Here is a 139,578-nt window from a genome sequence, read left to right on the forward strand (position 1 = left end):
GTGTTATGCACTGTGCTATAAACAACAGGGACACAGCAGTGACCCGGCAGATAAGGCTGGGCTCCACTGGAGCAAACCCTGGGGTAGACAAGACAAGCAGCAAACAGATAAATGTGCGTCACATTCACGAGTCAAGTGCCACGATGGAAATAAGATGGCACGAAACCACAGAAAGCAGCAGGGTGGGTGGGTGGGTGGGGGGGGGGCAATATTGTCGATGTGGTCAGGGCAGGCTTCTTGGAGGAGGTGACATTTGAGCCGAGACCTGGAAAGCAAGACATGGTCAGCCATGCCACAACCAGAGGAGGAATGTTCCAGGCAGAGGACACCATAAGTACCTGAGTCGGGAGCATGCCTGGTTGGGCGGGGATCAGAAACATGGCCTATGCAGTAGAAGGGCGGTGGGTGAGGGAGAAGGGAGACTGTGCGGAGCCATAGGATTTTGGAGCTGGCTCCCCAGAGCCATTGCATGCAGCCGTTCCCAGCTCAGTGTGCAGGCCGTGAGCTTGAAATGGACCATAGTGGGAGGGTTTACACCATGGAAATCAGCAAATGCTGCAAATCAGGGCTTTTCCCCCCCGGGGGACCCACTGTTAAAGGTTCACCAGCACAGGATCTTGTCCCTGTGTATTGAATCTGATAACCACCCCGGGTGGCCAGGAGGCTTCTCCCCTTTGTGCATAAAGACTGAGGCCCAGGGGCGCCTGAGTGGCTCAGTCGGTTGAGCGTCCGACTTCGGCTCAGGTCATGATCTCCTGGTCTGTGAGTTCGAGCCCCGCGTCAGGCTGTGCCGACAGCTCGGAGCCTGGAGCCCGCCTCGGATTCTGTGTCTCCCTCCCTCTCTGCCCCTCCCCATTCACATTCTCTCTCTCTCTCTCTCTCTCTCAAAAATAAATAAACATTAACAAAAAAAGATTGACATTAATTTAGCTCCTGCTGTTTGCAGACACGCCCCAGACCCCTTCATACACCTTTTCTCGTTTAATCCTTGCAAAGAGGTCTAGCAAGGTTAAATGGCGTGACCAAGGTCACCCAGCTCTTACATGGTGGAAACATGTCTACCTGACCCCTCGCCTGGGTTCTTCCCGCTTTGCCAGGCCTCTGTCCCTCATGCCCACCCATCTCTGCAGCCCCTGTATACACCGCCCCATGACTATAGCACTCTACAAAGCATCTTCCCAGGAGGGCTCAGGGGGCAGATGACAGCAAGCATGGCACGTTTCAGCTGAGCACTTACTATGTGCTGTGTACCTGCCACGGGCCTGATGTCACCAGCCCTGTTTGCCAAAAGAGGCTCACGGCGGTTCGTCAGGACCCTGGGTTTCCCGTGGATGCTGTGACTCTTAGGGGGCGGGGTAGCAGTGGCTCCCAGACTGTGGGCTTCTGCCAGCGGGCTGCCTCCTCGTTTCTGCTTATTCTGATATATCATCCTTCCAGGTCCTGGGGCTCAAGACATTCAAGGGGACGTGAGACAGGCCTAAAGGGAATTCTGGGCACGAGACCCTGGCAGGGGCCCCTGAGAGAGGACAGAAATTCCTCAAGGCTTCTTCCCACCCCACCTGCTCTGTGTGAATGACAGAGGTGATTTTGGAGCGGACTGCATGTCACCAGCCTGGAAGGAAGGACCCGGAGGGGGCAGGGACCCATTGGAGCCGGGACCTTGGGGAGCTTGAAGGTCCCCGCCAGAGGGAGGGGACAGGTAGGCCAGTGTCCACGGCCCAGTGGGAGGGGTGGCTTCCCTAGCCCCACCTGAGATGCGGCCACAGGGCTGCTGGCTTCCTGGGGCGCACGGACACCGGGAATTCTTGGGGAGCCTCTCTGACAGGCACTTTGCACATCCCCATCCCCCTGCCCCCCACCGCCCAGTTTGATGTCAGCTGCCTGGAGGCTTTGTGGTGACCTCGCTTTTCTCTTCTCTTCTATGGGTCTGACAAAGGCCAGCTGGCAGGGCTTACGAGGGCAGAGATGACAAGTACACGTGTCATTGGCCCTCCTCCGGATCCACAGTGACACCTGCTGAACTCATGTGCCGTGCCAGGCGCTTTTTAAACACTTTACCTGCCCCGACTTATCGAATACCCGTGACGGCCCTACGAGTGGAGCTCACGACTAGCATCGTTCCATTTTACCGGTGAAGAAATGAGGCCCAGGGCAGTGCGGTGACTTGTGGAAGCTCGCCCAGCTGGTGAGAGGCAGGTCTGGGAGTCCAGCTCCTGGACCGGTGAGCTCCCGTCTTCTTCTTACGGCTTCTGTTTGTCCCCTGGGCAAGAGCCCAGCTCCTTTGCGTCACCCGCTGGCATGAGCACAGGCCTTGGCACGAGAGCATCTTGGTAAAGGGGTGAGGGATGGAAATGAGTCGCTGGGCACAGTGTTGACAGTGATTAGGGCGGGGGGGGGGGGTGGTGTGTGGCGGGTAGCACGGGAGACGGGGAGTTGGGGCTGCGGAGGCCGGGCAGGGTAGGGAGCAGGGAGCTGGCCCGCTCTGTGTTTCTGCTACCCTGCTCACCAGGGCCAGGCTGCTCAGCTGGGAGGAAGCCAGCTCACTGAGGCACAGCACACGGGCTGCTCCCCCAACCATGTGGGCGTAAAGCGCATCCCTCCACCCCTACACGGCACACCGCACACCGGGACAGCAAAAGGAGCTAATCAAGCTCTGGGGTGCGGGAGGCAGCGCGAACCCCCGGGGACCACGACAAACATGCCGCCAGGCACCTGGGCGTCTGCACCTCCCCGCCGCTGAATCCACAGTGCAATCTCTCCAAAGTCTCTGTTTGCAGTGCAAACACCTGGCTTCCTGTGTGAGGCTGCCTGGTCCTGCCTGCCCTCCCTCAGTGCCAGGCAAGAGTGGTGGGGGGTCCACTTGGCTTCCTCGGGCCTCCTGGGCCCCTGGGTGGCTGGTTGTTTTGAACGCGAGCTTCAAAGGGGCTGTCCGTGTGACACCGATGACCACTGTCAAAGAGACAGGCTCAGCCAGGACTCAGCTGGGACCATGTGACCAGCTTCATGTTCAGACAGGTGAGCCCAGAGGCCTCAAGGGATGGGTGTGATGCAGGCACACCAAGTGAGGGCCCAGCACAGGCAAAGGGACCGGGGCACCGGGGGGGGGGGGGGACATACTGGATCACATTCACAGGAAATACTGGGACTGTGCAGGTCCCACAGCACTGCCAGACTGAGTCCCCTGCTGCTCTAGCCCGTCAGCTACCTGAAGGCAGATCCTTTATCTTTACGACACTTCTATAATATCTATTTGGTTTTGGGAGAGAGAGAGAGAGAGAGAGAGAGAGAGAGAGAGAGAGAACAAGTGGGGGAGGGGCAGAGAGAGAGGGAGACACAGAATCCGAAGCAGGCTCCAGGCTCCGAGCGGTCAGCACAGAGCCCGACGCGGGGCTCGAACCCACAAACCGTGAGATCGTGACCTGAGCTGGAGTCAGACACTTAACCAACCGAGCCACCCAGGCACCCTCTTTATGTCCCTTCTGATTCCTGTTGGTCAACACCCAGCATGAACAGGGCCCCTCCCTCTCCGTGCCAGATAACCGTTCAAAGGTCAACCCACTTAACCCTTATACCAGCCCTGGGAGACAAGCATATAAACCCTATTTAACAAATGACGAAACTAAGGCTCTGACAGGTGGTCCAGGCTTGGCCAAGGGCATTCGGGTAACAAATGGCAGAGCCAGGAGCTGGTCTCCTGGCTGGTCTCAGGATGAGCCTGGTCTCATCAAGCTCCAAAGCTTGTGTTGGCTCCGGGAGGTCATGGCGCCTCTGGAGTTGGCCCCCATCTGAGAGCTCCTCTGGCCTCATGCCTCCTTCCTGAAGTCACTGGTGTGCATGGCAGCTTTTCCCTGGAGTCCAGACACTGGTGGCTGACCAGAGTGGAGGCGCTGGCTCACTCCTGGCTTCCCGGCGAGAGCTGGGAGACCTGTAGGATGGGGTTCTTTCCAGCCTCATCTGGTGAGTCTAGAGAGGGCACTGTGGCCAAGCAGAGGCCCTGTTCAGGCTCCCGGATGGTAGGGCTGAGGACTGGGGAGAGGAGGTCTAACCAGAGCTCTCCACCTCCCACTCCCATTTCATGGCCATGAACTTGACTCATAGCATCTCTTGGAGCATGGACGGGGTCAGGAGGAGCGCATGCTGGGTTGGGCACCAGGGTCTCTGGTCCTGGTCCCAGTTCTGCCTCTGACTGTGTGCCCTCAGATGGGCTGCTTCCATTTGTTTTCCCATCTGTAAAATGGGGACAACCTTGGCTTTGCTAGGAGGCCCTGGGAATGGAATGCTGCTATTTCCCAGCATGTTTCAGACACTGGCTCCTTCTAGCCAAAGAAATCTCTGCCCCTGATGGACGTCGTGGTCATTGTTCTCAACACAATGGAGAATTGCACCCAAATGTGAAGAATCGGGGGCACAGAGAAGGGTGGTCTGTTTGGGGGGAGCGTCTCTCTTCTCACTTCCACCATCCAGCCCCCTCGGGGACCCTCTCCTCAAGGTCTGCTGTGACCTTCTGGTTGTGAAGTCCAAGTTCTTCCACTGAGGCCCTCCAGGACTGGGTCTCGTCCCTCCCGTTCTCTTTCAGCTTCCTTGCCCACTCCTCCCATTCCTTCCCGCGAGCCTCTTTAGAATGCTGGGCTCTTCACACTCTGTCCTGACTTCCCTTCTTTTCTAAGCATCCCCCAGCTGATCTGGACCACTCTCCTGACCGTTCAGGCGACCTCTGCCCATGCCAGTCACCCCCCAATCCCTGATGGCAGCCCAGGCCCCCTCCTCCGTGGCCACCACCCTCTCGTCTTCTCTCCCTCAGGCTCAGGGTGTTTCAGACCGACCTCTCCAACCTCCCCCCGAGCTGGCTTCCCTCCCTCGCTCCATTCGCCCTCTCACCCAGAAAGCCCCCCATGCACTCTGGAACCCTGGCCACAGCGTCCTCTCCTCTTCCACCTGCCCCCACTGGCTTGGGTCACAGTATACTCTCCTATTCCTGTCGGCATCCACGCCCCCTCCTCCTGGATCACGTCCTGGCCCCTCATTACCAGCGTCAATGCTTAAAACAGGGACCTCCTCTTGTCTGTCCTGCCCCATGACCGGAAGTCCACCCCCTGCCGTCAGGGTCCCCTCCACTGCGGCCTTGCTCCACTTCCTCATCTGAAGCATATCTGGCTCCCTCCCATCTCAAGGCTTTTGGGTTGGTCCAAGAATGCTGGGACACACTACCGAGGGGCGTCTGGACCCGGGGAGGCCCGCCAACCTCCCACCGGTGAAATGAGAAGACACCTGCCCACGGCTGCCCCGCCCACAGATTCTCCTCTCTCTGATTGGCCAGGCTCACTCCGCGCTATGGGACCCCGCCCTCCCCACCACAGCTGATTGGTCCAGACTGGACGCCGGACCCAAGAGCGGCCCAATGGGATTCTTGTCCATGAGCATGAAGGTGGAACCCGCAGACCCGGGGCCTGGAGTGGGCGGGCGGCTGGGCGCTGGCGGTGTGGGGGCCGGGGCCTCAGGGTTGCGTGGGTCTTGCCCTTCCACGTGCTTGTGTCTCGACCTTTTGTCAACTCACGGTCCCCCGCAGGTATCAGCCCTTTTCCTTACCCTCCTCAGACGTGGTTCCCGTTGCGGAAGCTCTTCTCCCTCGCTGCGGGGCCCTTGCCTCCAGCAGGCATCCCGTGTCCTGCAGGCCTGGTCTGTGCTTCTCCACGGCACCCCGAGGGGGCAGACGGAGGCCCCAGACAGGACGGGCCGCTGCCTTTGCCTCTCTGCAGGGGCCCTTCACCACTCACAGCTGTCTCACGGAAGGGAGGGCAGCAGCAGGACAGGCGAGGGCAGGCCGCGTCTGTCACCCCCCTTTCACCTGTCACCGGCCTGACCACGAAGAATCCATTTGGCAGAGGAGGAAGTGAAGTGTCAGAGAACCAGCAGGGATTTGAAGGAGCTGATCCTGGAGCCAGAGCCGGGCTCTCGTCCAAAGCTCACTGCCAAAGATGTGGGACAGAGTTTCCTAAGGTCGCGGGCCTCTCTGTGGGGTCAGGTGTCCCTGCCCAGCTCTCAGCTGCGCCTGGGGGCTCAGAGTCAGGATGGGGACAGAGGTCCAGCCTGTAGGAGCCAAGCCCAGCTGTCCTGAAAGGCCGGCCAGGTGCCCGCACACCTGGATGGTGGAGCCCTTAGTCATCAGATGCCCCTTGGGCTGACCACCCGCCAGGCGTCTGGGGTGGGTGCTACGAACGCTGAGGGGGCGCTTGTACCCGGATGAAAGGCAGGACCCTCTGAGGAAGTGCCCACCCTTGCTGAGCTCCGAGGCGCCCACGGCGGCGGGTCGAATGGAGAGCATCCAGCAGAGGGAACTGCCTTCCACAGATTGTCGCTCAGTGGGTTGACTTGACAAATTCAGACAATTTCAAAAGAGGCAGACCGATCGATCCCCAGCCTCAGTTTCCTGGTTTGTAAATGGGGAGGGCTGGATCCCCCCCCCGCGCTGACCCTCTCCCCCCTCCTGCCGCCACGGGCCTGGGGCCAGGTGCCCGCCCTGCCGGCCTGACGTCTGTGCCTGAGAACGCGTGGCGGGTGGCCGGAGGCGGGTCTGTGCCAAAGAAGCTGCTGGCGTTCCCGCCGGCTGCCTCGGGGTGATGAAAGGAGCTGACGGCTTGGCAGTGGCTCCCGGGGAGGAGGCAGCAGCCAGGCTGGCGGCTAGGTGGTGGGGATGGTGGGAGGGGGCTCCCAGGGAGGAGAACAAAGAGCCGAGGGTGCCGGACCCCAGGGGCAAAGGAGGGGAGAGGGCGGGGTGGGCAGGATTCCGGGTCCCATTCGGAGGGGAGGCGTGACATGGGGGGCTGGGTGGGTGTGAGGTGCCAGGGTCTGCCTCGTGGCTGTGTGAGCCCAGACAGGCCTGTTAGCCTCTGTGAGACTCAGTTTCCCCACTGCACAATTGGACCAAAAATACCGGCATCACAACTCACCGCCCTACCCTCATGCTTACAAAAGAGTGTGGCACATAGTAGGCGCACAAGTCAGTGTTTTTGGAGCCAGTGAGTAAAATAGACTCGATGGAGGATGGGGTTACTGATCTGTTTCTGCACGATGCCGGGTGCAGGCTAGTTCTGAACAAGCGACAGTTTTGTTATTGCTACTGTGATTATTCGCCACGGGCAGAGGATTGAGCCAGAGTGGAGTCCCAGAGCCAACCAGAAGGAAGTTGGTCAGGGTGTCTGGAGAGTAGGGTGGAGGGTGGGGCACAGGGCGAGACTGGAGATGTCCCCAGGACCAGGACATACAGAGCTGAAGGCCATGGCTGGGAAGCTGGACTCTGTCCCGATCGCAGGGGGAGAGGCCTACATGGCTGGGGATGAGCTGGACCATCGTGGGCACCAGGAGGCTATTGGCAGCCATGCTCTGGCCTGAGGAGAGGGCAGGTGGGGCAGGGAAGGGGAGAGGGCACGTGTGGAGGCCCTTTTTTGGGAAACTTGGCTAAGAAGCGGGAAGAGGTGTGTCGTAGCTGGAGGGTGACGTGGGAGGGACAGAAGTCTTATTTCCTGAGTTGGGAGACATGAGCAGGTGTAAAGGCAGGTGGAGAGGAACCGATCTCCTGGGAATGCTCAAAGATGTGGCAAAGGACATATTGGCGTATTGGCTATACGGGTCCCAGAGGCTGTAGGGGTCCCAGAGGCTGGAGGGGAAGTCTGAGAGGGGGTTTCAGGAAGGGCTGCAGCTTTGGGTTTGTGGGGGGGGGGGTGGTTCAAGGCTCAATGGTGCAAAAAAAAAAAATGGCCATCTTCAAGGTTGGGGTGGTTAGAGGCCCCGGCGAGCTATGGGAAGGGGCAGGTCTGTGGGGAGAGAGGGTGTTGTGCACGGCTGGGGAGCTCTGCACAACCACCGTGAGTCCCTGGTCAGCTCCAGGCAGGGAAGAGACGGCCTCTGTTACACATGGCGGGGCACGATGAAGCCCCACAGGCAGCTAGGAGATCAGCCGGTCCAGCAGGTCCTCTGGCGGAGGCAAGTCGATGTTTCTAGGGCCAGTTCTTCACAGAGGCTGCCTTCAGCCCTGTGCAAGGAGTCTGAGGCTGCATCCCAGGGGACACAGGAGCACTGTAATCGATTAGCGATGTCTGCTCTGGGCACACAATGGAACGCGTAGGGCTCGAGCTGTTCCGGTGCTGCCCCTCTGGCCCAGGCCGCCGCAGAGAGCCAGAGGCCCGGGATGGAATGGGGCCGGAACTGGGTGTCACTGCAGCCCTCCCAGGGGTTCGAGGTGCGACCTTGGGCAAGTCCATTCCCTCAGCCCCAGCTTGTCATCTGTAACCTGGAAATAACAGTGCCATCTTTCCAGGTGGTTTGAGGACTAAAAGCATAATGCGTCTGGGTGTGCTACAGCGGCAGGGCGTGCGTGTGTGTGTGTGTGTGTGTGTGTGAGAGAGAGAGAGAGAGAACGGGAGTCAGGAAGGAGGCTCAATGAGTGATGTTCCATCAGGGGTGGCCTGGGGATGGTCCAGGCACACCCATCTTTCCCTTTCTCTCGGCTGCCTGCAGGGCATTGTCACCTGGAAGCACGTGGAGGTTGAGGTCAGGAAGGTCCGGGCAGTTGCAATGCCTTTTTTGGCAAGTCTCTCAAAGGCTCCCACCTCACTTTCCTCATCTGTAGAATGGGTGACTATCCTGATGAATTAGAGCAATAAGGTTTATCAGCAGCCCCTATGGCCTCAGGCATCGTCAGTCCCAGATGGGGAGATCACAAGTCTGTCTTCAGCCCCCGCCCGCCTCCCTTGACCCTCCTCTTCAGGGGCTGTTTATCCTTCCCTCTAAGCTGGAGACAGAGTATTCCCTCTCCTAGGTTTCTTTTGTAATCCGGACCTCAGTTTCCTATTTGTAGAGCTGGGGAGTTAAGATGAGGTTGGAACAGAAGGGCAATGAGAGCTCTCCCTACCCACCTTTGATGATTCTGACTCAACTCTTCTGTTAGAGAAGGGCTGGAAACATTCAGACTAGGGTGTGGATGACTGCTACAGTGCTGATTTGGAATGTCACACCTGGAGGCGAGAGAGAACCTGGAGAAGAGGACCAAGATGGGCAGGGGGTACGTGGCCAGGTTAGTTGAGGGACAGTTACTGAGGGATGGTGCTGTGAGTCTGGGGAGGAGCAGATTCGGGGAGTTGTGCTGGTGGGCCCAGGGCTCCTCACGGATTCCATGCAGCCCTGGGAGCTGGGTGGGGAGCAAGGCGGGGAAGGAGCTACGAGCTCAACATAAGGAAGAACTTCTGATAGGAAATGACCTCTGGGGAAGCAGGGCATGGTGGCCATCTGGGACATGCCAAGTAGAGGCATGATTCCCTGTGGGAGTGTGGGGGGGCTTCCTTTCCGAAGGAGGGGGCTGGGGGCCATCTGCTTGAGGAGGCTGGCTCGGCCTCCCCCAGCTCTGCTGTTCCCCCACCTACTGTCATGCCGCCCTGGGATTTTTGTCTTTCACCAAGGATAACAGCTCCCCAGTGCGGAGATTTCAGGCATCAACAGAAGTGGGGGTGCTTCCTGGGGTTCCTCTCATACCTCTGGCGCATTTAGTGTTTGCCGAGAGCCTGCTGGGTAGCAGGAAGGGAGCTGGGGCCTGGCAGTGAGTAGCCTGGGGACACCAGTATCAAGGAGGGGCTCGGGCAGGGGCCTCCTGGGTCTCCCGGGGACCGTCACCGATTTGTACTTCCTGAGAGTCACAGCCAGCACTCAGCAGCCCACTATCCTTATCCCATGTGATCAGCGCAACCTAACAAGGCGGGTGACTTTACCCTCGTCTTCCAAGTGAGGCGACAGGTCAAGCACCCTGCCCAGGCCCCCAGCCCAGGCCCAGGCCTGCCGGCTGCCCCCTTGGCTCTTGATCCCACCCGAGGTTCACAGGCTCAGGGCCTCGCTGCTTAGCGGCCACGGGCGGAGGGAGGCAGACTAGCACTGCTCTATTCCGGTGGGGGAGCCCAGGAGGGGTAGGTTGCCTGAGCAGGTGTATCCTGGGTGGGAGGGGCAGGATGCAGACATAGGGGCAGTGGGGAGACACTGAGGGTCTCCACGCAGGGCAGGGGCACCACGACCGCAGTGTGGGGAGCAGGAACCCCATGGAAGGACGTGAGGATGTGAGGGGCTGGATTTGGGGGGACAGGTGGACCGGGCTTGGGGTGCGGCGCAATGCAGGAGTGACGGACATGAGGTGGGGCACAGGGATGGCCAGCTTTCAGCTCTCATTGCCTTTGAAGGAGTTGCCCTCTCTGAATGGGTGCCTAGTGCCTTTGCCTCCCCAGGGCGCTCGTTCCAGGGTCTGGCCCACCCTGGGGGCCCTGCTGTCTGCTGGGTCCCGGTCAGGTGTCTGTGTGGGGACCCAGGCCTGTGTCCCAGGCATCTTATCTGAGCCTCCCACAGGCCTCCCAGTTGGAGCAGCAAGGGTCTGGGTTTGGGCTTCTATAGGCTGAGAGCCAAGACCCCCCCCCCCCATTCATTCCTTTCCTGGGTCCCAGGAGCAAGCCCAAATTTCCTCCCTTCTTCTCCGTATTTGGCTCTGGCCCCAACATTGACCCGGCCCTGGGGCCAGATAGTCTGACTCAAACCAGTACTCTTGCTACTAGCCGTGGCACCTGGGCCCTCTGTGAGGTCCTCGTGTGGATGGGGTCACCTGTGTCCCGGTGCCCACAAATCCAAGCTGGGTTTGGACAGAATTATTGGTGTAGGGCAGCTCTTAGGTGGCTGTCACAGACAGAGAAAGACACAGAGGATCCAGCAGATGCCGGAGCCACCCTGGGAGAATTCTAATGAGTTCCAGCAGCGCGAGCCAAGGACAGACAGCCCGATTTTCAGGTCCGGTCGACAGTTGACTTGATCCTCACCGGGACCGGGTCAGGCGGTACTCTTATTATTCAGATAGGACGCAGAGCTCAGGGATGTTGAGGAAATCACGAGTTCAGCTGGAGGGGACAGTAGCAGCCTGTGGAGCCCACTGGGTCCCGGTCCCTGCCCACCGCTTCACACTGAGCTGGCGGGGCCACGAAGACTGAAGGAGACATGTGTCAAGTGGCTGGGACGAGCTACTGTGACTGTATCTGCAAGTCACGGAGGCTTGGCCTTCCTACCTCTTCACCATCCCTCTGTCCCAAGGGATCTGACCAGGCTTGCCAGGCCTGCCCTTCCCTGGGGCTCTGCTCTGGACTCCGGAGGTGCTGGGACAGGTGCCACCCCTTCCCGGGTCCCTCCCTCCTCTAGCCCAGGCTCCCCTTTGACTCTTGCCTCCATGTCTTGGCTTATTCCATCCCTACCCCAGAATGTCCTCTTGTATTTGCCCTTGTCACGCGGCACTCCCCAAGCACCTCCTCTTTCTGCCCCTGGGAGGGGTGGGAAGTCCCTTGTGCTCCCTCAGCCTGTGTTCCCCTCTGCTCATCAGCGTGTGGCCCTTGTTGGTTTCCAGCCCCCACATTTGCTCAAGGGCAGGGCCGGGTCCAGTCTCTCCGCAGCTCTGGCTTTGCCTGGCCCCGAGGAGGCGGCTGTTATATCCGTGGAAATGTATTGAATATGGACCCCCTCCTGGTCTGCCCCACGTTGTACCCATTCTCTGGAAGAGGAAAACAGCTGTGAGTTGCGTGTGGTATCCCGGGGCTCACAGGGAGTGCAGGCAGTGCAGGGGCGGAGCTGGGGGGCAGGTGCAACTTCCCCTGTTTTTGCTTCTTTGATATCCAAGAGGCGGGAAGAAGTGATAGCCTGGGAGGGATCAGAGTAGACTTCGGGGCAAGGCTGGGCCTGGCCAGGACCCTGGACAGCTCAGCAGAGCCCAGGAGGCCCTGGCGTGCCGGGATGGTAACTGAGATGTGTGGGGGCCTTTACAGAGGTTGGAAGGGGCCTGCCTGGCACCTGAGGGGGGACAGAATGGTCGGAGGGGAGAGCAGGTGTCCTGAAGTCTGAAGATTGGCCTTGCAGCCCCAAGTGTAACAGATACTTGCTGGACGGGTCTTGAAACCTCTTGGGCCTCAGTTTCTTCATCTGTAAAATGGGCCTCATAGTCTTCCTTCACAGGGCAGGTTGCCCCCAGCTGAGGTCCCAGCCAGGCTGTTGTGAGAAATAAACCAGTTACCAGGCAACTGGAAAAGTTCCCTAAAAATGAAAAGGGGCTCACAGGCAGCGTGAGGGCTCACAGCCCAGGCCACCCACAGGGGGAAGCTTAGGAGGGGTGACCGGAGGGTTGGCGGGGGTGCCTGGCGGTGACACCCAGAGCTTCCCCCACCCTTCCTGCTCCAAGAGAGCGGTGAGCTGCAGCCTGCAGAGGGTGGCTGGCCCTGCCTGGGTGTGGCCTCTGTCCAGCTCCTGGGGACTCCAAACCTAGAGCAGCATCACCTGGGGCAGAGGCCATCATTCCTGAGGCATATCTTGGGCCAGTTTTCTAGTGACAAATGCCTCCCCCTCCCAGCTGGCCTCCCTGGAGCCGTCCCCTGTGGCATAATCAGCTAGCTAGCGTCCTGAAGTTCGCTTTTACAAGGCTCCTCCCATACCTGGCTGTCTGGGTGATGGCCCGAGTCATATGGGGGAGTGTCCTGGAATGAATGGGATGGGGGGGACTCATTTGGACAGAAGTCGGCTGGACCCTCAGTCAAGGGCAAGAAGAGGGGGCTCTTGGGGTCTTTCCGCATCTCCTTGCTTCATCTTTGGTCAAGGGTGGGAGTGAGAGACTACATTGTTTCCCCCCTCAAGTTGAGAAAGTTGAGGCTCAGGGAGACACGAGAATGTGCCAAGGTCTCAAGCCGGTTGGCAGAACTGGGTTAGAATCCATATCCCTAGACTTGGGATCTGGAACCCTGACAGCATTAGCAAACACCACTAGTGAGCGCCAGTTGTATACCAGGCTCTCCACGGGCACTGCCCCTCCCTCCCCGGGGTTGAGATTATTGGGGCAGCTTCACAACAGGAAAGGTCAGGAGGCTGGGTTTCTGAGTCACAGGCTGTGAGTGGCAGAGGCAGGATTCGAACCAACGGTCAGGGCCTGGCTCAGGAGTTGGGTCAGTCACTGGAGTCTGACCAGAGGTGGGCAGGGCCTCGGGTCCCTGACAGGGCATGGCTTTTCCACCCTGGGCCTGGAGGAAGGTCCTGGATGAGGCCGTGTCAGACAGCTGCTTTGAAATTGACCTCCCTCTGGGCTGTGTCAGGATTCGGACAGACCTGGGCTGGCAGGTGGAGACCTTGGAGGTCATAATGGGGCATAGGTGGGGGTGCAGAGCCAGGCTTTGTCCTCCCAACCCCAGAGAGCTTCTCCCCACCCCTCCAGCACATACTGATGTCTCCTCTCTGAACTGCCCCGGCCTCCCCTGCCAGGGTGACTGCTGGGGGCCTGACACAGCTCTGGCTGTTGTGGGAGCCCAGTGACCATTCGCCAAAAGATTCACCGTAGCTTGCACGTTGGCTGTGTGCCAGGCACCACGGAGGACCTAAGCAGGTCCTGAAACCCTAAGCTCCTTTGCCACTGGGGCATGAGAGGTCGTCTGTGGCATTGGCCTTGCCCATGATTCCAGCCCCTCCCACCCCCTGCCCTACATGCACCCGTCACGGTGCCCACACCCCTCCCTAAACGCCCCCCACTCTCCTTTCTTCACCATATTCCGACGGTTGTAGACAAGTTGGAGACCACAAAGCGTCCCATCAATAAAAGCAAAAAAAAAAAAAAAAAATCACCTATAATCTTATCCCCAGGGTCATCTTGCTGTGCCGTGCTCCCTATGTTCTCCCCCCACTGCCTTTCTTTTTTCACGACACAGACTCAGGTGCCTACTTTGTGTAGCCTACTTTGCTGGCCCGTGGGATGTGTGCAGAGAACGGACATCATTTTCCTGCCATGTCACGTGCTGGCAAGTGGTTGCTTGACATTCTCTGGACATACCATAATTTTTTAAACCGATTCCCTCTTGGTGGGCTTTTAGCTTGCTTCTGATGTGGGGCTATTACAAACAACTGCAGCCGCTGCCTCGGGATGCCTTCCCAGAAGGTGAATTCTTGGCCAGCGGATACCATAGCACGCTCTTTCGAGACTCTTGTGCGTTTGTACAGGCTGGTCCCTCCGCTGGGCGGTCTCTCTGTCATTTATCGCCATCCCGAAATCTTACTCCTCTGATGGGCGCCCATAGCCTTCTTCCCAAGTGTCCCTGGGCTGCCGCATCCGCTGCCCTTTTCCCTGTCCTCGGCTGTCCTTTTTGTCCCTGGTGTCATGAGCGTCTGTCGGCCTCCTGCCTCTCTGAAGCCAGACAGCCTGGCATCTTCTCCTTCTGTCCCCGACACATAGGAGGCTCGTGGGAAAGGCCTCCCAGATGAACAAGCCATCCCCTGGCTGGCTTAGCAGTGTGGGATTGTGTGGTGTTTCTATTAGTCTCCATGAACAAGTGCCACTGTGTTTATTAAATTTTTCCAAAAGCAGAATGTCTGCTGTGTTTGCTAGTTGGTTGCTCTTTTAGGAGTGGGTCTAGCCTGCCCGTCCTGTACTCCTCAATCCATCTTTCGGAGCCCGCTCTCCGGACACCCACTGAGCTACAGGCCCTGAGGGCGGCCGTGCTGGGGACCGAGGCGAAGCAAGAGGCCACCCGGACCAAGGCAGGTGTGGGTCAAGCTCCGAGCTCGGTGCCTGCGACTGGGTGGTGCAGGTAATGGCGGGCCCTTTAGGTGGGGCGCTCACGTTTGGCTCCAAAAGAAGTGCCGAGCGTCAGGCATACGGCAAGTGCTCAATAAATGCACGTCACAGGCAGGTTAAGAGATGGTGTCTGGGAGCTGACGGGCGGGCTGGGGGGGATTGGAGGTGGTGAGGAAGCCAGCTTTAGAGAATGAGCGTCACAGGAACTTCTCTGCTCTGCCCCCCAGGGACCAAGACTGACAGTTCTCCGCTATCCCGGACCATATGTCCTCCAGGGTCTCCTGAGGCCACTACCAAGCTGTGGCTCTGCCTTTGGCAGGCAGCAGGTGGAGTCTGTTGGGCTGTTGAGCCCAAGCCCTGTCTCTCAGGCAAGCACGACCGTTTCCTCATCGTCTCCCTGGGAGATGCTGTGCTGGAGAAGCCTGCGGCCCTAGGGCGAGAAAGATGCTCCCTGCCAGTTTGTGATGCCCCCTCATGCTCCACAGGGCTGGGCAGCGCGGCTGGAGGAGCTGGGAGGCTCCGTGTGCCAAGAGGAGTTGAAGTCAGCGGGTCTCACCCTTCCCATGCCCACTCACTCACTCAGGAGACACTGGCCTTGCCCTGGGCGCTGGTCACAAGGCACCATAGGGCATTTGGCCTCCTGTGGCTTGCTGAGCGTGGCACTCAAGGCCCCGCATGGCCTGCCTCAGGGCCTGCTCCCGTCCTTAGGGAGTCCTCGCCTTCTCCCGATCTTCCTTCACATCTCCTCCTGGGTATCTGCAGTTCCTGCCATCGGGAACCCCCATCGAGCCATCTCCCCTGCCCACCTTCTGTACTTTCTGCCAGGCCCAGTCCTCGTCTCGTGCCCTCTTCCGGGAAGCCAGCTCCCTCTCCCAGGGTGGGTATCTCTCCCTCCCCAGCCCACACTCAGTCCGGGCTGGTCTCTGGGCATGTCTGCCCCGTGGCTTTTCACTGGCCATGGCTGGATGGCAGGGCCGCATCGAGGTGCCCCCTGCATCCTCGGCCCCCCCCCCCCCCCGGCACAGCCTGGCACACACAGGTTTCCAGGATGACACAGGTGGCCAATGGATGTTGTGGCCACCTGAGCAGTGGAGGTGACCGTGGATCTGGGCCACTGAACAAACCTCCTCCTGGGCAGCAGGCCTGTGTGTTTATCTGGGGTTTCTTCCCCGAATTCCCAGGTGACTGCTCTCCCACTCCTCTCTTCCTGGCTGGGGAAGAGCCCGCCTTGGGGCTCTGACCTTCACTAGGCAGGCAGACTTGAGCTGGGCCTCTGCAAAGGTCAACGTGGCCCCAGGGGACAGAGCGGGTAATCATGGTGGCGGCACCTGCCTGGTGGCTCGAGGGCACTGGGGAACCCACTTCCCAGAACGGACCCTGGGAGGTGACCATGAGGCAGCTTCCTGCTCCCCAGGAAAAGCGTAGGGGCTGCTGGCACTGTACTCACCACCTGGAGGGTTTTACCCTCTGTCGGACCATCCTTCCCCCTTGCCTGGCTGGGATTGTATTTCTAGCCTGGCCTCTTCACTCTGCCCCAGAATCGCCCCAGCCCAGGGTGGGAGAATTCAGGTCTACAGACAAGGAAGAGGAGGCCCGGTGCCCACCTGTGGCCCCCTCGGCCAGTCTCTGCCCCCCTCGTTGGCCTCAGGGCCCCAGCCAGGCCTCCATCGTCTCCCTGAGCAGCCCCTCTCACTCCTCTGTCCGGGCTGCCGGAGCGATCTCTGCAAAGATAAACCTGACCAAGGCATGCCCCTGCTCAGAACCTTCTATGGCTCCCCACTGTCCCTGATAAAGTCCACCCCCTTAGGCAGGCATCCAAGGCTCTTCCTGCTCTGGCTCCTGTCTGTCCCCCTCCCCCACCTCATCTTCCCTTCTCCCCCCCACTTCCTCTTTCTCTAGACCCATCCAAGCTGCCATTCCAAACATGCCAAGGCCTTTGCATGCACTGTTCCCTCTGCCTGGAAGGCCTTTTCCCTACCTTCTCTCCTGGGCATACACTTTCTCAGCTGGGGTGTGTCCACCTCCAAGAAGCCACACCAGGTAGCCGGCCCCGCTTCTGCTCCGGCACTTGTGCGGGGAATTTTTCTGTGTTCCTGTCTGCCTCCCTACCAGCCTGGGCTGTCCCCAAGGGCAGGCCAGGCCTGAGGCGCCCACACTGTGTCCTCAGACTGAGTCTGAAGCCGTGGAGAATGCAGGAGTGGGAGCCACCTTGCCATGTGAGTGTGGTGGGGGAGGGACCCACGAACATTATCGAGGTGCCCTCCGCGGGCTTCTGAGGGGCCACACCCCCTTCTCACCTTGCTCCCAGTCTGGGAGGCCCAGGCCCGGCCCATGCCCTGGCTGCAGGCCTTGTGGACGCGGCCTTTCACCCGGGGCAGGGGGCTGGAGGTCGTCAGGGGCCCCTCAAGCTCCCCAGGGTGGGACCACGGCCTCTGGGGGTGCTGCTCTCCTCGACCAGGCAGGACTTTCTTCAGACCAGGGGCCTGGTTCTCTGTGGCCCTGACCTGCTTACCTGCCCCGCTCCGGGTCAGGCCTCCGCCGGCCACCCTCTGTACCCTGGGATTAGGGACCTGGGACCCCCGGGAGGAAGTGATGGGGGCGCAGGAGGCGCACCCGGGGCCTCTGCAGCCTCGGAGCTGGGGTCCGCGTCTCCCCGGAAGACTGGGGGGGGAGGCGGCGGGAAGGGGTCCGGAGCGGGGTGCCCTCGCGGCCCCGGGAGGGGGTCCGGGCCGGAGGCGGGGGCCGCAGCGCCCCGGAAGGAGCCGCGCACGCCCCGGCACGCGGTCCCCGCCGCGGCGGCCGCGGATCCGGAGGTGAGAGCGCCCCCGCCCCGCTCCCCGCCCACCCCGCGCGCGGCCCCGGCCCCGGGGGAGGAGGGGTGCGGGCCGGAGAGGGGCGCGGGGCGCGGCGGGGCGGCCGCCCGCTCTTTTCCGCAGCGCGGGCCCGCTCCGCCTCCCCGCGTCCGGCCGGCTCCCCGCTCCCTTCCCCGCGGCGGCGGGATGCGGGCTCCGGGCCCGGGCGGGGGCCGAGGGCCGAGGCCTGGGCGGCGCGGCAGGGGCCCCGGCGGGCGGCCGCGCGGGGCCGGGGACCCGGGGCGCGAGCGCGGCCCTCCCGGCGCCGGGGCGGGGGAGGCGGGCGGGCGGGAGCGAGCGAGGGAGGGAGGGCGGCGGCGGGAGGGGGAGCCGGGGAGGCTCGGAGCCGCGCGGCGGGCGAGGGAGGGGGCGGCGGGGAGCCCCCCGCCCCCCGAAGGAGGAGTCTGGCTCCCACTTGCTGCCTCGGACGCGCGGCGAGGCGGCCGCCGCCGGAGGAGCCCCCGCCCCTGCGCGCCTCCCTCCCCGGAGCCGGGCCCCTGCCTCCCTCCGTGCGCGCTGCTGCTCGCGGCCGCCGCGGCCGCCGAAGAGGAGCCCGGGGCCAGGTAGGGCCGGGGGCGGCCGGGGCGCGGGCCGGGGCGCGGCGGGCGCGGGAGGGGGCGCGGCCGGGACCCTCCCCGGGCGCCGGATGACGCCCGCGGCGCGGCGCAGGGGCGCCCGCAAAGTTACTTTGGCCGCCTTTGCCGGGTGCCGGCGCCCGGGCCGGGGACCCCCGCCGCCCGGCCCGCCGAGCGGGTGACGCCGAGAGGGGCCTCGGCCGGGGCGCTGGACTCTGACTGGGGCCGAGGGGTCAGCGAAACTTTTCCCCGGCTCGCCGGTCTTGGCTGGCTGCTGGCGGAGTTGCTGGGGGAGGAAGCGGACTGGCGGGGCACTGGTGACGGTGATGGTATTAACAATAGCAGCCCCTGGTCGCTGAGAGCCTACTGTGCGCAGCGAAGCCCCTGCTGGTGCCTGGGGGGCGAGGGAGGGGGCGGCTGGTGCTGGTCTAGTGGCCACTTTTGCAAGGCATTGCTGGAAACTTCATCCGTCCGTCCATCCATCCATCCTTCCTTCCATCCATCCACTGACTCATTCCACGCGTATTTATTACTATCCGCTGTGTGCCCTGCCCAGAGGATTCAGTGGCTAACCAGGCAGGTCCCAGCCCTCACAGGTAATATTTCCATGCTAAGGAGCAGTTCTGGCTCTTGTGTGTTTATTCTGGAACTTGTTACAGGAGAGCGAATTCACACACAGCCTCTCCTGATCCAGGTGGAGACAGAGGAGGGTCAGTCTGAGAGCTGATGTGTCCAGGAGCGGGTGGCAGACCGTGGCTTGGGGTCTAAGACCCACCGCCCTCCATTCCCTCCCGTCCCTGTCTCCACTCAGGCCAGATGGTGGGATCGGGAGGCCCCACACTGGACCCGGCCCCCAAGTCTGTCCAGCTGACCTCTCTGAGATGCATTTCCCCCAGCACTGGGTCAGACCTCTCCGGTTCCCCTCCAAGAGCTTGGTTGCCTTCCCTTCCCATTCCCAAGGCCCCAGAGGAGAGCTTGTTAAGTAGCAGACAATTATGAAATTAAACTGGGGAATGAAAGTGGGTGGGCTGGTGGATGCTTGAGCCGGCTGGACAGGACTTGAATGGTGGTGGGAGACTTGTTAGCACCGACCAGCCACATGGGGGTGGAGGTGGGGGGTGACTCAGGCAGGCACTACCAGCCTCAATACCCTGGCCGGTCTTTGCAAAAAAAAAAAAAAAAAATTACACCAACTTCATGAATAATTTGTCACATTGGCTAAAATGCTCTGGGGAATGTTGGTGAGGCCACCAGCTGACTGCCACATCCAAGTTGGAAGCCAGGCCTTGGTCCGTGGGAACCAAGGCGCTAGGAGACCATTCTGGGGGGTGGGGGTGGGGGGAGTGTTTGGCTGGGCTGAAGCAGGCTTCTGGCCGTGGGGAGCACCCCGGGGCTTGAGAGCCAGCCGGTGGTGATGGGGAGGCGTTCTGGAGCTGGGCTCTGTGTACAGGGGCCTGTGGTGCGGGAGCCGTGCATAATCAACTGTGCCTCACGAGGCTCGGCTCCCTGCAAATTGGCTTTCCAAGTGGCAGGCCCCACAACACTTGTAAAATCTTTTTGCTCAGGATGGGTTTCTGCAAAATGGTTACATCTATTTGAGTACTCAGTCGGTCGAGGTACAGTAATTGGCCGATGGCTAGTCAAAAAGCGATAATCCATTCACAGAGGTTGCATCCTGTGTTTGGGAGCGGTTCAACATGGGGCTGCCTTTCTATTTATTTCTCCACCCTAGAAATTTCCAAAGACCTGGATCGGGGTAGATCCCTTTCAGGTTGATGTAGGCAGGCTCAGGGTCATCTGCATGTGGGATGCCGTATGTCTGATGTGCCTGCTGTGTGTCCTTAGCATCCCTTACATACACCCTAGCTGATGCCCCGTGGGCCATGTTTATGGACAGAACATGTCTAAGTTTAGCGAAAAGACCCAGACTTTGGGGTCTTTCTGCCAGTGTCTGAACTGTGTCAGGAATGCATAGACCAACGTCTAGAATAAGCTTTCAAAAAAACCTGCTTTGGGAAAATTTCCCCGTCCACCCCTGAGACTGTGAAGTCTTCATCCGATGGAAGTAATTTAAGTTCATTAGTTTTCCTTGAACTTGCTACATTCCCTGGCAGGGATAGCCCCTCGCGTGCTCATGTAACGCAGGACACAGGAGAGAGAATTTGCTCTCGTCTGAGGAATGGAGGCTGGTAGCAGGATTTCACTAAAGGGTAGCACTCAAGGAGAAAAATCAGCATTCCGGGTCCGGACTAGGGGAAGAAGGAAAGCCGTCCCCCACATGCCATTATGTTTCAGTCTATCAAAATGATTTTGTTTTTCTAGTTTCAGGCCTGTGAACTGATCCTGAATAGCGGGGCAGAGGAAAATAATCGGCCAGGCAAAGACTTTTAACAAGTAAATATTACGCACAGAAAAACATGCAATTAAGTGGAGGTTAGTTAATGCCTTTCAAGTTGAGGCCGAGCTGCAGTTAAGGGCGGAATTTCTGCGTTATCCCTGAATTGTCTGTCAAAATCTTTAATGTGACAATGTGACACGTCTCTCCCGTCGCCCCTCCCTCGCCGCGAACAGAAAAAGGGTCTTTTCAAGCTTCCCCCCACCCCATTCTTCTTTTCCCTGAGATCTCTCAGTTCGGCAATTGGTACCTTTGTCTGCCTGCCCCTCTGGAGCCTGGGACCCTGGGGGAAGGGCCTCCCCAGGTGCAGGGGCCGGAGAATGGGTTCTCAGGCTCACTCTGTGCCCACGGATCACGGTTAATGGCATCTCAGATGAGACAGGCTGCTTGTGGGGTCTTCCTTGTGGCCAAAAGCCTTGCCCTCTGGGATCAGACATGCCAAACGCTTGGGGGGCAGGTGACGGAGGGGTGAAGGGCCTGTTTCACACAGTAAGGGCCGTGTAGATGATGCTGGGTCACTCTGAAAGCAGTTCCCTGTCGCTGCGGTTCCTGGGGTGTGGATATCCCCATGGCGTGAGACCCCAGCTAGCATCCTCTCCAGACTGCCACTGAAATTGTTTGCCTTGAGTCTGGAGAAGTGAAGAAAATGTAAAAAGCAAAAGCAACCCCAAGGGAAAGGAAAAAAAAAAAAAGGAGAGATCCCTTTTTTGGGGGTGGTGTTGGAGGGAAGGTATAAATAGTTCCTCGGTTAATTTGATTCACTGTGGTTCTCTCCCTGGTGATCTGGCCGTTCTGCCGCCAACTTTATTTTGACTTTTTTTTGGTCCCAATGAGACGAGATTTAGTTTATATTTTATTTCCATTTAAAATATCTATGGCAGAGGAGGACAGCCCAATCTCATGGAAAAAAAAATCATAACAAATTGAGATTATATGTTTTATTTAAAATTTTTTTTAATGTTTATTTATTTTTGAGAGAGAGAGAGAGAGAGAGAGAGAGAATGAGCGGGGGAGGGTCAGAGAGAGAGGGAGACACAGAACCCGAAGCAGCTCCAGGCTCCGAGCTGTCAGCACAGAGCCCGACGCGGGGCTCGAACCCACGGACGGTGAGATCATGACCTGAGCCGAAGTCGGATGCCCAACCGACTGAGCCACCCAGGCGCCCCTGTATGTTTTTTTTTTTTTTTTTTTTAAATTTTTTTTTTCAACGTTTATTTATTTTTGGGACAGAGAGAGACAGAGCATGAACGGGGGAGGGGCAGAGAAAGAGGGAGACACAGAATCGGAAACAGGCTCCAGGCTCTGAGCCATCAGCCCAGAGCCGGACGCGGGGCTCGAACTCAGGAACCGCGAGATCGTGACCTGGCTGAAGTCGGACGCTTAACCGACTGCGCCACCCAGGCGCCCCACCCCCTGTATGTTTTAATGTTGACCTCAGATACAAGCTTGAGATAGTCTTTGGTCTTTTCATGCCTTTCTGTCCATTACTCTTCGGGGGTTTTCTTGGACGTGAACTTGGCCAGCTTGATGTCACAACCTGGTCGCAAATGGAAGCAGCTGCAGTGAGAAAAAGAACTCTCCCCTCTGGCTGATGGTGATACTCCTTGAGCTCAGAGCCAAGGATGGAGGGAGGCCCCTCCCTCCACCTCCCCCCCCCCCCCCCCGTCCAAATCCACACCTGAGAGTTTGCTTCTTTTGAATGCCTTCATATTTCCACCCGCGCCTTCCCTTCCGAGGAGGATTTGAGACTCGGCATTGATGCACACCAAAAGGCTTTTGGCATGGCCCATGCTAATTCCATCACTTTAAGGAGCAAATGATGCCTACTTGCAATTTCTGACACACCCGTTGCTTCCCCTTCATTTCATTCCTTTGCATTTTCCGACAGTGCTGCAGCCTGGAAGGCTGCAAAATATATATTGCCCCGGCTACCTGAGAAGCGTGAGCCCTTCCCCGTGCCTCGTCTTTCCCCCTTCACGACGAAGTGCTCTTTGCATTGCGGCGTTCGTGGAAAAGGCAAATGTTCCCTCCCCCACCCTAGGCTCCCTGCACAAAGGGGGTGTGGGGGAAGAGAATTGAGTTTTGCTGTTTTTTTTTTTTTTTTTTTTTTGTCGTTCAGACACATTAGTTAATTGATCATACTTTGGAGGCTTAATCCTTAGTTGCCAATTCCCGCATGATCGCAAAAAAAAAAAAAAAAAAACCACACTGAAACTGATCGTAAAAATGGCAAAACCTCGATCTCAGACTTAAGTGTAGCATTACCATAGTGCCGATTTGATTATGCTTCAGTGACATCTGCTTAATAGATTTCCACGAGAACTGTAAATTCACATTCACTTTCTTTGCAAATTGTATTTCAATGGTGAGCAACCAGGACCCTCTCGCTTCCCCCCTCCCCAACCGCGAGTGTCCCAAACCCCCACGACTGTTGAGTGGGACTTCACGAGCTACAAAATGCTGGTTTTTACACATTTACCTCTCGTTTCCTTTTGTGTGTGGGTATGTCTGTGTGCACGTTTGAAACGGATCTGAGCAGCTTTTCCCGTGTCAACTCCGCAGATACGTGAGTCTCCAAATGCTTTATTTTGAAAACTAGGACATAGCACTTTGCAGAAGAAAAATCATTCCATTCACTATTATTTATGTGATTGCTGATCTGCTAGATGGAGAGAGAAAGCACCAAGAATTATAATAATTTATGGAGCGGAGCGCTGGTTTACAAACATATTTCCCAGCCCGAGCTTTGTGGGTTTCTTTGCGTCTTGGGCCTCGTTTGGTGCTGTGGGGATGGAGAATATTCAGAATTTGAAGACCGGCCCGATGAACGGACTGCGTTCGTGTCTGAAAGGAATAAGTGAGCAGCTATTTGTGGCAGACAGGACATGATCCAGTAAGCAGCACTCTTGATCATTCTGAAATAAAAGTACATAATTGGAAAATGAAACGGCAGCCACCGCTTGGGGGTGGGCGGCGAGGAATTAGAAAGTGTAATTTAAAATCATGTAGTCATAATTCAAAATGGGCCCAGCTAAAAGGTTTTTAAGTGGTAAATGCTTTAAAGGCACTCGTGGTTGATCCTTTTTCAAGGAATATGTGTAATTTTCACGATATTCGTGCATTCCTTCGTCGGCTCGGCCCGTCACTCATTCATCATTTGGCGTGGCCGCGGGGACCAGCCGTGGGCTGGCGCTCTCCGTCCTGGACCCGCGGCTGACAGAGGGGGAGGGTCAGATGTGAGGGCTGTCATTTTCGGGACGTGCTGCTTTAGGTCTGATCCCTGCCCTCTCCCACCTCCCCCCCCCCCCCACCCCCAACTCCCTCCGCTGGGCTATATGGTCTTTTCCCTTTAAGCTTCTGCTTCTTTTCATTTTTTTTTTTTTTACCCTTTATGACATTTTCAACTATTGACTGATCAATTGCATATTTTCAGGCACGAGCCAAACAAGGAAAAACAAAACCACTTAGAAGTGATTTTTGAGCTTGTGTGGAAGGGTGGCTTGTGAAAGAATTCTTCCCACCCCTCCCCCCAACCTTGGTATTTTCCTGTTCAATATTATTTCGCCTGCATTTTGCTTAGGGAGGACTACTTAGGTGTTCGCGCGGTTTCTCTGTGACATTTCGCCACATCGCAGTGAGTTCTCAACAAAAGCCTCAGCGAGCACTGACTTCCGCTGAGCTGGCTTTCTCCCAGCATGGCTGTGGGTGATCGGTGGGGACAGTCGCCTGTGCACCGGGCTGACCTGTGGAGATGCCCCCCACTTGTCGTTGAAGAAGACGAGGTGTGGGGTAAGGATGCCCTGAGAACCCCGGAGGAGGCTTTCTAGGTGGGGACAGTGACGGGTGGGGACAGGTGTTTCTCTGGGCTTTCTTCTGTTCCTGTGTGGTCACTGTCACCTGATTTCCGACCCAGGACCACACAGTGTTGTCCTGGCCTCACCCTTGTGGCTGCAAACACGCCGATGTTTGAGAAACACGGGTGCCTTTTGGGGATGGTTACCTTAACAGGGTGGCTTTGATGATGGAGACCTTTACCCTTTGTGACGTTTCCAATATCGAAATAGAGACCCTTCTGACAGCCAGAGAAGGTGCTGGCAGTAATGACTGGCATGAACCAGGACTGTCCTGGGCCCACCCTGGCTTTAAGGAGGCGGTATCGGGTGGACGTGGATGCCTCAAGCCTCGTGGCAAAGGAAATCTCTCTTCGATCTTCACATCGCCCCTGGCATCGCAGATGCCCGTAGATTTCCCTCCCGTATCTGGTGGACATACCTGGGCTGCTGGAATGACCCAAGTGTCTCCCTTGCAGAAAGCCACCTGCTGTAAAGATGCTCAGGGTCGGCCAAGGCGCTTCTCAGTCCGTCCATTCCGGCCTTCGGCGTGTGCTGGCAGGTGTCACGGTTTGGTGGGAGAGACCCCATTCCCTCTGCCTCATCCTCACAGGGTTCCAAGCTGCTCTTTTGATCCGCCTGGCTGCCCCCTGGGCCCCAAGCCCTTTGAGAGCTGGTTGCACATCTGAGTCCTTTGGGTCTCAGCCCGAGGTCCGCCCTGGAGCGGGGACAGCGGGTGTCCCGCAGTGTTTTGGGGGAGGCGGGTGGTGAGGAGTTCCCCCGGGAAACGTCGTCGAGGGCGGGTTGTCCGCGACGTGTCCGATCACAACATCCTAGGAAGTGAAATAACCAGGGACTCAGCCAGCAGCGGGACGAGAGGGAAGGGGCCAGGAGTCCGGCTTCCCCGGCAAGGCAGGAGGGTCCCTTGATTATCCGAACATCTCTGCTGGATTCTCAGAGGTTCTCCACAGAGCTCCTGGGTTGCAACAGAGCTTTCTAACCAGAGTGGAAGACACACTTAGTGAGCGCCTACTGTGTGCTGGGCCCTCAGCCAGGTGCTCTCACAGGTACTGTGTCCTGTAATCCTCCCAGTGGTTCTGGGGAAGGAGGATTTAGCATCCCCGTGGTTGTAGGGGAGACACCTGAGCTTTGGGAGGCGAACGCTGCTTTTGAATCCGGGTTGTGAGTTGTGAGGGCCTGTGTGGCGTCCCTCTCCCACTCCTGGGATCACCTATCATTTTATCCTTTGGCTTCTCATTCAGCTCGGACGGGGGCTTTGCTGAGAGATGTCCTGGGGAGTTGTAGGTGGCAGGTGGCAGTGCCTGGCCCAGCCTGGGGAGGTCGAGGACACGTCTGGGAAGCAGGTGTGTGTGCACAGAGGCAGGGTAGCATGCAGAACCTTTCAGCAGAGGGAACAGCATGTGTGAAGGCTCAGAGGCGGGACTGCCGGTGTGCTGGGGGAAACCCAGAGTGGTGAGCTTGGCCTGAGTGGTGAGAGGGAGGCCGGGGACCCAGCCTGGGCTTCTGAGCTCATGTAAGGACCTGGGGCTTTAGCCCAGAGCAGCAGGATGGCCCCTGAGGACATTTGGTGCGCCGGAGGGAATGGCTTAGTCAAAAGTGCGTTTTAGGACATTCATTCTGGCTTGGCACTGGCCTTGACCGTTCAGCAGGAGAAGGCCAGACAAGGCTGTGGGGGCAGTCAGAGAGCACAGGGCCTGGAGCTGGCCTCTTTCCTACATGTGACCTTGCAATACAGCTGGTGCCTAATAGCTCCTTGCTACTTCGTGCCTCGGCTGACGTCCAGGTTGACGTCGAGAACCCGGGCTTCACTTGATTCGTGGCATCTGAGGACCAACAAGTACATGTCTTTGAGAGGGAAACAGAAAGACAGACCACTCTGTGAAAGAAGGACTGGAAAAGGGAGCCCTGGGAAATGGAGGCAGTTTTTCTTTCTTTTTTTACATTTTCTTTTTGCTTTTTAATTTTTTAAATTATTTTTGAGAGACGCAGACAGAGCATGAATGGGGGGAGGGGCAGAGAGAGAGAGAGGGAGACACAGAATCCGAAGCGGGCTCCCGGCTCCGAGCTGTCGGCACAGAGCCCGACGCGGGGCTCGAACCCATGAACCGCGAGATCATGACCTGAGCCCAAGTCGGACGCTTACAAGAAGTTTTCGACCCAGAAATTTCAAGAATTTTCAACCCTCCTAACTGGGCTGATTGGACCTTTATGGAGAAGCAGGCACAAGGCTCCCTTCTCCTCTGTTACCCGGCGAGGGGACTAGTGAGGCAGTGGAAGCACAGAGAGGTTAAGTGACTTGCCCGGGGTCCCCCAGCGAAGCAGCACTGGCGACCGAATTTGAACCCGCTGCCCCTGACTTCAAAGCTCAGGCTCTTCTCCACTGCAGAAGCACACCGGTGGTGGAGAACAAAGACAATAAGAGACAGACCATTTCTTGATGCTTCCCCTGCCTCAGGACCTTTGTACTTGCTCCTCCTGCATTGCGTAGGGCTCGCCTTTCCCCGGGTCTGGGTGTGGCTGGCTCCCTCTCAGCCCTCGCTTTTGAGGTGACGTCACCTCCTCAGACAGGCCTTTCTTGATCACCCAAGTTTAAGTAACGGTCCCCTTTTCCCCATTACTCATTATTACATCACTCCGTTCTTCTTCCAGGCACACGATTATCTTGTGTGTATCTTGCGTGTTTACTGTATTGCCCCCTGCCCTTTCCTTGAGGGCAGTGACCTGTTTGCTTTCTCCTTGCTCTTTCTGGCACCTGGGACAATGACTGTGGTAAATGTTTATTGAATAAGTAAATGCATTAATGAATTCACCCCACCCTCCTCCTCCTGGGTGCGTTTTCTTCCCACTCCCTGGCACGGAGGAGGCACCTGCTGCCTGGCCAGGATGTGTATGTGTGGCTCAAGGTCACTCTGCTGGCTGGAGAGAGTCAGGACACAAGCCCAAGCCCGCTCCACGCAGCAGGACCCAGGGGGGTCCCAGCGGCCCCGGTCGTCGCACTGCCCACATGCTGTGCTGTTTTGTGGACCAGGTGTAAACGCTTCCCAGCTAAAAGCCGTTTGTTTGGGCAACGCCGCTCCCCTCCGTGGATCGGCTGTGTTCTCCGCACGCTGGCTGACGCGCTGCTGTGGCTCCATAAATATTAAACGGGTATTAAAAGGAGGCTCCGCGTTCCCAGTTTCCCTGATTCCTTCAAGCAGGGCCCGTTGCGAACCCCCTTTATGTGAAACGCAGCGTTTCACTGCAGAGCGCCTCCCGGGATGCCTTGCCGCCCGCTTTTCCGGCCGAGTCCCCTGGTGCGGAGCCACCCTCCCCCTGCCGCCGGCCTGAAGGCGGGCCATGGAGGTGCGGGGCCTCTTGGGGCAGGGACGGGCGGAAGTGCCCGAGACCTCGCCTTTCAGAGGGTGGTGCCCAGCCTGGCCAGCCTCCTTGCAGGGCTGTGCGGTGGGTCGGGGGGGAGGGGCCGTGAGTCTTCACCCTTTAGCCGAGGCCTCTTGGCACTCAGTCCCTGCCGGGCCTGGCAAGACAAGAACTGTTCCTCCATCCGTCTGTTCATCCCCCCAACGTTCCCTCCATCCGTCCATGCGTCCATCCATCCTTCCACCCATCCTTCCGGCCAGCCAGCCAGCCACACATCCCTGGGGTGGCAATAATAATGATGGCATAACAATAGCTGACATTCACTGGGCGCTTATTATGTGCCGGGTCCTGTGTCACCCCAATTCATCTTCGCGACTGCATGAGGTAGGTACTGTTTTTCTCTCCGTGTCATGGATGAGCAAATTGAGCTTCCTGGAAGTTAAGCCACTGGCTCAGGACTACAGAGCTGGTGAGGGCTGGCGCTGACGTATGGAGGGGGCTGCGGAGTGAGTGAGACCCAGGCCCTGCCTCCAGGAGGCCCTTCGTGGGGGCCCTTCGTGGTGCCCTGGAACGAGGGCCCCTGATCTCTGAGAAGATGCCGGCTTGGTCGAGGGGTAACGGGCAAGTCAGGTTTTGCCAGCCAGAGAGGAAGGCAAAGAGGCCCGGGGGGAAGGAGCCAGAGCCCTGGGGTCAGGCTGCTAACAGCTAGCCCTCAGTGGTGCCCACTGTCTGTGCTGAGCTGGGCAAGAGAGTTCCCCTCGCGGAGACAGGCCTCTCTCCTCTGTAGGATGGGAGGCGTGGGGATGGCCATCTCGTAGGTCAGCAGCGAGGCTGTGAAGCGTCGGATGGGGCAGCTCTGAACACGAGCACGGCACCTTGTAGCCGAGGGCCTCCGGGCACTGGAGCCCACTGGGCACGGGGCGGCGTGGCTGGAGCGTGGGCAGGGCCAGGCCGTGCAGGGCCTGCAGACATGGGTCCTCATCGGAGGAGCCGTGCAAAGACGTGACAGGCAGGGGTGTGATCTTAGGTAGGCTTGGCTTTGAGAAAATTCAGGTTCTCCGGGGCTCCTGGGGCTCCCCCTTGACAGCCTTGTGCCACAGACGCCCCGGTACCTGGGCGGCACCTGCTCACGGCAGGCCCACCATGGGCAGGTGTCACATTGAAGGGAATAGTGATTACATAGTAACCCGGAGTATTGGCTGGGCACTTCATACCTGCCAGGCACTGTGCTTCGGACCCCCATTTGTTTAACCTGCCCAGCTGCCCTGGGAGGTGGTGTTACTGTTGTCATACCGGTTTTCCAGAAGAGGAAGCTGAGGCTCAGAGAGGTTAAGACATCAGCCCGAGGTCACACAGTGAGTCAGTGCAATGCTGGGGCTCAAACCCCTGTCCAGATCTGGACCCTTGGAGGCCTGGGCCACGGCATCTGCTGCCCCCAAGCCTCTCCCAGGGTCGCAGGTGGACCAGGGCCAGCTCCCACAGAGATTTTGTGAGTCCCACAGCCAGGAACCCCCACCTGCCCACCTCAGAGACCTGCCCGGAGGTATCTGCTGGGAGAACCGAATCACAGAGAAACAGTCAGCAGGACAAGGACAGGAGCAAATGTTGTCCTGAGGGAAAAGCAGATTTTTTTCCTTGCCTCCCCAGGTGGAGAAGAGGGAGGGACATGTGTTGTGAATCAGGATGCGTTTCTTTTTGGGGGGGGGGAGGAGGAGGAGGATATTGCTGTTTATTACACCTTGTATGGGCATGATTGTTGAGATTTTTAAAAAATTAATAATCCATTTCTCCTTCGCACGTAATTAAAATGTTCTCCAGTCTCTAATTTTTGTCATTTTCCTAATCTAATTTGTTTTCTGACGGTGGCGACTCCCCTTTGCTTTGCACGGGGATTTTTCTCCATTTAACGTGACTGGGATATGACTGACCAAGAACGGTTTAAGTGACGTCATTTTCCCCTTGGTTCGGTGCCGTGGACACGGAATCCTCGGAGGGTCTTAATGAGCCCGCGTGGAAACAAGACACGACAGAATATCTTCAAGGCCTTATCTGTTTACACGGTTTAAAAGGATAATCACGGCAAAGAACGAGAACGCTAGCCGGTCTCAGGAAAGGAGGCGCTGGCCGTTATGTGAAGTGTGTGAGCGGGTCTGGGTAGGATGGACTCAGCCGCCTCCACCCCCCAACCCCGTTCCCAGGATTCCACGTCGGAATCAGTCAGAAGGACGTTAAAACCCAGTAGCTGCAGGTGCAAACCGCGCTTTCCAGAGGATGGCCTTTGCAAAGCTGCGGTTCTGTATGGATTCGAGGTTTGACGGGAACACCAGAATTCCCGAGATCCTTGCAAGGCATTCGGGAAGACTTTTGTTTTTAAAGTAGATCCTCCCCTGCCCTCCCTCCCCCCACCCCGGGCCACCTCCTGAGCTGAGTTGGTGTATGGCAATCTGTCTGGGAAAATCCCTTCTCCAAGCCCCGCTCAGAGATATCTTCAGGCGACGTTGATGTTGAGGAAGGAATTTTCGCCCCGTGCTCTGCACCTGCTCGGGCTTGCAGGGGGGCGGGGGTGTGGGTGCGGTGTGTTTCGGGGGCTCTGTGGGGAGGGGGTGGGGTTGGAGGGGAATCCTCCCGATTCCCCCGCTCCGGAAAGTAAAACTTACCTTCCCTGGTTACAGAACACCAGCCATCGTGTGGCCCCATCTCACGGTCACCCTGTGGGTTCTGGAGGATTTTGTCGAAGAGAAAAAAAAAAAAAAGTCTTAAGTATTTAAACATGTCGGACCACGCATGCATCCGTTCCCAGCGTTGTGGGTTTTGTTTTTTGGGGTTTTTTTTTTTTTTTTTTTTTTTGGTCTCTTCCCTCCCTTTCCCTTTTCTTTTTACCAAAGTATATTCATCAAACTGCTGAGTTGGAAAGATCTGTAATGAGTTTTTGAGCTGTATGACTGTGTTTTTTTTTTTCTCTCCCCCCCCCCCCCTTCCTCTTTCTAAATCTTCATCTGACATTAAATAAAGCAAATCCCAAACAGATTCACTGCCGCACGGTTCTGCTCTGTCTCCTCAGTCTGTTCCCAGGTCTGGCTCGGGGCCGGGCGGCGGCGGTGGCTGCGGGAGATGCCCGGGCGGCCAGCGGAGGCCCATGTGGCGCGCTAGGTGGGACCCCGGTGTCCTGAAGGCCGAGGCCCTGGCCCTGCTGCCCTGCGGCCTGGGCATGGCGTTCTCCCAGTCCCACGTGATGGCCGCTCGGAGGCACCAGCACAGCCGGCTCATCATCGAGGTGGACGAGTACAGCTCCAACCCGACCCAGGCCTTCACCTTCTACAACATCAACCAGGGCCGCTTCCAGCCCCCGCACGTTCAGATGTAAGTGGCGGCTCTTGGCGGGCCCGGCTGCCCGGGGCCGGGGAGGGGGGGGGGCGGGAAGGGGCTTGCTCCAGGCTCCAGGCAGGTCCGGACCCTGGTTTTAGGCTGCCTGTCTTCCCTCACCTCTGCCCCTCCCTCCCTCCCTTTTGTCCGGACCCCTTTGCCTCTACTGAGATAACAGAGATGCTTTCTCCAGTCCCGCTCCCTGCCCCTTGAGGCTGATGGAAAAGACCAGCGATGCCCCAGCAGTAAGGCCAAGGCGAGGGCACGGACTCGAGAACCCCCGCGACCGGTGGGGGGAACCTCTCCCCTCCCTGGATTGTTTTCTGAGGTCTGGAGAGGAGAGGAGGCCCAGGGAGGAAATGGATAAACTCCTTGCTCTGCCCCAGGCGGCTAGCTCCTTGCGTTCCTAGGAGACCCTCCTCCTCGTTCATCCCCCACTTCCTCCAGGGCTGCGAGCACCATCTCTAGGGAGCCCCGGTTCCGTGGGGGCCTGGCGGCTGTTCCTTTGGGGAGACTGGAGAATCTGGCACGTGGACCGCTTTGGAGAAGGAGCCCGGGGGGGGGTTTCCAATCCCAGGCCAGGAGGTGGGGGCGGGCGGGTTGTGGTTCCCTCGAGAGCCGTCCTCTGCTGTGAAGGGTGGGTGCGGGGAGCTTCTTCACGGGAGGAAGGGCTGAGGGAGGCAGGCGGGCACCGGGCCTGGGGTGGGCTCCAGCCCATCTTCCCTCCGTGCTTGCTTGGAAAAATGCTCATTTCTGTAGGGACTGAGGCCTGGTGTTGTTGTCTGTAGCTGCCTACTTTATCTGTTTGGGAGACGGCCTCCTGTTTCCATTTTGGGGCCAGATCGGCAGGTTGGGGCAGGAAGGTCTCAGCATTCTTAGTATCCGGGACCTGGAGGCCCGGCAGGGCTGCTGCAGGGAGGGGGGCCTTCCCCAGGCCGGGTTTTCTCTTTCGTCGATGGGGTTAGTCTTCCCCGGGCCGGATGGGACCCGGCCTGAGGTCCCTGGATGCTGGGCTGGACTCCTGCCCCAGCGGGAACGCACAAGAAGAACATGTGGGCAGAGCGGGTGGGGTTCACGTGGCCAGTGCCCCCTGTGCGCCCCCACTTAGAAGGGTCCCCAGGATGGGGTGCCTCAGTGGCTCCATCGGTTGAGTGTCCGCCTCTCGGTTTTGGTTCGGGTCACGATCTCACGGCTGTCGTGGGTTCGAGCCCCGCGTCGGGCTCTGTGCTGACAGCACAGAGCCTGCTTGGGATTCTCTGCCTCCCTCTCCGTCTGTCTCTTCTCTGCTCTCTCTCTCTCTCTCAAAATAAGTAAACATTAAAAAAAAAGGAGGAAGGGTCCCCGGGTGCCAGAGCTAATTCCACGTGGCACTGTGCTGTCACCTACAGTGCCCCTGCCCGGACCCAGCAGACACCCAGGCAGGCCTCTGCTCCAGGACAGAGCCAGGGAAACAGGAGGTCGGAGGAGAGGAGGGCCAAGGGGTGGAGAAAGGACCCTCTGGAGAAGATGACTTCTAGGTTGAGGTCCGAGGAGGATGAGTGAGGGCAGCAAGCTGGGAGAGGGTCGGGAAAAGGGGACACGTGAGGAATGCAGAAAACGCCCGGCTGGGGGCTGGGGGAAGCCTTCCCATGCGGACCCCTGCAGGCCAGGCTGCATCCTGAGGAAGGGCAGTGAGCGACCACGTGAGAGAGGGGCCATCTCCCCCTTTAACCCCCGAGCAGCCGCGGGGTCAGCATGTTTGTGAACAGGTGCATAGCATGCCCGTTAGAAATGCGCGCCCCGAGCCCGCCTGCCTGGCTCTGAGCCCCTGGCTCTGCCACTGCCTTGTGAGGGGGCTCTGGGTGCCTCGGTCTCCCCATCTGGAAAACGCCGAGGATTCAGTAGGTAGATCCACCCAGAGCGGGGCCAGGGAGCAAATGTTCCGTGCCGTTAGTCCACACTGGGCTGGGCCAGGTGCTTGATACAGCATCGATCAAAGACGCATCCCTGCTATGCCGAGCTGACCTTCCCACGGGGTGGCAGGCAGTTAGCGCACGTGTCACGGCAGGGTGTCAGAGCGTAAGACACTGGTGCAGTGGGGAAAATGCTTCCTGGCTTTCCTGTGGTCACCCAGCTAGAGCAGGCAGAGCGGATTCACCCTGGCCTGCTCTGAGCTCCCACCACCTGACATGGGGCTCCCGGCTTCCACTGGCCGCGGGGCTCAGGGGGTTCGGGCACTGCCTCGAGGAGGGCGTGTGCTGAGCCCCGGTCCTGGGCTCCCGTCAAGTGCTCCCTCACTGCCTGCTCAGACCAGCCCGGCTCTGAAACAGAGCTTTGCATAAAGCTGGGTGAAGCCAGGGCCATGCAGGGACCCCGGGGGGACTGCTTCGTCCCGCCCCCTCCTTTCAGACCGCAGCCCCCAAGCCCGAGGGAAGCATGCAGGCTGCTGGAGGCGGCTGTTTGGATTTCCATGACGAGTTTCCATCGAGGGGGAGACAGGGAGGATGGATGCCGCTTCCCCACACGTGATTTATCACCACCCTGGGCTTTGTCTCTGGGGTGAGGGAGCGAGGGGGCCTTATTTAATAAATCCACAATTTATATTTAATAACAACAGTGACAACCCAAACATGGCCTCCGATTGAGCTGTGTGATTTATGCGATTGCCCCCAGAGACCCTGGTGGTGGCGAGGCTGCCTTTGCCTCAGTAATGGATGTCTGGATCTGGGCCTCCCGGTTTGGGGCCCTGAGGCCCAGGACCCCTCACTCTGAGGGCCTAGGAACCCTGCGGTGGCCTCGGGAGAGCCCCTCCAGGCACCAGCCCTTCTGACCTGGGTGGGTGGGCGGGCACCGGGCCCGGTGGCCGGTGAGAAGACTTGACCGCCAGGCCAGGGTCATCCTGGGGGGTCTGCCCTAGAGGTGCCCTGGGGGTTGGTGCCAGGCATAGCAACTCTTTTCTCTGGCCTTTAAAAAGAGTCCTGTTGGTGGGGACTTGAGTCATCCTGTGTAAAGACCCTCCAAGCATGTCTTGAAGAAGACAGCAGAGTCAGGGGAGCGGGGCTGTGTGTCAGGCCTGGGGAGGCCCCCTCTCGGCCACACTTCCCGGTCCCGGCGCTGACCTCCCTCTCCTGTGAGCTTGGGCTTCAGAAGGGATCCTGTGGCCCCAGTCTGTCCATGCACTGAGAGGCCCCAGGAGACAGTGAGGGTCAGCCGTGAGCCAGGGGAGCGTGAAGGGGCAAGGCAGGAGGAGAGGACTAAGCCTGGAACATTCCGTGCCTCCTTCTGCCTGGGGTCTCTGCACATGGTGTCCTTTGTGCCTCCTCCATGCTTTGCCCTGCTAACACGGACTCATTCTTCAGATCTCACCCAGATGGCACTTCCTTGGGAAGGCCCTCTGACCGCTCCCCAGACCAGATCTCCCCTTCCCTTGACCCTACCCCCTACCGTCCGGCTCTAGGGTCTGTCCCTGCCACCAGCATGGGGCTGGTCCCTCGAACCTGGCAGGGCAGAGAGATGGAAAGAAGAAAGAAAAGGGAATGAGGATAAGGCAGGGAGTATGGCCCCGGAAGAGTGGGGGAGACCGGGGGGCTTCCCGGGGGCAGTGGCATAGCCCCTGGGGTTGGGGGACCAGCAAAAGCAAAGGCTGAGAGGTGGGAGGGGAAAAGGGAGGGCAGCGCAGAACGAGGGCCTTGTGAAAAGAGCACTGGGCAGTGGACCCCAAGCTAACCAGTCACTGCCCTCCTCCGGGCCTCAGTTTCCCCACGGTAGAATGAGGGGATTGGCAGACTCTCCCGTTGGGAACCGCAGCGGCTGCTGCCCAGTCACGTGTCCGGACGGGGTCAGAGCCTCACTGAAGGGAGGAGTCCTCTGGCCCCAGCCCCCTGGCCTTCAGAGCTTCCCATTTCCCCAGAAGTAGAGATGACGGGGGAGATGGCCTCCGCTTCTGACGTCGGGGAGCTGGTGGCTGACGGGAGAGGGAGGCCGAGGAGGGGGCTGGGGCCCAGGGAACGGCTGCAGGGGGCACTCACATCCAGGCTTCCAGCTGCGAGGGTCCTTGAGCTCTCCCGCCTTGTCCAAGAGTGAGTGGGTGGCTCCCACCTTCCAGAGCTGGCCTGGGGGCTGGGAGGGTCCAGGGCACGGCGAGGAGGTGGCCGAATTGGGGTGCCGGCCGAGGCCCGGGTGCCAGAGGCCGTGCTCTCTATTCTGCACCCTTCCTGCTGCCGTGATTCTTGTGGGAACACCCCTTGTTAGGCTGGGGACAGGTGGCAACAGGTTTCAGGTCTCGGAGAGAGAGCCGCGGCCGTCCCCTGTTCTCTGAGGCCCGCAGAATGTCGCTGGAAAATAACCATTTTGCTTTGTTAGCCTCAACAGGTTAGATGCCCAGATCCCTGTTGTGGAGACCCAGGTGCCAATCTACTCTGTAACTTACTAGCCAGGGCCTTGGATATGGGACTAACTTTTCCAGCCTCAGTGACTCCACAGTCTTGCTGTGACTCAGGTGTCAGCCAGGGTGTTGCATTACGAGTGTCAGAAACTCAGTGTCAATTGCCTGAAGGATAAAAGAGTTTACCGGCTTACTTAGTTAGTAAGAAAGCCCGTGTTTGGAACCAGCTTCAGGTACAGCTGGGTCTAGGCATCAACTTATGCTGTTAAATTCTCCCACCTTCTTGTCTGCTCTCTCTTTCTCTTTCTCCATATCTTGACTCTCCTTGTTCTTTTCCTCACTCCCAAACACTTCCAGGCTGGGTTTCTGGGGACTCCACGAGGTGACCTCAGGGGGTATCCTGTCCACAGGTATATCCCTTGTGCCTGGCAGGTGCCCGGCCTTTAGGAGGCCCTTAGGAAGCATTTGCACGTAGATGGACTGAATGAAATGAGCTGGGCCTGGAAACAGTCCAGTCCGGTGGGGGTTTTGGAACCAAAGACTGGCTTCAAATTGCAGCTTCACTGGCCTGCATAGCTGAGATCCTGGGCAAGCCTTTCCTGATCCTCAGTTTTCTCATCTGTAATATGGGCATACCCATAGTATCCTGCCCAGACGGTCACGGTGCGAAGACAGTGGGTGCATGTAACGCGCTTAGGACAGGATGAGCTCCCGTCCGTGGGGAGCACCCAGCATCGGTGTCATTACTGTTGTTGTTATTTCAAGTTGAGCATTTGTTACAATCTAAATAGCCGGAGGACAGTGCAGAGAAGCAGGAGTCTTTATTTTTTCCTCAGGGGATTATTAGGTTTGCATCCTCACTGAGCTCAGTAGCCTCGGGGTGGAGGGAACTAAGAATCGTTAATTAAAGAGCCCAGGCTCCAACAGCCCGACTGGAGCCCTCGGAACTGGTCCTGCTTTTGGCTGGCTGATGGTGGGCGGGGCTGAGGCCTGCTCAGGCTCCATGCTGAGGGTTCACAGGAGGAGAGGTTGTTGGGACCAGAGGTGGCTCTGGAGGTGGCCTCTCGCTCCCTGTCTCTCTCCCCCTTCATCATCCCTCTCTGTCTCTTTGACTTGGCCTCTGTCACCTTTGACATGCTTATGACCTCGGTATGTGTAGGGGTGAAGGAGGGAAGGAAAGAAGGAAGGAAAGAAGAAAAGAAAAAAGGAAGGAGGGAAGGGAGGAAGGAAGGAAAGAAAGAAGAAAGGAAAAAAGGAAGGAGGGAAGGGAGGAAGGAAGGAAGGAAAGAAGGAAGGAAGGAAGGAAGGGAGGAAGGAAGGAAAGAAGGAAGGAAAGAAGGAAGGAAGAAGGAAGGAAGAAAAGAGGGAAGGAAAGAAGGAAGGAGGGAAAAAAGGAAGGAGGGAGGGGAGGAAGGAAGGGAGGAGGGAGGGAGGGTGGAAGGAAGGAATTTGATTGGCTCACTCGTGTTCCTGTGCCAGGACAAGAGCCCAGTAGCAACCGTCTGCCCCTTGTCCAGTCGGCTGCACTGGGGGCAGGCAGGATGTACAGGTGATCCACAGTCCTGCTGCCTGCCAGACCGTCTGTCAAAGGGTTGGGGGCAGGGGAGGAGGGCAGGGACTCTGAGGACACAGGGATGGGAGGGAGTCTTTAGCTCCCAGACCAGCTCAGGTCCCGCCTCCTCCTGGAAGCTTCTAGGGAGCCCCTTGCTGGGTTAGGGCCTCCTCTGGCCCCCAGCTTCTCCGTTGCCCGGTCAAAGCCGGTGGCCTTATTGTCACTGCCTAGCCAAGTCTGCCTCCACCATCAGTCTGTGGTCTCCTGGCCTGGGTTTAGGCCCGGTTCATCCCTGGGGCCCCGGCACTGAGCTCGGGGCCGGCCCACAGTGAGTGGGCAGAATGTGCTTGGCTGAATGAATGAGTGACTGACTGAATGGATGGAGGCAGAAGGAAGGCGGGGCAGGGGGTGGGGGGTGCCGGTGCCTTCTTGTTGGTCATCATCAGACTCTGGGGGTTTTCCTCTTCTCCCCGGTCATGCCCCACTCTGACCTGCCGGGAGTCTAAGTCGCCTTGACCGGCCCCAGAAAGGCCCGAGCGTGCTCCCTCCCGGGACGAGGGGAGGCTGGCTTGGTGCCTCCCACTGTGGTGGATAGAGCGCGCTAACGCTCCCCGCACATTAGCATGCTGAACCCACGTCTCTCGTAAGGTGTTAATTAAATTTCTTCGAAGTATATTGTCTGAAAAAAAAAAAAAGGATAATTAGAAAGATGTCTTTAAAAGTATTTATGTAACTGATACGGTACCGCTTTTGGTTTGCCGCATAATTAGATTTAAACACAACTCCTCGAGCGGCATACTCATTTGGAGAGAGCCGCTCGTTGAAATGTCATTGCGTTGTTTTTAAGAGTTCTGAGCCTGGCGGAATCACTCAGCTGGGGAGGCTGAGCGTGGTTTGGGGAGCACCGGACTGGGAGCCACGGTCTCCCTTTGTTCCCTGGGACACGCGGGGCCACTTAACTCAGCACTGTCGTCCTCGAAACCAGAGGGCTGTGATGGGCTTCGCGGAGCAAGAACTTACCTTTCTGCAGCTCTTTTTAATTTCCCGATGGTTTTTGCTTCGTGAGATGGCTCCACGTTACAGGCGAGCGGAGCCAGGCCACGTGTTTTGCTGAAGGTCGCACGTCAGTGAGAGATGGCGGAGCTGGGACCTGAAGCCCGGTCTGATTCGGGGACCCTTTGCCCGCACAACCCTGGAAAGCCCTTGTTTTAAAAATGATGAGACCATCTCACGGTTTTGAAAACTTGCTGCCTATCTTTCGTGCTTTGATTTCCCGCGCTCCTGTGAGATCCCCCCACCCCTGCTTTTGCACACATCTTTCCCTGGATGCTGCGTGCCCCCCGCACGGTGCCTGGGGCTGGTTCTTTCACTCGGACCAGAGGCCGTAGAACTTACATTCTCGATGGGGCTGATGGTATCTCCGGAGGGGGGTGAAACTCGTTTTTAGGGGGTGAAGAAAGCTTATTCTTCTTAGAAAGCCCAGATATGCATACATACACGAACAGTTATCTGGGGGGTTAAAAACCTCACGGGAGGGGAGCGAGTAGGGGAAAAACTCATCTAAACAGGGTCGATGATGGAAAGGGCTGCGGTAGCCAAACAGCAGGTAAGCCGTCGTAATCGCACCGTGCCCACAGGTGCTCTCCACTGGATAGTTACCTCCTTTAGCCCCTGAGGGCCCCATGTTACTGAGGGGAAACTGAGGCTCAGGGGGACACACGTTTTGCTCAGCCAGCAAGCGGGAGAGTCGGGACTCGGAGCCCCGAGGGCCCACTGGGAAGTCCGGGCGCGCCGTCTGTGTCCGTGGCTGGCGGGGCCGTGAGCTGTGCTCAGGCCTCGTGCTGGTCACGCACCGCCTGCAGTGTCTTCTCTCCCCGCAGGGTGGACCCCGTGCCTCACGATGCCCCCAAGCCGCCCGGCTACACCCGCTTTGTCTGTGTGTCTGACACCCACTCGAGGACGGACCCCATCCAGATGCCTTACGGCGACGTGCTCATCCACGCCGGGGACTTCACGGAGCTGGGGCTCCCGAGCGAGGTGAAGAAGTTCAACGAGTGGCTCGGTAGGTGCCGGGCCGGAGGTGGCCTTCCTGCGCTGCCGGGGCCCCCCCTCTCCGGCCTCGCTTTGCCTGACCACCTCCCCTGGGCAGCCTTCCCTGACTGCCCGCTGTCGCTGTCGGCCACGCCTCGATGTCTCCCACCCCAGCTTTTGCCTCCCGCTGTGACTTAGTTTGTGCGATTCTTTTGGCCTGGGAGACGCCCTCCAGAAGGGATTTTGTCGAGGTTTGTTTATGTCCATTTGCATGTCTAGCCCCCGGTGCCTGAGACAGGTAGGTGCTCAATAAATAATTGGTGAATGAATGAAGGCATGAGTGGGCGAATGAATGAAGGCATGAGTGGGCGAATGAATGAAGCAGTCTCTACGGGCAGTGATACCAGGGCAGGCACCCAGCTGGTCTTTACCGGCTCAGCCACCACCACCGGCGTGAAGGCTTCCCCAGTGAGGGGACCTCCAGGCAGGGGACCCATGCGGACTCCTCCCCGGGGGCAGCTGTTGGGAGAAGGAGTAGAGCTCGATGGGCGATGGTGGACAATGATTTATAAGCGTGCCCCCCGGGGTTTGTCTTCAGCTTTTTGCTTTCTTCCCAAACAAACAAACAAACAAACAAAAAACATAAATGTGGAGTGCCTCCTGGGAAAAACAACCTGCCCGGAATCCAGAGAAACCGCACAGCAAGCCGTCTCTGCCGTGGCCTGGGGGACAGATGGACGGCCCCTGGGCGGCCCAGCGTGCCAGTGCGCTGGCTTGGAGGTGTGGGTGCAGAGCAGTCCCACCTCCGTGCCCAGCGCTGCTCGGCCGCCAGACGGTCCCCACCCCCCCCAGAAGCCCCCCCCCCCCCCCCCCCCACCGCGCACTTGGCTGGCAGCTCCGTGAGCAGAGGGCCAGGAGCGAGGTGGGGGGAGCCGCAGGAGCGAGAGGCCCAGCTTTGCCAGTCGAGACAAATATTTACAAGCAAGGCCTTCCCTCCGCTTGGCAGGCTTGGAGCTTTAAATATTGATTTTTCAAACGGGAGATTCTGGTCAAGCGCCCCGTTTGGGCTGGAATGTGTGGAGGCCGAGGTGGGAGAGGGCTCCCGCAGGGCGGGTCTGTCTCGTGGCTCCTTGCCTTGTCGCGTAATGCCTCCTGGCCCCGGGCTGCCCCCCCTAGGATGGGGTCCCCACCGGCTTCCTGTCCCCCCCCCCCCCCACTCCCAGCTGCGGGTCTCCAAAGATGTGAGGCTGAGCCGAGCCTGTGTCCCAGGCAGGTGCCAGGCTCCCGCTGTGGGCCAGACTCCTCTCCGTCACTGCCTACTTGACTTTTGGGAACCAGGTGAATTTGAGGACCGGTGCTGTTTTCGTCCCAATTAGAAGGAGAGTTAGCCCGAGGGTCTCAAGGGTGGGGACTGATTCCCACGAGGTCCCGTCACTGCAGAGGGGATGAGTAAAGCAAAGGGCCGCCCGTGCAGCCGGGATGGTGCCACCTGCTCCGGGAGCACAGGTCAGGGCCGACGATGGCCTTCTGCTGGCAGGGGAGGCTTCCTGGGGAAGCTGACTCCGGGCCAGGCCCCGACTTAGCAGTTGTGAGTCGGTGCAGGGAAGGGGCAGCTGAGGTCAGGCGTGCTGGTGGGCACTGGAGAGGGGTGGCCGGGTGCTGTGGCCGGGGTGAGGGGGTTTGGGGCGTTGAGGGTGAGGGCCCCAGAAGGAGGGCTGGGCTGGCCGCGACTCTGAACGTGAGGGGAATTGGGGGCCCCAGGGGGCCAGCATGGCGAGCCGGCCATTTTAGAAAGATGGTTCTAGCTGCCTTTTCACAGAAGTCAGAACAACGTGCTGTGGGAATTTGGGGGGTGGGGTGGGCGTGGCGGGTCTTCATGTGACCCGGAGCTGGATCTATTTATCTGCCTGGGTTGTTGCAGGTAGAAGGATGAGCTTACACAGGGGGTCCCCCAGGTGTCTCCCCTTTGCTGCCTCGAAGTGTTTGCCGATGTCAGTGCCCGTCATTCAAGTGGGATAGGGTGGGGTCGGGGTGGGGGGCTCCAGACTCCAGACTCCAGAATGAGAAACCCCTCCCCCTACTTGACTGAGAGGCAGGGAATTTGCGTGTGAGTGAGCGTGTATATAGGAGCAGGCTCCTTTAGGGAGCCTGCCTGTCGCCCAAAGTGAGAAGTGAGACTCCGCCTCTGTGGGCTGGCAGTTCGGGGCCCCGGGAGGTGGCGACCGTGGCTGAGAGCCGGGCTGGGGGCTCATTAGGCCCAAGTGCATGGTCGGGAGAGGTGCGCTCTCACAGACGCCTAGCGGTTGGTGAGTGTTGATGCGTGCGGGGCACTGTTCTCTGCGCTTGGTGTGTCTTATCAAATCCTTTCATCCTCCTGGCGACAGAATGAGGCAGGAGCCGTTGTCACCCCCATTTTACAGAGGAGAAAGCCGAGACCCACCGCCGTGACATGACTTGCCCAAGGCCACGCGGATGGCCCGTGGCAGAGCTACTTGGATTCGAACCCAGGCAGTTGGGTTCTGGAGCTGAGCTCCTCCTCAGCCGTTATCTCCTTTCTTGTTCTTCTTACGGTGAAACCTCTCTGATTCAACGTAAACGTGTGCGCTTTGCCATCTTGGGTCTGCTTCCTGCCCGGGTAATTACAGCAGCCACGCGACCTGTCTGGGCTTCAGCGGCCTCCTTTTAGAGGCAGGCGGTCAGGCTCCCCTTGCCCTGCCTACCTCTTTGGAAGCAGGTTGTTTTGAGGCTCCATTAGGATAGAGGAATGATCGGCTTCTGTGAAGTATTGTGTATGTGGCATTGTCGCCCCCCCCCCACCCCGAGCTGGCGTTTGCCAGATCAGGTCTCCCCTTGGGGTAGAGGTAGGTGTCATGGGCGGGTCCCCCAGGAGAGGGGAACATCTGATCTGAGCCATGGGGGTGAGTAGCAAGAGAAAGTGGTAGAACAATGTGTGGGCAAAAGTGTGTGCAGTTTCTGAGAAGTGTTGATGTATGATCTTAGCTATGTCTGCAGTTACACACACACACACACACACACGGAGAAAAGACTGGAAGGAAGTACTCATTCATCCATTTGGTCTGTCTCACTGGGAACCTCCCACGTGCCATGTGTGTCCCAGGCACCGGGGTGACAGCGCGGTGGGAGGGACAGGGCATGCTTGCCTTCTGGTGATGGGGACACGGTGCATCTGAGGAGCGGGGGGCGGGGGGCTCCTGTTCGCAGGCCTGTGGGCCAAGGATGGGACTTGGGGGTTGGTTCCAAGTGCAAAGGGGATTTGGGGGAGGTTTGTGTAGGGGAGTGACCTTTAAAAAGGTATTCAAAGGCCTGAATTACGGAGTTAGAGTGAAACCAAAGTCTCTGGAATGTTCCAGAATTGATGTCTGGGTGCTGGGTCATGGCGTATTTTCTTCTTTATGGTTTTTCTCTCTCCTTTACCTGGATTTTCTGTACAGAGCATGTGTATCATATAAAGGCAACAGTAAAAATCTTATCGTTTTTAAAGAAATCTTGGCCTCTCTGGTATCTGGTGCAAAACATGTCCCAAGATGGGGGTGGGGGCAGCCCTGGCCTTAGGTCAGGCCCGGTGTCATCCATCTACTCAGAATGCCACCTGGAGCCCTTCCCTAGGACAGCAGGGCTTCCCCCTCACTCCCCGTCCCTGGAAGGGCCAGGCTCTTCTCCTTGGATAAGAAAGTTATGGATTTGAAATCTACAGTAGCCTGCTTCTTCCCCGTTCATTGATCTCACAGAAAGCATTTAAAATCATATTCTAGGGGTCACCTCCAGGCAGTCAAGAGGGGATTTAAGAAATTAATAAAGACCTTCTTTGCAAGTCAAGATTGGACACCTAACTGCGGTGTGTGTGGCTATATTCAAGCTGACTCTAATTTGCTGGCAGGTGCACTGCTCTGGGCTTGGCTGTGAGTGGTGACCGTGTTTTGCCCATTTGCGGGGTTCTGTCTGGGTCTGTCTGTTGGAGGGGGCAGGTTTGGGGGCGACAGGGTTCTCCTGAGAACGTTAATACCTTTCCCGTTGCCCATTAATATCCCAAATATATTCATGAAATAGAAATGCCAGCTTGGTTTGTAAATGTTCTGGGAACAGCTAAAAAATCACTAAGGACAGGCTTCTCAGCTAGAAAGGGTGAAAGGAACAGCAAAACTTGCTGAAAATGGAAAGGAATGTGCTGGAAGCTCCTTGTTTTTCCATAGCTAATGACCTCAGTGTCACCCGAACCAGCTGACTGTGCTCCTCCGTCCCCACTCTTGGCCTTGGCTCCTGCTCTCCCCGCAGTGGGGAATGTTCTTCCTCCTGTCGTGCAGAGTCCTGCCCGCCCTCCAGTCGCTGTGCGTGAAGCCTGCCCCGCCCAGTAGGGCAGCGTTGGCCTCTCTTCCCTCTGCACCCAGAGCTCCCCGTTCAGATCCTGGTGGTGGCAGGACATTGTCTGTGGCTTCATGCCCCTGTTTCCCACCTAGACCATCAGCGCCTGGAGGGCAGGGCTGAGCCTCATTCATCCCCAGCACCAGGCAGCACTTGGCCCGGGGTGGGGGTGGGGGGCGGCCAGAGGCTGTGGGCTCGGGGTGGACGAGTGGGCGACACACTGATGTGCTGTGAGCCGGTCACTGTGTCCCCAGCAGGGCCGTGCACAGCTGACTGTCGTTGGGTGGGAGCAGCTGTAAGTGGGGGCTCTGGGGAGGGCAGGGCGGTCTGCAGGAGGGTGTGAGCTGTGGCTGTTGCAACTTGGAACTTGGGGTGGGTCTGAGAAGACCGAGGGGTGGAGGCTGAGTTGGGGTCTGCACGATGAGGCCAGGAGCTGAGGCCAGCAGGGATCTGAACCCAACCAAGGAGGGCCTGGTATTTCAGGTGGCTGTTTGGGGTCCCCCTTGGAGGCCAGGGGTGCCGAGAGCAGGAGGAGACGCTGAGCCCCAGCAGCACCCACCTCCCAAGATGCTGGCTGCCGAGGCTGCCGCTGACCTGGGGTCTCGACGCCACACGCATCCCGCCCTAGGCGTGAGCACCAGGCTGCCGGCTTCCATTGGCGGCCGTGCCTTGAAGGACTGATTCACGTGGTGTCACCAGGCTTGCTCTCTGTGACCAGCAGGTGCCAGGCTGGCCTCCTCAGCCCTGGCCTCTGCAGCCTTCACTCCCACCCCCTAGCTTTGGTGGCCTCAGACCCCTGCATGGGCCCCGGAGGCCACAGGCCAGTTGTTCCCTCCCCTCCCCTCCCCTCCCCTTCCTCCCCTCCCCTCCCCTCCTGGCTTCTCCACCCTCCCCCCTGCCCCCACCGCCCCAGGCTGGACACCGCCCATCTAACTTGGGTTCTCCCGCAGCAGTCTCCACACCACCGTCCTCTCCGCACCGCCCCATGCCCGTCTCCTTTTGTTCCTTGTTTTGCCCCTGCCCGCTGAAGCCTTGGCTCTTTCCAGATGACAGTCACTCAGGCCCCCAGCTCCTGCTGCTGCCCAGACACCCGCCCCATCTTTCCACAGTTAGCTTTCCCTTTGAGATCCAGCTGGTGTATTGTTCACTCTTCTCAGAAGACACTTCCTCCTGGCTGTCCACCAGAATTTCAGACTCGTTCTGTCCCAAACCTGCGTGCATCCCTCCAGCGTGCCCTCTCCCTTCCCTCTGAGGCCGGTATCAGCTGTCACTGGTATTCTGGCCTTGCTGCTGTCTGCCTGCCCCCTTCACCTGCTTATATTACCTGCTGAGCCACCGCGGGCCCCCAGGCGGGCCGGCCAGCCAGGCTCGCCTTCCCCCTGTCGGATCCTGTGAACCCCTAGAGGGTGAAGATAGTGCCCCCCGGTCAGCGAGGGTCCTCAGAGCCCCACCCCCGCTGGCCCTGAGGGCTGCTGGGCGGGTGTTGGTTGAATAAATCGTGGAGACGTCTGACAAGCATAAGATGCGCCAGTTAATTAAGTGGCGCTACCCTTAGCAGAATCAGGCAGGGGAGGAAGATGGGGGCCTGGTAATGGAGTATTTGGAAGTTATAATTAACTTTTTACTGGGGCCCTAGCATGAAACGAGATATAAGACAATATAAAAGGGGTCCAAGGATTTAGTTAAATAGAGCTGGGTCTCCTGCAAGTAAACCCTTAATTAAAGTCTGTGAGGGAGGAAGGGAGAGGAAGGGAAATGGGGAAATCACTCCACGGCGGTGTTTTTGGTTCTCGCCTCATCTGCCACAGTGTTGAAGGCCCGAGGGCCGCAGGGGTTCGGCCGCAGAAGTGGGCCGCCCGCAGCCTTGTGCCTCTTTGCGATGCAGCCCAGGAGCCCGCGGGATGGCTGCAGGTGGAGGTGAGGGGCCCCGGAACGCGCAGGGCTCTGGCTCTCCCCACGCAGGAGCTGGAGGGTGCCCCCAGGCACAGGCATTGTTAGGGCCTGCGGGAAAAGATGGGCTCCCATGAGGCTGGAGGGTCCCCACCCCCAACCCTGCCAACACCGCTCAACCACTTGCCTTCCCGCGGCAGCCACGTCCCAGGTTCTGACTGTTCCCTGATCTCCGGTCTGCCCTTCCTGGCGGGGTAGCCGCCCTTCACGTGGAAGGCTGAGCTGTCCCCATCCGCCGCCCTCAGCTCTGTCCCTGGCAGCGTGTGTGAGCACGAGACCCTGCTTTTGTCTTATCCCTTTAACTTTTTGACCTCCGTCCTTCCCGCCTCTCCCCACCAAACATTTCTCATCTGTGTGGGTGTCACCTGCTTGCCACGCCTGGGCCGTGACCGTGGCGCGTCTCATGTTTTGCGTGCAAGGCTGCAGAGACAGCCCCTGCAGAGATAGTACACGGAGCCCCCGCACCGTCCCCGGTCCCAGGGCACCCCGCTGCGGAGCAGGACCCTTCCTGGGTCCCCCCGGCATCGGCAGCATGCTCTCCAGGCAGCAGAGCTCTCCCACTGTCCAGCACTGTGCGGACAGGGCACAGGCGAGGAGCTCTGCCGGTGTGGCCAGGATCCCCAGGGGTGGAAGCAGCTCGGCTCCTCGGGGACGGGCCTCACCCTGATCCGTGGACAGGACCCGCAGCCTCTTCAACCAGAGCAGGGGATAGAGAACAGCAGTCGGGGCTCCTGGGGCCCGCCTCTGGCTCTGCCCCGCACCAATCGGGTGACCTCGCTTTCCCCCCGCTGAGTGTCCGACCTCCATAAAATGTGACATGTGGACCATGTGTTAAAGAGGGCCGCCCCGGTGCTCTTGCTTGGCTGTGCGGGCACTGTCCGGGGAGCAGTGCCCCAGGCCCACGTTCCTCCTGGCCTCTGGGCCCCGGTGGGTTGGGCGAGGGTCTGCTTCTCCTGCTGGGCTGTGACCATGGGAGCACGGGGGAGGGGTCCACACTCACCCCGCTCAATACAGGTGTCAGGAGCCCACTACATTCGCTGGCTTGGTGTTGGGGGTTCAGGGATGTCCACCGCGGGTGTGGTTCCTGCCCGAGGGGCCTGAGGCAGGGACGGGTTATAAAGATTAAACAGAGTAAATAGACAAGATCATTTTGGTGATTAGATCAGTAAATCAGGTCAGCAAACAGGGCGAGGTGAGAGTGACTGGGGCAGGGGTTTATCTGACATAAGGTGGTCCAGGAAGCCCCCTCCGAGAGGGTCCTGCGCTGAGAAGAACCCAGTTCTGAATTGCCTGGAGGGTAGCCAGAGGCCCTCAGGGCTGAGCACAGTGGCCCTGGAGGCCAGGGAGGAGGCCCGGTCCTGCTGACCAGAAGCTGGGGCGAGGACGTGGGTTTTATTCTAAGTGTTAAAGTGGCCACTGGGGCAGAGGCAGGGGAAGGACATGGTCTGACTCAGTGTTTTGAAAGACTCCTTTGGCTGCTGGGTGAGCTGGGCTGCAGCTACTGGGGCACCAGGAGAGATTTTACAGGTGTCCTTGAGAGGCGAGGGGAGCCGGGACTGGACCTGGGGGTGGCCGAGGGCACAGTGCAAAGTGCAGGGTTCGACCGCATGTTGGAGATGACATCAACAGGGTTTGCTGATGGGAGGTGGGGGTGGAGGGTGAGGCGGGTCACTGACCTGGTGTCCACGGAGCCCGGCAGGCCTGGCTTAGGAGGGCGCTCAACCCGTATCTGTTAAGCAAAGGAAGAAAAAGAAAGAGAAATTTTATCATGTGGTCACATCAATCAAAATGTGCAGGGGCGCCTGAGTGGCTCAGTTGGTTGAGCTGTTGTCTGAAGTCAGTTGTCTGACTTCAGCTCAGGTCATGATCTCGCGGTTTGTGAGTTCAAGCCCCGCGTCGGGCTCTGTGCTGATGGCTCGGAGCCTGGAGCCTCCTTCAGATTCTGTGTCTCCCTCTCTCTCTGCCCCTCCCCCGCTCTGTCTCTCTCTTTCTCTTTCTCTCAAAAATAAATACACATTAAGAAGAAAGAGTCCTTTTTTTTTTTTTTTTTTTTTAAAGATCTTACAGGGATTATCACTGAATGCAAATAGTAGATCTAACGTGGATTCTGGTTCCTTTCCTCATTAGTTGGATATAATGGCCCGATTCAGACATTTCCAGAAATCTGTTATTCTTGCAAAGACTCAAGACTGAATATTTAATGCAAAATTTTTCTTTGACTTCGGTCCCCATTTCTGGCAGCTCTCTGTTCAGGAGCCTGGATGGTGCCCGAGGAATTTGGTTGTAGATAGCACAGTGGCCAAAGTGAGGGATGACCAGGTGCTTTCCCAGGGGCAAGATTGATGCCCAGATTTTAAAAAATGGGTGAACAGTGCAGCACAAATTTGGTGTTCATTTAAAAAATTAATTTTTTATACTCATCAAAAAAAAAAAAAAAACATTCTTCACAAAGCCAAAGCGTGTTTTAGGGGCTAAAAGAGAGAAAATTAACTTCTAATGAAGGTGAAAGAATCTAGAATTTCTAGCTGTGGTCAAATGATCTTGGCTAGGCATAATTGCAGTGTTTTCGTATTAATATATAACCAACGCCCTTGAGAAGTGTGGTTAAGTGGGAATTATCTATTTGCAACAGAATGGCTTTGGAAATGAATGAGACCCACTGGGGTATATGTGTGTGTGTGTGTGTGTGTGTGTGTATTCTTTTTTAAAATGATTATTTGTTTATTTTGAGAGAGAGAGAGAGAGAGGAAAAGGCAGAGAGAGGGAAGAGAGAATCCCAAGCAGTCTCTGTACCGTTACTGCAGAACCCGATTTGGGGCTCGAACTCATGAACAAGAGGTTCATGACCTGAACTGAAGTCAGATGCTTAACCGACTGAGCCACCCAGGCGCCCCGCATGTGTATATTTCAAACATGTTTTGCAAGACCATCATCCTAAAAATCTCTGCCTTAAGTTAAAAACAACAACAAAAAATTTATGCTTAAACAAGGTATAGAAGCACATCTCTGAAAGGCCTGGGGTCTCTGAGATTTCTTCCTTCGTTTCATTTTGTTATTCTGGGAGATTTTATGCTTGCTTATTTATATCCCAGTTTGTGCCAAAAGATTTGAGATGATTTATAGAAGCAGTAAGGATAGTAAAATGGTAACACATCACTGATAAATTAAAAGCCACGATTTAAAAAAAGAAAGAAATTAGAGTAGTTCAAAAGGAGAGCCTAGAATATCAACACTCAGGGCTAGATGGACCCTGTGAACTGGAAGTAGGAGCCTGAGCTTCCTGAGGGCCAAAGTGAAAAGGGTGATGCATTTGGTAAATGGCTTTGATAATTGGAAGGAGGAAATCTTCAAGCCACTCTGACTGATCCACACTCTGTCATGTCGGGCATCCGTCTCACTCACCTGTGAGTGTCTTGAAGGCCAGACTTGTGTCCCTGTCATTTCTATGTAGGAGGATCTTGGTAAAGATTTTTGTATTTGGATAATACCAATGAATATTTGTTTGGTGTTTCCTGTATATTAAACCGGTCCGTTTCTGCCATTCATTGTGTGCCCCAGCCCCTGCTTGGGATTGATTGAAGTTTGTTTTTTTCCCCTCTACTGGTTTGGAAATTCTACATTCTTTTTCAATTTGTTTAGTGGCTGCTCATAAATTTTTAATATGCATATCTGACTTAACTCAATCTAAAATTAATCGATGTCTGCATTCTTCCCTGAAGGTCCCTGGAACGCACCCACCCCATCCCCTCTTGCTGCCGTCTTATGTATCTTTGTTGTCTGGTGTCTCACTTCTAATTTGTTTATAAGCCTGCCCTGAAGTATTCGCCATCATGATTATTAATAATAATCTTTTCCAGTTTCCAGTTGATTGTTTACTCAACGTATGTTTGCTGAGCACTTGTTATGTGCTGGGCATGATCCTGGGCACTGGGGATGCTGCAGTGAACAAACAGAAGACAGGCCATGGGTAAAGAGAGCTGTAGCGTGTTGGAGAGTCAGAATAAGGGGTCAGGGCAGGACCCGATGAAGTGACATTTGAGCAAAGTGCCGAACGGGGGGAGCCAGTTAGGGAGAGCATTCTGGGCAGGGGCAGCAGCTTCGAGTCAGCAGTGCTGGTGGCACCTTTGAGGGCCACTGGGCAGGCATGGCTGGATTGCCACGGAGGGCCCGAGGGAGTGAGTGAGTGGGAGAAGCGGAGGCTGGATAGGGGACGCGAACCAAGTAGGAAGTTCAGGAGGCTTCACGTAGGAAGTGGGAGTTGAGGGAGACCTTGGCATCTGAGCGACGTTTGGTCAGGTGAAGGGTGGGTTCAGGCCTTCCAGCTCGAAGGGGCAGGCTAACCAAGGGTCTGAGGCTGGAGCTCTGACTTGCCATTGGTTTGCAGTCATTCACTCCCTCAAGAAACACGTATTGGGCGCTTGTGTTGTCCTAGACTCTGTGCTAGACGCTGAGGGTACAGTGGGTGGCAAAACAAACAAGATTTCTACTGAAGAGACATGTAAATGAGAAAACACCATGACATGATGCCTGACATGGTAACTAACCTGTGATCAAGTTAGACCCATGGAGGTTTAATTCACAGCTCACCTGCCTGCCAGGTATGGGACCATGGGCAACCGACTTACCTGGGTCTCAGGTCCCCATCTGTACAATGGATCCTCCCAGACTGGAGGAAGTGTGGAGGAAGGATGATGTGTTAATAACCACATGGGCTCAGAGGCTTTGCTGGGTTTCCCTCCATGACCCTTTGCTTCACCCCGCGGGGCATCTTCACTCCTTAGTGCCCGTTGGAGGCTGCAGAACCGTTGGAGGGAATTGTTGGTTAGTAGAGAAATACCGGCGCGGTCATTCAAAAGCTGAGGAGGCAAGATTTTCTTGCTGGTATGCTTCTTTTCTTTTTTTCTACCAGCTTGGCGCGATGTGTTTGGATGTGAAATAAGCCTGTGGGTTTTTTAAAATGTCATTTTCATGCTGGACTTCATTCCAAAACAGGAATAGTCCACCGCTCGAACATCCTGGCTAGCACAGAAATGAAATATTCTGTCCCCGTGTGCACACAAACCTCTGAAATGTCTGGAAGATCCCACCATTTCTCTGTCCGCACCTTCCCCCGCATGCCTCCTGCACCTGGGCTCAGCATAGACTTTGTCGGAAGCTCTGTGTCTGGTTTCGTCTGGAGACTGTGGTCACCACTTAGAGAGGGCGTGGAAACTGCCCTGCCCCCACTGCTGTCGTTATCACAGAGCTGCCCCTTCTCATGGGGCATCTCCCTGCCCGGTCTCTCACAGAATCCTGACAGCCAGCCCTTCTCAGACTTCAGGTGCGTGAGAAGCTCCTGGAGGGCGAGTCTGGGTAAAATGTGGGTCCCAACTTGGCAGATGTGGATGGGCTGGAGATTCCACATTTCTTACAAGCTCCCAGGCGGTGAGTAGTCAGGCCCTAGACCAGTGTGGTCCAGTATGGTAAGCCACTTGGCCTCATGTGGGTATTGAGCACTAGAAATGTGGCTAGTGTGACCGAGAAGCTGACTGTTGTGTTTTATTTCATTGTGATTAATTCGAACTTAAATAGCTATGGGGGGTTAATCACCATCGTATGGGACAACACAGCTAGACAGCTCCTTGAGGTGTTAGTGTCTCTACAGATGGAGAAACTGAGCTCAGGGAAGTGAAGAGCTTGCCCAAGATCTTAATGGCAAATAAAAGTGGAATCAGGATTCTCACTCAAGGTCTGTTCTCTTTCTTAAATTTGTAGTATTTTTTAATACCTAAGGTGACTTTTTTTTTTTTTTAATATGGGAACTTCTGTGTATCCAGAAAACCCTGGCCTTTTCAATTAGCAAATCACTCCTTTTCAAGACTGTTTTGATATTCGTGGTCATGAGTAACACTTTATAGCATCGGGGCCAGCCAAATAAAGTCATGTTTAAGTTGCTGACAGGATGTGAGAATTTGTCCGACACTCTACATGTCATATTCGGAAAAACACATTTTGCTACAAAGATTCATTTCCAAGTCTCATGGGGGCTTACCAATAATGCCTTCCTCTGGATGGCACTTTACAGTTCAAAAACACTTTACAGTCTAAAGGTGTTTTCATGTTGTTTGCTCACTTCTCCCCTGTGACAAAAAGCCCACGTTCTTTGTAAAGTTGTCCCCACTTTGCAGATGAGGAGACAGAGACCCAGTGCAGGGATGTGGTTTCCTGGAGGTCGCCCCAAGTCCTGGCTTTCAGAGGTCACCTTCTCAGACCTTCCCTGGATTGGTCAGCTTCCCCACCCCGATGCTTTCTGTCCAGCTCTCCCGCCTGGCTTTACTTTTTTCATATCAAGTATCCCCACCTGACCTGGTACTTACTTGTTTATTCCTTTGTTGCCAACATCGCATGGGGTCCACTACTCAAAGGCGGGGATCTTGTTGGTCTCATGCATGCCTGCACTTCAGCACCACAGACAGCACCCCCCAGTTGGCACTTCATATTTATTATTTATAAGTTAAATCAAATTCCTAACACGAGAAAGGAGCCAGTGGGAAGGATGCTGCCTTTGGAGCAGGCGGATCCCCTCCCTGGCCCTGACCAGCCACATGCCTGCTGGGCAACCTTGAAGTAGTTATTACTCTTATGCCTCAGTGTATTCATCCAAAAGTGAGGTACCAGGTAGGATGATGCCCTTTCTTTGTAGAGCTATTGTGAGGATTGAGTAAGGCATTGCAGTTGGGATCCTGCTTAGTTAAGCATGTGGGTCCAGAGAGATCCCATGGGTTTGGATCCTGGCTCCATTCTTCCCATGGGCATGTTGTGTCTTCTCTCTGAGCCTCAGTTTGCTCATGTGTAAAAGGGATCTAATGTTGACAGAGCTCAGTAAGGCAGGGGGTGATCTGGGCTCAACATGGGACCTGGCACAAGATAATCACATCATATATTCAGCTACTTTTTTTTTTTTTTTTTTTTTTTTACTTTGAGAGAAAGAGGAGAGTGGGGAGAATCTTAAGCAGCTGCACGCTCAGCACGGAGTCCCACATAGGGCTCAGTCCGATGACCCTGGGATCATGACCTGAGCCGAAATCAAGAGTCAGACACTCAACCGACTGAGCCACCCAAGTGCTCCTCAGCTACTATTTTTGTTGTAGCTATTTTATGAATGCATCTAAAGTGCCTGGCACAAAGTAGATACTAAGCTGATGGCAGCCTTAATTGTTATTATTAATATCTCCAAGGATGCCGCCTTTCTTTTTTTTTTACAATCAGATGTTTAAGAGTTAGGATTTAGTTCTTTGAAATTTGTTTTAAAAGGAAAGCAGATTTTTTTTTTTTAAGCGTATAGGTTTGTTTTTTTGATTTCTCTTAAGAAGAAGACGAATTTCACACCTTTCTGAGTGTGCACGATGCAAATGAAGATCTGAGACTCACCGAAGGCCGTTGGGAGCTAATTCTGGGCTCGTTTGACAGCCACGACACTGAAGGGGAAGCATCGAGCTGACAAAACGGGGCTTTCTTTGGTAATGTCCCAACCTCTCCAAATAGTCACTTTCCAGACTAACATTTGTCAGATTGGTGTTCTAAAGAATAGTTTGTGTTCATTGATCCAGCTCTGTCCCCTTCCTGCTTAGCACTCTTCACTGATTCCTTGCTGTGTCCTGGGTAAAGTCCAGAATTTTGCCTCGTAGGGGAGGCCCACTGTGGTTGTGATCCCAATTGTCCCTCCCAGGCCTGCTTCCACCCACTTTGCCCGCCCTGGGCTTCTGAGCAATTGACAGACACCTAGCAGGTGGATTTTCTCACCTCCAAGCATTTGCTTGTGTGAGGGGCTCTTCCTAGGATGCCCTTCTACCCTGGGAACCTATTCATTCTACCCTATTCATCTGTGATACCTATTTCTATGATTATCTCTCTCACCCACCGTTTCAGAGCCCCTCCCTTGCTCCTAGTCAGGGAAAGGAAAACTTAGTGCTGTATCGTCCCCTATGACTTGGTATCACCCCTACTACAGATCCCGAATTATTTGCCTGTATCTTTCCCACACTGGAGGGCAGGAGAAGGGGCTGTGTTGGGACGTCTCTGTTCCCAGTCCCCAGCACTTATTAGGGCCAAGGAAAAGGATTGTGGAATCCAAGAATGAATAAACAGAGGTGGCAGGCTGATTCTACTTTAGTGCATCTTAACAACCAAAATGTCTTTTTAGCTTCAAAATGCTTGGTTTTATGAAGAAATACTTTAAAAATAGGAACCTTTAGTCTTCGTCATTTTCGAATACCTATTTCAGTGGCTACAGCAAAGAACATTGCTTTGGGCCATATTTTCCCCCTCTTTAAAAGGGTTGTTTAGGGGCGCCTGGCTGGCTCAGTCGGTTAAGCGTCCGACTTCAGCTCAGGTCATGATCTCACGGTCTGTGAGTTCGAGCCCCGCGTCGGGCTCTGGGCTGATGGCTCAGACCCTGGAGCCTGCTTCCGATTCTGTGTCTCCCTCTCTCTCTGCCCCTCCCCCGTTCATGCTCTGTCTCTCTCTGTCCCCAAAATAAATAAACATTAAAAAAAAATAAAAGGGTTGTTTATAGCAGAAGGCACCTGTGGAACCTTCTGGAAAGGACCAGGTATCTGACCCGGTAGCCATGCCTTTAATCCAGGCTGTCAAACCCTAGGTGAAATCTGTGTTGGGAATGGTTACGCAGGTAAGGCGGGGGCTTCTTGTACCAAAACTTCTCAGCTAGGACTTTTTGATGCGGGGGGAGAGGGGGTGGTGATGAGGGGGCCGAGGTTCTGGATGGCCACTTAGCCTTTTCACCTCTAAACCATGAAGACCTCTGAAATTCTAAAATTGTTTGTATCTACGATTAGAATGATTGGGTTCTAAAGTTCTGAAAACCCCATTTCTAGCATTCTGAGTTCCCAAGAACCTATGGTTCTACCTGCTCATAGTTCTAGTTGTTGGGGATTCAGGGTCCTTGGTGTTTTTCTTCTGAGATTAAAAAAAATTGTGGTAAACTATACATAATACTTATCATTTTAACATTTTTTAAAGAACGTGTACAGTTCAGTGGCATTAAGGACATTCACACTGCTGTGCAACCATGACCACCATCTGTTTCCAGAACTTTCTCATTTTGTAAAATCGAAACTCCATACCTATTAGACGATCAATCCCCATATTCCCTTCCCTCCCCCAGCCTCAGGCAGCTACCATTCTACTTTGTGTCTCTATGAATTCGATTAGTCTAGGTCCCTCATATAAGTAGAATCACACAGTGTTTGCCCTTTGGTGACCACCTTATTTCACTGAACATGTCTTCAAGGTTCACGCATGTGTCGGAATGAACATCCTTCCTTTTTAAGGCTGAACAGTATTCCATGGTGTGGATATACCATATTGTACTTATCTGTTCATCTATCAATGGACACTTGAGTTGTGTCCACATTTTGGCTACTGTGAATAATGCTGTTACGAACGTGGGTAAGCAAATATCTCTCTGAGACCCTGATTTCAGTTCTTTGGGGCATATGCCCAGAAGTGGAATTGCTGAACCGTATGCTAGTTCTGTGATCTTTAATTTTTCAGGGAATCGCCATCCTGTTTTCCATAGTGGCTGCTCCATTTTATATTCCCGCCAACAGTGCCCAATGGTTCCCATTTCTCCACATCTTCACCCATACCTGTTGTTTTCTGGTGTGTGTGTGTGTGTGTGTGTGTGTGTGTGTGTGTGTGTATTTTGCAATAGCCATCCTAACAGATGTGCTCATTGGCCATTTGTATGTCTTCCTTGGAGAAGTGTTTTTTTCAAGTCCTTTGCCCACGTTTTTCTTGCTGTTGAGTTCCAGAGTTCTTTATATGTTCTAGTTATCAACCCCTTATCAGAAGTATAATTTGTGGGGTGCCTGGGTGGCTCAGTTGGTGAAGCATCCGACTTTGGCTCAGGTCATGTTCTCACAGCTTATGAGTTCAAGCCCCACGTCGGGCTCTGTGCTGGCAGTTCAGAGCCTGGAACCTGCTCCCTCTCCCTCTTTGCCCCTCCTCTCTCTCTTTCTCTCTCTCTCAAAAATAAATAAACATTAAAAAAATTTAGAAATATAATTTGCAAATATTCTCCCCCCCCCATTTTGTGGGCTGCCTTTTCACTCTGTTGATGGTGTCCTGTGATATACAGAAGTTTTTAATTTAGAAGTTATTTTTTTCTTGTTGTCTGTACCTTTGGTGTTGTATTCAAGAAATCAACTGGCAAATCTAATGTCATGAAGCATTGCCCTGTTTTCTTTTGAGGATTTTGTAATTTTAGCTCTTTTAGGTTTTTGTTGCATTTTGAGTTAATTTTTGTACGTAGTGTAATGTAAGAGTCCAGCTTTGTTCTTTTGCATGCAGATAGCCAGTTTTCCCAGAACCACGTGTTGGGAAGACTGTTGTTTCCCCCGATTGAGTGGTCTTGGCACGTTTGTTGAAAATCATTTGACCATATATGTGAAGATTTATTTCTGGGCTGTCTATTCTATTCCATTGATAGATGTCTGTATTTATGTTGGTACCATACTGTTTAATCACCGTAGCTTTTTAGTCCATTATGAAATCAGGAAGTGTTTGACTTCCAACTTTGTTTTTCTTTTTCAAGATTATTTTGGCTATTCAGGGTCCCTTGAGATTCCATATGAATTTTAGGATGGGTTTTCTACTTCTGCAAGAAACGTCATTGGGATTTTGGTAGGGATTGCATTGAGTCTGTAGATTGCTTTGGGTAGTATTGATATCTTAACAATATGAAGCTTTCCAATTCATGAACATGGGATGCCTTTTTATCTCTTGGCGACTTCTTAAGTCTCTTTCACCAAATGCTTTGTAGTTTTCAACATACAAATCTTTTTCCTCTGGTTAAGCTAATTCCTAAGTGTTTTGTTCTTTTGGATGCTATTGCAAATGGGATTATTTTTGGATTGATTGTTACTGTATGGAAAGACAACTGAGTTTTTGCACCTGGTTTTTGTATCCTGCATCTTTGCTGCGTTCATTTAATTTGTTCTAATGTCTATACTGCTTTTTAAAATTGTCCTCAAAGGCTGTTTACAGTGTCCACAAGATCTTCTCCAAAGCATTGTGCTATTTGAAATAAAGTCATTCAGAGCTCCTCATAACAGGAGCGACCTTGTGAGGACTTAAATATATGGCAATAGTCTTTTTTTGGAGGAATATTTGATTTAAAAAACTCTGGCACGTGTAATACGTGTTGATTGTGACAGAGAGGGGGACGTTCACTTCTCTGCTTATCAATTGTGTAGTTTTGTAACCGCACTGAGCCCCAGTTTCTATATCTGTCAAACATGGTGCCCATTTTGTGAGGCTGTTATTGTGAGTGACAAACAGGGATGAGGGGGCTTGTCTCAGGCTCTCAGCAGGTGACATCTGTGACGTCATTAATGGCTGCCTGACCTGCCCGGGGGAAGGAGCTGCTTGGCCAGATCACCTGCTGTGGAACCTGCTGCCAGAGTCATCCCAGCACTTAGATGCTCAGAATATCAGAGGAATCAACCAGTTAAGATTTTCTGCCTGTTTTGTCTTGTTTTTTTTTAATGTCTTTTTGTTTTTTTATTTTTTTCGTTTACGTCCACGTTAGTTAGCATACAGCGCAACAATGGCTTCACGACTTTGTGTGTTGTCCTTGCCCGGGGGACACGCTAATCTTCCCTGTGTCTTTCCAGTTTTAGTATACGTGCTGCCGAAGCGAGCACCTGTTTTGTCTTTTAGTTGGTCTTCACTATGTTTTTGTTTGATTTGGTTCTAGGTCTGGAACAACAGCCAGAGCAACTGAGAGGCCAGGCTGCCCCTGGGGAGAACTAGGAAGTGGTCAAGGGGTGCCCGGCCTCCTGTTGCCTTCTTATTTAATTAAAGTCGTATTTGTGTTAAGGCAATACGCACACACGGTTAGTCACAGTGTGCCGTGAGGCTTACCAGCAGTCTCGATTTCCATTTCCCATTTAGATCTGGTGGCTTTTATTGCCAGGTGCCTCTAAGTAACAACTTTTATTGCTATTTTTTATTTTTTAATATATATATATATATATATATATTTATGCTTATTTAGTTTTGAGAGAGACAGAGACGGAGTGTGAGCGGGGGAGGGGCAGAGAGAAAGGGAGACAGAATCCGAAGCAGGCTCCAGGCTCCGAGCTGTCAGCCCAGAGCCTGACGCCGGGCTCGAACTCACAAACTGTGAGATCATGACCTGAGCCGAAGTCGGACGCTTAACCACTGAGCCACCCAGGCGCCCCTCCTTTTTCAATTTTTGATGTTACTTTTTAATTTCTTAAAATTAAAAAATGGCGACTTAGACTTAGTCTCTCCATCCGTATACACATATCTCTTCTGTCCTTTTTTATTTACTTATTTTGAGAGAGAGAGAGAGAGAGAGAGAGAGAGCACATGAGTGGGGGAGGAGCAGAGAGAGAGGGAGAGAGAGAATCCCAAGCAGGCTCTGCGCCATCAGCACAGGGCTGGACGTGGGGCTTGAATTCATGAGCTGTGAGATCACGACTTGAGCTGAAATCAAGAGTCGGTCACTTAACTGAGCCACCGAGGCGCCCCTCTTCTCCTGTCCTTTTAACAGCGTTTTAAGGCAGTTTTAGGTTCACTATTTGTTGTGCAACTTACTGTTTTTCCTAAAGTAGTTAATTGTTTTGTTTTCTTGCTTGTTTTCCTGTGTACCCACCGTGGGTCATCCCCGTGTCCTGCCGAGTTTTAAATGCCCCTCAGCTGAGGAGCGGGCCACGCTAAGCCATTTTCAGGCTCTTTTTCCCTGGAGCCTCTGACGGCTGCCCCGGCCTGGACAGTTGGGCCTGCACACTTCCATCATCCTGGAGTCTCCCTCTGCCTTTCTTCTGTCCTGGGGCCCCTGCCTACAGCATCCCGTGGCTTCCCTTTTCTTGCTTTACTCCCTCCTGTTGGGGGACCGCATCCTCTGGTGGCTCTTCCGAGAAGGAGTGCGGCAGACATAAAATTTGGCAAAGCTGCATGTCAGAAAAAGTGTTTATTCCGGCCTCGGTCTTAACGGATAGTTGGCCCAGCTGTAGGATTACAGGCAGCACACCATTTCCCCTCAGAATTTGAAAAGCATGACTCCAAAAACTTTCTTGTAGCTTCCTGTACCCCATTCTTGTTGGGATACCCCATCCTTAGGATATGAGCTGTCTTGTTTCTGGGCGGTGTGCCTTGGGTGTGGGTATTTTCTCATTTATTTTTTCTGGGTACTCAGGCAGCCTTTTAAACCTAAAAGAATTTTGGGGGCGCCTGGGTGGCTCAGTCGGTTGAGCGCCCGGCTTCGGCTCAGGTCGTGATCTTACCGTTCGTGGGTTCGAGCCCCGCGTCGGGCTCTGTGCTGACAGCTCGGAGCCTGGAACCTGCTTTGGATTCCGTGTCTCCCTCTCTCTCTCTGCCCCTCCCCCGCTTATGCTCTGTCTCTCTTTCTCTCTCAAAAATAAAAAAAAAAAACATTAATTTTTAAAAAAAATTTTATTTTATTTTTTTCAATTTTGAGCCAGAGGAAGACACCGAATCTAAAGCAGGCTCCAGGCTCCAAGCTGTCAGCACAGAGCCCGCTGCAGGGCTTGAACCCATGGACCGTGAGATCTTGGCCTGAGCCGAAGTCGGACGCTTAACCGACTGAGCCACCCAGGCGCCCCTTGTGCGGCCTTTTTAATGGAACAAACTTTGTCCTTTAATCTGGGACATTTTCTCATATTATTATATTTTTTAAAATTTCCCTCTTCTCTTTTATCTCTGATGTCTCCCTCTACCACTCATACAACTGATTTTTGTATCTTTTCTCGCCTGGTACTCAGGTCCCTGTCTTTCTGTTTCTGTCTCTGGGAGAGTTTCTCAAATTTATCTTCCCGCTCTGTGCCCAAATTTGAGAAACTCTGCTAAGATTTTCTTTCTTTTGTGAAGAACACCCTGGTAGAATTTCACGGGTGCCCTATCTTCTATTATCTCACCAAGGGCGTTAATTATATACTAAGTCATTTCTCCTGTGCCAGCCCCATTTTCCCCAATTTCCTTTTCTCCGGTCGTTTTGGTCTCTAGCTGTGTTCAGCCTGAAGGTTTTCCTCCGAGGTCTGGCGGTCCCGTGTGTTTATGCGTCTGAAAGCTGTGCGTGCAGGGCAGTGGCTTGCCGTGACGGGGACCCGGCCATCTCTTTGGGGGAACCCCCTATGCCCTGTCTTTTTCCCCAGAGAGGGGTTCCCTCTTTGCAAGCCTGGCTCCCGGAATTTGAGAGCTGAGTGGGGAAGGGGCCTGGGCTCTCCAAAGTCCCCATGTTTATGCTTTCAGTGTGCCTTCCTCTGGTTCAGCCCCTACCTTGCTGTCCATCTTCCCTGGGGCCTGATGGTCCCTAAATGAGATTCTTCTGAGCTGTTTGTTTTCCCTTGAGACTAAACTCCCTCCTTCTGTGGAGATTGGGAGGGAGGGAGGGGCGGGTGGGCTGAATGCGTGTGTTAAGAGAGAGCCCCAGCCCCACCTGCTCCCACGGGTCCTAGGTCAGACCACACACCTGGGTCTGCATCCCTGAGCTGCCTGGGACTCTGGCCACAGCCGGGTCTGCTTCCTGGGGTCCCCTCCCCTTCCCTCCCCTCCCCGCCTCTCCCCAACCCCCTCCCAAGACTTTGGTTTCAGTTTTGTCTGCTCAGCCAGGCCAGTCCACTCGTCCGTCCCTCCAACTCCCAAACCTTTGGAGGGTCGTGCCTTTTTGATTCCTTTACCGTTGATTTCATGGGATGTCAGCAGCAAGGAGAGGAACGTGGGCCTTGCAAATGCCCGTGCTGTGCAAGTGCCCGTTTGGTCCTGCCGTCTTACCCTGTGACACCCCCCTGGGGAGCTCCCACCCCAGCCTCGCTCCCACACCCGCCTGGCAGGTCTCAGCTGAAAGGGCTCGCAGGGTTCAAGACCTGCACGTCACCTCGTCATGGAAGAGAAGGGGTATCAGGCCTCAGCCCGGGTCTGGTGAGGTTGAGGCAGAGCTGAGGCCGAACCTAGGCCTCCTGGCCTCCAGTCCGGGGCCCTTCCCACGGCCCCGCCCTGGGCCTTGGTGCCCACGGACTCCTGACGTCTGTGCAGTGAACACCACGACTTGTGGAGGCCGCCACGTGATAGGCTGGTCTGCGCCTTAACGACCGTTAGTCCCATTCACGGTAATTAGCTTAGCCTTCTAGAACATCCTTAGAGGATTGGTTGGGAGGCCTTAGGTGAGCCATTGACCCCTCTGAGCCTCATCATCTGCCCTACGTGGATGATGATACCTTGTGGGTTCAGTGAATGTGCGTGACGACCTATCTGCCTGTACTAGTCCCGTGCCGGGCAGGTCCCCGGCAGGGTGCCCAGGCTGGTGGGGGATACGAGAGCACCGGCTGAACAGGGCTGGGAGCCCTGGGCGTTGGGGAACCCCCATCCCCCTGCCCTGGTTGGGAGCAAGAGGGTGTTCCTGGCAGGCCTCTTGGAGGAAGCGGCACTTGGGCTGACTGTGTAGGGCGAGCGGGATTGGAGTGGCCTCAGAGGGAAGGGCGAGGAGGGGGTCCTGGGTGGATGGGACAGCAGGAGCAAATGTCAGGAGGCCTTCGGCGGCCCAGGGGCGCTCGGGCAGGGCAGGGCAGGGCAGGGCAGGGCAGGGCTGGGGGTGTTGTACAAGGTGAGGTCGGAGCACTGACAGGGCCTGGCCTGGAGGGGGCGCCATAGCCTCAAGCGCCAGGCCTTACCAGCTTGGTCCCTGGCTGAGGCCCGGGCGTTTGCTGAACACCTTTGTGCAAGTGCGTTCTTCCGGGCTGGGACTTCCGGGGAGGTTCCTGTGAGACCTTTCTGGCTGCATTCGCTCTCGTTCTGGGGAGGAAAAACAAGAAACTCTTCGGTTGTCCTTTGCAGTCTCAAGTCACCTGTGCTCTGCAGTAACCAACAAGCACTTAAAGAGGCTTAGGACTGAATATTCCCGTTTTTAAAACATCTCCCAGGAAAAACAAATGTTTGGAAGTTAAGCATTTTGGCTGTTAGGATGGAACAGAGGAAAAATTGCACTTGCCTTTTAAATATGGGGGCCAGTGCTGAGTTGTGGATCCAGAACCCTCGCAAACGCTGGACCACGCGGGCCGGGCAGGCTGGGGTCCGCCTGAGGGTCCACGCGGCGCCTGCGGTCCTGGGACGCGTCCTTCCCGCCCTGGGTGTCTCCACACCCAGCTCTGGGCAGGCCGGCCTGCCAGCGTGACCCCAGTCAGGTGACCTGACCTCCCTAGCCTCCTTTTTTCATCTTGACCTTCCCGGCGAACATTTCTGGACCGCGTCATAGAACACGGTGTTTGCTCCTCCTTAATGGCCCTGGAAGGCAGTGGTCGTGCTGTTATCCGGCTTGTATTGACGTGCCTGTAATCTTTTGTGTTCTGATGCTTTGACATCTTGGGGCCTTGCTGAGCCCAGAGGGAGGGTCCTCCCAGAGTTAACCGATTCTAGAGATAGTGAAGGACCCACTTTTGAGCGTGCCTTTCTTTTTCCTTTTTTTAAAAAAATTTCTTTTAATGTTTATTCATTTTTGAGAGAGAGAGAGGGAGCATAAGTAGGGGAGGGGCAGAGAGAGAGGGAGACACAGAATGTGAAGCAGGCTCCAGGCTCTGAGCTGTCAGCACAGAGCCCGACGTGGGGCTCGAACCCACAAGCCGTGAGATCATGACCTGAGCTGAAATTGGACGCTTAATCGACTGAGCCCCCCAGGCACCCCTGAGCGTGCCTTTCATATACAAACCAACCAACCCAGAGCCCCTGCCCACCCCCAACTGCCTCCTTTATAGGCCCTCATGCTCTCAGCCCCCTATCCCCTGACCCAGTCACCCTAGGGGCAGCCCCTGTCCCCCAGGGCCTGCCAGAATCGTTCAAACTAGCCAATCCTAAACTTGCTTCCCCTGCTTCCCCTGTCTTTTCCCTTGGAAACCGCAACAAAGGCTCCAGTTCAGGTTTCTCTTTTACTTCCTCTGCCTCCTGACCGGCCCTGGCTTCCCCGTGTGGCCGGGTGTGGCCCTGAACGCCACCTGTGTCTAGGGATCTGCGAGTATAGACTTCCTTACTCACGACAGTCATTTCCATGTGTGTGTGTCTTCCTACTGTGATTGTTGCAAGAATCCTAAACATTCTTCTTATAGATGAGGATAGTGAGGCTCCAAGAAGTAAGAGTTTTCACCCCAGGCCAGACAGCCAGTAGGTGGAAAAGGGATTCAGGCGTTTTTGGCTCTGTGGCGTGCACCCCTAACCACTGTGCTTTACTGCCTCTCACCTGGGGAGGTAGGAGCGTCTAGAAGCACTGAATGTAAATTGCCTATTACACTGCCTAGCACCGGAAAATGCTCACAGCAGGGCAGCAAGAAACAAATTTTGCAGGCACAGCCCATGTGTGTGTTCCTGTGCCTCGGCTCTGGCCACTGGCCCAGGCACGCGTCTGCAGACCTCTCCAGTCAGTTCTGGAGAATTCCCCGTCTCCTCGAATTGCCAGCCCGCGTCCTCCGTGTGTGCTTGGCTGTGTGATTCCATCACCGGCAGTAACGCGCCCGAGCTGTGTCGAGACCCACGGGGGGCTCAAGGCTGAGTTGGGGAGCCTGCCCCATCCCGGTGTTGTTCTAGACCGGGCGCCATACCGAGAAGCCTGCTAACGTGAGTCTCCCAGACGTTGGCAAGTGTTTAAACACAGAACTGACAAGGATGCACTAAAAATGCAATCAGAGATCGTTACGCCGTCTCTTTATTCCATCCCCCTCTGCTGTGTTCCGTGAGATGGGAATGGGCGGGAAAAGCCGTAAGTGGGCATTTTCCTGATTGTTGCCGCATTTAGAGCGCACTAAAACTCCGCCGGGCTCAATGCGCCACTCCGGGAATGGCATAGATTACAGAGAAGCGTGCACATATCTTGTTGAATTTAACAGATGACGCAGTTTGGAGGCAACACTTTCTGTTCGACGGGATGGGTAAGTGTTAGCGATAAAGAATCGTAACCTTTCGGAAGGAGCTTAATCTTGGAAGCGCAAGAAGCAGAGGTTTTGATGGGTGTCCCTCCGCGAGCCCCAAACGCCGTGCACATTTGCTCCGTGTGGCTTCTGTACGTGGATGCGTTTCTATTTGGGTATATACGGCAAATGGAAAGTTAAAACAGGATGGTCGTCCACCGGTGCTCAGCTGATTCGTACCTAATGGTCTTTTTACCCCCATGACTAGCAAATGCCAGGGGCTTAAATCATCTGGCCGGAGGAAAGGAAGCATTTGGGGAAGATGGTCGAACGTTGTTGTGCAGGATATAAAGGTAGGACAATGTCCCACAGTCCTGGAGGCGGGGGAAATAGGGCTGGTTTCCAGGAGGACTTGGGGCTTCTCAGAGATCGGGTTGGCCCCCGATCTAACCTGCCCCTCGAGGCCACGCTCCGCTTCTCTCAAAGTCCACAGCTTATCGGGCACGTGGCCCCAGAGTCTGGTTTGGCTGCTGATTGGCAGTCTCGAGGTGCAAACCCCGGCCGTCCGCTGTCTCGCTGTGTGACCTCAGGCAGTCGCCTTCCCCTCTCTGAACTTCAGTCGCCTCCTCTGTCCACTAAGCGGTGTGGACTAGTCCCTACTGGGACTGACCTCGTGACTCAGCCTTGTTCCCCAGAGTGTCCCCGACGGTGTCTCACCAGGGTCTAGAACAGGGCTCCTGCTGGATCAGAGCTTGTGGACAGCTGACCAGGGCATGGGGTGGTGTTACAACAGGCCCCAGGGAAGGAAGCGAGTGTGTGGCTTGATGGGCTTTTGCGATAGGCTGACTGGATTCTTTGCTTCTGTTGGGCTGATGAGGGGAGGTGAGTAGGGAAAAGCACTTGGACCCATCTGTCCCCTCTCTTCACCGGGCCAGCACGGCCGCCCCGACACCTGCCCGGAGGACACCTCCCTCTCGCGGTGCAGGCACCTCTGGCACCTTGTCAGGCGCCGGGGAGGCCCCCCTGCATGCCAGCCCGCTTCTTGGCTGCCAGGAAGGACAGCAGCAAGAAGGGACAAAGGGAAGAGCATTAACTTCCTCTGTGTGCTGACGACTTTGTATTCATCACATCTTTTTACCCACAAAGCCCCTGCAAATTAATCAGTCCCTAAACGCCCCCCTCCTTCACTGCACAGATAAAGAGGGGGGAGCTGACGCCACGCAAGAAAGCCTGTCATGATTGGTCATTGGGCGTTTTATCCGGTCAGGATGTAAGAGCTGCAGGATGATGTGACCACCTGAAAGCTAACGCAGCCTCAGGCTGTAACAACAGAGGTAGCAGTTCTAGAACAGAGGAGGGGACTTCTCCACCCTCCTCCAGGATGCTCAGGCTGTTCCAGAGCCTTGGTTCTGGCTCGCCTAGCGAGAGAGCAGGTCCATCTGGAGAAGGCAGTGCGCACGATAGTTTGGGGGGGCCAGGTCAAGATGAGTTTTGATGAGGCCGAGCTACAGGGCCTATCCCGTGTCCAGCGTCCTCTGTGGTGACCAGTCACTTTATTATTGATTTGCGTAAACTTAGGCAACCTCGCCGAGCCCGGCTTTTCCCAGATGCAAAATGGGGATACCTACCCTTGAGCGTCTGTGAACGTCATACACGGCTGGCGAATTGCCAGGTTCAGGTGGCCATCCAGACAGATGTGTCTGTGGCTGGGCCTCCAGCTCAGAGGGGCACGGCGCCCACTTTGCAGGGAAGGGAGAGCCCGGACGGGATTTGAGGGTATCGTGCAGCCTCTCGTGGCTCCTTTCCCCTCCTGGCTTTGTGTACAGGAGCCTTGTCCCCCCCATCTCCCACCCACTCTTCCCTGGGAGGGGAGAAGCCTCAGTTCCCTCCTCTGCTGAGGTGGGAGGACAAGGGGAGAGCTGACAGCTTCGTGCTCACTCCCCGATCCCCGGTAGTCGGGAGCCGCGGAGATAAATGAAACCATACAGTTGGAGTAATTTGTTAATTTGCTTAAGGAACACCCCCAAGTCAGAGACATGACATCAATACGTGAGTGTGGCTCGGGCTCCCCCGGCCGGGGCGATGCCGAGGTGGGACGGTGGGATGGACGGGTGACGTGAAGCGGAAACGTAGAGAATCCGAGCTTGAAGGCGGCAGGCTGAGTCCCCCTCTTGTCCCCCGATTGCAGGGTGGGGAGGGGCTCCGTGAGGGCCCCCAGCTGACTCTGCGGCCTGGTGGCCTTGAAGGACTCGGGAGCCGCTGACCCAGAGGTGTGGGGTCAGCTGGACCGACACCCGGTGTCACCTCCCCTGCTCACCTGCTGTGGGACCTGGGCAGATTCTTGGCCTCAGAGCCGTAGCTACAGAGTGTATCTCGGAAGGTTCCGGGGGATCAGAGGGACCAGCCTTTCCCCAGCTGCTCAGGCCCCTGCGAACCTCCTCCCTCCCTGCTGGCAGCTGGAGCAGGGCCACTGAGGTTCTCTGCTCCCTGTCACCCTGTGGTGCTTCCTTTGCCAGACTTCTACTGGGACCCGCCGGGCACCAGGGGAGTGAGGCCAACACGTCTACTCCTGTGCTCCTGGGGCTCTCCGGCTTTGGGGAACAAACAGATACTCGGCACCCCTGGGCCGGCCCAGCAGGGTGGGCCGTGATAAAAGTAGGTGGGGAGGCAGAGGGCCTGGAGAGCCCATCCCCCGCCTGACTGGTGGCACTGAGGGACAAGGGCCAGGCCTGTTCCCTGCAAGTCTCCAGGGATGCGGCAAGGGCCAGAAGCCAGGTGGCTGCCGGGACTGGGCAGGACTTCCAATGAGTGACGTGGGCTGAGCGTAGGGACTGGGGCAAACTGACATCTACTTCCTGCCTAAGGGAGGCACAGATCCGCAGCATTTGACTGGGCCAGGATCATGAAATGTGCAAATCGATTGATCGACTGTTAGAAAACAAAGAATGGCATTTTACTGGGAATTTTTCGAGGTGTGTGTGTGTGTGTGTGTGTGTGTGTGTGTGTTTTATGTTGGCAACAAATTCAAGTAAAAAAGTTACGCCAAACAACATGTGTCTGTGGGCAGGTCTGGCCTGCAAACTCTGGCCCCGGGAAAGCTGCCTGTGAATATCATGTGAGTATCCTGTGTTGTGATCTCTGTTCCATCCCTTCTGAAATCCCAGAACAGTTTTGCGAGGTCGGCATTCTTCTTCCCACCCTACAGGTGAGGAAACTGAGGCACACAGCTGGTTAGTGACAGAGCTGGGTCTGTCATTGTCTCGGGGCCTCCCCGAGTTGAGAAACACCGAAGAGGAGAAAACACTCTTTTCTCAAGCTTGTGAAGAATTCTGGGGTGGCTGGTGAGAAGTGTGAGCAGATTGTGGTTTTCTGCCAGTTTTTCAGAAAACACTTCTGGCTTCCCCTCTTCCCGCCCCCTGTGGCTGTGCTGGGAATCAGGTGGCCTTCGAACAGCCACAGAGCTCAAGGCTAGACAGGATTTGTGTGTCCCAGTTTCCGGGGTGGGGTGGGGATGTGGAGAAGGAAGTTTCTAACCGGGTTCTGGACTGTTCTGCTTCCTCATGATTAGAATATAATAATTGTAGGTACAGTACCCGAAACATTGTTATTGTTCATTAAGATGGTGATTTATTGTCTGCCATGAGACTCACTCTGCCCCTTCCTGGAGCTCACACAGGCCTGGGCAGACACACTGCTCCCTAAAAGGCCTATGGGAAGTCGGGTCTGACCACAGGTCAACCCCATGTGACCCAACATTGCGGGTGTCAGTTCTCGAGGCAAATAATCCTTAGGATTTGGAGCATTTTTGGAATTGGGTTCATGACAAAACACTCAGACAGCAGAGGACATAGGGTTTCATGTCACAGGCAAGGGTGGCTGTTCCTGGACTGTGTTCCCCCCTGGGGAGCCAGTCACAGGGAAGGGACTCTGTGGAGCCTGGGTGGGGGGGGGGGGGCACAGAGATCCTTAGCCCCCAGGAAGGGGCATTCCCCAGGCACACCCACCTTGATCAGAGGGGAAACTGAGGCTCAGAGAGGTTAAGTGACTTGCTCAGATGACGGTTGATGGAGCCGGGATTTGAGCCGAGGTCAGCTGGCCCCAAAACTAAGCACTTTGCCCTGTGTCTGCTCTTGTGGGGGTCACGGCCACCCGGGATCAGAGAAGATGCGCTGTGAGGGAGGGGTCTTCTCCGTGTGCCAGGAGCCAGGGGGGGTTGAGGACCCCTGGGAGGGTGCCCTTTCACATCACCTTGGGGCGCCAGGACAGAAGGCCAGAGCCAGAGGCGTGGCCGTGGCCTTCGGTGTGCTGGGACACAGCTCTGTGACCTGGGCTTGTTGGGGCGCTCTCCTGGGCTCTCCCCAAGCAGGTGGAAAGTGTCAGGGGCCACGTGGGGCTGGCTCAGAGTCCAGCTCTGTCACCCCCAGGCCACACGTCCTCCACACCACCGCACCCGGGTGCCCCCTGCGCCTCAGTTTCTACATCGGCACCGTGGACGTGGTGGGTGCCTGGCGCAATGTATGTGCTCCTGCAACCCTCTGGGATCACGTGAGCTAGTCATTTATGCTGAAGAATTCGGGACAAGTGAAGTGACTCTCTTGCTGACACAGGTGATGGTAAAGCTTAGTGTCCCTGTTGTCGCTGTGGCTCCTTCAGAAACCAGAGTCAGGTCATTTAGAAGTTCCTTCCGATGGCCACGACTGCTTCTCTGTGGAATGGCCATGGAATGTCACCACTTGCCTGCCTGGACACTCCTATCCGAGGCCCCGAGCTGGGCTGCTGTGTTCACGAACCCCTAGTGCTGGCCCAACCCACAGGACCCGCCCCGCCGGGAGGGGCCGCGAGAAGGGCTTGGGCCTCCGGGTTGGTTCACCTTCAGCTTGTCATTTTTCATCCAAATCAGGGCCCACAGGTGCCATCACGACTCTTTCTCCAGGCCCGGCGAGCCCGGCAGCTGAGGCTGGTGGGAGATGGGGAGTCAGGGGCCCCCCCGAGCCTGGGGCCAGGCTGGCTCTGGGGAGCGGTGGGGGCTGGGGGTGGGTGGCGGTTTACTAAGTCCACGGGGTTGTGCTAGTGGGGGGGGGGGGCAGCTGCGCTGGAAGCATCTGGGAGGCAGCCTCCACACCTGCTTAGGGCATCTGCCAGGTGGGGCCCCAGAGGAGGACAGGCAGGAGGTATGGTGTGGGCTTCTGCCTGGGCTTCTGCGCAGAGTGAGGCCAGAAGGACCCTGTTACTGGTTCAATGTATGCTACGCATAGCCAGCTTTGTTTTGGTTGCTTCATGATGGGCCCTGGGACAGTGAGGCTGGGGGCATAGGCCTGGGGGTCCAGGTCAGGGTCTCCTCTCTGGGGAAAAGTCTCCCAGACACAGAAAACAGAGGTGGGCAAGTCCTGAGCGTGGGGCGAGGCACGCTGCAACTCAGAGGCCTGGAGGAAGCTGTGCGGGCCCCTCCCGCCGGCCTGGGGTCTGGTGGCCTGTCCCCTAGCGGCCGCCTGGGCGGACGGGCTGCGGGGATGATGATGGGGCTGATCCGAGGGCACCCGCTGGGAGCGGGCGGCAGGAGCTGCTCTGCCCGGGATGCCGGTGGCCGTCGTCTGTCCCTCCCCGCTGCCCCCCCTTCCCCCGGGCCTTGTCGTGGCTTTCAGAAGGCCGACAGCGATGTGCTGTGTGTCTGTCTGCGTCCGCCTCTGCAGGGAGCCTGCCCTACGAGTACAAGATCGTGATTGCTGGCAACCACGAGCTGACCTTTGACCAGGAGTTCATGGCTGACCTCATCAAGCAGGACTTTTACTACTTCCCGTCCGTGTCGAAGCTGAAGCCAGAGAACTACGAGAACGTGCAGTCCCTCCTGACCAACTGCATCTACCTGCAGGACTCGGAGGTCACCGTGCGGGGCTTCCGGATCTATGGCTCCCCGTGGTGAGTGCGCCGGGCGCCTTCCCGACCTCGGCTGGGGGCGCTGGAGGAGCTGAGGCTGAACACGCGGAGGGAGGTGGGGCGCGGACAAGCACCGGGGAGCCCCGGATCCCTGCTGGGCACTGCATCTGGGCTCTCCCCTCACCCGCTGTGTGACCCCTGGCAGGTCACTGCTGCTCTCTGAGCCTCGGTTTCCCCGTATCTAACTGGCAAGTAGTCATATCAGCTGTGTCCTCCGTGCGGTACTGTCTCACATACAGGTGGGTACTGTTATCAACCCCGTTTTACAGGTGAGAGTGTGAGGCACAGAGAGGGTGAGGACCTTGCCAAGTGTCACACAGCTAGGGAGGGGGCAAAGCTGGCACTCCGGTTCCAGAACCCATGCTTTCAACCATCATTCTGTATGCCAGGAGCCTCCCTATCGCCATGTCCCCTGGCAAGAGGCATAGGTGAGGGGGGACGATTGATCAGCCAGGCCGAGGAAAGGCAGCTGGAATTTTCGTGGAAGGCCAGAGACCTGGTGTACTGTGTCGTTTTAATCACAAGTCCACATCAGACCCTTACCCTCTGCCGGGCATGCAGAACAATCAGGCCTCATCCCTGTCTTGGTGGGGATCAAGGTGAGAACAAGTTGTGACTCTTCTGTGTATGGTCTGTGGGTCCATCGGGGCCCTGGTGATAATGATGGTGATGATGGTCATGTTGATGATGGTGGTGATGATGACGATGGTGGTGATGCTGGTGCTGCTGATGGTGATGATGGTGGTGATGATGATGGGGATGGCCGTTATAGTGGTGATGATGGGAATGGTGATGGTGATGGTGATGGTGATGGTGGTGATGGTGGTGATGGTGGTGCTGCTGATGGTGATGATGGTGGTGATGATGATGGTCATGTTGATGGTGGTGATGATGGTGATGATGGTCATGTTGATGATGGTGGTGACGATGACGATGGTGGTGATGGTGAGGACGATGGTGGTGATGGTGATGATGGTGATGGTGGTGATGCTGGTAATGAAGGTGATGGTGATGATGGTAATGATGATGGTGATGGTGATGATGGTGATGGTGATGGTGATGGTGATGATGGTGGTGATGGTGGTACTGCTGATGGTGATGATGGTGGTGATGATGGTGGTGATGATGGTAATGAAGGTGATGGTGGTGGTGGTGATGATGATGATGGTGGTGCTGCTGATGGTGATGGTGGTGATGATGGTGATGATGGTCATGTTGATGGTGGTGATGATGATGGGGATGGCCGTTATAGTGGTGATGATGGTGATGGTGATGGTGATGATGATGGTGATGGTGGTGCTGCTGATGGTGATGATGGTGGTGATGATGATGGTCATGTGGATGATGGTGGCGATGATGGTGATGGTGGTGATGATGGTGATGATGGTCATGTTGATAATGGTGGTGATGTTGATGATGGTGGTGATGATGATGGGGATGGCCGTTATAGTGGTGATGATGGGGATGGTGATGGTGATGGTGATGGTGGTGATGGTGATGGTGGTGATGGTGATGGTGATGATGGTGGTGATGGTGGTGATGGTGGTGCTGCTGATGGTGATGATGGTGGTGATGATGATGGTCATGTGGATGATGGTGGTGATGATGGTGATGGTGGTGATGATGGTGATGATGGTCATGTTGATAATGGTGGTGATGTTGATGATGGTGGTGATGATGATGGGGATGGCCGTTATAGTGGTGATGATGGGGATGGTGATGGTGATGGTGATGGTGGTGATGGTGATGGTGGTGATGGTGATGGTGATGATGGTGGTGATGGTGGTGATGGTGGTGCTGCTGATGGTGATGATGGTGGTGATGATGATGGTCATGTGGATGATGGTGGTGATGATGGTGATGGTGGTGATGATGGTGATGATGGTCATGTTGATAATGGTGGTGATGTTGATGATGGTGGGGATGATGATGGGGATGGCCGTTATAGTGGTGATGATGGGGATGGTGGTAGTGGCAGCAGCAAATCATTCCTGAACAAATTCTGTTAGCTGGTCCCTGGGCTAAAGTCTCATAAGCATTGTTTCTAATTCGTACTCAGCCCTGAGAGGACCGATTCACTGTCCCCATTCTACAGGTGGACAGGTCAAGTGTTCCCTAGAGGCCCAGCTGGCAATAGCCACAGGGTGCCAAGTGCTGGCAGGGTGAGGAGGGTGCCATACACGGTGGAGAGAGACCACATGTCCTTGAAAGTGTGGCATGATCCCAGAAGGCTGCTTGGAGGAGGTGAGGTGACCTGAGTTATGAGGGAGGAGAAGGGCCTCCCCAGTTATGGAGGGGTAACAGGGCCCGAAGCCGTCAGAGTAGTACACGCAGGGAGGCTGAGGGACGATTTGGGGGCACACGGGGACTGTAGGGTGCAGGGACTTCAGGGAGAGCTGTTACCAACACGGAGCTGGGAAACCCCTGGGCTGCCTGCTGGACGTCACACCGTGACACCTGGTGGCCAGAGGCTGCGGGTGGGTTTAGGACCTTGTCCCATCCTGCCAAGGACTCTTCGTGGGGCAGAGGGATCATGTGGCTGTCCTACCGTCCCTGAGCCCCAGGAGGTGCCTGCTGTCATCTCTCTGGTCCTCACCGTGTCCGCGGTCGGTCTCCATGAGCTCCCCGCAGCCTCTGAGGTCTCAGATGAGGACTGCTGGGGCATTGGAGGACGTGGTGAGCTCGGTGCCCAGGACAGGAGCAGAGGGGAGGTGGCTGAATCTGCCTGGCAGGCCGCCGGAGCCCAGACTTGGAGAAGAAGTCTGGCTGGGCACGGCGGAAGGACTGGAGCGGGAGGTCCGCGAGGGAGTCAGGGGGGCCAATGGGAAGGCCTTCAGGTACCAGACCAGCCAATCTGGACAGCATCTCTGTGCCCCGTGTTTCCCACACCCCCTCGCCCCTACACACCCGCATGCACACACACCCCTTCTTAAAAATGTCATGTTCTGTAGGAATTAATAGTGTGGCTTTGGAACCAGACTGCCTGGGCTGAAACCTGGGCCTCACCCTTGATGGGCTGTGTGACCCTGGGCAAGTCACTTAGCCTCTCTGTGCCCCACCTCCCTTCCCTGCCAAACGGGAGTGGCAGCACACCTCCTGCAGAGGGTGGTCGTGAAGGTGTCGGGGGTTCGGCCGGGCCTGGTGCCCGCACCATCAAGCTCTCCGCGAACAGAGACACCATTTCTGTTCTTTGCTCCAGAGGCCAACCTTCCGACACCGCTTGGCCAGAACCCAGTAGGTGGGACGGAGGACAGGCAGGGGGTGGGGACTGGCAGGTGCCCCCCGGCGCCCACCCACTTCCCTCCCCCCAGAGCAGCTGTGTGCACCCCCAGGGCTGGGCACTGAAGAACCCCTTTGGCAGCCTGCTCTTAGGGCTCATGGGTGAGTGGAGGGCCAGGGCCAGGGCCCCGTGGTCCCCTGTGCCAGCTGGAGGCCAAATCCTGGTGCTCCCGAGGCCAGAGTGAGGCCAGCGGTTGGTGCGACTGCTCTGTGCTTGGGCCGCCGGTGGCTCCTGCGTTTGGCTTTTGTGACTTCCAGCACGGACAGTTCTAGACTCTTTAGTTCCGGTCGTCCTGGGGCCTTACTGCTTTCTCCTTGACGTCCTTACCTGTCGGTCGTCCTGTCTGTGGGAGTGGGAGGGGCGCAGGACAGAGAAGGGACCCAAGGAGGCCTTGGTGAAATCCAGGAGGGCTCCCTGTGGGAGGGGGGATTTGAAGTGGGGTTTCCACAGGTGGAGGAGGCAGGAGAGGAGCCATATCTCTGAGCCCCGTTCTGTGCTGGGCTCCACCAGACTCTTTGGGGTGCTGTTTCACAGCCCTCGATGCTGAGGGCTAAATGGTACCTCCTCTGTGCTCCCCCTGCAGGCTGGGAGCTGGCATTCTAGCAGCTGCCCTGGTTTCCCGTAGGCCCCATCTGGGGCTGGGAGCAGGTGGCGGGAATCACAGCAGCAGCAGTGGCCGGGCAGTTGGTTGGTAAGGGAAAGGCCGTTCAGATCGGGGCGCCGTGACTATGTAGCTGTGTGACTTTGGGCAAGTGCCTTAACCTCTCTGGTCCCTCTGTAGAGTGGGGAAATGACACCACCCGCGTTACAGGCAGTTGTGAGGTCTGTGTGGGCCCATCCAGAGGAAGGCCTGGCCCAGAGCGAGGCCCTGGAGGTTGGTTGTAATTACTGTTCCCCGGGAACTCCTGGGCTGGAGGCCGGGGTGGTAGCTCTCCTCTGGCTGATACCTCAACAGCGCCCAAGGCAGGGCCAGGACTCTAATGATCCCATTTCACAGAAGGGCAAGTAGAGGACCTGGCCTGCCCAGGTTGTCTGTAATGACTGGTTGTCCAGACTCGTAGTTGGGCTCTTTCTGCTTCAGGTTAGAGGCCATTCGGTGTCCTCGTATGAACACCTACTACGTGCCAGGCCCAGAACCACGGGCTCTATGTGTGTTCCTTGGTTCTCCAAAAAGCCTTCTGATGCGCCTACGCCTTATTGGCCCCGTGAGGATATGGCGGCCAGGGCACCCGACTGATGCTCTCAGGGTGACCTGTTAATTGCCTACCTCATTTGTCAGGGCTTTATTGACTGCCACACACTAATCTGGGTCCCGGGGACATGCTGGGAACCAGACGGGTGCAGCTCTTGCCTTCACGGGGTTTGTGTCCGCCGTGGGAGGCACATCAGCCACCAAGTCCTTGATTCCGCAAAGGCCAGGGGGCCAGGGCCTGGGAGCTGGGCTCCGGGCAGGCTTCCCGTGGGAGGGGCAGGGGCTGAAGAGGCACAGGTGGCCACGGAGGGTGGGGGGCCGGGGAAGGGTGTGACGGTCAGAGGGAACAGCTTGAGGGGCCGTGGGCGTTCTGGGCGTGGAGCGTGGCTTCCAGCCTGGGGGTAGGTCGCGGTGGGAGAGCGGAGGCCCTCACCCTGGGCGCTCAACTCTCAGTGAGTCACAGCTCCCTCTGCCTGTCACCCTGTGTTATCAATCCATGGGGACCCAGCACATCACAGCTGAGTCCCGGAAGGGAGACCGCGCTCAGAGGCGCAGGCCCGGCTGTCAGTCAAGGGCTCATTCCCTGGGCCCAGACACGGCAGACGCATCCCTAGGCTCTGCCTCTCGCTCCATGTCTGACCTGGGGAGTCACGCCTCTCCGAGCCTCGGGGTCCCAACTGCACCAGGGGCACCGTGGGAAACGGCACGAACCTGTCCCTGGGAGGCTATTCACAGCCGGGGCCGATTCTGCCTGGTGCGGGGCTCATGCACCGACTCCCCCCAACTGTCTGTCGAGGCTCAGCCCCCAGCCCCTGCCACCTGGGCACAAGGCAAAGCTTCCAGCTTCCAGAACCAGCTGGGAAGGGGACACAGAAAGCAAACTCGTGGTCACTGCGATCGGCTTTTCTTCTAAGTGGTGCCACCAGGAGATAGATGCTGTGCTTGGGAGAGAGAATCGTTCCAATTTTTTGTGGGGCCACCTACCCTGAAGGCCACAAGGCCGTCATGTGCCCAGCCCCCTGCAGGGCTCTGGGGACCCCGAAATGGACCAGGCCTGGCTCTGCCCTCTGGGAGCTCAGATGAGGTGGGGGGTGTCCATAACCGCTGACACCCCGTGCTGACCCAGGCTGTCCCTGGCCCCAGGCTTGCCTTCAGGTTCCCATCGGCCCTTGATGTGCCCCCCCCCCACCCCCCCGCCATGACAGGGCACCATTACCTGTAGCAGGTGATGAGCCAGACAGAATAATTTATGAGTATGTCCCATGCAATCTTTGGGACATACTTACACTAAGAAATTCTTTGTTGTTTATCTGAAGTTCACAATGAACACCCCGGCCTGAGATAGTCTGGTTCTTTGTGAAAAGGGCTGCTACACTGGGCGTTGTGTGGTGTCTTCTTTTCCACTCAGGATTATATCGTGCTGTGTTTTCTTTATTTATTTTTAAGTTTATTTATTTAGTTTGGAAGAGAGAGGGAGTGCATGAGCGCAAGTGGGGGAGGGGCAGAGAGCGGGGGAGAGAGAGAATCCCGAGCAGGCTCTTGACGGTCAGTGCAGAGCTTGACGCGGGGCTCGAACCCACGGACTGCGAGATCACGACCTGAGCCGAAGTCGGACGCTGAACGGACGGAGCCCCCCGGGCACCCCGGTGTTGTAAGGGCTTATTAAATTACATCCATTCTGCTGTGTTGGTGCCTCAGGCCGGCTTTCCTTCGCGGTCCCCCGATGGCCAGTGAGGCTGAGACTCTTATGTCAGACCCTTGGATCTCTTCTTTTGAGAAGTGCTCACGTCTTTTGCCCATTTAAAAAAAAATAATTGGGTTGTCTGTCTCCTTCTTATTGGTTCGTAGAGATTCTTCAGGGGTTCTGAACGTTACAAGTGGCTTTTCCTCCTCTGTGATTTTCTCTCTCTCTGCGGTGCCTTCAGATGGCCAGAAGCTCTGAATTTTGGTGTCGTCGGCCGTATTGGTGTTTTGCTTTCCGTGCTCTGTTCGAGAGATCTCCGCCTCCCTGGAATCATGAAGACATGTCTCTGTTGTCTTCCGGAAGCTTCTGCCCTTTCTGTTCGTGCTCAGTACTGCCACCTCCCCCTTCCGCGTGGGGTCTGTGTGTGGGCCTCTGCTGCTCCCTCCGTCCACTTAGGGCCGCACCGTCCACGACAGGGCCACCCTGTCGTAATTACTCTGGCGACGGTTTTCTTTCCTACTGGAACGTTTGGGGCTTCCTGAGAACGGGGACCTGAATCTCTGTTTGCTGGGCCTCACTCCAGTCTAGTACAGTGCCTGGCTTAGCAGAATAAATGTTTGTTGGATGGATGGATGGACGGACAGGTGACAGATAGCGGGCCGTGGGGACTCAGTTAAAAGTCAGACCTGGCGTGGCGTTCCTGCGTCTGTCTTTCTGGGGCTCCTCAGCCTCCTTGCCTGCAGCGTCCTTCCTCCTCTCCCTCTCCCTCCTCCTCTCCCTCTCCCTCCTCCTCCTCCTCCTCCTCCTCCTCCGTGCTGGTCTCTCTAAATCAGGGCCTGCCCATGCCGTCTCTCAACTTACCCCCAGGCTGGAGGCCAGATCCCTGCCCCCCCCCACCGCTGCACCCCGTTCCCTCCCTACCCCGGCAGAGGCTCCATCACTGAGGCCCGCAGTCCAGAGTCTCGCCAGGGCTGTGTGTGTTTGGGCCGCTGTCCCTGGGGCACCGCGACTTTCCAGGCCTCAGGGGAGCCACGTCCGGGCCCCTCGGGAACAGACTGCGCTGAGCCCTCACCAGCCCGGCTTAGAGGAAGGGGCGGGAACCAACCGCCGAAGAGAGGAAGAACTCAGCTGTTACAGAATCTTAAGCGTTGGGAAAAAATTCTGTATACATACCGTATTCATTTATGGGTCTTGGATACATTTTTTTGTTCTCATTTAACTGAAAACGGCCTTGATTTGAAAAAAAAAAAAAAGAGAGAGGAGCGCGGGAGGGAGTGAAATTGGCATGCAGCTTGTCCATCTGGTCTAATTACTTCTGGTATTTTGAAAGAAGGAATGTAAACCTGCTGAGACATTAAACTTTGAGAAGTGGCTGCCGGCCGTTGCTGGGCGTCTGGGCGCGGATCCTGGTTCTCAGCTTGGCGGCCTGGCACTGCCTCCTCCAGGCAGGTGCCCTGCCCCTCTCCCAGGGAGCCAGGGGCCTGGGGGACTGGCTCTCTTTACACGCCAGGCCACGCTCGAACGCTCGTGCTACCGGGCGGGTCCCGGCCGGGGGATCTGGGGTCCGAATCCAGGCTTTCTGTGAGATGACAGCCCCTGCGGCATTGTTCTCGGGATTCTGGGAGGTCATGGGTATAAACTGCTTGGCACAGAGTAGCCAGTCGGCACACGGCGGTCCCGCCCACCCCCTAACCCTCTACAGCTCGCTGCCTGGATTGCCCAGAGATCAAGGTTTCCTGCACAGCCAGGGGGTGCCCACTGAGCCGCCCCGGGGGACGGGGTGCGGGCAGGGGCCGAACCTTCCATGTCCTTCCCTCCCTGTGTGCGCAGGACAGGCCGCCGGGAGGGGTGGGGGCAGGAACTGAGCCGTCTGGCCGTTGTAAGGAGCAAAGGTCTGCTTGTTGGTGGATGATCCCGATGGCACCTGTTCTCATCGCTGCCCTGGAGGCCCCGCGCTCAGCCGCTTCTAACCTTCTTAGCCGTCAGCGGGGTCTGGACCCTTGTCCCCACTGGAGAGCTGAGGAGGCTGAGACCCAAGAAGGGAAGGGACTTGCTTCGGGTGCCCCAGTGCCTGAGAGGCGGGTTCCACCCCCCCACCGCCAGAACTGGGTACAGAGAGGTGCTAAAAGGTTTCTTTTTTAACTTCATTAGATAAGTCTTTTGGAGAAAAAAAGAATAGAGGCTAATATAGTGAAGTCCTGGCTTCTTCCTTGCCCCGGAGGCTCCCGCCAGGATGTGGTTGAGGTCCTGGGACCCTCCAGGCCTGAGGCCTGTGGTCGCCCATGGCCCGCTGTGCCCGGCTGCAGCCAGAGGCTGCTGGGGGCACAGGGAAGCCCCCCCTGCCCCGTGGCCACGGCCCCCCCGACTTCGGGGACACCGCCCTTCCCAGGAACACTGCGGAGTCCGTTTGCCACTGGTGCCCTCTCCAGGTGCCGCTGTGGCTCAGCTCCAAGCCGCTTACCCAGAATGCTTTGCTCTTTCTCTTAAGAAAACCTTTTCAATCTTTCAAAAAAACATTTATTTTTTTTTTTCAGTCTCCCTCTAATAATTGCCCAAGCTGTTTGGGGCGTTGGCCAGTGGGATCGCACACTGGCGTTCTATGAAGCTCTGCCCGGGGACGTCCCGGGCAGCCCAGTTTGGGGGTGTAGCCTGGTTTGGGGGTGCCCGTAAGACAGAAGTGTGCCCGCCTCGGTCTGTGGGTGCACGTGGCTGGGGATGGCTTACTTTTGCTTCTTGACCGAGGGCTTCCTGGGCCGCGTGGACCCGCCTGCTGGAGGACAAGCCCTGGCCCGGGGGTCAAGGGCATCTTCCATCTGGTGGAATCGTCCTGCCTCTATGTGGTCACGGGGTGGCCTTTTCTGCTCCACTTCCCTGCCTGCCCCCTGAAGCCCTCTGGGGGCCCAGCTTTACAGAGGGAGGGTGGCAGGCCCAGCTCCCTCCCCCTTAAGCCCCTGAGGCCTCCTGCTTGTTACTTCTGGGCCAGGAAGACGCACCTTCCCTGGTTCAAAGGCTGCTGGTCTCTGTGTACCTAAAGCTGTGTTTCTTAGAATTCGTCTCGTGTTTCTAGGTGATGTTAGCACCGGGCTGTGGCCTTCCTCTCCCGGCTTTCCTCCCTCTTCTGCAGCACGACCCCTGAGACCCCTCACTCAGCAAGCTCCCCAGGGCCTGCTCCGCCTGCCTAGCAACGGGGCGAGTCAGGATTGTTTTCATCCCCATTTTGCAGATGGGGAAGGTGAGGCTTGGGTAGCCGAGGAACTGGCCTGAGATCTCAGCCCTAGGCAGAGCTGCTCGGGGGTCCAGCCCAGGCAGGTGGGCTTGGTCAGCTTTGGGAGTGACCGGCCTGGACCGGCCAGCAGGCAACCTCGTCAGCTGCTCCTTCCCTTCCGCCCTGGCCCCCTGGCCCCGTCCCGCTGGCGGGATGCAGAGCCCCGATGGGGCTTCCTGGATCCCTGGGCCCAGCATGTTCTCCCTGAGCTCCGGGTCCTGCTTCTGTGAAATCAGACTCGGATTCTCCCCTCCCAGGGCCGGCCAAGGGCGGGATGAGGGCGGCACGCAGAGCCGCTGGGGGGGGGCATCGCTGTGACCTCGACCTCGGTGCTATTGCCCCGCCTGCCCCCTCGGGTCGGGGATGGGCTGTGCTCAAGTGGAAGCCACGGGGCCCGCCTGCCCCTGGGACTGGCCGCAAGCCCCACCCGAGCCTGATGCCGGGCCTGTGACAGTGCGAAGGGGGTCGGGAGCCAGCCGACACAGGCGTGCCCGCCACCAAGGGTCCGGCTGCTGCTCACGTCCTGTCTCCTCCCTCCGCTGGATTCTGGCGGTCGCCAGCCCCATGTGCCACAGGCAGCCGGCGAACTCTGGTGTCTGGAAGAAATTCCTCATGGTCCCTGGTCCTATGCTGTGCTGCCTCCACTCACACACACGCACACACACGCGCACACACACACACACCCGCTCCTCTCCCTCTCACGCAGAATTTCTCCTTTGCCCCTTTCCCGTCCTTATCTTTGTTGCTTCAACGTTGTTGTTATTTTCTTTACAGAGGGCCCCTTAACACATATGCGCACGATTCTACAGGAGATTAATGTTTGAAACGAATTGTCTGCCTTCTGAGTCCCAGCGAAACAAAAGATGAATGGTCCCCACCTCCGAAGGGTGGGGGAAATTAATTAGGAATGACAAAGGACCCCATTCTTCGGTTCCACTTATCTTGCTGCTGACTTGCGGTAACTGCTGTGTGCCAGGGCAAGGTGTGTGATTGACAGTCCTTGGGGACGTGTTGCCAGCCCGCGTGGCCCTGCCCCCTCGCTGGCAGCCGCTGCCCCTGCCGCTGCGAGGTGGCTCCCTCAGCCTCGCCCTTGCCCTCGGGGAGGGCAGAGGAGAAAGGCCAACCCCTCTATCAGAGCTGGGCAGGTGGGAGCGGCAGCCCGCACTGTGGGATGTCCCCAGGGGTCAGGGGACCGCCTGTGGGGTGAGGGGTCAGCATGAACCCTCTCGGGGAACCCGGGTGTGTCACTGACCTCTGAGCCTCGGTTTCCCCTGCTGCCGAATGGGAGCACAACCTCCCTGGAGTGCCGAGAGTGTCCCGGGCAGCACTTGGGGACAGTGACACGGGGCAGCCTCATCTGAGATGCTCTCCATACTGGCCGTCTCTGAGAGAAGGCAGAAGCTTCCTCTCTGTGGGGAGTGGGGCCACTGCCTTCCTCAGACTGCAGCCTCTGCCTCCGTAGCATGAGGGATGGCGGTGAGAATGTGTGACCCCGCGGGGTCCACTGTGACAGGCTGTCCCCTCTACCTGGCAGGGCAGCCGTCCTCAACCCCCAGCCCAGGAGTGGGCGGCCTGGGGAGGCAGGGGTTCCCCCAAAGGAGGTGAGTCGGACGCAGCAGAGGGTGTGAGCACACTGAGCCTGCTTCACCTCTGAGGCCTCATCTGTGAAATGGGCACATGAGCCCCCCGGGCAGGTCATGGGAGGCGGGATGCCCAGTGGAGGCTGTCTGTTCTCGTGCTGGTTCCTGCTGCAGCTCTGGGGGCTTCGGGACTCCAGGGGCTCGGGGGGGGGGGCGGGGCACCCATTGGGAGGGTGCGCGGAAGAGGGGGCTGATGCTTGGTTCTTCCCACCTGCCTGCCTTCCGGGCAGAGCACCTGCTGTTAATTCTATCCTACATTCATTCATTCCTGCATCCCGGGAGCAAACCCTCCTTGAGGCCGCCTGGGCTCTGCCATCTGTCAGGCAGGAGGGATTTTGACCTCGGCCTGCCCTGCGGGAGCCACCATGAGGGCACGCAGAGAAGGGAGGGTCACCTGTGCTTGGGGGATGATGTGACCAGGGGAAGCCTCCTGGAAGAGGGGGCCTTTAAGCCAAGCCTGAACAAATAATGGGTCATGGACTCTGAGGTGAGGCTAGGAAGGGCCTTTCAGATGGCTGGAACAGCAGGTGCAAAAACCCAGAGGTGGGGCAAGGCTAGGTTGTGTTCAGGAAACAGAGAGGCTTATTGTGGCCGGCGAGTGGTGAGGTCAACAGGAAATCTGAGCAGGACAGTTCGAAAGGTGGGCTGGGACAGAGCCCAAGGGCCGGTGTGCCAGGCCGTGAGGTCTGGGCTTGTCCTGCAGGCATAGGGAGCCATGGAAGGCTTTGGAGTAGAGGAGTCACAGAGGGGAACAGTTGAGAGGTGGGGCACCAAGGGCCAGAATCACAGGCTACTTCCTCTCTGTCCAGCCAGGCTCAGAGGGGACCTGGCAGGGCCAGGGGTGGGGCTGGGACCTGGCAGGGGAGACTGGGAGCTGCTCAGAGGGACAGGCAGGCAGTTGCCATTGAAGAGGGGGGAACCTGTGGCCTGAGCACCCCAGCAGGATCCTCTTTGGGCCAGTCGCCCATTGGGCACAGGAGGCGGGAACCAGGAACCCCCGGAATCTCTCTTGCCTCCTGTGTGTCCTCGGACACACCTCTTAACCTCTCTGTGCCATTGTTTCCTTGACTTTAAAGTGAGAGCCTCCCCGGACTTTGTCCTGAGGGTTGGCTGATTTGAGATGGGGAAGTGGCCGGTAAAGTAGGGGTTTGCTGAGGAAGGGGAGGCAGGATTCCCGGTCCTATTTGCATAATTCTGGCTTGAAGGCAGAGAGCCCAGGCTCTGGAATCCGCTCTCTGGGTTTGAGCCCTGGTTGCATCACTTGGTCACCAGGTAACCCTGAGCAAGTCTCTGTTCCTCCCCACACCTCGGTTTCTGCATCTGTAAAATGGAGCAGTGATGGCAGCTGCCTCCCAGAGTGGGTGTGAGGACGGGGGGCTCATGGAACACCCCTGGAGGTGTGCTGGTGTGGGTGCCCTCTTGGGGTCCCCGCAGCGCCCCTCGGCATTGGCCGAGGGAACCCCCGATGCCTGCCCCTGGGCATCGTACCCTGGCCTGGGTGTGCCCCTGGGCCCAGCCCCACTCCGGGGCACCCTGGGGCCTCCTCTGTCCACACACCCCAGCATCCCCGGGAAATGGGTGGCCACCCCTCAGGCTACCTGAATGGCCCCAGGGGACACCCCCTCCTGGGGGCTGCACGCCTTACCTGGCAAAGCGGAGCGGCTCTAGACCAGCACCGTCCCCCTCCCTTCTGCCGTCGGGGACCTGGGATTCACGCTTCGGGGGGAAATCGTTTAATGATTGGCCACGAGGAGGTCATTTGTATTGGCTAAGCGGGCTTAATTAGACTGGATTCGAAGGTTACCATAAGCGCACAAAAAAGCTGTTAAGGGGTTAACCTCTGAGAGATTACATTGTATTCAGCGCTCTGTTAAAGTTTGAATTAATTTTTCCCATGGGTTTGTTCACATTCTAATTTTCAACTAAATGAGACATCTGTTTCAGAAAAGGAAAATTTGCTCTGGTTGTCATGGCAACTATCATTCTGTAAGAAAATTATTCCAATGGTTACTTTAGAACAGAAAGACAGAAATTCAGGACATAAAGCCGCTTCCCATCGCTCAGTCGGGTTTCTGATTCATCCGACCTCCTTGGGGTCTGGGACGTGTCCTGGAAGGCGTGTAGACGCTGGGTTCCTGGCCCTCCTCGTGGCGAGGCTGGGTCCCGGGGCTAGGTCACACTGGAGACGGGGAATGTTCTTTTGCAGGGTCCCGGGATCCTGTCTTGGGCATTGGCAGTCCCAGACCACTGGCTGCTCCCGCTGTGGGTGGGCCAGTAGCGGGGGCGGGTGGGGGTGCTGGACCCTGGCTGCTTAGGCGGGAGGCCTTTGAGCCTCTGCCTGCCCTGTCGTCGGCCTGGAAACCCGGGCAGCCTTGCACTTCACCTCTGGCCCCTAAGGGGCCTGACCGGATGAGGAGGAGGTCGATGGACCATCTGGGGCTGACTTCACCTTGAACTGGCACCGCCTCTTCCCGTGGCAGAAACCCAAATGCACATCATCCAGGAGGGGCCGGAGAGTTTTCCGAGCCCCGTGGGCTGGTCTAAGGCCTCTGGGGAGGGCGGTCACCCTGAAGAGGCTGTCTCTCCAAGTGCTCTGGTCCTGCTCCTGGCCACCCTGAAAAAGGCCCTGGCCCCACAAGGGTGCTCCCCAACCCATGGGCCATCCTGGGAAATGTCTCCCGTGGATGTCTGCCTGTGTGATTTGACCCTTCCTGTTCCCCCTAAAATTTCAGTAAGAGCTAAAACACCCCCTTTTCCCATTGACAGAGCTCCTGGGTACTTAGAAAGCGTTTTCCTAATGGAAGTACAACTTCGTCCTTTTAAACCTCCTCCCTCTCTTCTTTGCCTCCCCCCTGTGTCACGGGTACAGCACGGAACAAGAAGGACCCCCACCCCTGCCCTCATGGGGTAACTTCTGGGGACACAGGCATCATTGTCCTGCTGGGAGAGGTAAAGTGAGCGGCCCGGGGGCAGAACCAGGAAGGATGTCTGATGCCAACTTCAGGGCCTTGAGCAGCCTCTCAGGGCGTCCCCGGGGGCAGGGTGGATTCCACCATCCCAGGACTTGAGGTGGTGAGTCTCCAAGAACTCAGCAGGTGCATCTATGGGGAGACGCCACCCCCAGGGGAAGGCTCCGTGGTGCTGGGCGAGGAGAAGCTGGGCAGGCGGAGGCAAGCGTGGGTTGGCTTCTGGGGGTCCGCGGGGTCTCTGATGGATTTCTAAGCGTCTCTTTCAAAAAGCCACCCCTTGCTGTGGCTCACAGGAGCTAACAGATGCCTTCTCTCCATGCAGATGAGGCCTCGTCCCGTCTTGTAAATATTTGATTAGAGTTTTGAAGAATGGATCCTGTATTTGGAAGGCAGCACCAGAAACACGTTGCTCCTCTCCCCGGAGGCTGACGGGGCTTTGGGCTCCTGGGAGGACCCCTAGGCTTGGCTTTCTGAGTGGCTTCCAGAATGCTGCTGCCTTCCCTGCAGTGCCTGAACCCTGGCTCAGCCAAAGCGGGGCTTTGCGTGCGCTCAGGGTTCTGGGGCCTCAGAAACTGCGGAGCCAGGAGCTCAGTGTATGAGGGCTGGCCCCTGGAGCGGGACTGTCAACCGTTTCTGACCGGGAACCGTGGTAGGAGAAGTATTTTACGTTGTGATTCAGTACATCCATCCGTGGGTGTCTATTTAAATATAAATATATTTAACTGAAGAATCCTTTCCCTGCTAGGAGGTACCTTTTTCTGTGATGTTTTCTTTTCTTTTTTAAAAAAATGTTGGGCCCCATCAAAATGCCGTTTGAAAAACCCAGCCCTAGGTCAAGGGTTTTTCATGTAGGCTCCGTGGATGGGTTTCAGGAGGGGCCCATGATGGTGAGAGTGATGGGGACGATGACGATGGTGATGGGGGTGATTATGGCGGCTGTAATGCATTGGACTAGACGCTGTTTGAAGCACTTTAGGTGGAATCACTGGTTTATTCCTCCCACCAGCCTTATTGAGATGGTATTATCATTCTCGTGTACAGATGGGGAAATTAAGGCCCAGAGAGAAGTTGAGTCACTTGCCAATGGTCACACGGGTAGTAAGAGGTGTACCCATTGTCACTCAGCTCGGTCTGACCCCAAGGTTGCCATGAAGTTGGGTATAAAATTGTGTGCGTGCAGGGGTGCATTTTCTGTGGAGAGAGCTCTCACCTTTGTTCAGATGTGCAAGGGCAGCCCTATGTGGATGTGCCAGTGATAGGAGGTGTCTTCTGAGGGGACTGTCCCCAAGGCCAACCCACCCAGATGCTGTTCCCCAGCCCCGGCCACCCGGTCTTGTCACCTGGCAGGTGCTTCCGGTGGTTGGGGGTCCCTTGGGCAGCCCCGACCTGGGGACCCAGTCCCTCTGTGGCTGCTTCTCACCATCTGTCTCTCCGTAGGCTCAGAGTGCAGATCCCAGGCCCCCACCGGTGCAGGTGGTTCTCCTGGGGCCCGTTCATCTCTTGGTATGAGGAACCCTCCTTGGCTCCCCCTACAGAACAAGACAGGAGCTACAACCCTTCCCTTCGAGGCCAAAACTTAGGCTGGCAGGGGCTTGGGGAGATGGTGGCCCGGTAGGTTCTGCCCACTTTTGTAGGTTTTCCTGGGTGGCACCTGGGGTCTGTCTTTTGGCTACGGGGTATCATTTTCAGTTTTGAGGCTTCGGCTTCAATCCCAAGGCAACAGGAAAAGTCCTATTTGACAGCTGTTAACAGACTGATTTATTCACTTAGGCCTCACTCAGCACCATTTGTCAACCCGCCGTTTATTCCCTGCCCCTGGGCTGGTCCCGGATGCGCAAGGGAAGAGGAGGAATGGAACAGACGGGGCTTTGAAGGCCGAGGGGAGAGAGTGTCCGATCCGGCTGAGCAATGACTTCTCCACTCACGAGCTGTGTGACCCGGGCCCCTGGGCCCCTCACCGCCCCTCACCGAACCTCAGTCTCCTTGTCCGGAACCTGCCGTGAGCAGATCAGGGTTTTCAAAGTGTGTTCTCTGAGACCCCCAGGGTTCCAGAGAGGTGCTTTGGGTGGTTGCCAAAAGGGAGAGCTGTTGGGTCAACCGCCAGAGGCCTCAGTGTCACCGCGGAAGGGCGTGTGGGCCGTGAGAGGGATTCTAGTGGCAGCTTTGGGCACGGGAGAGACTTGGAAGTCAGAAGCCCAGCTCCACTGCTGACTTAAATGGTCCGTGCTGGCCGGGCGAGCGGTAGTGAGGTGCCCAGCCCGGGAGTCAGCAGACGCTGGGGCCCAAATCCCCAGGCGAGCTCACCTCTCTGAGCCTCTGGTTTCTCATCTGTAAAATGGGGATCGTCTTTAGTCCTTAATTCACAGGGTTCTTGTGACAGGTAGGCCATCCCTGTGATGTGCTTAGATGGCACCCGGCCAAAGAAAAGGAGGGATCCAGGAAACGCAGGTGACGGTTTCCATTTCCTGCTCCCTTCTTCTCAGTTTCCTCATCCGTACAACAGGAAGAGACCTGGCTGCCCACCCTTGCCGGGGTGCGAAAGTCCCTGGGGTAACAGGCGGAGAGGTGGCGGCGGCAGGGCGCTTAAAACAGCAGGAATTGACTCTCTCGCGGTCCGGAGGCTGGAGTCTGAGATCAAGGTGTCACCAGGGTTTGTTCTTTTCGAGAGTCCCGAGGAAGAGTCCGTCCTCCCCCGGCTTCTGGTGGTGGCCAGGGGTACTCGGCACTGCTTCGCTTGGAGACAACATCGCTCTAATCTCTAAGCCCCTCGTCGATGGCCCTTTTCTCTGTGTCTCTGTTCTCACATGACCTTGTAAGGGCACCCGTCATCGGATGAGGGGCATGCCCTCATCTGGTATCACCTCATCTTAACTTGATGATATCTGCAAGGACCCTATTTCTGAATAGAGCCCCGTTCTCAGGTGCTGGGGGTTAATACTTCAACATATGTTTTTGGAGGACACGATTCGGCCCCATAACTGTGGCGATGCTGATGGCTTTGTAAACACCAAAAGGCTATGCTCACGTGGGAACTTACAACGACTTAGTGCTTAAGGGGTGTTTCTTAGCGGGGATGCTTTTGTTAGAAATGAAAACCCAATCAACTGGCTTCCTGTTGGCCCATGTAATTGAGAAGCGCAGAGGTATGGGGGGTGTCTGGTGTGAATTTGATCTGGCGGGCTCCCCTGGGCCCTGTGGTCCGGCCGTCGCCCTTTGGGACAGCTTAATAGCTGCTGACAGCTTCCAGGACAAGGAGCTCACTGACTGATACACAGGGATGACAGTATCCTAGGTCCACGGGGAGGGACCTAGGTTACATGTTCACCGTGGAGCCAACCCAAGGGAATGACTTGTATCACTCAGTCTATGAGTGACGTTGAGATTCCATTCGTTGGCCTAGGTCCCTCTGGCCTTGTCCTTAGAGCTCGGATGGACTCAGCCTGGGTGGGAGCTTCAGGGGAAAGCAGGAACGAGCGTCCTCCGCTTGGAACCCGTTCTCTCTGGGTTGAGTCTCCCTCTGCCCCAACTGTGGGCGGGGGGTCGGGAGAGCATTTTCCCGGGGAGGGGTAGGTGAGTGCGTTCTCTGTGAATTTCCTCGGAAGGGCTTGGAACAAGAGGGGCCTTTGGCAGAAGCTGGTTCTTTTAAACTCTCGTTTTTAAAAATGATATAAATAGGGGCGCCTGGGTGGCTTGGTCGGTTAAGCGTCCGACTTCGACTCAGGTCACGATCTCGCGCTCCGTGAGTTCGAGCCCCGCGTCGGGCTCTGTGCTGACAGCTCAGAGCCTGGAGCCTGTTTCCGATTCTGTGTCTCCCTCTCTCTCTGACCCTCCCCCGTTCATGCTCTGTCTCTCTCTGTGTCTCAAAAAGAAATAAACATTAAAAATAAATAAATAAATAAAAATGATATAAATAATATTTATTCATCATAGAAAACCAGAGACCGTGTTGAAGGAAGGGAAAAGGGAAGAGACCGCTCGGGATATCTCACGGCCCACAAGTTGGTCAGGATTCTGGCTAAGTACAGGCGACACCCATCTTTACTTTGGGTTTCTAGCATCGAGCCAGCCCTGAAGATTCTTGGGAGCTGTGGCCTGCTTCCCCTTCCCGTGATCGCCCCACGCGCTCACTGGTCCCCTCTGAACGGCCTGTTCTTCTTCCGTAGGCAGCCCTGGTTTTACGGCTGGGGCTTTAACCTCCCGCGAGGCCAAGCGCTGCTTGAGAAGTGGAACCTCATTCCCGAAGGCGTAGACATCCTGATAACCCACGGACCACCACTGGGTAAGAGTCAGCTGTCCCCTCCTCGGCTGGCCCGGCCAGCGGACGCAGAGGGCTGGGGCGTGGCCCGGCCTGTGCACCGAGATCAGGGATCTGTCGGGCCTGTCGAGAGGAATCCCGGATGAGCTCTGTTCTGAGTCTGACCTGCTGTGGCACTGGGGGCAACTGCCCCCAGCGCCCCCCTTATTTCCCAAGCACCTACTATGTGCTGGGGGTTCAACTTGTTACCTCACGGACTCCCCACGGCCACTCGGGAGGTCAGATCGCTGCCCATTTTACGCATGGGGCTCATCGGAGCTTAGGGAGGTCAAAAGGCAGGGCTGGGGCCTTGACTCTCCAGACCTGGATCCTGGGGGCCGGATACCTTCAAGGTCGCTCTCTAGGCTTCATCCTGTGCACCTCCCACCCCATCAGACACCTGGGGGGCCTCACCCCCACCCACCCCCACGGTCTCCAGGGCCTGTGGGTTCCACCCTCCACAGCTCCCCCCCTGGTCCGAGCTGATGTCACCACTCACCCACTCGTCCGGCCCTGTGTTAGTCTGCTAACCGCCTCTGGGCCCCCTCTGGCTGCCCCACGAGGGGCTCTCTCAGGCCTCCCGTCCCCCTTTCCTCACACACACTTCCTGTCTGTCTGCACGCCCCTCCGATTCCACCTCGAAAGCTCCTTCCTCTCCTCTCCACCACTGCCGTCCCCCCCGGGTCCGGGCCAGCGTCTTCTGTCTCTTTGATGACTGCCACGGCCTCCTCGCTGGTCCCCCAGCCCCCGAGTCTTGTCCCTTCCGCTCCAGTCTCCTCACAGCAGCAGGAGGGGGGTTCTCCGAATCGGCAGCTATGCCGTGCTATCCCTCTACAGCCCTCCATAGCTCCCCTAGTCCTTAGGATGCTGTCCAAACTCCCAGCAGTCCAGCCGCTACCGGCCTCCTCTTCCTCCCGCTGCCTCCAAAGAACCTGCCATCACCCCTGCAGTGTGTGGGGCCGGGGCAGGTGACGCTGGATGGGGCGGGCGACGCTGGACAGCGGGCCAGCCTGGGCAGTGCTCGCTTACCAGGGCCTGCAGGCTGCCGGGTAGAGGGGCACAGAACGGCCAGGCCGGAGGCACCCTTGTCTCCCTCCCTCTGTCTCTGTCTCTCTCTTTCTCTCTGTCTCCCTCTCCCTTTCTCTCCTTGCCTCTCTCTCCTTCCCTCCTCCCTTCCTTTCCCTTTCTCTGTCTGTCTCCCTCCCTCCCTCCGTTATCCCCCCCGGGCAGTGTCAGTTGCCAGTTGCCGCCTTCCTGATCCGGGACTCGGAGGATCCCCCTTCCCCTCCCCAGCATGCACAAACCCGTCTCACCCACCCAGACAGCGAGGGGCCGAGGGGCCGAGAAGGACCCGAGCCACTCGCTTGGAGTCATTAATTATTCTTCGTTTGTGTAGCCATGTGAGGATAATAAGCAGCCGCCATATGGGGCGGCTCCGGGAGGCTGGCGGCGTGGGCCACGCCGTGCGGAATGGGGTTCACGCTCGTGAGTCTGTGATGTTTGTTCGGGAAGGTTCCGACGTGGAAACCTCGCTCCTGGTGCTGCCCCGCTGCCAGCCGGGGGGGGGGGGGTGGTGTGTGTGCCCTGGGGCCTCACCCGTCCCTTTCAGGCCTCGGTTTGCTCATCTCTGTAATGGGTGGATGCCGCCCTTGAGGCCGCTGGGGGCGGGAGCTGTAGTGGGGCTGGGGCGGGGGGGGGCTGGCCTCCGGACCCCGTCATCGCCCTCCCGTTGTCTCCTCGCTCAGGCTTCCTGGACTGGGTCCCCAAGAAGATGCAGAGGGTGGGCTGCGTGGAGCTGCTTAACACGGTGCAGAGGCGCGTCCAGCCGCGGCTGCACGTCTTCGGCCACATCCACGAAGGTCGGTGGGGGGTGGGGGAGGGGGGGGCCGCCTTGTCCCCCTGCAGCCCCGTCACCTCCTCCCCGTCTCAGCCCTTGCTGACACGCGCCGTGCCAGCATGCCGGCTCCCGCCGAGATGTTTGCATGAGGGGAAGACGATTGCAAAGTCTGGCGGGGCTTAGGGGTGCGTTTGCTGACCGGGAGCCCCCGCCTCCAGCCCAGGAAGTCTCGGGGCCACGGGCTCTTGGGAGGAGCAGCCGTCGGATGGGGCACGGAGGACGGGTCAGGTTCGGCAGGTGCGCTGTGCGCGCCCTCGGGCTGGCGGCCCGGTCCTGTCGCCTACGTCCCTAGAGCCTGTGGAGGGCCACCTGCTCGCCTGAGGCGCTCTGGCGACCCCCTCGCCCCCCACACACATGGACGTGGCGTTCTGGCTGTGTCCCCGGGGGGGCTGGGGGCACGCGTCGTGTCCACATCGTTGGGATGGCGGGGGACGGCCACTTCACCTTGAGGGGCAGCGGGCGGGGCGGCCGTGAGGTGACGGGTGAGGTCAGCCCCAGCCCCGGCTGCCCGCACGCCCGCACCCTCCGCTCGGCATCCGAGTTACCAGCTGGGCAGACCCCTCCTCTTGTTCCTCTCAAGCCCTCGTCCCACCTGTCCGAGGCCTCCCTGTCCACCCACCCCCCCGCCCCCAGCCAGAAAGCACACGGGCTCCCACGGGGCAGGGGGCCTGACGTGTTTTCCCCCAGAGCCGTGTCTGCGTGGGGCCAGGGCCGCTGGGCCTCACAAGAGCCCGGTCCACATCAGATCGCTTTCCAGCCCAGAAGCAAACCAGCCTCAGCCCTTTCCCTGAGGGCCACGGCCGGGCGTTGTCAGAGGGCAGGAGAGAGCAGACCTCCCCTCCCCTGGGCCCGAGGAGCTCACTGGTGATGTGTATGGATTAGTATCCCATTTGGTCGTCACAGCAGACTTGGAAGGAACATCTGTCTCCATCGCCTCCGTTTATAGATGAGGAGGCAAAGCCGGCGGTGGCGGGGCGGGGGGGGAGGGGGGGGGTTTGGCAGCTTGCCCCAGACCTGTTCAGCCCACCGTGGCTGAGCGCCCTCTGACCACCACACCCGCTAGACCCCCTCACTGCTCTGGGTCCTGGCCTTACCCCTCAGCCCTGACAGGCGTGTGCTTACTTTCCAGGGTACGGTGTCATGGCAGATGGGACGACCACCTATGTGAACGCGTCTGTGTGCACCGTGAACTACCAGCCTGTGAACCCGCCCATAGTCATTGACCTCCCCACACCCCGGAACTCCTGACTGCCCCTGCCCTTCTCCGCCCTTCCTGCCCACATCAGCTACGTACGCCTGGCCGAGAGCACAGACCCCCAACCACCCTTCCTTCCATGCAGACAACCTGTCTGGTCGAGGGGACCAGCCCAACGGATGGGTTGAGGCCTTGGAATGAAGAAAATCACCCCTGACTCTTCAACCTCGGTCACCTGGAGCCAGGAGCCTGCGGGTCCCTGTCAGGGGTTCCGCACTCATTATTCTGCGTGTACATTTCCGCGTGTACCTTGTCAGAGGACCTAACGAGCTTGTGGTCCCGTCCCGCTCGGGAGTTGACGGCCTCTTCGTCCTTCTCAGTCGGACACCCTCGTGGGTTTGGGAAGCTGCTGCTTCTGGACGGATTTTGGAAGTTCTAGCACAAAAGCTCCCTCTAACCGAGGGTCTGTGTGGCTGCAAGCCCCAGGGTTGGGGGTGGGTGGGAGGTTTTGTAGCCGGGGTGCGAACAGCCCGCCCTCTCCTCCCGGGCTGGAGAGGAGACGGGCCTGCTTCACAGCCGAGGCCCTCGAGGGAGCGATCAGGGACGTCTCAGGAATTCGGACCGCACCCGGCCAGGCCAGTAAGCCGTCTGCCTCGCCTTGTGGCCCTGCTTTCTTCCTGTGGGCATCTTTGCTGACTTGAACAGTGGCCTCAACCTCCAGGTACTTGCTCGGAGCCTGGATCCGGGGGGTCGGTTCTACAGAACGAGCCATGTCAGTGCCCGGGACCGGCTGGAGGGTTCCCGAGTCATGGACGGCCCCTGGTCCCCTGCTCCGCAGAGCTCAACAGGCTGGAGGCTCTGCAGACTGAGGCCACGCTGCCACGTGTGTGTGCCCACGTGAGTGTGTGCACCTACACGCACACACACACACACACACACTTCTTAACTTGATAAAGTGGATCCCGTGTTTCTCACTACCGTCCTTGAATGGGGTTCCATCCCTTGGTGCAATTTCCCGAGCACCCTTTGGGTTCTGTCTGGCGGGCCCACAGCTGAAGAAGGCTGAATGGTCCCCAGTCCTTGTTGTCAGTGTCTGTCCTGTTAACGGGAGGGCGGCACGGTGGCAGAGGGGCCCTGGGCTCCGGCAGCTGCCCGCAGGGGGCTTCTCTTTTCTTTAAATTAGGCCTGGGGGGTTTGGGCTGAGTCTCGGAGGGAGAGGGAGCCAGCAGGGTCTCGTTAGGGTGAGGCCAGAGAGGCAGGGTCCCCGTGTGCAGGGTCAGATCCTGTCTTTATTTCCAGTTTTGATGTTTTGTCCATCCTGGCTATTTTTCTGAATCGACTTGGATTTTTAAAAGACGTTGGGTTAAATAGCATCACATTTCTCTCTCCTGCCGAGCTTTTTGGGACCCCCCCCACCGCCCGCGCCTCTGGGAGGAGGGCCTTACTCACCTCACCCCAGGCCCAGCCCTTCACAAGCCCTTTGCAGATACAATCTCATTTAATCCTCAGGCAGTCCTGCAAGGTTAGCTCTGCTGGCCCCATTTTGGAGATGAGGAGATGGAGATCAGAGAGGTGAGGTCACTTGCCTGAGGGTGCACAGCTCAAAAGGGGCAGAAGCAGGCCTTGAGCCTTGGTCTCTGGCTTCATAACCCCTGCTTTGCCACCACCCAAAGCTCCACCCCTACAAGGCACTTATGTTTTAAGGGTCTGGTTCGGGACCCCTCCAGCTTGTTCCTCATAGAGAGCCCCTGGGGCCCACAGAGAGATCCCGATCTCTGAGCCCAGCACCCGGCATCCCTGGAGACCACAACTCCTTCCTTACTCACGTGGGGCTCCCCACGGGGCATCGTCCACGACGGGAGCCTAGCAGCACCGCCCTGACCGAGGCCGGCTGGGCTCCATGGGGCACAGGACTTCGGGAGTCCGTTCGGGCAAGTGGTTCCTGGCGGCCGAGGATGTTTACAAGGTCTCTGGGGAAACCCCGGATGCATGACCCATGTGCACGCGTGGGGTGGAGAAGACACAAGGCCCTTTCAGACACCTCTACCGAATTTCTATGTGGACCAAGAACTATAAACTTGAAAAAAAATTTTTTTCCTAAGGTATCTTCAGAATATGGTGTATTTTTATGTGGAAAAGAAAAGTTATGAAGGCAGCTGTTACTTTGAAAGAAAATTCATTAAAAGTCCTTGAGGTATGAAAGACGATGGCGTGCTCCTCAATCATTTTGGCATAACTTGATTGTGGCTGTAATTTTTTTTGTCAAGCATGTCAGACAATAAAGTCTTTGTAAAAAGAAGGAGATGTCCACGTGGCACCTCTTCCTGTGTGCGTCTTTGGGTGTCGTGTGAGGCACGTGGGGGAGGAGTGGCATCCTCTCCGCCCGGTCCTGAGTCCTGGGCAGAGTTCAGAGGCCAAAGACCGTCCACACGGCAGCCGCAGGCATCCTTTTGCTTGCTCCAGTGTCCCCAGGGGCGGGCCAGTCTCAGAGGCGGTTGGCATGGGCCGTTCTGTGCCTTATCGTGTTCAAGTGTTTTGACTGATTCCTCAAAACAGAGGACCTCAGGATAGTCTTAGCTCTGGGCCCTTCCCGGAAGCAGTATGTCCAACCCAGTCCTTATCAAACCAAGGGTCGAGGTCTTGCCTAAGAAGAGCACTGACAGGTCTAATGACGCCAGACACTGAGCTACCTAAGCTGTAAAAGTCCTGCCATTTCCTTCCTTCCATCCATCCATCCATGCACCCATCTGTCCATCCAGCCATCCAGCCATCCATCCACACATCCATCCATCCGTCCGTCCACACATCCATCCATCCGTCCGTCTGTCCATTTGTCCATCTGTCCATCCATCCATCCATCCATCCACACACCCATCCATCGATCCATCCATGCACCCATCTGTCCATCCATCCACCCAGCCATCCATCCACACACCCATCCATCCATCCATCCATCCATCCATCCATCCACACACCCATCCATCGATCCATCCATGCACCCATCTGTCCATCCATCCACCCAGCCATCCATCCACACATCCATCCATCCGTCCGTCTGTCCATCTGTCCATCTGTCCATCCATCCGTCCACACACCCATCCATCCATCCATCCATGCACCCATCTGTCCATCCATCCATCCAGCCATCCATCCACACATCCATCCGTCTGTCCGTCCACACATCCATCCATCCGTCCATCTGTCCATCTGTCCATCTGTCCATCCATCCACCCAGCCATCCATCCACACATCCATCCATCCGTCCGTCTGTCCATCTGTCCATCCAGCCAGCCATCCACCCATCCATCCATCCATCCGTCTGTCCATCTGTCCATCTGTCCATCCATCCATCCATCCACACACCCATCCATCCATCCATCCATGCACCCATCTGTCCATCCATCCATCCAGCCATCCATCCACACATCCATCCATCTGTCCGTCCACACATCCATCCATCCGTCCGTCTGTCCATCTGTCCATCCAGCCAGCCATCCACACATCCATCCATCCATCCGTCCACACATCCATCCATCCGTCCGTCTGTCCATCTGTCCATCTGTCCATCCATCCACACACCCATCCATCCATCCATCCATGCACCCATCTGTCCATCCATCCACCCAGCCATCCATCCACACATCCGTCCATCCGTCCGTCTGTCCATCTGTCCATCCAGCCAGCCATCCACACATCCATCCATCCATCCGTCCACACATCCATCCATCTGTCTGTCTGTCCATCTGTCCATCTGTCCATCCAGCCAGCCATCCACACATCCATCCATCCATCCATCCATCCACACATCCATCCATCCATTCATCCATCCACCAACCCACACACCCATTCATAGATCCATCCACCCAGGCCCACAAACCTTCACTGAGCACTTCCCGTGGGCCTGACTCGGACTAGGGAGGTGGTGGTAGATTAAGGAGGTAGGATTTCTGAGGGATGGATGTGGGGGTGAGAGTGAGGGAGAGCCAAGGATCACAATGGATGTTGGCTGCCAGTCATGGAAGGGACAATGGGAGCTGGAAGGTTTGAGGAAGGACCTGAGTTCTGTCTGGGACTGGAGCCAGAAGTGCCCTTGGGATATGCAGGGGGAGGAGTTCAGTGGCTGGAGGGATAAATGGCCCTGGATGGAGAGGAGCCTCTGTGGAGATCTACATATGTGGGTCACAACCAAACCACGGGTCTGGAAGAGGCCTCCCAGAGGGGTGTGGGGAGGGCAAGAGGAGCAGCCTGGGGCTGACTTCTCAGCTTCTCCGTGACCCTTTTGTGTCCTCAGAATACCCTACTTGTAAACTGCCCCTCCACCGGGGCCTCAAAGGTGCTTGCAACAACTCCCCATCAGTGGGCAACGAGGAGCCACTTGACTTTGGGTAGTCTCGGCTGCTGTCCTTGGCTAATGTGAGCCTGAGTAGTGCTTCTGGGCATGAGGCAGGGAACCCTGTGGTGGCTGCTGCCTCCTGTAGGCCCTGCTCTAGTGCACGGGTCCCGAGTTCTGCTGAGACTCCAGATGCAGCCGCTGCTGAGCCATGGGCTCCTGCTGCCCTCAGTGTAGACAGGTGCTGATTGGGCTTTGGACAAGTGGTGGAGGGGGGCCCACAGCAAGGGTGCGAGGGCCTCTAGCCCCTCGCCTCTTAGTGCTTCAGTACCCGGGGCTCATGCACACTTAGCCATCTTTGCCATACAGGATGGCGTCTCAGACAACCCTCTTGTCCATGGGAGTCTAGTGGGCAAATGCAGCAAGCCCTCTCCCCTCCCGAAATTCACTGTCCAGGAGAGACCCCTGCCCCAGCCCCCTGAGTAAACCAGTGGAGGTGACAAGCTCTACAGACAAGGGCTTCATCCTGTGCTCTCCCCTAATGCCACCCCCAGCTCCCCGCTGGGCCCGAGCCTGCCTGGGGGCCCTCAGTCTTACCCTCCCATTGAAGGCGCAGACCGTGAAGATCTCCAAGATGTGGGAGTCGGGCTCTGATGTCTGGAAGCTCGCGGTGTACTTTGGGAGACTCATCTGATCCCAGAAAAGAAGGAGAAGCCTCAAGTCTTCCATGCTTGGGGCCCAGAGAGCAAAGAGGGGATGGGCTTGGGGGCCCCAAGGAAAAGCAAGCCCAGCGTACAGGGAGCTCAGGGAAAACTGTTCTGGAGGAAGGAACCGAGCTGGGCCCTGAACAATAGAATATGATTTTCCCATTTAAAAAAAAAAAAAAAACTTTTTATTTGGAAATAATTGTAGATTTACAGAAGAGTTGTAAGGTGGTGCAGACGGTTCCTCTCTACCCTTCACCCAGTGTCCCCTGGCGTGAACGTCTTGTATAACTGTGATGCCTTTACCAGAACCAAGGAATGAACGTTGATACAACACTATTAAACTATAATCTTGATTTGGATTCCAACAGTTTTTGATTAACGTCCTTTCTCTGTTCCAGAACCCAGTCCACACTACCACATTGCATATGGTTGTCATGTCTCTTTAGGGATGGTCTCTCAGTCTATTCTCGCTTTGCCTGACCTTGAAGGTTTTGAATACTGGCTGAATGCTCCGGAGAATGTCCATCAAGCTGGGTGGGCCTGGTGTTTTCTCATGATTAGTCTGGGGTTATGTATGGTGAAAATACAACAGAGCTGATGGGTCCTCAAGGCATCTTCTCTGGGGCAACATGATACGGCCATGACTTATCACTGCTGATGTCAATCTTAAGCACACAGTGGAGGGGATGTCTGCTGGGTTTCTCCACCATAAAGATGCTAGCCTTCGTTTTCCATACTCTGTTAGAACTGAGACACCAGTCTGGCTCATGGTCAAGGAGAGGTGAATCGAGCGCTCCCTTCCAGAGGGAAGAGCAGCAAAGAATTTGAGGACACAGTTAAAAATCACCACATTAATTAATAAATATTTGGGGGAGGTATTTTCAGGCCATGCAAATGTCTTATTTCTCCTTCAAATTTTGCCTGCTCATTTTAGCATCGGCTGTGGAGGGATCTTGTCTGGAACAATGATTACTGAGGTGCTCTCATGGTGATTTTCTAGTTCTTTCCTCAGACATTTCTTATTTGGAATTGTTCTGTAAGGAAGGCTTGTCTCTTCTCTGCCATTTATTTTCTATCAGCACAGGCTCATGGTTATTTTATCCATTAGGTTAAAATCTAGTACTAGCATTATTTATTTTGTTGCTCAGATTGTTTTCATTTGGTCCACTGGGAGCTCTTTCAAGTTGGCTCCTGTGTTCTTTTCACATGTTCCTATCTTTCGTTTGCCTTGACTTCCTTGATTTCTAGCACTCCCAGATGCTCCAAATCCATCTTGCATTTTCCTTGCCCCTGCACAGAAGCAGCCATTTCTCCAGAGAGTTCTAACTGCTTTTAGAAACTAAGATCTAGGTGGTAGATGTGCTAGCTGCTACTGGGGTATTTCTACTTGTAGGTCCTCACAGGGGACAGAATGAGGAAATATATGTAGTATATTAACCCATCTATATGCTCATGTATCTCTCCAATATGTATATCTATATCCATCCATCCATCTATCCATCTATCTATCCATCCATCTTTCCATCCAACCATCCATCCATCCATCCATCCTTCCATCCTTCCATCCATCCATCCATCCATCCATCCATCCATTCATCTTTCCATCCATCCATTCATCCATCTTTCCATCCAACCATCCATCCATCCATTCATCCATCCATCCATCCACCTGCTCACCTATCATCTATTTACCTTAAAATAAGCATTAATTCACGCTGATACAGCAATGCACAATGCAGCATGCATAATTTATTCTTGCCTTTCACCTTGCTTATTTGTGACTTGTTCCTTTGACAAGGAGGAGCCCAGCTCCCATGTCTGCAATCATGTGTGTGTTCTATCCTAGTATACCCACAGAGCAGTTTCAGAACGGTTGATCTGTAGCCCCGTCAGAAACACAGTGACACGGTACAGGGTTCCCATAGAATCCTTTTCATCTTCAGTTTGACAATCGAAACTCTGTTTTCCAAGGGTAAATTGATCCGGTCCTTTTTCCCAACCCAGTTTGGTGAGGTAATGTCACACGTGGTGCAATTCAATTCCGCTGTTGCAGTTGGCATTATATCCTGAGATTCCCTGACATCCTGGTTGACTGTTTTAAATATGCATACTGCCAAGTCACTCTGTCGTGTGTGGTTCTAAGGGTTTTCAGAAATGCAGAATCAGGTATCCACCATCCCAGGACCCTAGGGAACAGTTCCATCACTCAAAAAATTCCCTTTGTTTGACCCCTTTTGAACCATACTGTTTTCCAAAATGGCCGTCTGTTTCCATAATCCCACTGGCAATGAGTGAATGTTCTTGCTGGTCTGCATTCTCATCACAATTTGGTATTTGTTCATTTAAAAAATTTTGGCCCTTTGAGTAGGTGTGTCTTGTATTTCATTGTAGTTTCAATTTCCATTTCCCCAATGACTAATGACGTTGAGCATCTTTTTATGTGCTTATTTGCCATTCACATACATTCTTTTCAGATTTTTCTGTCCTCTTCCTTAAAAACTGGGTTGGGTTTTTTTTTTTCTGTTTGTTTTAAATGTTCTTTATGCTCTGGATACAAGTCCTTTTTTTTTTTTAAATTTTTTTATGTTTATTTATTTCTGAGACAGAGAGAGAGACAGAGCATGAGTGGGGGAGGGGCAGAGAGAGAGGGAGACACAGAATCCGAAGCAGGCTCCAGGCTCTGAGCTCTCAGCACAGAGCCCTACACGGGGCTCGAACTCACAAACCGTGAGATCATGACCTGAGCCGAAGTTAGTCGCTCAACCGACTGAGCCCCCCAGGTGCCCCTGGATACAAGTCCTTAATTGAATATGTGACTCGCAAACCTTTTCTTCTAGTCTGTGGGTTGTCTTTTCATTATCTTTACAGTTTCTCAGAGCAAAAGTTTCTAATTGTGCTGAACTCCAATTTACCCATGTCTTCTTTTACGAGTTATATTTTTGGTGTAGTATCTAAACACTCAGCGCCAGACTCAAGGTCCTACAGATTTTCTCTGATGTTTTCTTGTAGAAGGTATATAGTCTTTTGTTTTACATTCAGGTCTATGATGCATTTTCAGTTAATTTTGGTGTAAGGTGTGAGGTTTGCAGAAGTTTCATGTTTTTACATATGGATGTTCTATCTCCATTGAATTGCCTCTGTGCATTTGTCAAAAATCAGTTGACTGTATTTGTCTGGGCATACTTCTGGGCTCTCTATTTTCTTCCACTGATCGGTATGTCTGTCCTGTTGCCAGTATCTTCTCTCTTGTGATGACTGTAAGTTTATGGGTAAATCTTGAAATTGGATAGGGTAAGAGGTCCAGTTTTGTTCTTTTTCAGAATTAGTTTGGGCTCTTCTGGTTCCTTTACCTTTCCATGTACACCTTTTTTTTTTTCTTGAGAGAGAGGGTGCAAGTGAGTGAGGGGCAGAGAGGGAGAGAGAGAGAATTCCATGAGGAACAGAGAGGAGGGAGCGAGGGGGGCAGGGGAGAGAGAGGAGAAAGAGAATCCCATGAGGGACAGAGAGAGAGGAGGGAGTTGGGGCGGGGCTGGAGAGAGGGAGAAAGAATCCCGCAGAGCCCAAAGCAGAGCTTGAGCCCATCCGAAGAGGGGCTTGGGCTCACCCGATGTGGGGCTCAAACTCATGAACCATGAGATCATGACCTGAGCCACAGTCGAATGCTTAACCAACCGAGCCCCCCGGGCGCCCTTCCATATACATTTTTGAATGAACTTGTTGACATATAAAATAGATCTTGTGGAGATTTTGAGATTCTAAGGGATTTATAATGAAATTGGAGAGAAGTGATATTTTAACAATGGTGAGCCTCATTTCATGAAAAACATTTCTCTCTCCATTTGTTCAGATCTTTGATTTCTTTCATCCATGTCCTACGGTCTTCATCATACAGATCCTTCACACATTTTGTTAGATTTACTTCTAAGTACTTCATTGGGGGGGAATATTACAAATAGTGCTGTTTTTAAAGTTTTAATTTCCTGTTGCTCACTGTGGGTGCATAGGCATACGATTGACTTTTGCATAATGACTTTGTAATTCACTTAGCTTAGTTAACCTTTTCGGTGGGTTCTTTGGAATTTCCTATTAGGCGATCATGTCATCTGCAACTAGAGACAATTTTATTTCTTCCTTTCCATTTTTGATTTTTCCTTTTAGTTTTTCTTGCTTTCGGGCACTGGCTAGGACTAGAAAGTATGATGTTGAATACGTGATGAGTGTTAGCTGTAGTTTTTGGTACATGTCTTTTACTGAGTTGAAGGAATTCCTTTCTGCTCTAGTTTGCTAAGAGTTGTCCCTACGAATCCATGCTGAATTTTGTCAAATGCTTTTTCTGCATCGAGATGATGCTGTGTTTGATGCGATAGGTCTAAGAGCGGCTCTCCTTGAGAATCTGTCCTCTTGAGGGTTCATTGAACTTGGATACATAGATTCATAGTTTCCTTCGAATTTGGGGAGTTTTTGGCTACTGTTTCTCCAACTATTCTTGCCGACACCTGCTTTCTCCTCTCCTTCTGGGCCTCCCATCGTGTTTATGCTGGTATGCCTGATGATACTCCACAGGTCTCTGAGGCTTTGTTCATTTTTCCCTCTTTATTTTCTTCTTTTTGTTCTTCAGACTGGATGATCTCAATTTACTTATCTTCAAGTTTCCTGATTATTTCTTTTGCATGCTCAAATCTGCTGTTAAGTTCCTCTAGTGAATTAAAAAAATTTTTTTTCAATGTTTATTTATTTATTTATTTATTTAAAAAAAAATTTTTTTTTCGACATTTTATTTTTGGGACAGAGAGAGACAGAGCATGAACGGGGGAGGGGCAGAGAGAGAGAGGGAGACACAGAACCAGAAACAGGCTCCAGGCTCTGAGCCATCAGCCCAGAGCCTGACGCGGGGCTCGAACTCACGGTCCGCGAGATCATGACCTGGCTGAAGTCGGACGCTTAACCGACTGCGCCACCCAGGCGCCCCAATGTTTATTTATTTTTGAGAGAGAGAGAGAGAGAGAGCAGTGGAGGGGCAGAGAGAGAGGGAAACACAGAATCCGAAGCAGGTTCCAGGCTCTGAGTTGTCAGCACAGAGCCCGACGTGGGGCTTGAACTCATGAACCGTGAGATCATGACCTGAGCTGAAATCAGATGCTTAAATGACTAAGCCACCCAGGTGCCCCGCCTCCAATGAATTTTTAGTATGTTATAGTTTTCAAACTCCAGAATTTCTATTTGATTATTTTTAATGCTTTAAATCTATTTAATACTTGTAATATTTTCAATCTGGTGAGATGTTATTCTGATATGTGTCCCTTTAGCTATGTGAATATATTTAAAATAGTCAACGTAAAGATCTGTCTACTAAATCCAACATCTGGGCTTCCTCAGGGATAGTTTTGTTTATTTTTATTTTTATTTTTGTTAAGTTTATTCATTTTGAGAGAGACAGAACAAGAGAGGGAGGGGCAGAGAGGAAGAGAAAGAAAATCCCAAGCAGGCTCTGCACTATCAGCACAGAGTCCGACATGGGGCTCGTACCCACGAAACACAAGACCATGATCTGAGCCAAAACCAAGTCAGATGCTTAACAGACTGAGCCACCTAGGCGCCCCACCCTCGGGGACAGTTTTTATTACTTTTGCCCCTGTGTATGGGCCATACTTTCTTCTTTTTATGTCTTGTGATTCATTGTTAAACACTGGACATTTTATTTTATTTATTTATTTTTATTTTTATTTTTTTTTTTTAATTTTTTTTTTCAACGTTTATTTATTTTTGGGACAGAGAGAGACAGAGCATGAACGGGGGAGGGGCAGAGAGAGAGGGAGACACAGAATCGGAAACAGGCTCCAGGCTCTGAGCCATCAGCCCAGAGCCCGACGCGGGGCTCGAACTCACGGACCGCGAGATCGTGACCTGGCTGAAGTCGGACGCTTAACCGACTGCGCCACCCAGGCGCCCCAAACACTGGACATTTTAAATAACATAACGCAGCAACTTTGGAAATTAGATTCTAGCTCCCTCCAAAGGTTTGTTATTGTTGCCTGTTGTAGTTGTTGTTTGTTTAGTTACCTTTCTGAACTAATTCTGTAACGTCTATATTCTTTGTTCCTGTGTGGCCACTGAGGTCTCTTCTGTTAGCTTAGTGGTCAGCTAAACATTGGACAGAGATTCCCTTAAGCACTTGGAACCAGTGACTCAGACTTTGCTGACGAGCTCTGCGCGTATGTGGAGTCACGTCTTCAACACGCAGCCAGGTAGCTGAAAACTCTGCCTTAGCTTTTATTTCCTGCTAGTGCGGGGCCTTAAGGTCACTCAAAGGTGTGAACATAGGTCCTTCTCCTATCTTTTCTGAGCATGCGCACATCCCTGGACATGTGCCAGCCCTGTGCACACACATGGCCTTCTAGAATGCCGAGGAAAATCTTGGGAACCTTTCAAAGTCTCTGTGAACATCTTATTTTTAAGTTTTCGTAAATTGGTTGGCCCAACTTTATCCACTACCTTAAGCAGCCGCAAAGTTAAGATACTTGCTGGTAATTGTTTTTGACAAACGTGCCCTTTGGACTCCCGGGAAAAGATTTCTTGTACCTGAGCGATCTCTGAGTCAGTTCAGTACAGACAGTCTCCCAGGGAATCACCAGGCGAATCAAATGTGACGACTCTTTGGGAATGAGGCTTTCAAAGTGTTCCGGCTCTATTCTACTCCCTTGGGGACCGCCACTGCGCACGGAGAGGGTAGGCTGTTACTTTCCTGAGCCATCGTGGAGCTGGAGAATGGCGGATGGGACTAGAACAAGTTAAAATGTCACAAAACTTCTTTTTTTTTTTTTTCCTCTAAAACTCAGCTGCTTTTCTTGAATAAACGCTCCTTGGGTTCCTATGTAAATACTTGGTTAATTTCCAGAATTTTGAAAACGTTGATTCTGACGCTTTTTGCCCCCTGCGGACGTACTGCTAGCTAGCACGAATTTCTGCCTCTCCCCCAGGAACAGGGCCTTCTCTGTTCACGTGCTCCCTCACCCGCACTGGGTTCCATTGGTGCCCTCGGGCTACAGCTCTGTCGTCCTTCTGCACCTTACTTTTCCTGCTCCCTCTGAGCGACAAGAGGTGGGTTCGGGCAGAGTTTTCGCAGCGGCTGAGGCTCTCTTCTCCCAGCCGGCATCACTGGGGAGACAGGAGAGAAGCAGCGTTCTCTGGATTCTCCCTGACTGCTGGGAGCTCCCGGTGGCGTTTCCGAAGGATGCACGCGCCCCTGGGCCAACAGCCCCCGGAGCCTTCACATCCTCAGGCTGGCCTTTAGCAACTCGTTTACGTTTTCCAGCTGAATCCTCTTACTGGCTTGTGTGGTGTTTGGCGGTACAGTTTCACCCAAGCAAGCCCTGCAGGCACCTGCCTCCCCCAGGATTGTGGCGGGTGGTTTTGGCGAACTCTGTTCTCAGACGGATTGAAGAAAAGTCATTAGTCTGCATTAGTGATGCTCTTTCCAGCTCCCCACCTTGAAGAAGCCGAAAAGCACCGGTGTTTCTCGAGATCAAGAGTAAGCCAGAGTAAGTCACGTGGCTGAGCTTGGATTCAGGGAGCGGGGGAAATGGACGTCGCTTCTTCAGAGACAGGAACTTCCAGATCAAATGCAAGGGGCACAGACACATGAAGGGGAGACGACTGGGGCCATTTGTTCTGACAGGAGGAGCTCCACCAGGGGTGGAGAGATGGGGACTTGAACTTTTTAACATGATAGGATTCAGAGGGGACACTGCACTTAGCTGGGTGGGGCTCAGGGAAGGCTGTCCAGAGCCCAAGACACCTGATCGGGGATGCAGGGCCCAGGGAAGGGGTGGTGGGGGGGGGGGGATGGCAGTCCCATCTGGGACTTATCCCCCTTTGGGTAACAGTCCAGGCCTCTCAGCCTCCCGTCTTGGATTCTGACCTCCCTCTCGGCCCCTTGCTGAAATCCTGTCCTGAGGTCCAGCTCCAGGCTTTGTGCTTAGGGCTGGGGCCCTTTGGGGTCCCATAGACCAAGGGCTTCCCCCGCCAGAGCCCTAACCCTCCTCTCTTTCGATTGCTTGTGACCTACCATTTTGGGGGCTCTAGGGGCCAGGCACAGGGTGAACTGGCCAGCTGGCCCGGCCCACGGATAGATGGTTCCAGAGGAAGGCAGAGAGGGGTTATTACCTTCATTTTGCAGACACGGAAGTAGAGGCTCAGTCCAGAGGGGGTAAGTGGCACAGAGGCCAGGGGATGGGCAGGGGGAGGCCGGACACCCCCTCAGTCCAGCGCTGTTCTCCTGACTCAGGCTTGAAGGGTCCAGGCATCAGGAAAGTGGCTGGCCTACCTCTTCTGGGGCCGAGGGAGGAGATGGCTGGTAGCCCACTCGCCCGCAACCCTCAGCTTGGGAACTCTGCCAGCTCCCCAGGAAACCCCACCGCTGAGCCAAGCCCACGGACGGCCCACACTGGCTTGAGGAGGAGAAGACGCGTGGGCACTTCCTGGTGCCAAGCTGCGTGCTAGATCTTTCCACGTTCGGCCCTCCCGATGTCCTCTGAGTTGATCACCCATTTACAAGAGTGGAAACTGAGGCTCAGAGGAGCCCGGGTTTCCTGGTACAGCTAGAATTCGAACCCAGTCTCACGAACAGCAGAGCCGCCCTGAAAACGCTGCCCGTGTGCTTACCTGGCCTTGGCCAGCTGTGACCGCACACAGAGTCCTGTTTTTGTCAGGATGAGCCATTTGCCTCTTGAAGCCCCTTCTTGACCTGGAGGCTCCCCAAACCCCTCAACGACGGACCCACAAGGCCGCTGAACGGCATGAGACTAAAGGTCTGGCTCGGCCTTGGGAGGTCAGGAAGGCTTCCTGCAAGAGGGGGCTCTGAGATGAGTTCTGAAGGACACGTCGGCATTTCCTGAGGAGGTGGGAGAACAGCAGGTGGGAATGCGAGGCTGGGAGCAAGCCTGCTGGGGGGAAGACTGCGGCTGGGCACGTAGGCAGGGCCTTGAACAATAGGGCAGGGGCACCCGGGAAGGGCATCCACCCGCCTGTCACTCCTAGGAAGAGCTGCTGGGGCCGGGGCCAGGGCCATCCCTGTGACATGACACCCACTTGGGGTCAGCAGGGGCCATGGCCCTCTCTCCTGCTCCCTGCACTCAGGCCGCCTGGGCACCCCTTCCCTGCCGCGGGCATCTTCCTCCCCGAGATTCCTCTGGGCCCCCAGGTTCTCTGGGATCTTGGGGCATCCCCTGCCCTGGCCAGAGCCCCCGTAGCCTCACCCTCGATGCCCCCTTGCCAGGCTGGGGAAGTCTCACTCCCCAGGGCCAACCTGCCACTGCCTTCCCCTGCCACGGGGGCCTCCCTGCCTCTCTCAGCACCGGCCTCGGTGTTGCCATATCTCCAGTGGGGGTGGGACCCCATCTTGCCAGGGGGTGTGGCCAGGGGGTCGGAGTGCCCCCAGGACAGTTAGCTCTGGCCCCTACTTCCCGAGAACTGGGTGAAGGCCGCAGGAAAGGGAGGAGAATCAAGGCCGCTGGCCAGGCCCCTGCGAAGCCGCCCTCCTGGTGGCTGGGCCTCCCTCACAAGGAAACTAAGTCCTGTGTGTTTCTTCAGGCCCCATCTTGGTGAGGCCCTCAGACCCACAGAGTCTGGCTGAGAGCGAATTTTCACAGCTGCACCAGTTTAGGTCGATTAGCGAGAAAAACCAAACGCAGTGAAGCCAAGAGAGGATTCTCCCCGCCTCCGATTCCAGCCTGGGGGTCCGGGGCTACCCGAGGCTGGGCCGGAGCAGAGCCGGCGCTCCGGGGCCTGTGACTACCCCCAAGGCGAGCATCTGGCCGAGGGGGCCTCCTCCTGGCTCCGGGGCTGACGGGGCAGCCTCCAGCGCGAGCTCAGCCCCCTGGGCCTGGGGGTCCTGGCCGAGCTGAGGCTGGGACCCAGCACACGGGGAGACCAAGGTGTCCGCAAAACACCTTCATGGAAAGAGAGGGCCTGTGGTGGGCGTGGCTCTTCTCCCCACACCTCACTGGCTTCCAGCGGGGAGGCCGAGACCCGCCCCCCCCCCCCTCGAAATTCTGCGTACTTCGAGCTGCTGCCTCCGTGGGCCCCCGGTGGGGAGGGGTCTTAGACCTGAGGTTCTGGCACTGCTTCTCCTCTGGAGCCACCTGGGGTGGGGTGACAGAGGGGACTCCTTGCTCCCACCCCTCCCTGATGGCCAGTGGCCACACGACTCGGGGCACCTCCTCCCAGTTCCTTCTAGAACCTTCCAGAAGGCAGCAAACTCTACGTCTCTCTTCCATTTGCTTCACAAAAGGTGGTAAGGGTCGCAGGGATTGGAAAGTTCTCTTGGCTTGTCAGACCCGTCATGTCTGAGGAAGGGTCCCTCCCCAAAAGGTCACTGGCGGGTGCTTCTAATCAGCTGCCCGCTGGGCGGGGCCCTGGAAAGGCTGAACAGGGACGAGGCCTTAGACGTGGGCTGCCCCACCGTGAAGTCAGGCTGGCGCCCGCGTCCCTAGGGACAGAGCAATAGCCATGCAGACAAGCCCAGCAGAGACACACATCCAATCAGGGAGGCAGGAAGGCCTCTGGTCTCCTCTAGGCAACCATGCAGGCTGTCATGAATGAAACCTCCAGAAATCTAAGTTTCTAAGCATTTTATCATTGGTGGTTCTTTTGAAGTCTTACGAATCATTTCTGCAAAGACTAACATTTTATTTGCTCCAACTGAGTGAAGGGTCCCGTGGCTCCGTGGGGCGGAGCTGTGGCTGAAGCTCTGGCCGCGGGGCAGCGCAAAGCCTTAACCGCCGGGAAAGACACGGGGCTGCGTGTGTTTCTGGAGCCACCCCCCCCCCCCGCCCCCGATTCTGTGATCTCATTCGTCTTAGGGACAGGCCGTGTGGTCCCCACCCATCTGCACTGGAGGCACCCGTCGGCCGCCTACTGGAGGAAGGCCCGCAGGAAGTCGTTGTAGGAGATTTTGGAAGACAGTGTCTTGTCATAATACTCCAGGATGTGGAAGAACTCCTCCTCCGAGAGGTTGATGCTGTGCTGTCTCAGGACCTGTCGGAGAGGAGAGCAGCCCCCGCTGGTGTCGGTGACACTCGAGGGGGCAGGCAGCCATGAAGGGGCTGGGGCCCACCCGCCTCTCCTCCTCGGACCCCGAAAGGCCCACCTCCAAAGTTGCCCCAAGCAGTCCTCCCCCTCGGTGCATATCCCCCTCCCTCTCCCTCCCTCTCCCCCGACCCTTCCCTCCTTCCCTCCCACCTCCTCTCTCCTAGGCCCTCACCCTCCCAAGGGCCAGTGGGTGTGACAATGGAAGACTTCCAGAACAGGGGAAGGTACTAGTTCCCCCCCCTTCCAGCCCCCCCAGCCCTCCCAGAACAGGAGTTTAATAACCGTTGCCTCCCTGCAGGGTAGTGAGGCTGGTCCATGCGTTCAGACAAGGCCTGGACGGAGAGTAGAGAGGGCTGGAAGGGAGACCTGGCCACAGGGCCTTAGCTAGGGTTGGGGAGGAGGGCAGGGCTGCAGGTGCAGGGCGTGGGGCGTGGCGGATCCCGCAGCACCACAGCCCCCGGCAGAGCTGGCTGCCCACCCGACAGCAACTGCCCCTTCCTCCTCAGTGAGCAGACCCCTGTGTCTCCAGCTAAAAAGCAACACTTCTCGGCCTCTTTTGGGGCTAGGTACGTCCTGGCCAGTGACACCTAAGCGGGAATGTGATGTGGGACTTCTGGGAAGCCTCCTCTAGAGAGGAGGCCCTTCCCCTTCTCCTCTCCTCCTCTTCTCTGTGGCCGGGAATACGGAGGCGATGCTGGAGCCCCAGCAGCCACCAGAGACCATGAGGCGACTTCGTGGACGGAAGCCAGGTGCTGAGGGTGGCAGAGCAAAAAAAATGAAGGCCCCAGTGGCTGTCCGGCCCCGTGCTGGCTCTGGCTTCCTAGCTCGTGACTTGTTTCAAGTGAGAGGGAAACGGACTTCCACTGTGTTTCAGCCACCGGGTCCCCGCTGTTCCCCGCAGCTGAGACAGATCCCTCACATGCGTTCCCCCGCCGGAAGTAAAAGCGGAGACTAAGTTGCAACTTAATTTCCTACCGAGGCTTTGTGTTGTGATTTGTTTCTAAGAGGGGACTAGAACGTGGGGCTGGAAGGTCCCGAGGTTTTTCTCCGGGCAGCGGGCGACGGGCCCCATCTGTGGGGCTGAGGGCTAGCAGCAGACGAGGAAGCTGAGCCTGGGTGTCTGAGGAGGGTCCTCGGCACCCAGCTGGCCTCTGGCTCAGGCTCTGCTGAGGCCCGGCTGCCCCTCTAGTGCCCCCCTCCCTCTGCCGCCCACCCCCGGTTCCTGGGACGCAGACGGGACCCCAGCCGCCTCCTTCCTCTTTGCTGGAGACTGAAGGGGACCCCGGGGCTGAGAGCTGACTTGAGCCCAAAGACAAGACAGACAGTGTGAACTGGAAAGTCACGGGGGGGGGGGGGGGGGGCGGGGCGGAGTGGGGGGGCCTGAGGGCAGGTGTCCCCGGGGGCTGCGGGGACCGGCCCTCCTCCTTCCTGCAGCCCTGCCCGCCCACCCCGTGCTACTCATCTTCCCGGCTTAAAACAAGAGGGTTTTACTTTTTTTGTTTAGTTGAAGCAGAGATGAAACTAAGGGACAATTTTTTTGTAAGTGCATTTCAAGGTCATAACCCTTCGTGTCTGTCTGACGTTGTGACTGTTCTTTTCTGACTGTAATATGTGATTTTGAATCTAATGCCTGGACCTCAACTATTTGCTGGGCTGGCCGGCTGCTGTGGGAGGTGGCCAGCAGCACACGGGGGGCAAGAGGCAGAGAGGAGCCAGTGACCGGCTCTCGGGAGGCAGTGCTGGGCTCTGCTGCCTCGGTGGCCACAGCGGGGACCCTGCTTTGTTTCGCTCCTTGATGTGGCCACCTGCTCTGTGGGTCTTCTGCAGCCAGTCTGGGCTCCAAGGAGCACTGGCACCTGTGGTGGTGACCTGAGCCCTCAGGTCATGTCCCCACGGGGTTCTAGAAACCTTCAGGGAGGAGAACCTGGGGTCTGCAGGTGTGGGGCAGGTGGACATAGCCCTCGATAACTTGGGGGTCCCAAGGAAGTGAGGTCCGGGACAGCCGCTCACACCGGGGCCTCTGCCGGGGGACGGGGGGGTGAGGGGTCCTCTTTTGAGGTCTTCTGGCCGCTGCTCCCCGTTCGGACGCCGCAGACGCCCAACAGCTGAGCTCACCTTCCGGAAATCAGCCACGCTCAAGAGCCCCGTCCCGCCCTCATCGTAGGCTTTGAAGGTGCGTCGCATCGGCCTCCAGCAGCGCACAATTTGGGGCTGAATCCGCAGTAAAGCCGAGTAAAAGGAAGAAGTCTCAGCACCAGCTTCTTTCTGGGGGAGAAAAAAACCCACAAAACCCGAGAGGCGGTGAGAAAGGAGCTTTCGAATGGGCAGCATGGGGTAGATAGGCACAGCCCAGCGGCTGCGTGCTCCCCTCCCGGGCCTTATCCCTGCTTTTGCCCCTGCTCACCCCTGCCTTGGGCTCCTCCCGGCCCACTCCCCTGTAGAATGGGGCCTGCCGGCCGGACTCAAGAGGATAATGGTAGATCGCTAACCCTGCTGTTGGTACAAGGCAGCCCCCGCCTCCCCTGGCCCCTCCAACCTGGGAGGAAGGTCACTCCCTTGACCCCCGTCATCTCCTGGACTGGGAAACGGGAGGCTTGGGGACGTGAAGTGGCAGGTTCAGGACCGACCTGGGCTCTGTTCCTCCCAGGTGAAGGAGGAGAGAGAGGGCCAGACAGAGATAGCCGGCCGGTTTTAAAACAGTTTGAAGGCAAAAGAGATTTCAGACTCAGGGTCTCCTAGTAGGTTTATCATAATGAACAGAGTTTTTTCAAAAATTCCAAGGTTGTAATTATATCTTGTAATTAGACAGCACACTACCCTGTGATTATTTCATTTAGGTGCTATTAGATAGAAAACAAGATATTTTAGCATGATTTAACCCTAACGCATGTCTGAATATCAGAGGTGAACCATAGGCAATAACGTGTTAACACGTTTTGGGAAAGTTTAATTTTAACGCGGCACTACATAAAACCAATTAGCGAAAGTTGAATTGCTTTCGATTTTTACATCCTTTAGCACCTAGGATGGAAACTCACCAGATACCCTATAGCTTCAATTAGCTGCCAATTTACCCAATCTGCTGATCTGCACTGGAAAAAGCAAGGATTCTGTGTCGGCTCCTCCCACACCCATGCGCCATCTGAGAGAGCCTCTTCCCGTCCTCGCACAGCACAACCAATCGCTCTGGAAGGCCTCTGCCCCCAACTCCAGCGTGGCCGCAAAGCAGAGTCCCAGGTGGCCTCCCCAGGGGGGGCGTCTCTGCTGGCCTGGGCGCCTTACTCGTGTGGCGGGGGCCTTGGCGGCCTGCAGAGGGGACGGGCCTGGAACAAGTCACCAGGGCCAGGCGGGGCTGGCCCCGCTCTTTCCTCGGAAAGGCCGCTGGGGAGAAGTCTCCTGCCGTCACTCACGACGCAGAGCGGGACGGGATGGAAGGCAGGACCCTTTCTGAGTGGCAGCCGTCGTCTGTCGGGGTGCGAACACCAGAGCTGGGGGGCGGGATAGAGCACACAGGGCGTGTGCCGGGACCTCTGCCCAGGGGCCCGGCTCCCAGCGGGGCCGGACTGGAGCACCTGTCACCTCACGGAATACAATCTCAGTCTGACGCTCCTACGAGTTCCCGGCACCTCCGTGTGGATGGGTGGAGGGTCTGGAAGCCTCACGGTCTCTGTATGGGGCAGGGGCTCGGAAGGGCTCACCCTTCGCAGGCCTTCGAACCCAGCGGATCGCCCCCTCGTTTCCAGAAGGGGAAACTGAGGCCCAGAGAGGCAGAGGAAGGCCAGAGCTGGCAGGGGGCCTGGCAGGCTGTGTGGCCTCCATCGTTCCCCACCTGTGCTCCTGGGTCCCATGAAGATCTAAGGAAGGCGGCCCTCTCTCTGCTCACAGAGGAACTGAGTTTAGAGGAACCAGTGTCTCAACTTTTTCTTCCGTAACTCGGCCAAAGCCTTTGGTGCCAGCTCGTGCTTGTCTAAAGTGGAAATTCCCCTCGGACGGGCCCTGATCTTGCACAAAACGACCTACAAACTTAGCTGCCTAGAAATTTTCTGCAAGGGATCCACTGTTTGCCGGGCCGACCCGTCATGACCCTGTGGCTGCCGGGCACGGGCGGGGACCGGCTGGGGCTGGCCGGGTCTGTCCCACACCCTGGTCCCCGCCGCTGAGCCCTCAGGGGCCTGGGCGCCGCTGTTGGTTCCCCAGATGGACAATGCCAGCTGTACTCGACTTGCTCTTTAATTCGACAGAATGGAATTCACTGTTACAGATGATGGAATATGAGCAGGAAAAAGTGGTTTGTTTGTTTTTTTTTTTCCTTCATCGTTTGGAAAGACCGGGGAGAGGCGAGTCTGGGCAAACACTGGCTGGACTGTGTGTGGGTCCAAATCATTGAGAACAATGGTAAAAATCCCCCAGCTGCTATTTAAGCATCTTTAGGTTCCCATTCCTCTTGAAAGAAAGAAAGAAAGAAAGAAAGAAAGAAAGAAAACCACAGTCAGTGCATCGTGGGTGCAGTTTACACAGAAAGATGATGAGTCTCCAACCTCTACCACCGTGCACCCGGAGGAAAGGGTCTGGCCTGCTTCAGATGGTTGATGAATGAATACACTTCGACGTGTCCGTTAAAAATGTTTCACTTTGCTATGAGCCCCCCCGCCCCCGCCCCCGGCTTCCCCTTTTCCGTTAACTGACTGATTACTGTTCCCTGTGCCTCGTATGAACAGCCGTGCTGTCCCTCACTGTCCGCCATACAGATGTCTCCAGGTGCTGGGGGAAGAGTCACCAGAACCAGGCGTCAGCCACCCGGGGAGTCTGAGGACCTGAGATCCAGTCTTGGGTTCCCAGTCTTGGGTCTCCAGACCCGTACGGGGCTCCAGAAGGAGAGAAAGAAAATGTCTGAACTACTTCCAAGAAAGGAAATTCTGAGCTGTCTGCAAGGTTCTGGAAGCCTGGCGGAGGCCTTACCTTCAGCTACACCTCTTGCCTCCTAGGCAAAAGCTCCCCGAAGTACCTGCCAGCTCGCTGGCTTTGGGCCCGCCAGGCAGACCCTGGAGGTCGGGCGCTCACCTGAAAAGTGCCCCGTGCTGTACAGGCCTTTAAGTAATGGAGGAGATCGGGCAACAAAGAATTGGGTGACAGGTGTATATACACACGCCTTATACGTGTGCAAACACGGGCCACATAAGCATCACACACACACATCACACGTGCACACGCACATATCCTGTAAGTGTGGTATACACACCTATCACATGTGCACGTACACGTATCGTGTGATATACATACATATCACACGTGTATATCATACCCTGTGATCTACATGAATCATTTATGTCATACACACGCGATATACACATATATGTGTATAGAGAACATCTCAGCCAATTTTCTGGGTCCACGTGGAGGTGGCAGTGAGACTGGAGACATTTGACACGTGGGTCCTCACTGGCCAGCGACCCCCCTGGAGCCTCTGTGGCACTTCATCCTCCTTTTCTTTCTTTCTTTGTCTTCTTCTTTTTTTTTTTTTTTTTCAGTTTTTTAAAAAGTGTAATAAACATTAAAAAAATTTTTTTTAAAAAGGGGGGCGCCTGGGTGGCTCAGTCGGTTAAGCATCCAACCTCGGCTCAGGTCACGATCTCACAGTTTGTGGGTTCGAGCCCCACCTCGGGCTCTGTGCTGACAGCTCGGAGCCCGGAACCTGCCTCGGATTCTGTGTGTCTGTCTGTTTCTGCCCCTCCCCCACTCGTGCTCTGTCTCTCTCTTTCAAAAATAAATAAACATTAAAAAAAAAAATTTGTTTTAAGTTTATTTATCTCGAGGGGGGTGGTGGTGGCAGAGAGAGGGAGCGAGAGAGAATCACAAGCAGGCTCCACGCTGTCAGGGCAGAGCCCCACGTGGGGCTCAAGCTCACGAACCGGGAGATCGTGGCCTGAGCTGAAATCCAGGGTCAGACCCTTAACCGACTGAGCTGCCCGGGCGCCCCGCGTCCACCATTTCTATGGACTTACGACAAATTGAGACAGAGGGGCGGCCCACGCCCACACTTTCCAAGAGTCAGTCTACGTACCATCTTGTTTGCGTTCTGGATCTTCATTCTCTGCATCAGCGAGGTTTCCTTCGCTTTCAGCAGGAGGACACAGCTCTGAATGAAGTCACAGTAAGCAAATTTCCCGCTGTTCTTTACATCGTACTTCACGGCGAGCCGCTGAGATTCCTCTTTGCTTATGTCCAGACTGAACTTCTCCACGAGAGCTAAAGACAAAAACGTCAATTCAGTTGGTGGCAAACTGTTCACTCACTCGTTTGTTCATGCACGCATTCGTGCCGTAGGCCCTGGCTTGGGTCCTTGCTACAAAGGCAGACTTTGCATAAGTGATGCCTTCCAGCCAAGCGCAGCCCGTAAGATGCTGCTGTGTGTGATGGGCAGACGGAGGTCCCTCTGCCTTGGCACCAGGGAAACAGCAGAAGCAGCGTCACCGGCGTTCGCCGGGCAGGGTGACGCTGGGCTGGGGAGGCCACAGGAGTGGCCTGAAAATGCCTTTGATGTTCCAACTTGCAGGAGGTCAACGGCAGGGCACGGAAAATACAGAATAACTTCTGAGAATTAATACATACTTTTTTTTTTTTTTTTTTTTGCAGAATTGAATTTTGGATGTACCACTCAAGTCGGACAAGCTGAGCAGAGTAAGATCTGGTGGCTTCAGTGGGTTCATGGTTAAAAACTAAACACAGCAACCATGCTGCCAGCAGGGCCAGCTAAGGTTCATCAGTCTCAAAACCAAGAGGGTTAACTAAAACACGTGGAAATTGAAACATGCGTTAAAACCGACGTTGCTGATTTGGTGTTGGTGAAACACGTCACGTTAACGCAGCGTCACATTAACGCAGCGGAGCAACGTTGGACTATCAGTGGTTTCACACTGTGTATTTCATTTAGAAGTGGCTACTTTTTGTAGGAGCTGTTCACTTGAGAGAGTTCACACGTTGTTTCGTTTGCACGTTGGTAAGCCATGATTGTCATAAAAGTGATTTATTAATACTGGAGATTCTCAAGAAAAAACTTTCCTTAAAAAGGGATCTAAAGATTAGGCCAGAGGAGGGGGGTCCGACTTCAGGGGGCTACCAAGCAGGGGGGCGACAAGGCCAAATCGATCGTGTAAAATGTTGCACAAACAAGACGCGACCATTAGCGCAAGTATAAATCCAACTGATGGAATTTGAAGAGCTCATCGAAGTGACACGTGGTGACAGCTGGATCAGTGGGACAGAAGCAATGGGGTGGATGGGCCTGCAGGTCCCCGGCCACCGCCCTCCTCTGCCTGTCCCACCCTGGAGCTCTCCAAGTCTGTTAACAGAGACCACAACCAAGTCTGTGCTTCCTAAGGCGGAGAGTCACGGCTTGCTGACTTGGTCACCCAAGCATGAACGTGCCCTGCAGTGGGTTGAGAGGCATTAGGAATTCTTTTTCTTTTTTTTTAACGTTTATTTTTGAGAGAGCGAGAGAGACAGAGACGGAACATGAGAGGGGGAGGGGCAGAGAGAGGAGGAGACACAGAATCGGAAGCAAGGGTCCAGGCTCCGAGCCGTCAGCACAGAGCCCGATGCAGGGCTCGAACTCACGAACTGTGAGATCGTGACCTGAGCCGAAGTCGGGAGCTTAACCGACTGAGCCACCCAGGCGCCCCCCATTTTTTTTTTAAATATAATTTCTTGTCAAGTTGGCTAACACAGTGTGTGGTGTGCTCTTGGTTTTCAGGGTCGATTCCCCTGATTCCTCGCTTACGTACAACACCCAGCGCTCATCCCAATGAGTGCCCTCCTCAATGCCCATCACCCATTTTCCCCTCTCCCCCACCCCCCCATCCACCCTCAGTCTGTTCTCTGTATTTGAGAGTCTCTCATGGTTTGCCTCCCTCCCTCTCTGTTTGTAACTATTTTTTATCCCTCGAGCCTGGCGTTTATGGAGGTGCTTGGTAGCCACGGCGAGGGAGATGCTCCCGCCCGTTCCCTGTGGATTTGTGCCGGCAGGGCGACCCCATTGTGAGAACGTACCTAGGAACTCAGCTGTGGCGATCTCCCCCTGCTTGGTCACATCCTTCTCTTTGCATTCCTTCAGGAACTCCCGCCAGCAGCCCTGAATTCTCCTCCGGAGCTTGCTCTCTATGGGCTCACAGTTCTGCAGGGGCAGGGTGTCTGCCGGGGTCTAGCGAGAGAGAGAAAAGGAGGGCGTCTTGCAGCGTGAGATTCAAAACGAAGAAATAATACAAGCTATCACAGACAGGCCTCGGGTTGAGGTTCACAACTGCGCCGGCAGGATGAGCTCAGAAATAAGGGAAAAGCAAAGCGTAGATGGTAATTCTGCCATTTAACTTCCATTTCCATCAGCGGGCCATATTTGTGCCGAAACACAGTAACCAACATGGTTTTGGAAATAAACATATAGCCAAGATTCAAGTTTAGGGAGATGTTATTTAACTATATTAATTATGGGTGTGTGTGTGTGTGTGACAATATTTTTCACCAGAGGAAGAGTCTTATCAAAGACAGGGAGTCACCTGTCATTTTCATGGATGTCCAATCCTGTACTCCCTTCCAGAATGTCCTGTATTGTGAAATCACATGGACCAACTACAAGGCTGTCTATCTTATTGCATTTTCCGTTTAAATACGGGGAATGAATTGAATGCAGCCCAGGCGTTGCCCCTGAACACGTCCTGTCGTTATCTAATAGAGTAATGAACTTGGGGCGCCTGGGTGGCTCAGTTGGTTACACGTCCGACTTTGGCTCGGGTCATGAGTTCGAGCCCCACATCGGACCGTCTGCTGTCAGCGCAAAGCCCGCTTCGGGTCCTCTCTCTTTTTCTCTCTCTCTCAAAAATAAAGTAAACATTAAAAAAAAAAAAAAAAAGTCCAATACAGGAACAAACTCCATTGAATTCCTGGTCTTTCTCCCCAATTCTGTACCACCCGAGCCTCCCCCCTCTGGGTTGATGTAACGCCCTTCTCCCAGGTGTTCAAGTCAAACCCTTAGAGGCTCTCCTGGACTCTCTCCCTCTCCACCCCACACCGAATCCACTGGGAAATCCTGTTGGCTTTACCTGACTGCCGGCCGCCGGCTCCCCACTGCCCATCTCACTCAGAGCCACCGGGCCTCTCCCCTGGACTACTGGAGCCTCCTCCCCACCTGCTCGCTTCTGCCCACCCCTCCAGCCCCCACTCCACCCACAGCCTCTGTTCCACACACAGAATCCACAGGAGGCTTTTTAAAGACGCTGCAGCCCACGTCACTCCTCTGTTTAAACACCTGCAAGGGCTCCAGCCTCTGGAGTGAAAGCCAGAGTCGCCCCACACCGCCCGCCTGTACCCCCCGCACCCCCCCCCCCCCAGCGTGTTTTCCGCGGCTTCCCTGACAGATCTAGACTCGGTGGCTTAAGACAGCACGCTTATCCTCTTAACAGTTCTGAAGGCCAGAAGCCTGAGGTGGGTCCTACTGAGCTAAAACCAAGGCGTCAGCAGGACGGTGTTCTTTCTGAGGTTCTAAGAGAGAATCTGTTTCTTACCTTTTTCTGGCATCGAGAGGCGCCCACACGTCTTAGCCTGTGGCCCCTTCCCGCACCTTCCAAGTCAGGAGCCACAGTGGAGACTTTCCCAAATGGCGTCTCTCCGACACGGACCTTTCTGCCTCTGCGTCCCCCGTTTACAGGCCCTTGTGATTGCCTCCGGCCCACCCGGACACTTAGGGATCTTCACCTTTAATTCCACCTGCAACCTTGATCCCCTCCCCCCCCCCCTTGCCATGTGAGGTGACATATTACAGGTCCTAGAGATTAGGACGCCGACATCTTTGGGGTGCTCCTGACCCCACCCCTTCATTCTGCTCTACTCAGTGTCTCCAACTCGCTAAATACATGACGTGCCCATCATCCCCGACAAGAACGCAAACTCCGCCAGGGCAGGGATAAAAGACCAGCACGGAGTAGATGTGCAATAAATTCTGCACACGGTTGGGATCCTCTCAACCACCCTTTCTCGGGGCTGCTGCCCTCCGGCCTGCAGATGAGGCGAGCGCCTCAGTGAGGCCGGCCCCCTTCCCGCACCCCAGACCGGGCGGCTCAGCCCGGGGGCCAGAGCCGCAGAGTTAGACAGGCCTGGGTTGGACCCTGGATCTCCCCGTGTCTAACTGAGGGACCCTGAGCACACGAGGACACCTCTTACAGCCTCGTATCTTCAACCGTAAAATGGGGGTGACGACACGTTGCGGTTGGGTGCGTGTAGGGCCCTTGCACAAAGCGGACGCCTACCATGGGGTGTCCGCCTTCCTGCCCGATGAACGCCCAGCTCGCTGATCGAGAGTCTTCTGTCCCCGCTCCCATACCCATTTCCTACCCCGAATCCTCCTTATTCCTCCTTCCAGCCCTCACGCCTTCCTTCCACCCAAGCCTCCCCCAGCCCTTCCCCACACCTCCCTCCCCCCTCCAGGCAGGTGAGTGCTAAGGACCCACCTTGGGCTCCTCTCCTGTGCCCCGCCCCAGGCTCACCCTATGGCACCTTGTCGGTCACCTGCCACTCAGGACCACTGGGGTTTGGGGATCTGGGGACCCGGGGCGCAGTGGCGCCGCGAGACGAGGACTCACACAGGGGTGGCTCTGCGGTTTCAACCCTGCTTTGAGGTCGGGAGCAGGCGTTGATGAAGCTGCGGATCTGCTTCTCTCTGAGACTTCGGGAACACTGCTGCCTTTCTGGGCCTTGGTGGAACTGCCAGGGGCTGGCGGTGTGGCCCCTCTCTCGGAGCTGAACATGTTCAGGAAGTCCAGATACTTGAGCCTCCCCTTGGCATTGACCGGCATCTCGCTCCACAGTCTGTCAAACTGGCAAAGAAGCAGAAGTCGTTCCCAGGGGTTAGTGTAAAAGCCCAGCAGAGTCCCCGCAGCCCCCACGAGAGTGGACAGAAGCCAGTGGAGGCCAGCGCTCACGTCGGCAGGGGGGCCGAGGCCTGCGGCAATGAAAACAAATTGAAAAAGAAAAAGAAAAAAAATCCGCTCAGCCTCCACTTGATGGAGGCATCCGTAAGAGAGGAAAAGCAAAGACAAGAGGATTATTCACGGCTTCCACAGGACAATTTTTTAATTGAATTGGGCCCTTAGTGAGCAGTTGAACGCCATTAAATGTTGTGATTAGTCACAGAGACTGAGCGGCAGTCTATGAGAACACTTTAGGAGAAAATGCAAATCAAGGCCCTGGCCCACCTTGGTCCCCGGGGAAGCTCGGCCGGACTAATTTCTCTTCCTCGTGGGCACCTGAGTTCTGCCAACAGCTGGCCAGGCACCGCGGCCCTCAGCCGCTATGTTCACGGCCAGGTGCGTGTCCCCGAAGGGCCAGCCCTGTCCTCTCACAAGGTGGAAAGGGAGGCGTCTGGGAAACCAGAGAGAAGGGTATGGCTTTGGGCTGGTACCGTCTGACGTCACAGGCCATGTCGGAACCACACCGGTAGAGCAAAATGACTCCAGCAACCTAAATGAGCCACTTTGGATGACTGAGGGTTTTCAGGAAGCTGAGAAGAGGGGTAACTGATTCAGAACCAGTGGGGTCCCAGCCTCCTGCGCCCACCCAGGAGAGCAGCAGCCTCTAGGGGCAAGGGGAATGGTGTTTCCCGTCCGTCCCTCGGGCCTGACCTTGACCGGAGGCCAGCATCGCTCCTGGCCTCCGCTAGGGTTTCCAAAAGGCAAATTATGAGAGACTATACCGGTTGGGTTTGAAATTCCGGAAATGAAGTACTGGGGGGTGGGGAAGAGAGGAGGAATGTTCTAGGCCCTGAGAAGGGAAGAAGGTTTAGTTTGGGACAATATTCTTTTTTTTTTTTTTTTTTTTTTTTAACATTTATTCATTATTGAAAGATAGAGAGAGACAGAGCATGAGCAGGGCAGGGGCGGAGAGAGGGGGAGACACAGAATCCACAACAGGCTCCAGGCTCTGAGCTGTCAGCACAGAGCCCGACGTGGGGCTCGAACTCATGAGCCATGAGATCATGACCTGAGCCCAAGTCAGAGGCCCAACCGACTGAGCCACCTGGGCGCCCCATGGTTTGGGACAATATTCTTGATTCATGTTTTAAACTTTTTATTTCAAAAGAATTGTAGATTTGCAGGAAGTTGCAAGGATGGTACAGAGAACCCTAAAGGTTACGTCTTCGGGAACAACTTCGAAACCAGGTTGTGGACGGTGACGTGTACGGACGGTTCAACGTCATTTGTGACGTATGCAGAAGCACGTTGCTTTAATTTTGATCGGTGAGGTCAAACCAGCTGGTGGAGGGGAAGTGAGAGACCTTGAGAAAGTGACCACGTGTCTGTCTCAGACAGACCTCACCGTCACCAATGGCGGTCATCACCCCCAGTCAGGAGGAGGCTCGCCACCCGTCTCCCTCCAGGAAAGTTCTCCCAAACCCCCGGAGCAGATGTCCGGCGCTCTTCTATACCTTCCCGCCTGTGCTGAAGCCACCTCTGCAGGTGACGCCAACCTGCCTGGTCCTGCAGCTCTCTGAAGGTCGTCTGAGATTCATCTTTAAATGTCCTGCATCTCCCGAAGGGGTCGGCACATGGCAGGTGCTCTAGAAACGTGTGCTCGGCTGCTGAAAGTCCTGAAAAACTCACCTAAGACCGATCAGACAATGGCAAGACCCTTTAACAATGAAGGGGGACAGACGGTGCTAAGCCACATCGTGATCGCATTCATCACGAAAGGCTTTCAGGAAGCAGAGCGGGATGCGGCCTGGAAGAGGAAGCGGGCGCCACGGGCTCTCGTGCGCTCCTATGTTAGCCACGTTGGGGAGGGAGGAGGAGGAAGGTCACATTATCAAGGGGAGATACAAAGAAGGGTGCCAGTGTTAAGGACCCCGTGGAAACCTGAAGCATGGGAGTGAGGACGTTTATAAAGCCGCTAAGGACAACAATGGCGTCTCCTGTAATCTTCTGGTGCAAATGAAGTCCAGGAGGGAACCCCAGAAATCCTCTCTTCGCCAAAGGAGCCTCACCACGAAGGCAGAATGAACGTGGCCAGGAGGACACCGAAGCGGGTGGGTGGGAAAGGGAAACCCACACGTGGCTCCTCAGTCCTGACACATCGCGCCCCAGAATGCTGATGGAGCCCTACAGATGCTGCAGGGGATGGAGGCGGGTGGGGCTGGGGGGACAGGAGAGGCATCAAGAAGCCTGCAAACAGGGCACCACACAAGGGGCTTCTGACCCGTGAGCTGGGCGTGAAACCCGGGCAAAATTCTGATGGTTCGTGAGCGAGTTGAGAGCGAGTAAGTTTCCACGTCCTGGTGGCGGAAGGCGTGCTTCCTGAAACGTCCCCTTCAAATGCAGAGAAGCCGTTAACTACCTTCCGAATGCCTAAAGATCTCTGACTTTGGGCCCCACTTCTGCAGGGAGGCAAGCTGCCGGAGATCGCCACTCGCATCTAACAGCAAGAGAAAGCCGAGTATCTACACCGTCAGAAGCGTTCGGGGCGCCCGGGTGGCTCAGTCGGTGAAGCGTCCAATGCTTGGTTTCGGCTCAGGTCATGATCCCACGTTTGTCGGTTCGAGCCCCGTGTCGGGCTCTACGCTGACAGTGTGGAGCCTGCTTGGGATTCTCTCCCTCCCTCTCTCCGCCCACCTCTCTCTCCTTCAAAAAAATAAATACATAAACTTAAAACAAAACGAAATCAGAGCTGTTTTAGAGCCCATCAGAGAGCTGAGGTTCCAGGGAGCCGAGGGGACCGAATGCCACGGGGCCCCAAGTCTCCGAGGAGAGCCAGACACGCCAGCTCTCACGCCTGGCAGCACTCGGGAAGAAGCCAGCTAGCACGTTCCAGGCCGAGCGTGTGCCGGCACGTGAGGCTGGGATGACGGAGAGGCCCAGAGACAGGGAACGCTCGCGCTCACAAGCTCCCCTCCACCCGCCTCTGCTGCTGCTCCAGAGAGAGAGAGCACGGGAGGGGACAGACTCACAACACTGCACGCTTCTCCAGACCCTCCTCTCGCGGGAAGCGAAAGCCTTAAGCCACTGGGGGAGGCGAAGCAAACCCACGCAAGACCAGGACCCCTGGGGGAAGGAAGGAAGCAAACCCTTGTGTCTCTAGGAGGGGTAGATCCACAGATCCACGGCCCCAGGCGGAAGGGTGCGGGCAAAAGCCCCGTGCTTCTGAAGGAGGGGCAGCGACCCTAGGATCTGTACCTCTACCAAGCAAAGGTCAGAGGTTGGCTACCTCCTCTCCCGCCCAAGACCCACCCGCCACGGAGACCGGGCAGAGTCTGACCGCCACAGAAGGGGGTGTGGAGGGGCAGGAATGCGGAGAAGGCGCCACCCTGGCCTAAACCAGGCTGGACCAGGAACGCCTAGACAGCGCCACCCTGCGTAAGCCTGGCCCCGAGCACGGGGGACGCTGTCCTGTAGCCCGGACGTGCAGGAGGAATACTCAGCAGCGTCCTGGCATCCCTCCCTGCTGGAAGGTCTGACGCCTGTGCACCACGCACCCCTAGGGTGGGGGCAGCAACGGTAACACTCGAACGCAGCTCAACTGCCGACCAGACTGATTCCGGAACGCCCTCCCGTTCGCGGTCAGCCAGAAGAGGTATGTCCACGTTCAGGCATAAATACTATTGATATCTCTGTCTCAACTCTTCTTTACATGACGTCTGGCTTTCAATAAAAAGAAAGGAAATCTAGACCTCTCGACAAAAGATGAACTGACCCATCGCCAAGAGATACAGCAATCACCCGACGAGAGTCAGAGGAGGCTCCTTTTGTGGGGTCATCAGACAAGGACTTTGAAACAACTGTGGTTAACACGTCAGCGGACCGAGTAGAAAAGGTATGTAACTTGCACGAACAGAAGGGGTAGAGAGATGGAAAGCAGTTTTTGAAGATACATGTCCTGGGGCGCCTGGGGGGCTCAGTTGGTTAAGCATCTGACTTTGGCTCAGGTCATGATCTCCTGGTTCGTGGGTTCGAGCTCCGCATCGGGCTCTGCGCTGACAGCTCAGAGCCTGCTCGGGAGCCTCTCTCTCTCCCCCCCTCTCCCACTTCCTCTCTCTCTCTCTCTCTCTCAAAATAAAGTTAAAAAAAATAATAACAATAAAAATGCACCGTCTTGTTCAAGCACAACGGGGAAGTCGGGCTGAATAGAAACAGAGCCGTGACACCAGAGGCCCGTGCGTGTGTGGCCCACAGGAGCCGGCGTCAGCGACAGGTAGTGGGGGGCGGCACCCCTTCCAGGAACAGGGACAAGATGCCCCGTGTGAGGTGGGCAATTAGAGGCAAGCCACCGACCTGCTACCTGAGGGGGAAACAGAGGCAGCCAGGCAGAGCTGGGACGGGCCTGTGCTGCCAATGGGCAGCCTTTCTAGAGTCACTGAGGACCAGACCCCGAGGCCGAGGTGGGAGGCGAACCGCCTGGCCGTGGGGCCGTGTGGAAGGGCCACGCCGGGCAAGCTGTGTGTGGAGGTGTCAGGGACTTCCAACAGCCTCCTGGCTCCGTCCCTCCTCCTCCCGTGTCTCTGACGGCGTGCTTTCTTCCTCTTTGGGGTCGGGCGCCCGGAGAAAGCGTGCACAAATTAGCAGATACCAGCACCGAGAGTCGCTGGAAGACAGGTTAGCGCTCTCTTCGCGGTGTCGGCGAGGGGGGAAACCTCACACACAGAATCCCGTCCCCAGACTATCTCCTAGGGAGAAGGGTGAAGCAAGTGAGCTTCACGGAAGAAGAGTGAGCGGGAAGCAGGAGTGGATGGCGGATGTGGCTGTGGGCAGAGACCCAGGAGACCCCAACATCGCCCCCGCCCAGTCCCTCCACCCGCAGCACCCCACCCCTGTCCACGGCTCCCCTGCCCTTCGGGCTCCTGTGGTCCACTCACCCTTCTCCCGCACACCCGACCTCCTCTGCTCCCAGGCCCCGAGCCGCCTCCTCAGGGAGCCTTCCCTGACCGCCCTACGCAAAGGCTCCCTCCGCGCCACCCTGGTTCCCACTCCCGGGGCCTCTGCGGCATTTATCACCAGCCAACACGCACGTCTCACTCACTCCCCCTGCCCCTGAAAAAGGGCAGATCTGTGGTGCCCACAGCAGCTCATCTAATGCAACATGCTCGCCGCTCCTGCTTCCGGAATGTTCCCTCCACCTGCACTGCTCTCTCCTGTCTCCTCTCAGTGGCAACTCCCACGACCCCAACGTCACGCCCTTAGGGAAACTGCCCTGACCCCTGGGTCCAGGCCCCCACTGCTGGCCCATCCTAGCAGGGAGCGGCTTGTAACGACATAAATAACGCACAGCTCTCCCCTCCGTGGATCCAAGCTCAAAGGAAGCAGGGAGCAGGTCCCCCTTCGTTGCTCAGGACCTAACATCACCACTGTGCATAGAGGGCCCCCAGTAAGTGAACGAGCAGATGCGTGCCGCCTTCAGGCACTCAGTACATCGTCAGGACAGACAGCTTTGTGCTGAACAACAGGCAGACGTGCCCTGTGAGCCAGGCCAGGGGATCGGGAGCTCAGGGTAGAGGCGGGGAGGCTAAAGTGGGGCATGGCCAGTTCCTCCAGCTACAGGGACGGTCAGGAAAGGCTTCGCTCGGCTTGGAGCCAGTCCTGAAGGAGGAGTTGGCGTGGCTAGATGTGAGGGGGCAGGGGTAGGGAGACAGCAGCGAGCGGGAGAGGCTGAACAGCCCGGCTGGAGGGGAAGGCATCGAGCTTGGGGAGTGTGGTGCGCTCCCATTTCATAGGGAAGGACAATGAAGCTCAGAGAGGTTGTGTAACTTGTTCAAGGTCACACAGCTGGACAAGCACAGAGGCAGAACTGAAACCCCCGCCTGTCTGCCTGAGAGACTGTTGGTTCTTTGTCTGTGTTCTTCTAGTGTCCTAGAGGTGTCTGTTTAAGAAACACCACGCTTGAGGGGTGCCCGGGGGGCTCAGTCAGTTAAGCGTCTGACTCTTGATTTCGGCTCAGGTCATGATCTCATGGATCATGAGATCAGATTGAGCCCCACATTGGGCTCTGCCCTGACAGCACAGAGCCTGTTTGGGGTTCTCTGTCTCCTGTCTCTGCCCCCTTGCATGCACTGTCTCTCTCTCAATCTCTCTCTCAAAAATAAATAACAAAAAAAAAAAGAAAAAAAAGAAAAAAGAAACACCACACCTGAAATGGTCGGAAATGTTTGATCCTTCCTTTCCCTAACGTAGCTGTAAATATAGCTAAATCCTCACGCAGTTACCAAGACTGACCGAAACTGCCTGACCGGGAGAGGCTCTCTCTGTGGGTCTCTCTTTTCTTAAGCAATATCCAAGTGGACCCAGTTCCCAGGCCTTTAGAACACGCTTTCTGGGGAGCCACAAAGCCCCATCAGTTTCCAACTCCACCTACTCAGAAAGTTGCTCTCCTTTTCTGAAAGGTTAATTACACCGGAAGTTTTCAAAAGAGCTGGTACTTCCCTGCTTTCAGAGCTCGGTCATCCAAGAAAGCTGACCTCTCGGATTCATGATAGTTGGATGTTTTTTTTAGGATGAGATCATTTTTGTAAGACATGAGATCTGTACTCAGATGCTGGTTCACATGGCTGGACCTGTCCCAGAATCTTCGGGGAACCCTTCTGAGTAGTGGCAATTGGGGTCTAGACATGTTAAGGAGCCAAACTACTTCTGTGTCTCCCTGTACCACACCTTGTCCCATTGAACCAAGAAGGTCATGGCCCACGGGTCACACAAGGATCTTTGCTTCCTGTTTACCAGCCTGTGTCCAGAAGCTCCCTTCTCAAACAGTGCACGAGTTTTGCTAATCATCACCCAACTTAAACCATGGTTCTTATGCCAGATTTTGATGTCCTCGGTGATGCAGACTGTATTTGCGATGTGTCTGCGTATTTTTAGAAGGCAGAATTAAAAAAAAAAAAGTATTTGATTTTGTTGCAGAGGCGGGAGGCTGGATGTGCCGGGGATGGTGAAGCTTTCTTGGTGGACGATTAAAATCAGATTCTCTGGTACAGGTGTCAGATATGCTAGCACGTCATTAATTTATATCTATAATTAGAGTAACAGTTTACTCGTGTAGATGATATGAAAAATCTTCATTAGTAAAACCTTAGTTAGTTTGCCCCATAGAACCATAAACACAACTGGGTTAATCGTAAAGGTTTCCATCCATGTACAGTAATGGGGATGAGCGTTTGCACACAGCGATCTCGCTCAGCTCTGATGATCTACGAGACCGAACTGGGGAAAAGCACTTTAATTCGGCTTAGCAAAAATGATCATGATGCTCTAAAAAGGTGATATTTTAGGAAAGTGAAATCTGATACTCGAATTCTTAATGTCAGTGAATTCGTTCTTTAGGGTGGGGAGTCCTGAGGCCTGGGTGGTGATGGGCATCGAATGTGACGGTCTCCCTTCCATGTGAATACTCTTAGTTCTCATCCGGGACCCCCTGAGAAAAGGAGGCCTGAGGGTAGAGCGCCCCATCTTGGGAGGGGAGGGTGACCTCTCCACCGGGAGCTGCAGGAAGCTACTCGAGCTGAGCCGGGGAAGGAGGGCGGTGGAGTACTTTCCGAAGTAGTTTGGATTTCGGTTTCCACCCGAGTGACTCTGTTTGACAAGTGGGGAGGGCTTGCAGCAGTGTGTCTGCTGTCGGGGGGGGGGGGGGAGCTCTGCTTCCGTGCTCGGATCGTCGGTGCTCTGTGTCGCCCCAGCTGTTCGGCCACTGGACGGTGGGGGTGGAGAACGTGCACACTAAACCCGCCACGCTATCCGTTCACCGGGACTTGCTGAGCACCTGCTCTGGGCCGGGCTCTGTTTTGGCGTCTGGGCCACAGCGAGGAGCAAGTCACCCGGGGAACCGTCCCCCGGCACTAGCATTTAGTGTTACTGTCGACTGAAGTCGGGAAACTGCAAGGCAGGTCCTCCGGATGCCATCCTGCTGGCAGGCCCTGGGAGGCCACAAGGGGCCAAAGAAGCCCAGGGTGGCAGGTTGCCAGAGCTAAAGAGAGTACCACTGGGTTTTGAGGAGGGAGCCACAGAGAATCCCTTCTGGGGGTTCTGTGTGGGGCAGCGGGGCCTCAGAGAGGGTGGCCTTGTCCAGCCTGTGCAGTGGGCACGTCACCAGCATGCCTGGGGTGGGATCCCCGGAGCATCCGAAAGTGCTAGCAACAGAACCAGGGAGAGGGAAGGGGAGGGGAGGCAGGGTGGCGGGAGGCCCAGAGCAACTCACAGGCTCTGAGCTGCCCCGTTCAGGTGTTGGGGGAAGACCGGCTGCCTCTTGGGGTCACACAAGCTCTGGGATTATCCAGGGAAGGAGAGGGAGAGTGGCCGCTGGAACCGAGTTTAATTTGATTTAAAAAATAAAAGTGACTGGGGCACTTGGGCAGTTCAGTTGGTTAAGCATCCAGATCTTGATTTCGGCTCAGGTCCCGCTCTCATGGTTCATGAGATCAAGCCCCGTGTCAGGCTCTGTGCTGACGGTGCAGAGCCTGCTTGGGATTCTCTCTCTCTCTCTCTCTCTCTCTCTCTCTCTCTCCCTCCCTCTCTCTCTGCCCCTCCCCTGCTTGCACACACGCTCTTGTGCGCTCGCTCTCTCTCTCAATAAACTTTAAAAAATAAAGAAAAAAAGTGACATAATTTGCACCCCGCTCGAAAAGTTGCAAGTCTTACTTGTCAAACAGAAAACTCCTTCAATGAGATTGAAAACAAAACAGTAACGACAACACCCCCTGCTCCGCCCCCAAGCCTTCAAGCATTCTAAACTCTCCATGCCCTGGGGAACGGTTGGCCGGGCACTCATACGTTAGGATGAGGAACCAAATGCATTTCTTACTTGCTCATCGGTCAGAACTTGCACGTGGCGAGCACAAAGAGCCCTGAACTCGTCCCTGGAGGCGGTGTTCGTTTTCATGGTGTCGAAGTTGTCAAACTCCTGAGCAATCGCACAGTAACAGGAGCCCACTGCCTTGTGGATCCGAGCCAGGAGCTCCTGGTGTGCTGTTTCCTTGGGAGTCGTGGGTGGTGGGCCTTGGGGCATTTTCTCGGCCCACTCGGCAGCAGTCTGGGCAGAGCAGAAAGGAAGATTGATTCACTTAATAAATCATAAACCATCTCGTGGCTCTGGGCCCCGGGGGAGCCCCAACCAGAGGTTCAGACCTGGCGGACGGGGAAGCCTGGGCTCACCGACCATGGAAGAAGGAGCAAAAGTGAGTCCGTGCCACCAGGCAGGCTGCATGCAGAGTCGGCCCCAGGAGGATGGGACTTTGTCCTCATCCGTTCACTCACTCGGTCTGTCTTTTGGTCCATTTCACAAACACACAGCGAGTGTCTGCTCTGAGGGAAGGGACGGAACAGGGGGTATGTCTCTGGACTGCTTTTATTTCCCGACATTAGTGCAGTGGATTTATACTTACAGCGGTTCGAATCTGAAAGGCAGGTTTCGATGGCCGTTACTACGTGATGCTGCAGCGCCACTGTGGGCTAAGTGTTCCCTTAAGCCCCAGATTTCTCAAGGCTCACAGAGATTGAGTCACGGCGAGGGCAGAATTTGTGGGGTCGGAGGCAGAGGCGGGCGGAGGACCAGACCCCTAGCATTCCACACCTCTCCCTGGGCAGCGCGCCTGCGGGTTGGGGCCTCAGGACGCTGTCCATGGTGCCAGGGAGCCCCGAGGAAGGGCTAGCGGCAACCTGGGCTCGGGGACCCCCTTCTGGAGGGAGGAGGAATGGGCTCTGGGGAAAGAGGGGCAGAGGAGGACCTTCTTAGTGTATGTTTAGGCTTCTGGGCTGGCAAGAGGGCTTGGGCAAGGTGAGCGGGAGGGGTCTGGGGAAGACCGCAGCCCACGTTCTGCACATGCTGATGCCCACAATGGCGGACAGGCGGGACAGCAGGTGGGCCAGTCAGGAGCACAGACTGAGCTCACAATGAAGCCAGACTTGGGAGGCCGGGGCTCAGAGGGCAGCTGCGTCCCGAGCCTCCTGAGAGGGGACAGCGCTCAGGGATGCAGTCCTCGCATCACCTACTTGCTGCAGTCAGAAAAAGCCCCCCACCACCAGACCTGTGGCCCCTGCACCAGCAGCTCAGCTCTTCGGGTTTGAGGAAGGGGTGAGGCTGGAGGTGGGAGGGGACACCGGGCTCCGTGAGAACCCACAGGTGACGACGCACAAGAGCTGTCCCCGGACCAGGGTGGACTCTGAAATACGCTGCGCTGCCTCCCTCAAACCCCGCCGTGCCTGTCGGCTGCAGCACCTGTCATGACGCACGGCGCTGTGCTGAGACCTTTACGACGAGGTTTTCACGACTAATCCCCCCCCAAACGGTCATGTCTCATTTTCAGCAATATATGTATCATGCGTTACTATCCTTCAGGACAGATCATAATGCTACTTTATGAAGTTGGGTCAAACACAGAGTGCTGCTGCAAATATCTTCAAAAATGTGGCCACACTACACTCGGGCCACAGCCTGTCTCATCTTCAACCGCCGAAAGGTTAAAAGGAGCTTTTAAATACGTCCTCTTGGAGACATTCAAAGCAAATGAATGCCTTTCCTTTTTCATTCTAGAAACTAAGAGTGATGTTACTGACGCAGATGATACACGTTCCAACAGTTAAAGCTCACCTCCCCTAGCTAAGCACGTGGCTAGCCCCCCAAACGTCCCAAGGGGTGCTGGTGTTCAGATTGCAAAGGGAGCCCCCCCCCCCGACGGAGGGTCACGCTCAGACTCCATCCTCACACTTGTCACTCCTTTGTGTCCCGAGAAGGATGGGCCCCAGGTGGACATAACTGGAAAGAACACGGGTGGACGATCTACAATCCAGAACCAGAAGGTGGGAGCCCTGAGTCTGACGCTAGACTCTCCCTCTAACACACTGTGTGGCCCCACGCAAGCCACTAGCCCCTTTCGCCTCGGTCTCCTCATCCATCAGGGCAGAGTAAAGGTGACGTGAGGTGATGTACGTGAGTGCTCTCTGAAAGTGTTGAAACACACAGCAAACGGGAAGTACTACTCTTCTAGCAACAGGTATAGAAGAATTCTCACAAGGCGGATTATGCAACCTTAGGTTAATACGGTTTTAGCTCCAGAGGAAACGGAATCGTTTTTAAGCAAAATATACATTACTAAATTTAACTTGAGTATTAGAAAGGTCTGAATAGACAGGTAACCATAAAAGAAACTGAAAAGGCTGTTATAAGATCTACCATCTATTATTAAAAAGGTGCCAAGCCTAGCTGATTTTTTTTTTTTTTAATTTTTTTTTAACGTTTATTTATTTTTGAGACAGAGAGAGACAGAGCATGAACGGGGGAGGGGCAGAGAGAGAGGGAGACACAGAATCGGAAACAGGCTCCAGGCTCTGAGCCATCAGCCCAGAGCCCGACGCGGGGCTCGAACCCACGGACCGCGAGATCGTGACCTGGCTGAAGTCGGACGCTTAACCGACTGCGCCACCCAGGCGCCCCAAGCCTAGCTGATTTTAAGGGCAAGCTGAATCTCACTTTCATGCAATAGATAATTTTTACGTAAGTCAAATTGTTCCAGCACACGGACAGGAATACATAGTATTCCAGCTCGTTATGTATCTCCCTAATACCTAAATATGGTAAACACTTGAAATAAAAAATGTGAACCAACCTAATTTGTGGACATTAATGTGCAGGCATTAAAACATTTTTTAAAAGACCATTAGAGATATTTAGCACCATTGTCCTTTTTTTAAATAAAAAATCAACTAGGATTTATTCCAAGTATACGAGTCCTCCAAGAATTAGCAAATCTTGCGACACCTGGGTGGCTCAGTCGGTTGAGCGTCCGACTTCTGCTGAGGTCATGATCTCACGGGTCGTAGGTTCCAGCCCCACGTCGGGCTCTGTGCTGACAGCTCAGAGCCTGGAGCCTGCTTCGGATTCTGTCTCTCTCTCTCTCTCTCTGCCCCACCCCCACTTGCCTTCTGTCGGTCTGTCTCTCTCTCAAAAATAAACATTAAAAACATTTTAAAGAATTAGCAAATCTTTCAATTCCTTACATTAGGTCACATACTGACAGATGGCAAAAAGGCATTAACAAAATTCAGCAGCTCTTCCTGATAGAAATGGTATAGAATAGAATACAATAGATAAATCACACAGAAATAAAACGAAGACTTTATGTGTAATACTCCCTCCCTATAAGAGAATATTAGCCAGATGCCATCTGCAAACATATTAAATGGGTGACAAAGCGTTAAAGTCAGAAACATGATAGGCATGCTCACTGTCAGTTCTATGATTCACGTTTTTAGAGACTCCAGCTTTTGAAATAAGACAAGAAGATGAAATAAACGGTATAAATGTTGAAAGACAAGATTCATCCTTATTTGTGGATGTGACTGCACGAGTAGGAAGTTCAAGACAACGAGGAAAGTGCCTGGAATGAAGCCAAAAATGCAAAAAAGCAAGACCATTTTGGGGGCAGTAATTATAACTCATTAGAAATTGTGTTGTGAAAACAACACACGTTTACATTAGTGACAAGCGCTTGAGTATCTTGGGAGAAATTTCATATGCAAGACTAAGGTATACAGAGACAGCTGTGCACGTTCTGGGGGGGGGGGAGAGGGGTAGAAAGCAAGGATGGGATGGCAAAGGGACGTACACTGTGCATTTCAAAAGGTCTTCTCAAATTATAAATACAAGTTAATAAAATCCTAAGAAACATCTCAATGGACGGGGGCGCCTGGGTGGCTCGGTGGGTTGAGCGTCCGACTTCGGCTCAGGTCACAATCCCACGGTTTGTGAGTTCGAGCCCCGCGTCGGGCTCTGTGCTGACGGCTCAGAGCCTGGAGCCTGCTTCGGATTCTGTGTCTCCCTCTCTCTCTGCCCCTCCCCTGCTCATGCTCTGTCTCTCTCTCTCTCTCTCAAAAATGAACAAACATAAAAAATGTTTAAACCATTAGACACATGGACGTTAAAGTTGATACGGAAAAATAAACATAGAGAATAGCCGCGACATTTTTGGGAAAGGCAAGTAATCAAGCCTTTGACCTGCTGGACATTAAAATGTCATAAACGTGCTATGATCAGAGTAGTGTAGCTGGTCTCGGACCATGCCAGTAAATCTGTGGCCACCTGCTCGGGCTGTTGATGGGTGGGAAACAGGCCTCTGCTGTGGCTGGGCCATGACGTCAAGGCTACTGAAGGAGCGGGGAACGGCGTGGCTGACCCCAAGTCAGCTCTGGGTTAAGAGCGGTCCTCGCAAGCAAGGAAGAACATCCGAGCTTCACCAAGGAAAGTTCCTTCTTCTCTCCGGACTCGTCAACTTCAAACCATCGGCCTCCCGAGGTCTCCACCTCCGCAAATGGAGCATGTGCTTCGAGTAGCTCAGGCCCGGAGTCACCTGCGAAAGACCTACCCCCACCCCCTAACCGCCTGCGATCCCAATGGAAGTTGACTCTCCATTCTCACCTCCTGGTCCAAGCCACCATCATCTCTTGCACGGATTACTGCAACTGTCTCCCTGCTTCCGCGCGCAGCCATCGCCCTCTGTGGGTGACCTTTTTAAAGTGCACACACACCTGTACACACCACCCCCCCCCCCGCAAGTATTAACACTTGTTTCCTCGACGGAGTGGTAGGCGAGGGCAGAGCCATCATTAAAAAGCCATCGTCCCTCTCTTTGAGAATGATCTTTTTAAGGTGTACATCAGGTCAAGCAAAACTCTCAAAAGGCTTCACCTGTTGCCCAGAGTAACAGGCAGAGCTTCACAATGGCCCTCCCTGACTTGCCCTCATTACCCTCTGACCTCGCCTCTGTGACTGTCTTCCTTGCTCACTCTGCTCAGAGCCACCGGGCCTCTTGCTTTGCTTCAAACACAGCCAGCGCCTTTCTGCCTCAGGGCCTTTGCACTTGCCGTTTGCAGACTTCCTTCAAGGTCTTTAGAACATGTTTAGAACCACGCTCCACACTCCCTCTCCCCTGTCCTCGCTGGTGTTCTGTGGTGCTTTTTGTTCTCCGATCCCCTGTGTGTTTATTCCTTAATTGTCTTCTTCACCCTAACAGAAGATAAACCTCATGAAGGCAAGGGCTCTAGTCTTTTGTTCACTGCTGAATCCCCCACTGACTTGGCACACAGCAGGGTCTTATACTTGTTCAAAGAAAGAGCGGATAAGCAATGCACCCATAGAGCGGAAAATGTCACGACCAACACAACGAATGAACTGGTGGGATCCTTGTGGGCCACTCGGGGCCGTGGCCCTGAACCTACGGTTAAAAGTCTCTGACCTTGTCACGATGCAAAGCAGTGCTAGTGAAAATGAGATCCGACTGCTTTCTTTTAACAAACTGGCACATTTTTTGACTGATGAGCTCAATGCTGGAGCAGGTGGAATAAGGGATCTAAAGCCGTAACAAGTTCCTGTGACCTAGCACCTCTCCCTTCAGGACTCTCCTTAAGGAAAGAAACACAGTGAGCTCATGGAATTATGACCATTACAGGATTATTTACAAAATTTACGAGACAGAAAAAAAAAAAAAACTGGCAACAATTTGGATGTCTGACATCGGGGCGACAGTTAAATAAGATATGATATTTCTGTAGGATGGATTACAATGCAGCTATTTACAGTCTTTTAAGGAATTATTTAATAATACGGTAAAATGTCTGTGACGTACTAAGTGGAAAAGAACCATAAAATGGTCCAAGTGATCACATAAACACAGACACAAGACACAGACACACGAATATTAATGCTTGTTCTCTGGGTGGCGAGGTAAGGGAAGACAAAGTCAGGAGGATGACGGGAACTCCCCAGCCAGGAGTCCTGCCGCCCCCGAGGGTCAGGGGTCCAGAGGTCCGGGGCTTGGGACAGTCTGGTTGTGAACGATGCTGCTGAGAGCCTGGGCAGGGAGCCCTGCTCAGCGTGACAGCCCTGGATGTGAATGGGACCCCCGCTCTCCACCTTTGCACGCGTCTGAGTGACGCCTGACTCCCAGAGCCCTGTGCTCACACGGGTGAGCACCTGTGCTGGTGCACTCGCAGAGAATAAACACGGAATGCACGCCCTCGAGTACTGTACGGAGTCTCACCAACACCCGTGGGACATCTGCTGTGTGCCAGGCGCTCTTCCGGATACTGGGGAGGCGGAGGTTAAGAAGTAATCCTTTGAAAAAGTCTCTGCCCAGGGGGAGTCTCGAGGGGGGGGATAGAGAGAGACCGGGGCGAAGTCTCAGGGGTGAGCGGAGATCCTAAGCGGGTCGCGTGCTCTGAGAAGGGGGCACCCTGCCAGGGACGTAGCTGGGCCTCCCTGAGGAGGAGGGACTGACCTGGGAGGCAAGGAAAGGCAGGGGCAAGTCAGCCAAAGACCCAGAGCTGGAGGCCACGTCCTCACACGGCAAGGTCGGGAGGCTAGGGAATGCCCGGGGTCGGAAAGAGACAAAGGCGCTGGCCCGCAGATTCCGGGCTCTTTGCGCACACGCCTCCCCCAGCCCTCCCCCGGGCCGGGGACACACGCAGGCACTTCCCAAGGAGAACAGAAGCAGCACAATTCCGTGGCCAACACACAAGAGTGCGGGTGACTGAAACTTCTCACCAAGGTGGATTTGCTGCCCGAGGGAAATACTCTTCTCCTGCCTGCAACAACAACTATTGCGTGTTCGCTGTCGAAAACTTAGCAACGACAAAAAGGGTACGAAGAACACACGAGGATCACCAATAACGCCACCCCCAGCGGCACCACCGTCATCACCTCGGTGCCCAGGGATGTGCCACGGACCTGGAGGTCCCCGGGCCCACGGCCGCTCCGCATGCCACGCTGCCCAGGGCACCCACCGGCCTCTGAAGGGCAGAGCCTCCTGGCTCTTCCGTCAGGGCACCTAGGAGCCGAATCCGTTAGGCACCCGCATTCTGGTTCCCATCCCTGCTTTTTAACAAAGCCGCTCAGCCACCGCCAGCCTCGCTCCGAGGGACTAAAGACGCCAGGGAGGAACAGATGGCTCTTGGTCTGGCGCGTCTGTGTTCTGGAGCTTCTCACGTGATCATTATATCTGAATGGGGGAAAGAAATGGTGCTTTTTCTATAACTAGAAGGCATGTGTCTCCTAATCAGAAAGGACACCACTATCTCGAGATCCAAATGTCACTTTCCAATACTAGCTACGCTTCCCATAAAAGGCACCCTCACCCGGCATAGCAATCGTAGCTGCAGCACCAAGAGCTATACAGGGAAGGAATCGGGTGCCGGGCGCCCACTTTCGTCCACACCGTTGTCTGGAACGGGAGCCGCGGGGCCCGCACCTCGGTGCTCCAGCCCTCGACGGCTCATCTGACAACTGTATGCATGCCTGGCTGTGCCGGGTACTGTTTAAATGCAAAAAAGAAAAAGAAAATGAAAAGTAGAATCCTGTCCACCATGGGTCTGACCCTGCTGGAGAATGATTTGTATGTTTCGAAGGAATTCTCTCTCATTTACCCAAGGGTGCTCATGGAGCCTTGTTTTACCCATTGTCCCTCCTGATGTCGCAGAGAAATACCGTCCCCCACTGCCACAAAGAAAATTCCTGGTCCCTGTTGGCGAAACATATAAAAGAAATAACGTCCCAATACATGAAGTATACAATCCTCACAGAGCCTGCAAATAACTTGGAGTGCTTCGGTTTCAAACATATCCACGTATCTCACTTAGTAAACACCAAGTCCCGGCTTTACAACATAAACCTGTGGTTCCAAATCTAGCCATTGTTCAGGATCCCCCAAGAGCTGCCCAGTGGGTGGGAGTCAGAGGGAAGCAGTGTGTGGGGGCAGGTCGGAGGGAGGAAGCCTGGCGGGGGGGGGGGTCCGAGGGAGGCAGCCTGGGTGGGGGAGACCAGAGGGAAGAAGTCTAAGTTGAGGGGGTCAAAGAGAAGCGAGCGTGGACCTACACAATTCATTTGGAGCCCATCTCTTTGGCCCAGCTTCAGGGCGCCTCTCCCTCTTGCAGGCTGATGTCTCTGCCACTGTCTTGGGCCCTCACACAGCCATTGGCTGAAGACATGGGGTGAGCCTTGTAGGCACAGTGCTGGGATCCCCAGCCCGTGGCTCATCCTCCCCGCTCAGGCCAGGGCCATCTCTGGGCCCCTGCACGAGCACACTAAGAAGGGGCCCACCTGGCTGCTGCGGGAGCACAGTAATCCAACAAGGGTGTGCCAACCGGATGGAGTGCACCTGCCGGGGCCAGACCTTCAGGCGGAGGGTGCTGGGCCTGGAGGGCAAGGACATGAACCAAGGGCTTTGGGGCTGCTGAATGGAGGTGAGCTCTGCCTTTTTCTTATGGCCTTGAGCAAGACATACACCCCTCTCTGCCTCATTTTCCTCACCGGGATAAAAACAGAACCGTCACAAAGGGCGGGCCTGGGATTTCAGCAAAATAAAACCGTGCAGTGTTTGGCTCAGTGCCTGGCAAACGCGGGCTGCCATTCTCGCTGCTGTTGCTGCTGCTGCTGGGGGGTGTCATTACAGATATTTTTGCCTGAGTCTGCCAGACCTGGGTTTGAGTCTCAGCTCCCGGTTAACACCGTTTCTACCCTGAGTAATCGGAGGCATTCTGGTGCATTCTATACCTGTAGGTCAGGCCACCTGCCAGGGAGGTGGAAGCCAGGTCTGAGGTGTGGTCACGCACCCCAGGAGCTGGGGCCTGAGCCCAGGTACCCTGTGACTGTTCCACAGGACCCGGGTCTCCTGAGCAGCTGCCCCAGGGCCCTGGGCGGCAGGGGTGCCGGAGGTCAGGCCATGGGCTCAGATTCAGGATGGCGAAGCCGGCGCCCTGCTCGGACATCGTGTGGCTGGCGACTTCACGCGAGTCACTTCACCTCTCTGGGTGTAGGCTCTCCATCTGTAAAGTAGTGACAGCCACAGCAGTCGAAGAGAACCATCCAGCAGAACACAGACACAATCAAGGAGCACACCATCCATTTCAGGAAGGCACTGTACCAGCCCGCCTGAGATAAAGATGAATTAGCCTGTCTCTGCTGCGGGAAACTCACATCTGAAGCGGCGGGGAAGCTCCAGGCGAGGGGCTGGCTGACCTGCCTCTAACCCAGGAGAGGGAGCAGCACTTGAGGAGAGGGTTAAGCCGGCGGCAAGAACCACGGTGTGTGCTCCAGAAGGGTGAACTGAACCCGGAATTTTGTTAGCTCCCATGCAGTCTATCGTACGCTTTTTGCAACAGCTCGAACAGGGGAATGATTCCCCAAAAGAACCTTCCAGCATACTGTCACTAAGTTATGTCCAGCCACGGTCTTGGCTGACTTAGGAAATCGGTTTTGCACTACATTGTATCCCAAACAACTTCTCTAGATATAACAGGGAAGAGGGAACGTAATAGGGAAGAGGTGGACTGAATTGTCAACTAACCCAATAGAGCTGAAAATGGAGACACACGTGTATTTGTTCCCTTGTGGGATATTGCATTCAAGGCTCTATTTTTCTCAACTCTCCCTGTATCCACGTCCTCTGTCTGCCACGTGGCTTTGGATTCGGCCATACGACTTGCTTTGGGCAAGGGAATGCTGGCAAGTATAACATGAACAAAGAATATAAAAAGCACTTGTGTGACTGGGCAAATCCTCCTGTGCCAGCGACACTGTCTTGAGAAGAACAGGCCTGGGGCACAGCACTGGTCCGGGGAGGAGGGTGAGAACACGTGGAACAGAGATGACCCAGGCATGCCACCCAGAGCTGAGCCAGCCTAGATCGGTCACAATACAGATGGAAAAACGAAATAAATGCTGCTGTTGCGGAGATGTCGTGGTTGTTTGTTACTTAGCGGTAGCTGACCAACATAGTTCTGAATGTCTAGTTAGTAAGAAATAGACGAGGGTGGGCACAGAGTACAAAGAAAAGGAGTTAAGTTGTTTGGTGTGGATGGTTTTTTGCGCTCAGTGTTCTTTGACGATGGGCACGCTGCAAGGGAACTTTGGGACCCTCCTCCTGCGGGTGTCCCAGGTGGCGGTCACCTGGCTGGGAGCAACAGGCTTGACAGTGTGGTGTATCCAGGCATCAGATTAGAAATATGTTGGTGTAGGGGTGTCTGGGTGGCTCAGTCGGTTGAGCGTCCGACTTAGGCTTCAGGTCACTATCTCGCGGTTCGTGGGTTCGAGCCCCGCGTCGGGCTCTGTGCCGACGGCTCGGAGCCTGGAGCCTGCTTCTGATTCTGCGTCTCCCTCTCTCTCTACCCCTCCCTCGCTCATGCTCTGTCTCTCTCTGTCTCAAAAATAAATATAAACATTAAAAATATTTTTTTATTTTATTTTATTTTTCAACGTTTATTTATTTTTGGGACAGAGAGAGACAGAGCATGAATGGGGAAGGGGCAGAGAGAGAGGGAGACACAGAATCGGAAACAGGCTCCAGGCTCTGAGCCATCAGCCCAGAGCCCGATGCGGGGCTCGAACTCACGGACCGCGAGATCGTGACCTGGCTGAAGTCGGACGCTTAACCGACTGCGCCACCCAGGCGCCCCTAAAAACATTTTTTTAAAGAAATATGTCGGTGTATTAATTTAGCTATTATGAAGGTTGTAATTAGCTAATCAGATAGCACAATTCTCCTACTAAGTTTTGTTCTAAATACTTAGGGACACAATTGTATAGTTTCTCTAGGATTCCTTACAGGAGGAAAAAAAAAAAACACAACCTCGAAACTTCATACAGAATAAGAACACAGCAGGTAGCAAAACTCCTAATTAGAAATACTCTGTAAAGAATTCCTCCACTTCCTTTTAAAGAACAGTATAATTACTTCTAAGAATCGAAAAACTGCTTCATTTGATCAAATATTTTGATTAGCAGAGAAAATTAATTGTACTGTATCTTCATTTGTATTTACAGTGAATAAATGAATGTTAAAAATAACAACATAAGCGAGACTGCCTGTCAAAAAACAAGAAAAAAAGATAAAACGTTAAAAAATCCAGATGAGCATAAAGTGGAAGCTCTTTGCGCAAGCGCACTGCTGTAGACCCTTGCCACCGTATCGTGAACCAGACTCTTGCCACTCTGAGAGCCCCCCAAGCCCCCCCGAGGGTGGACTCTCGTCCACTAGGAGGTCTCGAGATCTGAGTGACCAGCGAATTGGTGTCCATGACCCAGTGCGCCGTTTGCGGAAGTGGGGAGTGACAGTAGGGTTCCAGGCATAACCCAGGTTTCATGGCGCCATGCCCACTGCCTAGACCTGAGATCTCTTTCCATGCAAGAATTCCTTCTGGGCAATGAGTAATGGTCGGTCTAAAGGTTCCCAGAACTTCCTTTGGAAAGGCTGTAACCAACACATGCTTCCAGTCAACTGAACCAAGGTACTGAGACCCAGTTCCAGAGGCCACCTTTCAATGCGCCTCCATCATGCAGGTGCTGGGCTAGGGTGTTATGGAAGTTCCTCCAATCCTTGAATCGCCCCCTGAGGCAGCCGTGGTTCTCCCTGTTGTTTAGACAAAGGAAGAGGGGCTGAGCTTTGAGGGGTGAGGACTCCCCTGCGGTTGGACCCCAGGCTACTCCCCTCAACTGACAATAGAGCTCGAGATGGTCTGATGTCAGGGCTACGCTCCTCCCACGCAGCATGACTACAGCCGCCTACCACACGCATGAGAATATAAGTACCTACCAGTCATAAGGACGTGACAACTCATACCTAGGACGAGCACCTACCCACTGTGTATCGCGCGCTGGCCCAGGCACTGGGAACAGAGGCCTGGATGGCAGGCTGACCCCCTGCCCTGGAGGAGCGGAAGCTTTTGCAGATGGCTGGGGGAGCCAAGCAGGGAAGGGAGACCCACCCTGACAGCCCCGCCCTGGGCCTGCCTCCCTGAGCCCTTCCCTCTCTGGCCTCACCCCCACTGCTCTTGCCCTCTCCCCTCACCCCAACCCATGCGAGTCATGCCCACAGTGAGGAGCCGTCCCCCCGCAGGTGTCTGCACGCGCGGGTGCCCACCTGGGAAGCCCCATCTCCCAACATCCCGGCTTGGCACAAGCTCATCAAAGCTGCTGGCTCTCCTCTTTGCCCTGATGATGCAGGGTAAGTCCTCCCTCCTCTGGTTCCAAGCTCACTTCCATCAGACAGCTCGACACTCACAAAGGATCTCTCCAAGATGCCTTTGCAAACGCCCAATTCACAAACCCTTCGCCAGCGTGAAATTGCCATAAAATGCAGGGAAATAAAGGAAACACTTGAGCCACCCCTTCAACCCTTTAATGAGTCAATAAACTCATGGCTGAAGTCGTTTATGAAACTATTAAAATAAATTCTTCCACTCAAATAAATCCCACACCATATAATCACATCATTACTAAACATTAAACATTAAACACACACTCACTGAAGGAGGAGAGAATAAAAAAAGAATAGCGAATGCAAATATTTGGGGTTTGCTGTGCTCGGTACCAGGCAAAGCTCTTTCCGCATGAACCCACTAATCCAAGTAACAGTCCCACAGGGTGGACGTGAGGACGGGTCCCATCTGACGGGAGGACTCTGAGAGCACGAGCCTGCTGGCTCTTCACTTCTAGCCGTAGTGACCGGGAATGGATGCCTTGACCTCTCTGTACCTCAGTTTTCTCAACTGCAAAATTGGGATAATGATAGTGCCCGCACCTTCAAAGGCTGCTGTCAGGAGGTTGGCTGAGTTAATTTACGTACAGGCTGAGACCAGTGCCTGCCCAATGTGTACATCCGTTGGGATGCTGGAGTCTGACTGTGGGCGACAAGATGGCGTTGGTAGCTGGCCAGGTACGATCATTAGGGGGGTGGGCGACTTGCTCCTTCCTCTTAATCTCTCAGCATGGACCATCCAAATTCAGGCCTCAGTAGAAGTCAAGAGATGGAACTTTCCAGTCTGTATGCCAGTGGTCACAGCTATTTCTGCCAGAGCAGGAGACACTCGGAGGGAAGTGGGAGTATGTC

General features: G+C 55.6%; 2 protein-coding genes, 2 long non-coding RNA genes and 1 pseudogene across 11 annotated transcripts in view; 1 reads left to right on the top strand and 4 right to left on the bottom strand.

Moving 5' to 3' along the window:
* Positions 1-3,442: 3,442 nt before the first annotated feature.
* LOC123590206 lies at positions 3,443-6,437 on the bottom strand. The gene is made up of 2 exons (XR_006708668.1): positions 5,587-6,437; positions 3,443-3,925 (listed from the first exon to the last, which is right to left on the bottom strand). It is a non-coding gene; the product is annotated as an uncharacterized LOC123590206 (long non-coding RNA).
* A 62-nt stretch (positions 6,438-6,499) lies between these two features.
* On the bottom strand, positions 6,500-17,416 carry LOC123590246. Its single transcript, XR_006708684.1, has 4 exons — positions 16,590-17,416; positions 16,216-16,346; positions 8,913-12,051; positions 6,500-8,640 (listed from the first exon to the last, which is right to left on the bottom strand). It is a non-coding gene; the product is annotated as an uncharacterized LOC123590246 (long non-coding RNA).
* A 362-nt stretch (positions 17,417-17,778) lies between these two features.
* MPPED1 (metallophosphoesterase domain containing 1) lies at positions 17,779-92,865 on the top strand. The gene is made up of 7 exons (XM_045463163.1): positions 17,779-18,026; positions 30,703-31,001; positions 38,800-38,981; positions 68,907-69,132; positions 87,344-87,459; positions 89,220-89,333; positions 90,501-92,865. The coding sequence occupies exons 2-7, from the start codon at positions 30,778-30,780 to the stop codon at positions 90,617-90,619; spliced, it is 981 nt and encodes a 326-aa protein (XP_045319119.1). The 5' UTR covers positions 17,779-18,026; positions 30,703-30,777; the 3' UTR covers positions 90,620-92,865.
* Positions 56,885-56,985, bottom strand: LOC123592297 (annotated as a pseudogene).
* A 13,400-nt stretch (positions 92,866-106,265) lies between the features above and the next one.
* EFCAB6 (EF-hand calcium binding domain 6) overlaps positions 106,266-139,578 on the bottom strand; it is a 250,449-nt gene continuing 217,136 nt past the window's right edge. For all 8 annotated transcript variants that reach the window (XM_045467278.1, XM_045467283.1, XM_045467280.1 and 5 more), the window contains 6 exons: positions 126,510-126,737; positions 117,320-117,553; positions 114,738-114,888; positions 112,753-112,937; positions 108,807-108,956; positions 106,266-106,637 (listed from right to left, as the gene is read on the bottom strand). In XM_045467278.1, the coding sequence (XP_045323234.1) occupies positions 106,515-106,637; positions 108,807-108,956; positions 112,753-112,937; positions 114,738-114,888; positions 117,320-117,553; positions 126,510-126,737 (1,071 nt within the window). In that variant the 3' untranslated portion in view covers positions 106,266-106,514. The remainder of the gene's footprint in view (positions 106,638-108,806; positions 108,957-112,752; positions 112,938-114,737; positions 114,889-117,319; positions 117,554-126,509; positions 126,738-139,578) is intronic.

The sequence above is a fragment of the Leopardus geoffroyi genome, chromosome B4 (genome assembly GCF_018350155.1).
Source record: "Leopardus geoffroyi isolate Oge1 chromosome B4, O.geoffroyi_Oge1_pat1.0, whole genome shotgun sequence".
Classification (NCBI taxonomy): domain Eukaryota; kingdom Metazoa; phylum Chordata; class Mammalia; order Carnivora; family Felidae; genus Leopardus; species Leopardus geoffroyi.

What these genes read in the sequence shown, in the direction of transcription:
- MPPED1 (XM_045463163.1), top strand. Translation starts at nt 30,778, where the DNA reads ATGTGGCGCGCTAGGTGGGACCCCGGTGTCCTGAAGGCCGAGGCCCTG. An exon ending in GAAGTTCAACGAGTGGCTCG is followed by an intron (nt 38,982 to 68,906) that starts GTAGGTGCCGGG and finishes CCGCCTCTGCAG; the next exon opens with GGAGCCTGCCCTACGAGTAC. An exon ending in CGGATCTATGGCTCCCCGTG is followed by an intron (nt 69,133 to 87,343) that starts GTGAGTGCGCCG and finishes CTTCTTCCGTAG; the next exon opens with GCAGCCCTGGTTTTACGGCT.